The 144179-nt window shown below is 38.4% G+C and overlaps 2 protein-coding genes and 1 pseudogene across 2 annotated transcripts; all 3 read right to left on the bottom strand.

The window, feature by feature from the left end:
* Nucleotides 1-26203: 26203 nt before the first annotated feature.
* On the bottom strand, nucleotides 26204-28925 carry RPS13 (ribosomal protein S13). Its single transcript, NM_001025342.2, has 6 exons — nucleotides 28879-28925; nucleotides 28684-28732; nucleotides 28431-28509; nucleotides 27308-27477; nucleotides 26892-26992; nucleotides 26204-26282 (listed from the first exon to the last, which is right to left on the bottom strand). Exons 1-6 carry the CDS (start codon nucleotides 28899-28901, stop codon nucleotides 26249-26251), a joined length of 456 nt encoding a protein of 151 aa, NP_001020513.1. The 5' UTR covers nucleotides 28902-28925; the 3' UTR covers nucleotides 26204-26248.
* Nucleotides 28926-34200: 5275 nt separating this feature from the next.
* On the bottom strand, nucleotides 34201-141488 carry PIK3C2A (phosphatidylinositol-4-phosphate 3-kinase catalytic subunit type 2 alpha). The gene is made up of 33 exons (XM_024975781.2): nucleotides 141349-141488; nucleotides 104204-105338; nucleotides 91469-91572; nucleotides 86462-86619; nucleotides 84363-84483; nucleotides 83633-83744; nucleotides 82406-82485; nucleotides 82210-82273; nucleotides 74194-74337; nucleotides 72512-72560; nucleotides 72221-72431; nucleotides 69621-69743; nucleotides 68388-68555; nucleotides 60383-60494; nucleotides 59864-60009; nucleotides 57550-57738; nucleotides 56990-57083; nucleotides 56401-56495; nucleotides 55864-56044; nucleotides 53175-53279; nucleotides 52241-52333; nucleotides 50692-50821; nucleotides 48592-48728; nucleotides 45567-45736; nucleotides 44580-44736; nucleotides 43793-43902; nucleotides 41619-41826; nucleotides 40310-40434; nucleotides 39007-39124; nucleotides 38845-38917; nucleotides 38508-38617; nucleotides 38295-38420; nucleotides 34201-37357 (listed from the first exon to the last, which is right to left on the bottom strand). Exons 2-33 carry the CDS (start codon nucleotides 105272-105274, stop codon nucleotides 37175-37177), a joined length of 5067 nt encoding a protein of 1688 aa, XP_024831549.1. The 5' UTR covers nucleotides 105275-105338; nucleotides 141349-141488; the 3' UTR covers nucleotides 34201-37174.
* On the bottom strand, nucleotides 116027-138345 carry LOC132342324 (adenosine kinase-like; annotated as a pseudogene).
* Nucleotides 141489-144179: the final 2691 nt, after the last annotated feature.

The raw sequence follows: 144179 nt of genomic DNA, 5'->3' as shown, positions 1-144179 counted from the left end.
CATGAGAAACGCTGGGCTGGAAGAAGCACAAGCTGGAATCAAGATTGCAGGGAGAAATATCAATAACCTCAGATATGCAGATGACACCACCCTTATGGCAGAAAGTGAAGAGGAACTCAAAAGCCTCTTGATGAAAGTAAAAGAGGAGAGTGAAAAAGTTGACTTAAAGCTCAACATTCAGAAAACTAAGATCATGGCATCCGGGTCCCATCACTTCATGGGAAATAGATGGGGAAACACTGGAAACAGTGTCATACTTTATTTTTCTGGGCTCCAAAATCACTGCAGATAGTGATTGCAGCCATGAAATTAAAAGACGCTTACTCCTTGGAAGGAAAGTTATGACCAACCTAGATAGCATATTCAAAAGCAGAGACATTACTTTGCCAACAAAGGTCCGTCTAGTCAAGGCTATGGTTTTTCCAGTGGTCATGTATGGATGTGAGAGTTGGACTGTGAAGAAAGCTGAGCGCCGAAGAATTGATGCTTTTGAAGTGTGGTGTTGGAGAAGACTCTTGAGAGTCCCTTGGACTGCAAGGGGATACAACCAGTCCATTCTAAAGGAGATCAGTCCTGGGTGTTCATTGTAAGGACTGATGCTGAAGCTGAAACTCCAATACTTTGGCCACCTCATGCAAAGAGTTGACTCATTGGAAAAGACCCTGATGCTGGAAGGGCTTGGGGGCAGGAGGAGAAGGGGACGACAGAGGATGAGATGGCTGGATGGCATCACTGACTTGATGGACATGAGTTTGGGTGAGTTTCCAGGAGTTGGTGATGGACAGGGAGGCCTGGCGTGCTGCAATTCATGGGGTCGCAAAGAGGAGGACACGACTGAGAGACTGAACTGAACTGATGGCTGATTCTTGATGTGTGACAGAAAACCACAAAATTCTATAAAGCAAATATCCTTCAATTAAAAAAGTAAGTGGCAATAAAGTAAAATGACAACAGAATGAAACCGTCTGCATTCTATAGACTGTAGAATAACGCACACGTACACTGTGCCAATGCGGATGTTCTAACTTTGATATTGTCCCACGGTTACGTAAGATACGGTAAACTTGGGTGGAGGGTCAATACAGACTTCTTTACTGTCTTTGCAAACTTCTGTTTGCAATCTATATTTATCTCAAAATAAAAAATTTAAGAAATGTGTTAGAAAATTACAAATAACCAAATGTTTCCTTTGAGAGTATTTCTCTCAGACACACACAATTTTTTTTTCTTTTTGGCCACACTGTGTGGCCCAGGGGATCTTAGTTCCCCACCCACCAGTGGAAGTATAGAGTCCTAAGCACTGGACCTCCAGGGACCACTGTGTATGTATGAGTCCTGGCATACACATTCTTTAACAATGAGACATTTAAAGATATTCCCATTAAAATAAACAGTTTTCAAAAAAGAACAAGCATACCTATAGTGATGCTATTATTAATGATGTTTTAGAAGGTCTTGCCAATATAGTCAGACCTGAAAGAGAAATAAAAGGTTTAAGTATTGGGAAGGAAATAAAATTATCTTCATTTGCAGGCAATAGGGCATAATGCCTTAAAACATGGAGAACCTCAAACACCGAAAATTAATAAGGGAACTCAGGTCCAAGCTAATATCACAAAATTAATAGTTTAATAAGCAGTTGAACTCTTTCCCCCATTATAATAGTAGCAAAAATATAAACAAGTTAGAAATGAAAGAAAACATATATGCAAAAGAAAAAATATATGCAAAACATATCTGTAAAGATACGTAAATATAAAACCTATATTTTGCCTATCCATAAAACCTATATGATGAAAACCACAAAACTTTACTGATAGTGTTATAACAACTTTGATTTAGATTTAAACTTGTAAGTGTAAAAACAACAATAAAAGCAATACATGTATTCTAATTGTTTTTGTAAGATTTAGAAATTCTAGCAATTATTAGTCGGAGAAGGTAATGGCACCCCACTCCAGTACTCTTGCCTGGAAAATCCCATGGGTGGAGGAGCCTGGTAGGCTGCAGTCCATGGGGTCGCAAAGAGTCAGACACAGCTGAGCGACTTCACTTTCACTTTTCACTTTCATGCATTGGAGAAGGAAATGGCAACCCACTCCAGTGTTCTTGCCTGGAGAATCCCAGGGATGGGGGAGCCTGGTGGGCTGCCGTCTATGGGGTCGCACAGAGTCGGACACCACTGAAGCAACTTAGCAGCAGCAGCAGCAGCAGCAATTATTAGTAACATAATTCAATGAATTATTTGGAAAAATGCTTATATATTCTAGCTCCGTACTACCTCAAACAACAGCCATTTGCCACTTGAATTGTAGCTAGCCTGCATTGTCTCAATTGATAATGTGCTCTGAAAAATAAAATCGGGACTTCCCTGGTAGTCCAGTGGCTAATAAGACTCCACGCTGCCAATGCAGGGGGCCTGGGTCTGATCCCTGGTCAGGGAACAAGATCCCACATGCTGCAATTAAGACTTGGTTCAGCCAAATAAATAAATATTTTTAAAAGAATAAAATACACAGCAGATTCTGAAGACTTAGTATAAAAAATGTAAAATATCTCATTCTTCAGTCAGTTCAGTTCAGTTCAGTCACTCAGTCATGTCTGACTCTTTGCGACCCCATGAACCGCAGCACATCAGGCCTCCCTGTCCATCACCAACTCCTGGAGTTTGCCCAAACTCATGTCCATTGAGTCAGTGATGCCATCCAACCATCTCATCCTCTGTTGTCCCCTTCTCCTGCCTTCCCTTTGCAGCATCAAGGTCTTTTCCAATGAGTCAGCTCTTCACATCAGGTGGCCAAAGGATTGGAGTTTCAGCTTCAACATCAGTCCTTCCAATGAACACCCAGGACTGATCTCCTTTAGGATGGACTGGTTGGATCTTCTTGCAGTCCAAGACTCTCAAGAGTCTTCTCCAACACCACAGTTCAAAAGCATCAATTCTTCAGTGCTCAACTTTCTTTATAGTCCAACTCTCACATCCATACATGACCACCAGAAAAACCATAACCTTGATGAGATGGATCTTTGTTGACAAAGTAATGTCTCTGCTTTTTAATATGCTATCTAGGGTGGTCATAACTTTCTTTCCAAGGAGTAAGTGTCTTTTAATTTCATGGCTGCAGTCACCATCTGCAGTGATTTTGGAGCCCCCCAAAATAAAGTCTGACACTGTTTCCACTGTTCCCCCATGTATTTCCCATGAAGTGATGGGACCGGATGCCATGATCTTGGTTTTCTAAATGTTGAGCTTTAAGCCAACTTTTTCACTCTCCTCTTTCACTTTCATCAAGAGGCTCTTTAGTTCTTAGTTATTTATAATGACTTAGTTATTAGTTATTACTTAGTTCTTAGTTATTTATAACCTCATTCTTAGTTATTTATAATGGTTACATGTTGAAGTGATAATATTTTGGATATGTGGTTATGTAAAATATATTATTAAAATAGTGGTTATTACAAAAGTTCAAGTTAACATTTCGTGGCTTACATTATATTTCAATTAGACAGTGTCTTCTAGCTTTTTTCTTTTTTTTTCCAGTTTTATTGAGATATAATTGACATACATCACTGTATAAGTTTAAAGTTTACAGCATAATGATTTGATTTAGACACATCGTGAGGTGATTACAATACGTTTAATAAACATTCATCATCCCATACAGAGAAAATATTTTAAAAATACAAAAAAGTATTTTTCCTTGTGATGAGAACTTTTAGATTTTACTCTCTTAAGTTTCATATAACAGTGTTGTATGTATTTATTATGTTGTACATTATATCCCTTTATTTATCTTATAAATGGAAGTTTGTATCTTCTGAGGGCCTTCATGGAATTCCCCTCCCTCCCACCGCCCGCCTCTGGTAAAGACAAATCTAATCTCTTATCTATGAGTCGTTTGTTTGTTTTGAAGTATAATTGACCGAAAACACTATGTGAGTTCCTGTTATAGAATATGGTGATTCAGTATTTCTATACATTTCAAAATGATCACCATAGTAAGTCTAGTTACCATCTGTCACCATACAAAGATATTACATAATTATTGACTATTTTCCCCACGCTGCATATTTCATGCCTGACTCAGTTATTTTGCAACTGCAAATTTGTACCTCCTAATCTCCCTTACTTCTCTCTCGTCTACCAGGGTCCCCTCCCTTCTGGCAACCCCTTTTTTGTCTTCTATCTCTGTTTCTGTTTTGTTGTCTTTGTTCATTTGTTTTTTAGATTCAACATATAAGTGAAATCACACAGGATTTGTCTTTCCCTGTCTGACATACTTCATTTAACATAATACCCTCTAGATCCATCCATATGGCAAGATTCCGTTCCTCTTTATGGCTGAGTAATATTCCATTGTATTTATGTACACCACATCTTCATCCACTCATCTATTGGTGAGCACTTAGGTTGCTTCCATATCTTGGCTAATGTAAATAATGCCACAATGCACACAAGGGTAAAAGTATCTTTTCCACTTCGTGTGTTCATTTTCTTTGGATAAATACCCAGGAGTGGTGTGTACTTATTGCCATTTTGTTAATTTGAGGGTTGTTTTTGTAATTCTTCTGTTCCTTTCTTCTTGTTTTGCTCTCTTCCCATATGATTTGATGATTATCTTTAGTGTTATGTTTGGATTACTTTCTTTTCTGTGTGTATCTGCTGTAGACTTTGGGTTTGTGGTTAACATGAGGTTTATATATAGCAATCTTTATATGTATGCTATTATTTTAAGTTGCTGATCTCAAATTTCAATGTGTTTTAACAACCTGCATTTTTACTCTTCCACACAGTCCCCCCTGCCACATTTACTGTTTTTGACATCACTTTTTACATCTTTTTGTTTTGTTTATCCCTTAGCTACTTATTGCAGACGTAAGTGATTTTATTGCTTTTGTCTTTTAACCTTCCTCTAGCTTTATTCTGATTTATTATCTTACCACAAAATAATAATAATAATAATGAAAAGAAAAAACCTCATTGGTGAAGGCAATGCACAGTGAAGATGCTTTGACTGGATGGACCTCTGTCGGCAGTCAAAGCGTCGTCACTGCGTGTTTGCCTTTACCAATGAGATTTGTTTCCTTTTCATATATTTAGTCCTGACCTTTTCTGCATAGAGAAGTCCTTTTTAACATTTCTTATGGAGCTAGTTTCATGGTTCTAAACTGTTAGCTTTTGCTTGTCTGTCAGACTTAGTGTGATTTTGTACACCCTTTGAGAGTGGAGTGTCTTTCCTACAGCTCTCTGGCTCTTCTGAAAGCAAGCCCTACTGGCCTTCAAAGCCAAATGTTCCAGTGTCTCGTCTTCCTGGTGCAAGACTCCCAGGTTGAGGAGCCCAGTGCGGGTCTCAGACCGCTCACTCCTTGAGGAAACCTCTGCAATTGTAGTTATCCTCCTGTTTGAGGGTCGCCCACCTGGGGAATCTTGACTTTTCTGTGACTTCATCCCTCCTAGCTATCTTGTTGTGGTTCCTTCTTTACATCTTGAGTTGTAGAAGACCATTTCTGCTAGATCTCAGGGCTTTCTCATCAACAATGCCCTGCAAATAGTTATAATTTTACTGTGCCCAAAAGAAGAGGTGAGCTCAGGGTCTTCAAACTCTATACCTTAGCCACTCCCCCATTTTAACTTTCTCGTATTATGCTTTCATGTACCTATAGACCTTACTGCCTGTTAGAATTACTTGGGAACTTTAACAAAAATCCCTGTACCCTACCGCAAGCAATATAATTGGTATTGGACTTCCCTGGTGGTCCAGTGGTTAATTGTCCCTGTCAATGCAGGGGACATGGGTTTGATCCCTGGTCTGGGAAGATTCCACATGCCATAGGGCAACTAAGTCCATATGCCTCAACTACTGAGCCCACATGCCCTAGAGCCTGTGCTCTTCAGCCAAAAAAGGCATCACAACAAGAAATCCGGGTACCATAACTAGAGTAGCCCCTGCTCGCCACAACCAGAAAAAGCTTACAGGCAGCAATAAAGACCCAGTGTAGCCAAAAATAAATCAATAAGTCATTAAATATATATATATATATATATATATATACACACACATAATTGGTCTTGGTGTACTGGTATGGCCCTAAAACTCCCCAGGTGATTCTAATGTACACCCAAGATTAATAAGCACCACTACTGACTATCAAGCACCACTACCAAGCTATCAGGCCCTAAAGAATTCTTTTCCAAATTTTTCATTTTATATAATTAAGAAAAGGCTCTCTACAGGCTAAGAAGTAACATTTGAATTCAGCGTAAAGACATGGTACCAGTTCCATTCTGGATCGATTCCTCCTGTAATTGATCAAAACAAGATGTGAATTTTTCCCAACCAATTTCCTTAGTCATGGCAAATTTCTCAGTTTATAAAAACAAAGTAATGATTTTTTTTTTAAGTTTTACATGCTCTTTGGCTGAGTACAATTACAAATATTTGAACTGGATGGAATTTAAAACACAGCAGTCTTGTGTGCTTTCTCGCCTTTTCTGATCATAGCATCTCTAGGAGGTGGGCAGGGCAATAGTTTTTAATCCTCATTTTGAGAGGAGGATACAGAGGCCCACAGAGAGCAACTGGGTCTCCTAAGACCATGTGGCTTGTAACGTGGCCTGGCCTAGACTCCACCAGTGCACCTCTCTACATCTGTCCAAGGGCCTTTGCAACCTAATTATCAGGACAAATCACCACCACCCATGATGAGAAGAGCCTTTGTCCAGAGGCTTCCCTGGTGGTTCAGACAGTAAAGAATCTGCCTTCTATGCAGGAGACCCACGTTTGATCCCTGGGTCTGGAAGATCCCCTGGAGAAGTAAATGGCACTCCAGTCTTCTTTCCTTGAGAATTCCATGGACGGAGGAGCCTGCTGGGCTACGTACAATCTGTGGGACTGCAAAGAGTCGGACAAGACTGAGCAACTAACACTTTCACAGTTTCTTTCTCTTGACTGGTCCTAGGGAAGGACTATATATAAGACAGTCCTGCTGAAATAACATATCACTAAGCCATCAGCTTTTTAAAAAAGATATTTTTTTTATTTGGCTGCACCAGGTTTTAGTTGCAACATGCGAAACCTTTTAGTTGCAGCGTTTGGAATCTAGTTCCCTAACCAATGATCAAACCTGGACCCCCTGTTTTGGGAGCAGGAGTCTTAGCCGCTGGACCACTAGGGAAGTCCCTAAAGAGCCTATTATTAGTATATGGCCCAACAAATAGAAGGTGCTCAATAAGTAAAAATTCCTTTCTGTCTTCGACTCAAACATTTACTACCATTTCCCTTTCCTCCCTTGTCCCACCCAACAGTATCTTCATCTGTGCATTTGACCAATACATATTAATTCAATACATAGTATATGCCAGGCACAGGTCTAAGGGCACTTACACCTGTAGGTGATTGCATAAAACAAACACCATCCCGCCTTGCCTGCATGGAGCATCTAGTGCCCATCTTCACATCTGGCAATTCTGACCTGTTAATTCCTGCCTCCTTAGCTCTATACAGGCCATCCCTCCACACAAGCCTAAAGCAGCTTTCCCACTCTATTCCTTCAGAATCTGACCTAAATTATTCTCCATGGAGCCTCTGAACCCTCAGGGACATTCTCAGCAGAGGGACTGACTCACTAGAGCCTCAGCCAGCTCCCTGCTGCCCTCTGGTGGGACTCCCTGGGACTCATGGTCCCACTAAATCTCTGGGCACTGGGGCTCACTTGGGTAGGCAGGTCCAAGAGATCTGTGCACCCACAACATATGGGCTTTCCCTGGACCCTGTGGCTCAAGGCTGGGATCTGTGTGACCCTGAGTCTGAGCCAGAAATGTCCCAAAAGCCATTACCATCAGAGAATCAGTGCTGTAAGGGAGGGCAGTGATACTGGTGTGTGTGTCTGTGTGTGTGTGTGTGTGTGTGTGTGTGTGTGTGTGTTGGGATGAGGCGGGAGCTTCAGGTGAAATACCTTTAATAGAATTCTTTCATTGTTTTACTGTGTTGTTGTTGTTGTTTTTAAATCTTGCATTGTGTTGTTGTATTGTTCAGTAGCTTAGTTGTGTCTGACTCTTTGCAAGCCCATGGACTGCAGCATGCCAGGCTTCCCTGTCCTTCACTATCTCCCAGAGTTTGTTCAAACTCACATCCATTGAGTCAGTGATGCCACCCAACCATCTCATCTTCTGTTACCCTCTTCTCCTCCTGCCTTCAATCTTTGAGCATCAGGGGCTTTTCCAGTGAGTCGGCTCTTCACATCAGATGGCCAAAGTATTGGAGCTTCAGCTTCAGTTCTTCCAATGAATATTCAGGGTTGATTTCTTTTAGGATTGACTGGTTTGATGTCCTTGCTGTCCAAGGGACTCAAGAGTCTTCTCCAACACCACAGTTCAAAAGCATCAATTCTTCAGTGCTCAGCCTTCTTTATGATCCAACTCTCACATCCATTCATGACTATTGCAAAAACCATAACTTTGACTATACAGACCTTTGTCAGCAAAGGGATATATTTGCTTTTTAATATGCTGTCTAGGTTTGCATAGCTTTTCTTCCAAGGAGCAAGCGTCTTTTAATTTCATGGCTATAGTCACCATCTGCAGTGATTTTGGAGCCCCAAAAAGTAAAGTCTGTAACTGTTTCCATTTTTCCCCATCTATTTGCCATGAAGATATGGGCTTGAATGCCATGATCTTAGTTTTTTGAATGTTGAGTTTTAAGCCAGCTTTTTCACTCTCCTCTTTCACCTTCCTCAAGAGGCTCTTTAGTTCCTCTTCACTTTCTTCCATTAGGGTGGTGTTATCTGGATATCTGAGGTTATTGATATTTCTCTCAGTAATTGTGATTCCAGCTTGAGCTTCATCCATCCTGGCATTTCACATGATGTACTCTGCATATAAGTTAAATAAGCAGGGTGACAATATACAGTTTGACGTTACTCCCTTCCCAATTTGGAACCCGTCCGTTGTTCCATGTCTGGTTCTAACTGTTGCTTCTTGACCAACATACACGTTTCTCAGGAGACAGGTAAGGTGGTTTGGTATTGCCATCTCTTTAAGAATTTTCCACAGTTTGTTGTGATACACACTGGCGAAGGCTTTAGTTAGTCAATGAAGCAGATATTTTTCTGGAATTCCCTTGCTTCTATGATCCAACAGATGTTGGCAATTTGATCTCTGGTTCTTCTGCCTTTTCTAAATCTAGCTTGTACATTTGGACGTTCTCGGTTCACATAAGCTATTGAAGCCTAGCTTAAAGGATTTTGAGCATTACCTTGCTAGCATGTGAAATGAGCTCAAATTTGGAAAACTCAGCACTGGCCACAGGACTGGAAAAGATCAGTTTTCATTCCAATCCCAATGAAAGGCAATGCCAAAGAATGTTCAAACTGCTGTACAATTGCACTCACTTCATTTTTATCTTGTACCCAAAGCAATTCATACTCTTACATAAACATCAGAAAATACAAAACATGCAAAAGAGAGATTTAAACAACTCACATAATCCCACCTAGAGACCATTTCCGCTCACACATGGAACAGGAACACAGGGGAAAGGGGCACTAGGCCAGCAGCTGTGTGACCCTGAACAGCCCCCTTCTCAGAGCCTCACCTCATCCACACACAAAGCAGCATCTTAGTGACTCAGACAGTAAAGAATCCACGAACCAAGCGCCCCAGTAAAGGGCCTCCTCTGGCTTTCTTCCTCTGTGACTCTGAGTCCATAGCCCAAGCAGTCCCCTCATCAGTGAGACCTTTAGACAGTTACAACTTCCAACTATTTTAAATATTGAAAAGCTGTAAGGTAGGCTAAAGCAAATTACAATTAGGTTAAAAAAAAAATCCTGAAAAAGTTCTAAAAATGGACAGAAATGCTTAAAAACTATCACACAGTTGAAAATTGCCTTAGGAAGCAAAAAAATAGCCAACACTATAGGAAAAGAAAAAAACCAGCAACTGGGGAATACTCATTTTTGATCAGGTCTTTGTTTCAATCAAAATGTTGTGTCCACAAAAATGCTTTTAGAAAAACTGCTTTCAGCACAATGCCACGTCTCTGTGTGAGGTGTCCAGGAAGAGCTTCCGTCTAGTATCCCATGTCCTTGGAAGAATTTTAAGATCCCTGCTCCTGGTGAACAAAGACGAAGTTTGAGATCCCTGCTCCTGGTGAAATAAACGTCAGACCAACTGCGAGCTGCAGGTACCAGGCGAGCACTTACTGATTCCCTCATGTCAGGTTCTGTGCTGGACACTGAAGACTCAAGGCAACTGGAAGGTCCTGCCATCTTCCCTGGGCAGGGCCACAGCCAGTCATATAGGACAGACAGACAGACCCATCCGAACGTGACTCCAGTTCAGGGTGAGATGAAGTGAGAACTAGGAGTCGTGGTAAGTGTAGAATGGCCGGGAACCCGCTGTCCTGTCCCTCTACCAGCCAGGAAGCTGTAGAAACTTGGCCTCCCCATCCTCAGTAAAATGTTCCCGCCTGTTATTTTTGCTGTGAAACACATTATCCCAATACTTAGTACCTTAAAACAATCACTGAATTATTCTAAGGATTCTGCAGTCAAGAATTCAGATAAGAGACTCCCCTGGTGGTCCAGTGGTTAAGAATCTGCCTTTCAATGCAGGGAACATGGGTTCTATCCCTGGTCAGGGAACTAAGATCCCACCTGCCAAGAGGCAATTAAGACTGAGCAACACAACTACTGAGCCTGGGTGCCTCCACTAGAGAATCCTGCGCCACAATGAAGATCCTGCCTGACGCAACTAAGACCCAATGCAGCTAATCAGTTCAGTTCAGTTGCTCAGTCGTGTCTGACTCTTTATGACCCCAGGGACTGCAGCACGCCAGGCCTCCCCGTCCATCACCAACTCCTGGAGTTTACTCAAACTCATGTCCTTTGAGTCAGTGATGCCATCCAGCCATCTCATCCTCTGTCATCCCCTTCTCCTCCCACCCTCAATCTTTCCCAGCATCAGGATCTTTTCAAATGAGTCAGCTTTTCGCATCAGGTGGCCAAAGTATTGGAGTTTCAGCTTCAACATCAGTCCTTCCAATGAATATTCAGGACTGATTACCTTTAGGATGGACTGGTTGGATCTCCTTGCAGTCCAAGGGACTCTCAAGAGTCTTCTCCAACACCATAGTTCAAAAGCATCAATTCTTTGGCGCTCAGCTTTCTTTATAGTCCAACTCTCATATCCATACATGACTACTGGAAAAACCATAGCTTTGACTAGATGGACCTTTGTTGGCAAAGTAATGTCTCTGCTTTTTAATATGCTGTCTAGGTTGATCATAGCTTTTCTTCCAAGGAGCAAGTGTCTTTTAATTTCATGGCTTCAGTCACCATCTGCAGTGATTTTGGAGCCCCCCAAAATAAAGTCTGTCACTGTTTCCATTGTTTCTCCATCTATATGCCATGAAGTGATGGGACCGGATGCCATGATCTTAGTTTTCTGAATGTTGAGTTTTAAGCCAACTTTTTCACTCTCCTCTTTCACTTTCACTTTCACTTTCACCAAGAGGTTCTTTAGTTCTTCGCTTTCTGCTATGAGGGTGGTGTCATCTGCATATCTGAGGTTATTGATATTTCTCCCAGCAGTCTTGATTACAGCTTGTCCTTCATCCAACCCAGCGTTTCTTATGATGTACTCTGCATATAAGTTAAATAAACAGAGTGACCATATACAGCCCTCACATACTCCTTTTCCTATTTGGAACCAGTCTGTTGTTCCATGTCCAGCTCTAACTGTTGCTTCCTGACCTGCATACAGATTTCTCAAGAGGCAGGTCAGGTGGTCTGGTATTCCCATCTCTTTAAGAATTTTCCAGTTTGTTGTGATCCACACAAAGGCTTTGGCATAGTCAATAAAGCAGAAATAGATGTTTTTCTGGAACTCTCTTGCTTTTTCGATGATCCAGCGGATGTTGGCAATTTGATCTCTGGTTCCCTTGCCTTTTCTAAATCCAGCTTGAACATCTGGAAGTTCACAGTTCACATACCGTTGAAATGCAGCCAATAATAAATATTTAAAAAAGAATTCAGAAAGGCTATGGCAGGACTGGCTCAGGGCCTCGGCTGAGAAGGTTGGGTGGCTACAGGAGACTTCAGGGCTGGGCCAGGAGTCACATGGAGACACCCTTACCCAGGTGCCCAGGTATGCTGGCTAGTGTCCAGGCCTCCAGTGTGGCGGATTCCAGGGCACCTGCACATGGCCTCTGTGTGACCTCGGCTCTCAGCTTGGAGGTCTCAGGGTCAACCTTCCTACCCCGAACCTGAGTGTCCCAGGTAACAAGACTTTTTCTGCCCTAGCTTCAGAAGTTCTGAACTGTCACTCCTTTTGAATTCTATTATTTAGAAGCAAATCACAGTCCTGGCAGATTAATGGGGAGGATGACTAGACCCCAGCTCTTGAGCGGAGAATGAAGAGTGTGGGTCTCCCCTACCCAGCACGGGGCCGTGGACCTGAGCAGAGACCAGCTAGACATGGGTGGAGGTAAGACAGGAGAGAAGCTGAACTTGTCTCTGCTTGGGCAGTTTCACTTGACTGTGGCTTCAGTTTCCCTGAAGACTCTACGTCTCCAGTCCAGAGCTTTCTTCTGAGCTTCAGACCTTTATGTCCAACTACCTGCCTGCTTTCTCTTTCTGTGCCCTGATGTCTTTTGGAAAATTGAGATGCTGATACTCTCTATTAATAGAGTGACCACCAGAATTAAATGAGATAGGACTTCTCTGGTGGTCCAGTGGATAAGACTCAGCCTTCCAATGTGGGGGACGCAGGTTCCATCCCTGGTCCAGGAAGACCCCACATGCTGCAAGGCCACTAAGTCCATGCACCACAACTGCTGAGCCTGCGCTCCAGAGCCTGCACTCCACAGCAGGAGAAGCCACCATAGTGAGAAGCCTGTGCGTGGCAACTGGAGAAAGCCCTGCAGTTAAGAAGAGCTAGCACAGCCAAAAAGTAAATTAATTAAATATTTTTTTAAAAGAATTAAATGAGATAATACAATGTCTTTAATGAAATGCCTCACACGTGTAAGTGCTGAGTGTTACTTACTATTTGACCTAGTTGGATATCTTATAGACAGTTCAAACTCAACATCTCCAAAACTGAACTCATAATGTGCTGTTCACACCTGTGCCCACCCAGAGTTCCCTGTCTTCTTGAATAGACCTTCACCCCTCCTGCCCATGCCAGAGACTGGCAGTCATCTTTCATACCTCTGTCTCTTTCACTCCCAACATCCAACCCAACCCCAAGTCTTGACAGGTTTGCTGTCTAGATATTTCTCCAACTTCTCTACTCTTCTCCCTCTCTATACTGACACCTTAGTCCAAGCCACAGTCATCTCTGCTTTGGACTCTGGGCTCCTCTCTGATGTCTCAAATTCACTAGGTCCACTTCCCCTTCCATTACCCTTCATCCATTCTTCACCCAGTGGGCAGCCAGAATACTTTAAAAATGTAAAGTTGATGACAGTACTTACCCTGATTAAAACCCTTTATCCTTGCTGCTCTAAAGAAAAGATGTGCGTGCTCAGCTGTGTCTGACTCTTTGTGGCCCCATGGACTGTAGCCACCCTCCCCCTCGCCCCCGCAACTCCCAGCTCCTCTGTCCATGGAAATTTCCAGGTAAGAATACTGGAGCAAGTTGCTGTTTCCTACTCCAGGGGATCTTCCTAACCCAGGGGCTGAAACCACATCTCTGGCATCTCCTGCATTGGCATGCAGATTCTTTACCACTGCACCACCTGGAGGCCCTATTTGTCTATTCATCATATATTTACTTCCATGTCTATATCTGCATTTTATAGTCTTGCATATGAGGCTGCTACTGCTGCTAAGTCGCTTCAGTCGTGTCCGACTCTGTGTGACCCCCTAGACGGCAGCCCACCAGGCCCCGCCATCCCTGGGATTCTCCAGGCAAGAACACTGGAGTGGGTTGCCATTTCCTCCTCCAATGCATGAAAGTGGAGAAAGTGAAGTCGCTCAGTCATGTCCAACTCTTAGCAACCCCGTGGACTGCAGCCTACCAGGCTCCTCTGTCCATGGGATTTTCCAGGCAAGAGTACTGGAGTGGGGTGCCATTGCCTTGGATGAGGCTACTTTTCTGGTCAGATAAGCAGCATGTGTTTGTGCTAGGACATGTTTGACTTTTTGTGACCCATGGACAGTAGCCTGCCAGGCTCCTCTGTCCTTGGGACTCTCCAGGCAAGAATACTGGAGTGGGTTGCATGCCCTCCTCCAGGGGATCTTCTCGACCCAGGGATCCAACCCATGTCTCCTGTGTCTTCTGCATTGGCAGGCGGTTCTTTACCACTGAGTTACCTGGGAAGCCCAAACAATTCCTTTCAAAGGCCTATGAAGTCCTGTGAATCTGGCCCCTGCCTCTGTCCTTCCCTTCCCAACTCACTGGGCTCTCTCTGCCAAAAGCCCTTTATAAAGGCTATTTCCTGTGCCTAGAATGCCCACTACAATCCCCCCCTCTTCACTCCCCCTTACGTCAAATAACAGCTCAAGAGCCACTTCCTCAGGGAAACCTTCTCTGCCCTCTTTGGTGAAATTCACCCATCCCACCACCATCCTCGGGCTTCCCTTGTGGCTCCGCTGGTAAAGAATCCACTTGAAATGGGGAAGATCTGGGTTTGACCCCTGGTTTGGGAAGATCCCCTGGAGAAGACAAAGACTATCCACTCCCATATTCTGGCCTGGAGAATTCCATGGACTGTATATAGTCCATGGGGTTGCAAAGAGTCGGACACGACTGAGCGACTTTCACTTTCACCACCACCCTCAGTTCTTACAGCACCAGGCCCGGCTCCTCTGTAGCACTTGTTACCATTGGCACCTGCACTTGTATGGTGATTCTTTAATATCTCTCCCCTCCAAACCCCTGCAGGCTCCATGAGAGCAGGGACCATATTGGTTATGCTCACTGTTACATCTCAAAGCTTAACATAGCAGTTGACACACGGTTCAGTAAATATTTGTTGACTGGAATGATGATGGATGAATGAGAGAGGAGACGGGCCAGGCCCATTATTAGCATCTCGAAGATGCTGCTGAATGAAGAAATAAAAGGGCAGGTTGGGCAGAGCCCAGGAGATGACTCACAGATACAGCTGATTTTCCAACCTTCAGGCAGTTGCAGGCCCAGAAAGGAATCTGTTATGATGTAAGAAAAAGTGATTCAGTCAGGACTGGAAACACATCCTTCCTGCCCCAGGGCCTCTCTTCGGAGGTGCTGGAGACTTGAAGAGTTTCACCGGCTTTAGTTTCAACTCTTCCTGCTTGAAGAGTTTCATCTACTTTAGCATGGCACTGCCAGGGACAGGGCTTGGAACCTAGCTGGTCCAACCTCCTTCTTTTCTCTAAGGATCAGCCAGGCAGGGAGACTTGCCGGAGTTCACAGAGCAGTGTGGGGGACAGTGCAGAGATGGAGAAGGCCAGGCTCAGGCACCAGCAGCCTGGTTTCCACCCCAGTTCTACTGTGTGCAGACTCCCCGTCCCTGGCTCGTCCCCCTGCAGTACAGGGGACCTGAGTCTCATCACCTAAAGGGCCTACAGACCACAGCCCCAAGTCCCAGTGCAGCCTCCTCAGTGACGTTCCTGCCAAAACATCAGGTGACCCCTGACTTCCGTTCCCAGTCCCAACCACTCCTTATCTTGCTTTCAAAGGTCAGAGACCTGTCCTGCTCAGACAGTAATCCTTTCTGCAACGTTGAGTGTGTCACACCTCAAGCTGCTTAGAAAAAAACAGGAAGAAATGAGACTTTGTTTCTAAAATCTAGCGTCCAGTCTTGGTGGGTGGCCTCATGTTAGCCATGTGACCTTGAGCACGGGACTTTACCTCCATTTTACAAGAGGAAACCAAGGCAAAGAGAAGTTTAATAATTTGTGAGGTACAGGGTTGCTGTAAGGGTCCAGTGAGATTATGGAGGCAAAAATGTGATCATAAGGGCTCAATCCTGAGTTAAGAGGTGGTTAGCACTTGGGGTAATTTGTAAATAATAGCACTTTAGTTCATTTTCTTTGTTTTAGTGTAGGGCTTTACAGTTATGGAAGCAGTCGGGCCCTTTGAATCTTTGTGAATTTGTTAATAAATAACTGTATTTGTGTTGACTCTCAAATAATGCATTAGACCCTCTAGGAGATGTATGTGTGCATATGTGCTCAGTCATGTCAGGCTTTTTGTGACCCCACAGACTGTAGTCCACTAGGCTCTTCTGTTGATAGAATTTTCCAGGCAAGATTACTGGAGTGGGTTGCCATTTCCTTCTCTAGGGGATCTTTCTTACCCAGGGATCGAACCCATGTCTCTGGCATCTCCTACATTGCCAGGGAGATTCTTTACTGAGACACCTGGGAAGCTCTAGGAGATGTATATGCTACTCCGATTATGGGATTTCAGACACTGCAACAGGTTGGCTAGAGAGATTTAGGGCAATTGGGAACATGCAGGAGTGGGGGATGGGGGCGGTTTCTATCTGAGAGAGCATAGGATACCCAATCAGTCTTCCATGAGGACCAGTCTTGTCCCAGACTTTGAGCCAAAAGCCGTGTTGGCAGGGTGTGAGGGCCAGAGCTGATGGCCCTGGCTGAGAGGATCCCAATCAGTCCAAAGTGCCCTTTCCCTAGACTGGAAGAGCAGAGGCTGGCAGAGCAGGACCCCAGGTGACACAGGAGCATCCCACACGTCCAGCACTAGGTGGTCTCTCTGTCCTCCCTGAATTCCAGGCCCAGCATGGTGGATTCCCACTGGGACACCACAGAGGCAACTCAGAAGTGCCAACCTCCAGCCCGCTGGCCAGGCCTGAGTGAGAAGAGCAGAGCCCCAAGGCAGCCTCTCCCTGCTCAGCTCCCCTAGCCCAGCTCCCCCTCAGGCACGCTGACTGCCAGCAGCAGGGAGGACAGTCGCCTTGGAGTGACAGCACGCTTTGTGCTTTCCAGGTTCTTTTTCCTCTTGTTTCTCCTTCCCCTGCACCATGGCCTTGAAGTGGAGCTCCATGTGAGGCCCAGTAGACATGTGGGGAACTGCTACCCAGCAGTAACATCTAAACTTCTTTTGAGTGGTGAGCTTCCCGTCCTTGGAGGAGTTCAAGCAGAAACTGAAGGAGATCCCAGCCCAAATGAAACAGGAGGTCGTGTGGACTCCAGTCCTGTGATCTCCCACCTGCTCCTGTTTCTCCAAGTCCTATTTGCACCCACCCAGGCTGTATGAGCATCCCACCACTCCCCTGCCTTCCTGGCCTCACCAACAGCAAATACCTCCATGTCTCCTACAGAATAGTCCAGTAGCTTGGCTAGTTCTTTTCCCAGCTTTTTTTCTCCCTACCACTGAGTTCATCATAGCATAGCACATGTGTGTTGAATGAATTAGTGAATCGAGACCCTAAATTGCTGTTCACCACTACCTAGGAGAATGCTTGTCACAAAAATGCTCAATAAATATTTGTGGAGTGAATGAACTGTGTTTGTTACTCTAGACCTCATAAACTTTTAAAATGAATTATGTTGGGCATGCAAAACATAGAAAATAACAAACTCTGTACCTGCCACCCAGTTTATGAAATAAATATGACAGACACAGTTGAAACTCTCTGTGCAGCCCTGCCCAATCTTGTCCACCTCTCCCCCTGGCGGAGTCACTGTCTTGCTCTGGGGGTTTATCGTTCTGAATCTGCTGTTACACACGGCACAGCAACCGGTAGTAGTGCACGAAGCAGCGTGACTGCAGGCGAGGCTGGAAACTGGGACCAGCACCAGTTTAGAGCTGAAAGGCCACGCTTATCCTTAGTTTAAGAGAACACTAATTTTTACTCACAGGTGAGGAAATGAGAGGGAGGGAATTCCCTGTGGTCCAGTGGGGTTAGGAATCTGTACTTTCACTGCTGAGGGCACAGGTTCAATCCCTGGTTGGGAAACAAGATCCTGCAGACCACGCAGTGTGGCAAAAATAATAATAATAATAGAGACAGAAGCAATATTAAAAAGTACTTAAATTCACAGACTTCCAGAGATTTAAAATTTTGATTTCTCTAATGGATATATTGTCATATATTAGGAATTAGCAAAAATGTTACTGTTAATAATTTTTAAATATAGAACACAGGTCTTTATTATTTACACTTCTCTTTTTTAAAAAATGAGTAAATGGATAAGAGGCGTGGAGGTGTAGTGATAAGGACCCCAAACATCCAAAGGGCCTTAGTTTGAGTTACCTTTTTTGAGCCCCAACTTCCTCATCTTTAAAATGGGGATAATTTTCTTAATTAAATGAATTTATGTCAAACCTTCTTCCAAAGAAGTCTAGAATAAACTTTTTGGGAAGTTGTGAAAATCAAACAACAAATGTGAGAATGCTTTTAAATTATAAGTAGCTGCAGGTATAGGTAGTTAGTTTCGCCAGCACACATGCCCCTTGTGGTCAAAAGAGTAACTGCATTTGGATACAACAACTCACTGGGAAAGACCCTGATGCTGGGGCAGATTGAGGGCAGGAGGAGGAGGAGGTGACAGAGGATGAGATGGTTGGATAGCCTGACCGACTCAACGCATGGGTGTTTGAGCAAACTCCAGGAGATAGTGAAGGACAGGGAAGCCTGGCATGCTGCAATCCATGGAGTCGCAAGAGAGTCAGACACAACTTAGTGACTGAACAGTATACTGTACTGCACAGTGGGCATCAACAATTCAGATCCTCACCAGGGTTACTAAACATTTGAAGAAAACTTCTAATATAAAAGAGAAACAAACGAAAAATGAGCTCAGAGAAAGCAGACATTATACAGGGACAAGAAGGTTAAGATTATCATTAGTGTATTCAGAGATACGAAGATCTATCTCTGAAACTTCTATAAAAAGAAAGTTCAGGGAACAAAGATGAGCTCTGAGCACTGGTGAGCTGGATCTGGCTAAAAAGAGCTCACAAGAACCAACTGTTACTTTTTGAGGAATTTTGCAAAACAGTTAGGCGCAGGGCATTATCAAAAATTAAATTATATAAACTGAAAGATAAATTATATTCAAACAAACGTAAGAAATACTCAAAGCTCATCACTTCCCAATTAGTTTACATCAATTAGTTTATATTGTTTTATTATCATCTATAGCCTTGAAGTCATTTATGTTTATTGTTTTTATATAGGCAAAATATCTATAGTTGGTATACTACTAAGCAACGTTTCCCAGCTCCACGCTGACATCCCACTGGTAGCCTGGAATCAGCCATAGTGGGAGATTTTACATCCCAGAGTTGGTTAACGCTATAGATCAGGTTTTCCCCTCCACACCCCCGAGAGTTAAACATTTACCAACATACATAAATGTAATGTTACATATATATATACACACACACAGCCGAACATACATGTAACAGTATTTACCAATGTACCACTGGCTCTGGGAAATTAAAAGTATAAAGGTAGAAACGGAAAAACTTAGTAAGATTGAAAGATAAAGTTGAAACCTCTCAGAAAGTAGGAAAAGCAATGGACAACAGTTGGTAAGAGATAAAAAATTTAGAGGCTTAGTCCAGAAATCTAATGTGCAAATAATGAGTTCTAGAAAGAGAACATAGAAAACAGTGTGGAAGAAATATTAAAGGAATAATTCAAGAAAATTTCCCAGGACTGCAAGAAAATTTTGAAACAAATAGCTCACTGAGTACCGTGCAGAACAAGTAAAAAAAGATTAAACCAAGGCATTATTGCAAATCTCAGAACACTAAGCAATAAAGAGATGATCCTAAAAAAAAAAAATCAGGTCAAGAAAAGAAAGTGGAGTTGGCTACTTTCCTTCTGTCCTCCCACACCCCCTCCACTCTGCTCTGCTGCCTAGGAAGCTGTTTATGGCCTCTGTCAACAAAGGTTATAACAAAAGCATGGGGAAAAGAATGACATTTTTGTTTTTAGCTAAAAACAATAAGCAGTGCTAAGGCTTTTTAGGAAAAATTATTTCCAGTTAAGAGTCTATTCCCAAATACCATCATTCAACAATGAGAGTTGAAAAACTTTTTCCAAGATCTCAAAAGTTTTTTTCATCCCTTGCGTACATTCATTTAACCAATGTTTGAGAACCTACTATGTGCCAGACATTATTCTCAATTCTAGGAATCAGCAGTGAACAAACAAGGTCCTTGCTCTAATGGGGCTTTCTCATAATCTGAAAGTATCACGCAGCACATCAGGTAGTAATCAGTACTCTGGGGAACAGCAGGACTCGGGGGTGGAGTGCTGGGGTAGCAGGGAGCTCTTTTAGATAGGGCCTCTCTGGTTGAGGTTACAGTTAAACAGGGACCTCAACAAAGGAGCAGGCCATGCTGATGTCTGGGGGAAGAGCCTTCCAGGCAGATGAACAAGGGCAGCGGCCTGGGCAAGTGTGAAAGGAGGCCTGTGTGACTGGGAAGAGTGGCAGGAGACGAGTAGAGGCCAGCTCACGGTGCCCGTTGTGTTGGCTGCTTTCCTTTAGTCCCCCCACACCCACTCTCCACTCTTCTCTGCTCCCTGGGAAGCTGTTTATGGCCCAGTCAACAAGCTCCCTTGACCTCTGGCTTCCTGTGAGATTTGGCCAATGGGAGGCCCCTGCAAGAACTCAGATGGTGGACGTCTTTACTGAGAGCCCAACTTCTGTCAGATGACCTTCAGCAGCTTGGAGTTGTCCTGTGTACTTCAGGCTGGAAGTGGGGGGTCAGGGGGTGGGTGCCTAATACCTCTCCAAGGCTGCCAGCTCCAGGGAATGGCACGCAGCGAGCCTGGTGGCTTCCATAAACCCCTCACACCTCTGGGAAGAGTTCCTTCAATACACACTCTCCAAATCCCGCAATTTGAGTGTGATATCCACCTGTTTTCCTGCCAGGATCCTAACACTCCCTTGTAGAGCTAGATAAAGAAACTTTAAATTTTATTCTGAAGATGGAAAACCAGTGGAGATTTCTGAGTATGTGGGAAAAAGTCCACTCTACATGCTGGGCATATCAATAGTAAAGACTTTGGTGGGGGTCACAAGTGGTAAAGAGAACAGTTAGGAAAGGGCTTTCACAATAGTAAGGGTTAGAGAAGGCAACTCAGATTGGGGTGTTTGTAGTAGAGGTTATAAGTGACCAAACTGGGGAATATATTATTAAGATCAAGCCAAGAGGATTTGGTGACCAAGTGGGTATGTGGTATAAGAGAAAAAAAGGCAAGGATGATTTAGGAATTTGGTGTGGGGATGAATCAAGCTGCCATTTGTTAAGACAGATATGTCTTGGAAGAGAGTAGGTTTGAGCTGCAAAAATGGAGTTCAGTTTGGGATAAAGGCCAGGTGTGTATTAGAGATCTGACTAGGGATGCTGAATTGGTGGTTGCATATCTAAGACTGGATTTCAGAGAAGGTCTGTGCTGGAAGTAGGAATTTTAGTGTAGTAACAGCAAAGATGGGTTCCCCTCGTGGCTCAGTGGTAAAGAATCCACCTGCAACATGGGCTGCTGTCCACATGATCACAAAGAGTCGAACACAACTGAGCACTGCTCTGCATTGCAATGCAGGAGACACAGGTTTGATCCTTGAATCAGGAAGATCTCCTGGAGAAAAAACTGACAACCCCCTCCAGTATTCTTGCCTGGGAAATCCCATGGATTCCCATGACAGGCTACAATCCATAGGGTCACAAGAGCTGGACAAAATTCAGTGACTAAACAACATCAATGAAAGCTTCTAAAGCCACAGACTAGATGGAATTTCCTCGGAGTTGGCATAAACAAAGAAATGAGGTCCAAGGATTGAGCCTTCTTTAAGAGCTACCAGAGGATGTTTCACCAAAAAGGAGTAAACTGAGAAAAGAGGAACATACATGATGTGGAACTGGGGACTCTTGACACTGGAGGCAGAAAGAATCTCCTACTGACAGCAAAGGAGACTCCAGAACTATAGGTCTCATGAGTAATCTAGCTGGAGCTAGAGGATGAGTGTCCTGGAAAGGATATCATCAAAACACAAAAACAAATCTGATTGAACATACTGAAATTTAAACTATAGTTCAACATCTGGGGATGAATTAGAGACAGGAACGCAGAATGCTAAGCAGATGGAAGAACAAGGTAATTACTAACATTCTAAGTATACATTATACATATTATATAAAACATTATCTAACTGTGAGAATTCCAGATGAAGAGGTATAAACTAAAAATCAAGAAATCATAATAGAGTTCCCCAGTGGCCTGGTGATTAGGATTCTGGGCTTTTGCTGTTGAGGTCTAGGTTCAGTCCCTTGTCAGGGAACTGAGATCCCACAAGCAGTGTGGCATGGCCAAGAAAAAAGGAAAAGAAATCACACTACGTTACTGGGACTTCCCTAGTGGTCCAGTGGCTAATGCTCTGCACTTCCAAGGCGGCAAGGGAGGGTCAATCCCTCACCAGGAGCTAGATCCCACATGCCGCAACTAACACCAAAAAAAGAAAAATGTTACAGCAATTCCATGTATATCCAAAAGAATTGAAAACAAGTACATGTATATGAATGTTCGTAACAGCACTTTTTGAAATAGCCAAAAAGTGGATGCAATCCAAATAGCCATCATCTGATGAACACATAAACAAATTATGGTATATACATACCTTATTATCCAGTGGGATATTATTCAGCCATAAAATAAATAACCTAGGTAACATGCTACAATGTGAATGAGCTCCCAAAATACCATACTAAGTGAAAACTAGACATTAAAGTTCATACATTGCATGATTCCATTTATAGGAAATAACCAGAATAGGTAAACCCTTACGAACAGAGAGCAGACTGGTGGTTACCAGGAGCTGCAGGGCGAGAATAAAGAGTGCTTTTTGAGTATAGTGTTTTATTTTGGGGTGATGAAAATGTTTTAGAACTAGGTAAGGGTGGTGGTTGCAGAATGTACTAGGTGCCACACAACTGTTCACTTTTAAATGATGTATTTTATGATATGTCAATTTCACCTCAACTTTTAAAAACAATGTTTAGAAATCATTACATGTCAGGAAAACTGAAAGGGATTGTCCTAGGCATTATACTACAAAGTGGAAGGGGCTGTTTATAGTGAAGTCCAAGAAAATGGTATATGACTTTTAAAACCAGATATATGGATAACTTCAGCTAAAAAATAAGATCAACATCTATCACTTGAAAAAAAGATGATTTTTAAATAAAGAGAACAGTTGTTGAAGGAAACCTTGAAATCCTAGGAGCTCATATATGGGTAGATCTGGAGTTATATCCATATGCTGATTCCAACTCTGTCAAAATAGATACTACAAAGAAAAAGCATATCGGAACCTTTGGAAAGAAAGGATAAATGTCTAAGTCAGGAAGACAGATGAAGACAGATGATACTGTAACAGAAGGGAGAAACAGAAAAAAAAAAAAAATTTAAACAGACTAATCCACTTAGAAAATGATCATTAGGGGAAAACGTCAGAGACAGTATCTTAAAGCTTCTATAGCAAAAATACCATAAACACAAATCAAAAGGCAGAGAATAAATTGGGGGAAGTATTTGTAACAGAAAAGAGTAACATCTGGGAGTATCTCAAGGTAACTACAAGGCAAATTAGAGTACATAACATCTTCTATGGAATAAGAACCCACAACCAGGACATAACGAGTAAAGATTATGGGATGGTATTTGCAGCATGATGTGATGTCCATGTGCAAAGTGTCTCAATAACACACAGTGATTTGGAGAGACTTAGGGTTTTCTCTTCATGACTCAACTGCTTAGTTGCTCAGTTGTGTCTGACTCTGCAACCTCATAGACTGTAGTCGACTGTAGACCGCTAGGCTCCTGTGTCCATGGAGTTTCTCTAGGCAAGAACACTAGAGTGGGTTGCCATGCCCTTCTCCAGGGGATCTTCATGACCCAGGGATGGAAACCAGGTGTCCTGCATAGCAGGTGGATTCTTTACCATCTGAGCCATCAGAGAAGCCCTGCATGACTGCCACATATTAAGAAACTCACGTGATCCTCACAGTAACTTTTCATAAGATTCATGAAATTGGACCTCCCAAACCACATGGCCACCAAGTAGCAGGACTGTTTCTGAAAGCCAAATTTGAATTTTCCGCCCAAAAAGACTGCAGATGGTTTTTTACATTTTGAAGGAATTAAAATACCTCCAAACACATTCAGTTCAGTCGCTCAGTCGTGTCCTCCTTTTTGCGACCCCATGAATTGCAGCACGCCAGGCCTCTCTGTCCATCACCAACTCCCGGAGTTCACTCAGACTCACGTCCATCGAGTCAGTGATGCCATCCAGCCATCTCATCCTCTGTCGTCCCCTTCTCCTCCTGCCCCCAATCCCTCCCAGCATTAGAGTCTTTTTCCAATGAGTCAACTCTTTGCATCAGGTGGCCAAAGTATTGGAGTTTCAGCTTTAGCATCAGTCCTTCCAATGAACACCCAGGACTGATCTCCTTTAGAATGGACTGATTGGATCTCCTTGCAGTCCAAGGGACTCTCAAGAGTCTTCTCCAACACCACAGTTCAAAAGCATCAATTCTTCAGCGCTCAGCTTTCTTCACAGTCCAACTCTCACATCCATACATGACCACTGGAAAAACCATAGCCTTGACTAGATGGACCTTTGTTCACAAAGTAATGTCTTTGCTTTTGAAAATGCTATCTAGGTTGGTCATAACTTTCCTTCCAAGGAGTGTCATTTAATTTCATGGCTGCAGTCACCACCTGCAGTGATTCTGGAGCCCAAAAATATAGTTTGACACTGTTTCCACTGTTTTCCCATCTATTTCCCATGAACACATAGTCCTGTTTAATATTTACAGTAAACTGCTGGCTTGAAGGCAAAATCATATGTAAATACTTCATGTAATTAAAAGAAAACCTAGAGATGCTTTGATACATTAAATGCTCCACATACTACCAACTAGTTTTTAGTCCAGAGCCATCAGTACCCAACTTTGCCTATTATTACCTGGAGTTCGCAAAGATCTTGCTGCTAACCCTGTTTAGATGTTACTCTTGGAGAAGTTTGCCTTATGTTATTTCTTGGTTTATGACAGTTAGCCACTTTTAAGACATAAACACAGCAGCACAGGGATTAGAAAATTACATCTAACAGTAGGGCTTGAATTGGGTTTGGCAGAAACCAACACAATACTGTAAAGCATTTATCCTTCAATTAAAAATAAATTTAAAAAGAATTAATTACAATTTCCACACTTGTTTTCCCCACTAGGATGTGGGGCTTAGTCAGTTTGCACCCAACAGAGCTGGTAGGCAAGTATGTGCAGTGTTCTGAAGAACAAGGAAGACGAAGTGGGTGTCTCTACCCTCAGAGCCCAGCATCCCACAAGACATCAATGCTACTTATGATACCAGTCTCTTAAAAACAAAGGGCTTTGCCCGACCATGTGATTTTGAACACAACTTTGATTACTGCTTTGGTTAAAGCTTAAGGGATTAAACATTTATTCAAGTGATAAATACTAAAAAAGTGGTACATACAAATGGCTTGAATTTTGACTCAAAGGGCTTACCTTGTGGTTCAGCTGGTAAAGAATCCACCTGCAATGTGGAAGACATGGATTTGATCCCTGGGTAGGGAAGATCCCTTGGAGAAGGAAAAGGCTCCCCACTCCAGTGTTTTGGCCTGGAGAATTCTATGGAGTATGGTCCATGGGGTCGCAAAGAGATGGACATGACTGAGCAACTTTCACTAGGTTTTAAGAATTAAATATTCTGACAACACCCAACTAAGTAATTTTTATCATCATAACCCATCCAAAAGTTGCCAGCTTCATGGAGCTGAGCTCATCTCATGGTTCTTCCTGTTCCCTGAAGCCATTCTTCCTTATGTTTGAGCATCACTCACATGACTGGGATCAAATATTACTTCTAAGGTCCCTCCATACTAGAGATGCCCTCCTCTCCAGAGACACTTTCATGTCTATTTCTGATACTACACTGTAGATAACATGAGAGATCTACATCAAATGTATCCAAATTACTTAGAGACGTTTGTGAAAATAATGTCACCACTTTCTGGTTTCTTCCAGTACCCACCAATCACAGTGAAATTACAAGCTGCTCAACTAGTTGAGCAGTGAAGGGATGCAATGGACAGATGCTATCTTAGTGCTCCCTGTGGAATCACACAATTCTAATGCTGGAACACACATCCACATTAAACAGATAAATACACAGACAAATTTTTGGACCAAAAAAAGTTACAAAACATGTTTCTGTTAAACAATGATTTTATTGCTTTAGTACAATACACAAATCTATGCAACCAGGGCAGAGGCTGTGGATGACTCGCTGAAAGGAAAAAAAAAAGGGGGGTGGGGGGAGAGCTGGGTTAATAAAAAAGTCCTCTATATTTATACATAATCTGTTAAAAAAAAGTCCTCCATATTCACACAATCTCTGAAAACAGCTATTTCCTAACAGTTAAAATAAATCCCCAATATATAAAATGCACTGAACAGATCAGTTCCTGGAATCAGTTCATTGTGATCAACCATAATATGAAGATGGTCACTTAGGCCTCCAAGAACTGGCCAGCACAAGGACAAACTTTTCTGGTGGAAACTGTGAATGCTAGGATGTTAATCATCACAGTGAGTTATCTATGCAAAAATTAAAACAACATAAGCACCCGGGAGCAAAAGAACTTAAATTTTACCCACAATCTGAAAGTGATTTAAAGAGCACGTTTGTGCTCTAAACGAGTCTACAGAAGAACCACCCTTTGTATCAACAAAACACAACCGCTCTACCTGTCTATGACTGTTTTCTTGCTATAATTAAGAAGTGAATATAGGCTCAATCTAAAACATCTATGATCAGTCCTTTTACTATAATTGCTACTCTATTTAATACTTGGCCAACTCCTATTTTTGTCAACAAAAAGGGTTGATAACTTACTATTTCCAATTAGGGGGTAGGACTCGTTTGGTCTTGTAGTATCGAGCCAACCGGTGAATACGGCTCTCAATCAGAATCAGACGGAATTTAGCATCTTTATCCTAGAAATAAAATTGATAGAATTCAGGAAAACCACTTAAAACTAAACATCATTTTAACAGAAAAATGTATAGACACCCTGCACTTCAATGAAAAATTGCTTAGTGTTGTTAATAGAACCAGAGCCTAGGGTTTGTGTGGCTAGATTAGGTCCTTAAGGGAATTTAGGGAACTAACCCCCACCCCCACCCCAGAAATCTCTTCTGGTGAAACATTTCAAAGCAAACACTGATTTGTTTGTGCCCCTTGGATAATTCAAATCAGAGGCACTATATTTTACTAATATGAATTTAGTACAAGCAGTCTCATCCTCTTACCTTTCTGTTCCTCTCAAGATGCTTCCTAACAGCAACAGCTTTCTTAATTAAATGATAGAGATCCTCAGGGAGATCAGGAGCAAGTCCTTTGGACTTAAGAATTCTCAAGATTTTGTTGCCTGTCACAAAACGTACTTGTGCAACACCATGAGAGTCTCTCAGGATCACACCTGGAAAGGGAGTAATATAAATTCCCACATCATACATACAAACTGGAGCATGTGATGTCAAGACTGAGATCAAGTCACTTTCCAAGTTTCCCATCTGCAAAACACAGCTTACTTTTTATACATCAGACACCAACAACAGAATGCACAAGCGAACCTCACTCAGACATCCAAGGAAGGTTTACCCAACACTAAGGAAAACCTTTCTGGTGGAAACTGCGAATGTTGGAAGACCATTATTATAGTGAGCTTGCTAGATTACAGGCCACCAAAAAAAAAAAAAAATCAAGGAGTCGTCAAAACAGCACCACCTGATTACCCCACAGTCTCTCTCTCTACATATATATACACACACACACCTCTGATTATGTATAACATCTCCACTAGACCATAAGCTCAACAGAAGGCTATGGTGCTTTTTTACAATGACTGTATTCTCAGGATCGGGGATCACACAGCTGGCAAACATTTGCAGAACGAAGCCATTTGCACAAAGTCACACACAGCTGAGGTTCAAACCACATCTATTAGAAAGCAATGAGCACTCAGAGCAGCCAGTCCCAGCTTCACTAACAGCTGTGTGATCTGAGGCTTGTTTATATAGCTGCAACGTGCCTCAGGAAAACTTCAGGAAAACGTCTACTATTTATTTGAAACTATGGCTGTCAGAATTAACTCGGGTCATAAAATGGAAAGCGCTTAGAACCACGCACGTAAGAAGAGTGCCCAGCCCAAAGAAAGTACTCATTAAAATTTTGAACACATTTTAATTATTTTACCGTCTTTCAAATAAGACCTTGAGAGTTCAGCAAAGGAGGGCTAGGCCTCGGTCAACAGTAAAGTTAGGAAAACGAGCAAAAATTTTTCAAACCACATGTGAGACATTTAGCCCCACTGTTTTTCAGCACGTTACACGAGGTCAGGAGGAAGGGGCTACATTAAACAGACTGACTCACCGATCTGTGAGGGAGTCAGGCCTTTCTTGGCCAGTTTGTAGATCTGCTCCTTCACGTCGTCAGAAGTGAGCTTCAGCCACTGTTCGCGGGAGAGAAAGCGGCCTTAAGACGAGAAATACGGAATGGAACCGAAGCGCAGCGGCCCTCTCCACCCTCAAAACTGCGCTCATGCACACGTGGTCCGCATCTTCCGAGCAACTGATGGCACCCCCACCGCCTCCCGGCCTCTCCTCGGTACCCGCACACTACTTACGGTGGGGACGCTGCGGCGGTAGGGCAGAGCCGACTGGGACAGGCCCTTCCTGGAGAGAAAAGCAGTATCGGGGTGAAGAAGCGAGCCCCGCCAGAGCAGCCCCAAACCTTACCCCCTCGACCCACTGCCTACGCTCCTTCCTTTCCCTCCACCCCTAGACTCAGCCTTGCAACCCGCTCATAAACCCTAGCTCACCCGGGAGCGTGCATGCGACCCATGATGGCGGCGGTGTGGTAGCAAAAGGAGAGAGAGGGTGGGAGAGCCGCAGGAAGCCACCCTCCACGCAGGAAGTGGCCTCACACGTCCTGGCTTCCGCCCCTGCAGGAGGCGGAGCTTCGCTGCGTATTTCCCGGCGTCCGCCGGGAAATGTACTTCGACGTGGACTACACTTCCCGGCAGGCATCGGTGTTTGAGGCGGCACTAGGCTGGAGCGGAAAAAAGGATCCGCTTCCGGCTTGGGCAGTGGAATCCAGACGAGACACTGCTTATCCAGGATACTGCGGATTTGGATGCTGGACTGGGAGTGCGCTTGGAGCACATAGAGCTGCAGGGGTTCCCCGGCCTTGGGCAAGGTGGTTATCTGCGTCCCCGTGGCCCAGCGAGTTTGGGCGGCAAAGTTCATCCATACACTATTGCTCAGCTGCGCCCAGGCTGGTCTTGACACTAGTTACCTCAAGTCTGTCCCTCCCCTTAAAATATTCACAAGGGGGAATTCCCTGGCCGGCTAGTGGTTATGATACTTGCCTTCACTGCCTAAGGCCTCAGTTGGATACCTGGTCAGGGAAGCAAGATCCACCAAGCCTGCAGAGCATGGCCAAAATTAAAAAAAAAAAAAAAAAAAGCTTAAAAAAGCTTACAATAGCATGACGATAAAGGGCTGCCCTTAGCCAACTGGTAACACTTATTATCTCTAATTGTAACCTTTCAGGGGAGGGGTGCCTGACTACAAGCTGTCTGGTCCTGACCTCTATGTCATTTCACAGTCATTTTACATTTTTTAAAAAAACAAGTACCTAATCCATCCTCTGCTTTCCCTGTTGGTAACCAAAGTTTGTTTTATATATGTTAGTCAGTTTTTAAAGTAAGTTCCTTTGTACTGTTTTTTAGATTCCATATATGTCAATTCAGTCGCTCAGTCGTGTCAGACTCTTCGCGACCCCAAGGACTGGAGCACACCAGGCTTCCCTGTCCATCACCATCTCTGGGAATTTATTCGAACTCATGTCCATTGAGTTGGTGATGCTGTCCAACTATCTCAACCTCTGTCAGCCCCTTCTCCCGCCTTCAAACTTTCCCAGCATCAGGGTCTTTTCAGATGAGTCTGTTCTTTACATCAGGTGGCTAAATTATTGAAGCTTCAGCATCAGTCCACCCAATGAATATTCAGGACTGATCCAAGGGACTCTCAAGAGTGTTCTCCAACACCACAGTTAAAAAGCATCAGTTCTTCGGTGCAACTCTCACATCCATACATGACTACTGGAAAAACCATAGCTTTGACTAGATGGACCTTTGTTAGCAAAGTAATGTAGTATTTATCTCTATAATCTTTAGGTCCACTCGTGTTGCTGAAATGTCATTATTTCATTCTTTTAATGGCTGAGTAATACACACTGGGGCTTATCTTGTGGCTCAAGCGGTAAAGATTCAGCCTGTAATGTGGGAGACATGAGTTCGATCCCAGGCTTAGGAAGACCCCTTGGAGAAGAGAATGGCTACCCACTCCAGTATTCTTGCCTGGAGACTTCCATGTACAGAGGAATCTGGCGGGCTATAGTCCATTGGATTGCAAGGTCGGACACAACTGAGCTAGGATGTACACAGCATCTTCTTTATCCATTGCTCTGTTGATGGACACTTAGGTTGTGTCCATGTCTTGACTACTGTAAATAGTACCACTCTGGAAAAGGTCAGTTTTCATTTCAATCCGAAAGAAAGGCAATGCCAAAGAATGCTCACACTACCATACAGTTGTGCTCATTTCATGTGCTAGCAAGGTAATGCTCAAAATATTTCAAGCTAGGTATCGGCAGTACAGGAACTGAGAGCTTTCAAATATACAAGCTGGATTTAGAAAAGGCAGAGGAACCAGAGATCAAATTGCCCACATCCCAACTTCCGTTGGATCATAGAAAAAGCAAGGGAATTCCAGAAAAACATCTACTTCTACTTCATTGACTATGCTAAAGTTTTTGACTGTGTGGATCACAACAGGAAAATTCTTAAAGAGATGGGAATACCAGACCACCTTACCTGTCTCTTGGGAAACCTGTATGCAGGTCAAGTAGTAACAGTTAGAACCGGACGCTAACAATGGACTGGTTCAAAATTGGGAAAGGAATATGTCAAGGGTGTATATTGTCACTCTGTTTACTTAACTTATATGCAGAGTTCATCATGTGAAATGCAGGGCTGAATGAAAGATTGCCTGGAGATATATCAACAACCTCAGATATGCAGATAATACCACTCTGGTGCAGAAAGCTAGGAGGAACTAGAGAGTGAAAGAAGAGAGTGAAAAAGCTGGCTGAAAACTCAACATTCAAAAAACTAAGATCATGGCATCCAGTCCCATCACTTCATGGCAAATAGATGGGAAAACAGTGGAAACAGTGACAGATTTTATTTTCTTGGGGTCCAAAATCACTGCAAACAGTGACTGCAGCCAGGAAATTAAAAGGTGCTTGCTCCTTGGAAGAAAAGCTCTGACAAACCTAGACAGCATATTGAAAAGTAAAGACATCACTTTGCTGACAAAGATTCATATAGTTAAAGCTATAGTTTTTCCAGTAGTCCTGGACAGATACGAGAGTGGGACCATTAAGAAGGCGGAGTTTCTTTAATTGTGGTGAATAACTGATGCTTTTTGATTGTGGTGCTGGAGAGGAATCTTGAGAATCCCTTGGACTGCAAGGTCAAACCAGTCCATCCAAAAGGAAATCTATGCTGAACATTCATAGAAAGGACTGATGCTGAAGCTGAAGCTCTGGGACTTAGGTCACCTGATGAGAAGAATGGACTCATTGGAAAAGACCCTGATGCTGGGAAAGATTGAGGGCAGGAGGAGAAGTGGGTGACAGAGAACAAGATGATTGGATGGCATTACCAATTCAATGGACATGAGTTCGAGCGAACTCCTGGAGATAGTGAAGGGTAGGGAAACCTGGCATGCTGCAGTCCATGGGGTCTCAAAGAGTTGGATGTGACTTAGAGACTGAACAACAACAATGAACATTAGGGTTCATGTACTTTTCAAATTAAAACCTTTGTCTTCTCTGGATATATGCCCAGAGGTGGGGCTGCTGGATCACATTTTTTTTTAGTTTAAGGAAACTCTATACTGTTTTTCATAATGGCTGCACCAATTTACATTCCCATTAACAGTGTAGGAGGGATCCCTTTTCTCCATACCCTCTCCAGCATTTATTTTTAGGCTTTTGATGATGGCTATATTAAAAAGCAGAGACATTACTTTGCCAAAAAAGGTCCGTCTAGTCAAGGCTATGGTTTTCCCAGTGGTCATGTATGGATGTGAGAGTTGGACTGTGAAGAAGGCTGAGCGCCAAAGAATTGATGCTTTTGAACTGTGGTGTTGGAGAAGACTCTTGAGAGTCCCTTGGACTGCAAGGAGATCCAACCAGTCCATTCTGAAGGAGATCAGCCTTGGGATTTCTTTGGAGGGAATGATGCTGAAGCTGAAACTCCAGTACTTTGGCCACTTCATGCGAAGACTTGACTCATTGGAAAAGACTCTGATGCTGGGAGGGATTGGGGGCAGGAGGAGAAGGGGACGACAGAGGATGAGATGGCTGGATGGCATCACTGACTTATGGACATGAGTCTGAGTGAACTCCGGGAGTTGGTGATGGACAGGGAGGCCTGGCGTGCTGCGATTCATGGGGTTGCAAAGAGTCGGATGCTACTGAACTGAACTGAATTATTAGTGATGTTGAACATTTTTTCACATGCCTGTTTTGTATTTCCCTAGAGACTGAGATGAAGTGAAAGTGTTAGTTACTCAATCATGTCTGACTCTTTGCAACCCCATGGACTATAGCCCGCCAGGCTCCTCTGTTCACGGAATTTCCCAGACAAGAATACTGGAGTGGGTTCCCATTCCCTTCTCCAGGGGATCTTCCCAACCCAGGGATCGAACCTGTGCCTCCTACATCGAAGACGGATTCTTTACCATCTCAGCCACTGAGGAAGCCCAACTGACTGGAGCATCTATTCCTGTGACATTTGGCCAAAGAAATGTCTATTCAAAAATTCTTTGCTTTCTCTTGAATTTTATGAGTCCTTTATGTATTCAAGATGCCAGGTCCTTACCAGATACACGATCTGTGAATATTCTCTCCCATTCTGTGAGTTGTCCTTTTACTTTATTATGCATATACGTATTTAATTTTGATGAAATCAAATTTATCTGTTTTTCTTTTGTTGCCTGTCCTTTTTTGTGACATACTTAAGAAAACCTGTCTAATTCTAGGCTACAAAGATGTACACCTGTGTTTTCTTCTAGGGTTTTTAACTTCAGTTATGTTTAAGTTTCTGATCCACTTTGAATTAAATTTTATGTTCTAAGAGTCCTACTTTATTTTTTGTACATGGTTATCTAGTTGTCCTCACACGGTTTGTTGAAAAAAAAAAATACTACTCTTTCCTCATTGATCCTGGAAGTCCTTTGTCTTTTGGTTTGTGATCCAAACAAAAAGAAACCCAAACAGATGTGAAAATATAATAACCAAAATTAAAATCTCAATGGATGGGGGTTAAACAGTTGAAAAGAGAAGTAGTGAAATGGAAAAGAATTCATAATAAATTATTCAGAACTGAAAAAAGTTACTGATCTATATATTTAAGAATCCTAAAGAGAAAAATATAAAAAGGTGTCTATACCTAGGTACATCCTCATTAATACAGACCAAACAAGATTATCCCTAAGATAGTAACTGTTGAAGGCGTGTGATGGGATTCACTCATGGAGCTCATTAAACTGTTGTCTAACTTTGTATGTCTAAAATTTGCATGACAAAGTGTTTCAAAAAATAAGCTGGCTGTAATTAAGTTACTGCTTTTTCATGGTCTCTGGCTCTTTTACATGTTACCTCTAGGATTAGAGAACCACAACCTCACTGGTATCATTCCGGGATGGAGGTATGGTATTAAGAACTACATTCTCTGTTCTGAAGATATGTCTACAAGCATGGCTGTCACTATACTCTAGTATTTAAATAAACTACCAAAGGCAGGGACCATACTAATAGAAGCATTTCACTTCAATGAAATAGTGATGGAACGCTAACAAAGTGGCAATCCAGACCTTCCAAGAACCACACTTAAATGTCAGACACTCTCTGGACATTTTTAAGGGCAAATCACAGGCCAGTTCTGAAATTCAGGATTACCTGAACCTAATAAACTCCTGGGTGAGATGCAAAGAGAGCAACAGTGAGCTCATTATCAAAGTCTGAAACCAAAAGTGTTAACATATTGATGAAGAAAATGACACCACAGTTCCTTTGTTCCAGAAATATTTTAATACAATCATAGTACAGTTATGAAGTCACATTCAATCCACTGAATATTTTAAGGTATTAATAAAAATATGATACATCTTTATTCACTACCTTAATATAATTAAATTATTTGGTTCTTATAGATGAGACTAATTGCCATATATATTCCTATTTGCACTGCTAGTCAAACAGCATGTAAGTAAATCCATGGACTATGGTAGTGGGGCTTTATCCATTTGTGATCTTAAATCTTAAGTATCAAATTGAATGTTTTCTTTTTTAAATGCCACGTGAATCATAGAAAAAACAGTCAACCAATTTAAGGCAAAATATTGAAAGTTTCATATAACATTAATTTGAAAAGATAAAAGAATATTTTACCAAAGATCATACATGCCTTAACATTGAGATACCTATAGATTCTTATAAAGGCAGTAATAAAAACATCAGTGCAAGTCTTGGATTCCTCAGTACAGAAATTAATAGGTTCTTTGAGAAACCATTATTTTCAAATTCTAAAACACTGCAAGGGGAAAAAATTCTGCTTAAGTTACACTATGATCATTACAAAATGTATTTTTAGCTCCATTATTCTTTACACACAGTCTTACATGTAGCATAACTATTTTTACTCAATAAAGATAGGTGTGAAACATTGTGATTATACATAAAAATTAGTGTCTTAGCTAGTTTGTTTAAACATTTGTTTCAGATTTACTTTAATGCAAGCTTTAAAAAAAAATGTTTCAAAAAACAACCAATTTAAAGTTTATTGATAGTAAGTAGTGCAAAGAGGCGCCTCTGTCAATTTATTTTTTTGGTAAGGGCTGACGATTAGCGTTCACAAAGAAATAACTTATATTTAAAATACATTTAATATATGTGTTTTTTAATGTCCAAAGAAGGCACATAATGAGTTAAATTAAGAGAAACATTACCACTTGTTTGAACTCTGGTTAACTATACAGAGCATATAATACACACTTTTGGATAAGAATCCCTATTTCTTATAATTGAAAAGTGACATCCCATTCTCTAGCTCTACTTGTAAAAGACACTGCCGTAACAAGACTGCAAGTAGGCAGCATACACTGAGTCCAAGTAACAGTGACCTTTTACCAAGACAGTACTTTTTTTTTTTTAAAACAGTGGCTAAGTGACAATTCATGGAATGGAATTAGGTCTTAAAAACAAGTGAAAATATCTAGTACTTTTTTACATTTGCAAAGTTACTTACACACTTTAAGGAAATGTTAACTGTATATGGAAAAAGCAAATAAACGGTGGTGCTTTGATCTGCATTTTAATTAACTTATTAAATAGACAACACATTTTAATATAAAAAAAGACATTCATATATGGGGTATCCTACAAATGGACCATTAGTGTTAGGCACCAAAAATTCAAGTTTTCTATTTAATCTGTCCCACTGATACATCTCAACTCTTCTATGTCTGCTCTGCAGGTATCACCATTTACATTAAATATCTGCACAGTTTATAAAAATTCTGTTCTGGGCAACTGAATCAGAGATTGTCCTTCCTTTCTTGGTATTTTTCATTGCATATTTTATCAGTTATCTCACAGCAACTAGATTGCTACAATCTCTTACTACTTAAAAGTGGTAACTTTTAAGTGTCTGAATTCCTATTCTAGCCATGAGAATTAATATTATATATACCTTTTTATCCAAACTAAACAATTTATGTGTGAAGTTGAATGAATAACTAATAAAAATGAACCTATTCTTAATGGTTACTAGAGAATGATTTCAATCATGTCCCTAATGACTCTAAATATTGTATTAAGGAAAGTAATTCATGTGAATGTAAAATATTCACATATTTTGAGTAAACCAGACAAACTGTGCCATAAAGGTATACGTTAAAATTTAGCGTGGACCCTGGATCTCTTGTCCTGGGCCTCTTGTGAAGAGTCTGCCCTACTTGTGGAGTTCTTCTACAGAACAGGAATGGACACTTGGGTGCACACATTTTCTCTTGTTTAATGAGACAGTGGAGTATAGATACATGGGGGTGAAATTACCAAATTTCAGTTCACACTCCTGGGAATAAAAGTAGGATTATAATGGAATGATGGAATTTAGTGTACAGTTATATTGATGAATCTCATTCAGTTACTGGGCAATAAAAACATGTATCAAATGGCTGATGTTTAAATAAGTTATACATCTGAAGTATAGAAAATTATCTATCTGTGGGAAAAACATTAGTAAGTGTACATTACTTCTTATTTTAGTAAAAAGTGAGTGGAAACTACTGAACTATTTATGAAGTCAGGAAAAAACTCAGAATGAAGTACCAGAGAAGCATATGAAGTTAAGGCACCATTATTTACAACTTCAGTGACTGGCACGTATTCTGAAAAAGGCTTGAAAGACATGAATATAATAAAAAGCAGTGTTATTTTCCCTACTCTATACACTATTTAGTAGTTCTTAACTATTTATTATTTGTGCTTTGCTTTTCGGCCCTATGAGTAGCAGCTGCATCTTATGGTAACATTCTGCACCTTTGCTCTCCTTTGGTGTTTATGAACATACACAGTGGTAAAGGCTGTAAAAGGTGCAAAACAGGGAAACAAACGTGCTGTGTCTGTGTAAGAACAATATGAAATAGATGGCTGAACTGACAAAATAGTATCAGACCACACTAAAGCTATTACTCAATTACTCAAGAAAGGATTAACTCCTTCACCAACTCAAAAGTCTTTTTTAGGACTTATTATATATTAAGTTTAAGATTTACAGCATTCTATACAATGACTTTAAAATAGCAATGATGTCAACAAAGTCATAAAAGTTAGTTAAGTGACTGTTGGTCCACCAGATGTGTTGAAATGCAGCAAGTACATTTACTGTATATTTTTGTCCAAGTATAAAAAAGTTCACATGTGTGTGTACACATATTTATATAACTGTTCTTGCTTCCAAAGCTCAGAAATTCACTAACTTACAAACAGGTTGCTGCAGTCAGTTGATACCATTTAACCGTCTCTTTGCTCAAGTTGAAATCTTTCAACGGCAGGGTTATTCCACCCAAGAAAAAGTTCTCCCGCAGAGATTCTGCACTTAGTACACTCAGCTGAAGTTCTCTCTGTCTTAGGGATTCTTTGCTATATCCACTGTACACAAGCTATAGCAAAGACAGAAAGAAACAGCAGATTACAAATCATTTGTCTGGTTTTTAGGATTATTTTATGTAAAAACATAAGAAAGGTTATTAGAGTGCCTTCAATTGATAACACTGATTATGACACATCGAGTAGAGTCTGTCTCGTATTTAGATGCACATGTTGTACTTCAGGAGTCCTGGACTTTATCTTGTCATTCCTCCCAGTGTCTCACATTCAAATGCACAAAGCAGAAAATTACTATTGGCTAAAAATTAAACACATGGTTTTTCTGAAATGGAGGTATGGGGAAGGGAAATTACGATGATTTCCCTTAAGATGATTTAATAGATCATCTTTAAAAGAGAAATGGAAGGAAGAGAATGGAAGAAAAAGAGTAGAAGGAAGCAAGCTGGGAAAGAGTAACTGTAATAATTTTATAAAAAGTAAGCAATTACAATCTCCTAAAAGGAGATTGTCTTTTTTCTGGATTTTATATACCATGAGGTGATAATTTCTGATTATCCATCATTCAGTGCAAACTTGCCAACTACAAATGCAGTTTATAGCAAATCTGGAGTGTTGTAAAGCTAGTCTCTTAACTTCTGGGCATTATCTCCTTAATCAAATCTTCTCCGTTTGACTAAGAAAACTGAAAAACTGACCTCATTTCAGTTTTGTGAAAGTATATAACACTAACTAGAAAAAACTCTCACTACTTTGTGAGAATAATACCAACTATCTTCACCAAATATTTTATATGCTTTTAAAGTACTGAAAGGGTATTCCATGGTTTTCATAAATTTATATCCTTCATGAAAATTCAGTATTATTTGCTTTCAAATCTCTATCCGGATATTTTTATGTGGATATAATGTTAACGTACATAAATAATGTGGTGTTTATGCCCAAATAGTAGTTGACTAAGAGTTAGCAGATTTTAATAGATTTTTAACTTACCATTTCATTGAATGTTGGATTCCTAGTTTTTCTTGAGATTTTGGTTTTACGTTTGGATGTTTTGTGGGTATCTGGAAGTAGGTATGTTTTGACATATGGATTTGGGTCAGCCCCATCTTCAGTAACCTGTAAAGAAAAGCATTCCCTTAACAGTAATGCTTCCTACCACAGAATAGGTTTCTTCTACAATCATCATTACTTGTAATCACTCACAAGATCTTTGATGTGCATCACCATGATGAAGAGAGTACCATTTCGGTAAGAGATAGATAATTTCACTGCTCCTCCTATTTGGCCTTGAGCAGGACTGAAGGAACCTGCATCTGAAAATACAAAGATGTTCATTTTTATGCGATGTTGCTTGCAGTGGTTCAAGCTGCAACAAAAGTGTTTGCTTTAATTCCCGGATCCTCACATGTTGGAGAAAATCTCATTCTCACTGGTTATAGACAGTAACCCCACTGTCACTCCACCACATCCACAGAGAAGTTACAGGCTTGCAGGTCATAGGGGAGCCATGAAGTATCAATAAAGAAAAAAACAATCTCACCAGCAGACCTAGCTATTCCTTCAGCTTTCTCATCACGAAGTAAAGGGTGGAAAAAGGTACAAACAAGATCACACTAAAGTGGAAGAGAAGAAAGGTTCATTAATTTAAATATTATGCAGCACACAAAAAAGTGTGTTATTATTTTTCAGTTAGGATAGTCACCTCTGCTACATCCATTGACGCACTCATCAAACTCTGTAAATAATTGTTTAATTCAATTTTTCTCTTGGCTGCTACGTCTTTTACGTGTGTTCGCCCTAGAACCATTCTATTAGGAAAGCTACAAAAGAAAGACAAAAAGAAGTGGGATTTAAGTAATTTCATTTGGGAGTATTTATAGAATCAATACTCAGAAATACTCTTTTATACACTGAAATAGAAAATGGAGCCTTAATTTACTATAATTTTTTGATTTCTTTTCTAAGTACTGGAGATGAAACAGTTCAAGTATACATCATCCTTTTATGACTTTGGTACAAAAGGAATATTGTTTTGTTAATACACTATATTTATTACTTGGAGAAGGCAATGGCACCCCACTCCAGTACTCTTGCCTGGAAAATCCCACAGACAGAGGAGCCTGGTAGGCTGCAGTCCATGGGGTCGCTGGGAGTCGGACACGACTGAGCGACTTCACTTTCACTTTTCACTTTCATGCATTGGAAAAGGAAATGGCAACCCACTCCAGTGTTCTTGCCTGGAGAATCCCAGGGACGGGGGAGCCTGGTGGGCTGCAGTCTATGGGGTCGCACAGAGTCGGACACGACTGAAGTGACTTAGCAGCGGCAGCAGCATATTTATTACTTATTTCCTACTTATTTCTTCTCAAGATTAACCACTCACAAATATGCAGATCTTATCCTCCAAAACAACCGTTATTCATTAATCACAACTATTGTAGATACCAGTAAAATCCACAAATGCCACAGAGCTCAAATCATCTTAACTGCTAATTTTGGTGGCAACAGAAAAATGAGACTGCACGTGGAAATAAACTCATACCCACTTTTCTGCCTCCTTACTTTTGAAATCTAGTCTGAGAACAATGTGAATAATTCAACACAGGAATTTACTGGTCATTACCTACATTAAAAACTGAAGGTTTCCAAAGGGCATCAAAAACAAACCTAAACACTATCATTTTGATTACTGCAGTGTCTCAATTTCTTATTTTTCAGAGAAGCTCAGTATGACCACAATAATTATTCCTGTAGTGCTTTAGAAAGCTAGAAAATCCCATATTTTAAGATCGTGATCATTCATTCATTCAAGAAAAACTTAGTTCCTTGTTTATGTCTTGTACATATTAGGCTCTTGTGATACCAAGGAAAATTAGTCACATACAGTCCATAGTCACACATAGTCCATTTTACAGTAACTTAACACAAAGCTTTTGACCTGTACTTGGTAATAAAGAAACTGTTTCCTATTAAAACAACATTAACGAACAAGAATGAGAACATACCCTGGTAACTTCCAAAGTGGAAAAATAATACTGAGCTTATTGTGAAGTTCCTGAAACTCATCAAATGTTCGGAACACAAATGATGGCTCAAGCTGTCCATCTCTCAAAATTCGGACTACATAAATCTGAAAGGAAATCACATCCCAAACATGTTAAATTTATAATATAACCTTTCTTGATAGAAAATTTTCAGCTTGATCATTATATGTACTAAGGGGTCTTCACTTTGTAATATGTATGTCACAATAGAAAATAACAAATATAAAAACCAATGTATTTAATTACCTTCTAAGAGTATCTTTTACTATTGTCTAAGATAAATAAGAATTGGAACGTGAAAGGCATTCTATTTCTCAGATTAAATAAATGTACTTTCCAAACTTATAAGTGCAGTGCATTTTCAATGAAAATATTAGCAAGTAAATTCATTAAGGAGAGCAAAGGAGACGGCAAAATATAGTGTGACAGGGAGATGGGGAAAACCTGTTTTACTGGATATTTAAACTGCATTATAACATACTTTACAGAGTAAAATACTGGTGCACAGAGTCATTTATATCTACAGACGACCAGAAATAAATTCACGGATATAACTCAGTATATTTAAATAAGATATTATAAATCACTGGGGAAAACAATGAATTATTCAATTAAATGGTGTCCTAAAATATTCTGTGAACATATAAAACTTTACTAATAACAGCTGAAAATCAAAATACTAGTGAAGTCACTTTCTAAGCTCTATCAATTTGTCAAAAATTTAAAGACTGACAGTACTGTAAATATTATCCAGCAAAAATATTAGCACAAAAATAACAGCAAAAAAGATAGTAATGCTATACTATTGAAGGGGGAAAAAAAGTACACTGAAAGATTCTGTTTTGTTCAAAAAAACAAACTTTATGTGCGTATGTTATAATACTTCGTCCCTAGAGAGTGGAATGAGAACTTAGATTTTTAATTTATATACTTCTATATTGGTTGAGTTTGTTACACTGAGCAAGCTTTACCTTTGAAATTAAGAACAAATTGAAGATAAGGAGAAAAGTAAAATAGCATCACCCTTTCAGTCTTGTCTCTGAAAAGAAGAGTAACTTTGGTCCCTCACGGTTTTGGAGCAAATTTACCAAGAAATAAACACCAAAAAACAGTTTAGGGATGCTCCAAGTACATTTAGGGGTTTGGGACCATCCATGGAAGAAAGAAGTATGAAAAGAACAAATGCTTGAACTTTAGCAGAGTCAGTGAAGGAAGTAGGAGAGAACAAGACTGCATGCATGAGTCTCTACTGATACCAAACCAAACTTACGTAATGTTTATCTGGATTGTATTTCTTATGATAAGTGAAAACAGAAACTTCTTTGATTCGACCATCTTGTCTAAAGGAGTATGTTTTGGGTGAAAATGAAAGGATCGGCTCATCATTGGAAGGAAGACCAGAAAAACGCAACTGAGCAAGGTTATGAATGAAGAAGTTAAACTTTGTGGCAATGCTTCCCAAACTTGATTCAATCAGTCTACAAAATAAAATGTGTTAACACACTGAGAAAACATTCTCATTTAAATAAACAATTCCATTCCTTTTATTTATTTTTTTTCATTCCTTTTAAAAATAGTAAGTAGATTCTCACTTTGTCAGGATTTCCTTTGCCCCATAGGCCAAAAACCTGTTACAATGTATCTCACCCCAACAAAAATACTTTAGCACAGGAAAGTCTCCATTCCATCTCATCCCACTGTCTCTAAGAAATGATGCTTGGATTTCTTAAGCTCTGTGGGGTCCAATACTAATTTTAAAAGCTATTAGGGAGAGAAGATGGTTGGTATAATGCCAAAAGACGGTTCATTTATTCACTTTAATAAATATGGAAGGCAGCAACTAAACAGACATACAAGAAAGCAATCAAAGTAATCCAAAATTCCAAAACCCCATTCTATCAAATAGTTGACTAGTAGAATCTGGTATCTTATTCCTTCTTCAGAAAGTTATCATTTCTCTCAGTTGGAAAAAGAAGTTTTGACAAGACGCAGAGTTTGGTGGGGATAAATTTGGAAGGCAGGCCTGAATAAATCATTTTAGACAAGCAAAGGAAAACAGAATAAAGGAATACACAAAGAAACAGTGTCAAAAGAAACTCTCTTGTGTGAGGGAACCTCACACAAAAGAGTTTGTCCTTGTTAATGGACTGAATGTTTGTGTCCCCCAAAATTCATATGCTAAAGCCCCAACTCATAGGGCCTTTATGGAGACAGTGTCCTTATTATAATGACTTTCTTCCTCCTTTCTCTTCTCCTTCCACCTTCATGCGAGGAAACAGCGAGAAGGCAGTCAGTCATCTTCAAGCTTGAATCCTTACCAGGAAGCAAACTGACTAGCACCTTGATCTTGGACTTCCCAGCCTCCAGAACGATGAGAAGATTCATTTCCTTTGTTTAAGTCCCCTGTCTATGGTATACGGTATATTGGTATGGCAGGCCAACTGACTAACACTTAATGCCTGCTTTACAGTTTGGCCCAGGGGAGCCAACAAGTCTCAATAAACAAAACAAAACTCATCAATACCTAAATTATCAACATTAGTCTGGAAGGCTATACAAAAGTCAGCTTCCTTCAATTCAACTCAGCCCAGACTCATGAGACTAGGGAAGTCCAGCCCAGTGTATGCTACTTCTTCTCCACTGAGAGGAAGAAGGCAAGAGAAAAAGGAAAGAAAAGAACATGAGCCTATGCGCTCCTTCCTCCCTTCTGTGGCATTTAATGAGGTGATATCACCAGTCTGTGACCAACCTGGTCACCAGATGTGTAGAACATATTTGCCTACAGGAAGATTTTCTTTAAAAGTAATAATCACAAATTCAAATGCCAGTCACTGGAATATGTGTTTCAAGCACTACATCATGTAATAACAATTTAACAGCAGTGTCCCAGAGGTCACTGTTTTAAGCACTTATAGTACCCATGAAAATTGTTATGGCAGAATCCTAAAAGATACAGTGGTATAGATATCATTTTAGGAAAAACCCTTGTATCCGGCACTGTAGAAAAAATGTTTTGCAAAAACTGTTCATAAATGGAATGTTTAGAATTAAAATCATATATATTCTAAATATAAGATCATATTTTGAGATAAATAATCTGGGGGGGGAGGGGGGCCACACTGTACGTCTTGCAAAATCTTAGTTCATTGAACAGGGATTGAAACCAGGTCACCACAATGAAAGCACTGAGTCCTAACCACGGGACCACCAGGCAAATTTCCAAAACAAATGGATTTTTTAAAGTGCTATTGCCAATCCTTCACATTTATTCAGTAAATAAACTTTTGAAACAAGCTTTTGATAAACCTACTACTTGCTTATTGTAAATCATAATTTTTTCTTGTTAAGTCAGAATTTTGATATATAGCATTTGTTTAAACTAAGGAAAACAAATCAAAGCTAAACAGGGTGTGTCTTCTCTAATATACTTAAATTATACCTTACCTAGTAAAGAAAATTGTAGCTTCTGCATCTGTAGTTTGGGGCTGAAGTGCATCTCTAACATATTTCAAATCCTGAGTACTTGTAAGTTCTGGTAACCCTGAAGGAATCATCTATATAAAGGAAAAAGAGCTTGTGACTCAAATTTTTTACAAGTCTGTTCCGCACCCCTCCCTAAAAGCTGGCCAAGTAATCAGAAAAAAAGCAAATAAATGACTCAGAGTTTTGAGGAGTTTGTTAGTATTTTAGGGACCTAAAACTCTCAGAAATAAGAAGAGTCTTGGCCAAGGAGGTCAACTCTTGGAAGTCACAGTCTATGGAATAAAAACTATGAAATCCAAACCCTCTGTGTAGTCTTCCATTTCTATATCAATTTCAGTCACAATAATCATAGGGGGTTTTTTTGGCTTGTTCTAAATATACATCCAAAAAAACACAGAAATCTTAAGAGCACAGCTTAATAAATATCCAAAATCTGAACATATACAGGTAAAGACAAAAAATATTCACCAGCATCCCATATGACACTCGCAGGGTCCCTTTCAGATACTATTACCGCTCATCCCCAGGGTATCCACTTGAGGGTCTTTTTTTTTTTTTGCATGGACATATAAATGGTGTCTGGCATATTTCACATGGCAACATTTTAAAATATTTCAGTAGTAATATACCTGACATTTAAAACCAGAATAAATTTTATTCCAAAAATCACATAATATCTATCTTTAGATACTGAAACATGGAAGAATTGATACAAAATTAATTAAATGCTTGTAAATAACAGAGTTACCAGTGAAAGGAGGTTAAGAAAGAGGTTTGTTTGCTTTCTTATCAAGTTGTAGGCTTGACAGCAGAGGTCCACAAACAATTGGAAACGAATTGTGGGCTTTTCACCCCCATTAATGACATATGCCATGTCAGAGGTCAGCACAAAAGGAGCCCGATCCCTATTTTAAAAGTACAAAAAAAAGAAAAGAAAAGAAAGTATACACAAAGTATTATTTACAGAAGATATGCAAATAAGTGCTATTGCTATTACATGGTTACTGAACTAAAGCTACCTGAGCCATAGCAATTTCTTGCCTGGAGAATCCCAGGGACAGAGAGCCTGGTGGGCTTCCGTCTATGGGGTTGCACAGAGTCTAACACGACTGACGCGACTTAGCAGCAGCAACTTAATATCAGGAAGTTCTGATTTTACATAATTCTAAAAAATTCACATTTCAAGAAAAGCCATCATATAATCTCATTATTTGGGTAGAATGTATATATGATATTTTCCAAGGTGATTATCAGTCTACACACAACCAGAGATCAAACAGTACATACAAATGAATATAGAGAAAACTCTTCTGTTTGTTGCCATTATACAATTGGGAACATTTCTAATAGGTACCCTAACTAGATAAGACAAAATACACCTTAATTCATTTCAACAAAGGTTACACACACATACACATTCTTCTCTACTACATGGTAAACTCATCTTTTAAAACCTTTTTCATCCCTAGTTATGCTAAAAGGGAGCAACAAGGCAAAGAACAGCAAGAAAACTTTTTTTAAACTGAAGTTTAGTTGATATAAAATATTAGGTTACATGTATAAAGTGATTGATAATTTTTAAAGATTCTCCATTTATGTTATAAAATATTGGCTATATTTCGTATGTTGTACAATATATCCTTGTAGCTTATTTTATATGATAATAGTTTGGGACATTAATTTGTGAAATAGGAAGTGCCTCTATTTTCTTTAGCAATAATAACAATAGTAGTACCTTTTGAAGCTACCAAACATCTGGGCGTGGCCCAAAAACTTTCCAAAGTCAATATGAAACATGTGTCCTGTGCTTCGAAGCATTATATTGTCATTGTGTCGATCACAGATGCCTAAAACATAGGTGGCTACACAGCATCCAGCACAAGAATAGATAAAATTCTCAGAAGCCTATAATAAAGATAAATTATCTTAGGAAAGATAAAATTATCTTAGGAAGGAAAAATAAAGGGAAAATAAAATTATCTTAGGAAAAAGATTATTTTTAAAGGAGGCAGAGTTACAAAGATTAAAGTAATTTATCACTCATTGAAAACACAATTCTATTCTTTCTCAATAGTTTGTAAACTGGTTTATGGTAACAGATACCAGTTTTTCAAAAGTAAACACCCTTCTAAGAGTTATTGCCTCTTCTGTCTAGCTTTTGTTTCACAGCAGGTAGAGATTCTGCCAATCTCTACTTAGGGTATAATTTGCCTTTGAACATCTTTTAAGCATCATGTTTGTGGAACCCTGCTCTTCACAGACTCTGCTCTTTACCACAAGCTGTTTAACATTGGGACAAAGATTAATCTAAATAAAGGAATATTTTTTTCCTTTTTTTGGCTTGTAGGAATGGCATGTGTAAAGAAAGTAAGCTTGTATCTTTAAACATCTAATAATATGATGAGTGTGTTTTGTCATCATCAAGTTTCTCAAAGCTGGAAGAACTTTCATTTTAGCCCTGCCTGTCCTAGGGATTAAATTAATAATATAATATCCCATAGAAGGATACATTGTATACAATGCATATTTTAATATAAAGCACATGTTGTTGTTCAATCACTTTGCAGCCTCACAGAGTGCAGCACATCCCACTCCTTTGTCCTCCACTATCTCCCAGAGTTTGCTAAAATTCATATCCATTGAGTCAGTGATACTAATCTAACCATCGCATCCTCTGCTGCCCCCTTCCCCTTTGCCTCCAGTCTTTCCCAGCATCAGGGTCTTTTCCAATGAGTTGGCTCTTCACATCAGGTGGCCAAAGTATTGGAGCTTCAGCTTCAGCATCAGTCCTTCCAATGAATATTCAGGATTGATTTCCTTCAGGATTGACTGGTTTGATCTCTGTGCAGTCCAAGGAACTCTCAAGAATCTTCTCTAGCTTCACAATTTGAAAGCATTAATTCTTTGGCACTCAGACTTCTTTATAGTCCAACTCTCAAATCTATACATGGTTACTGGAAAAACCATAGCTTTGAGTATATGAACATTGGTGGGAAAAGTGATGTGATTAAAAGTGATTAAAAAGCTTTTTAATATGCTGCCAAGGTTTGTCATAGCTTTCCTTCCAAGGAGCAAGCATCTTTTAATTTCCTGGCTGCAATCACAACCTGAGTGATTTTGGAGCCCAAGAAAATAAAAATCTGTCACTGTTTCCACTTTTTTCCCTTCTATTTGCCATGAAGTGATGGGACCAGATATCATGATCTTAGTTTTATTAATGTTGAGTTAAAAGCACATGCATTTATTCTCAAGACACCACATTTCTGAGTGAAAGTCATAAGGCTCTACATGCTCATGGGATTAATTTTATTCCATAACTCCCTAGAAATTATTAGTGATGATGATGATGATGATGATAAGAGCATACGTTTACACAGCACTTATCACAAACCAGGCACTGCACTAGTCTCTCTCTACATACACACACATACTATTTACATTAATGTAAATAAGTATTTAGATCATTCTTTTTTATAAGATTTTAAATGAATTCAATATGATATATACACACACACATTCATATAAACTGTGTGTATGTGTGTATATGTACATATTAAATTCATTTAAAATTTTACAATGGCAATGTAAATACTACTAATCTTGCCATTTACGCATGAGGGAAACTGAAGAAAACAGAAATTATCTATCTGCCCAGGATTACATCATTGTTAAGTGGCAGAATCAAGATTTAAACCCAGGCAATGAGATTCCACTGTGTTATATTCCCTCTTACTAAGCAAAGCACATAAAAGAGCCAAGTGCATAAAATCCACTTAAAACATGGACAGGGGAGTCTGGCATGCTGCAGTCCACAGAGTCGCAAAGAGTCAGACATAACTTAGTGATTGAACAACAACAACTTGACAATTATTTTGTGTCAACTTATCCAGAATCACAGAGCTATTATTACTATAAATAAACACTGGCTTCTTGTCCCAAACTACAAGAGAGAGCTCTTAAATAGTGTAAAGACCAACAGAGGACAAGATTTCTGTAATTTACTTTCATAGGGTCAACAGGTAGCATTGGTAGCAACAGGTAGCATTTGTACATATCTATCTGCAAATGTAATATATTATTGATTTGACATAAACTAGGATCTCATTAAAACTAAGATCTGTATCACCACTGAAAGTCTTCTTGAGTCTTCCTTAGACCAATATAGGATTGTTAGAAGCCTTATCTGCTACGAGATTTCCCTTTCCTATTATGTAATTCAAAAGTATACTAAACAAAAACTTGATGCCTCCTACAGGAAGAATATCAATTACAGAATTTATTCTATGTAGTGCTTTACATATATTAATTCATTTAATTCTCACAATTATCTTATACATTATTTTTTACAGTCATAATATATACTATACTGTTTTATAGCAAAGATCACTGAAGCACAAGAGGTTAAGTCAATGGATCCTTACAGTTCGTGAGTGACTTGGGACCTGAATTCAAGCTCAGAGAGCTTGAATCTTCTTCTACTTTTACAATCTTCTTCTATTATCATATTTTCATGAAATACAACAGTCTGGGTTATAAAAATACCTCTGGTTTTGCTGGCCTCTAAATATATGTTTGGAATTTTTTTTCTTTTTTTGTAATTTAGCATTGGTTTCACTCAGATCCTTGCCATTAAAAGCATTCTGTTTTTTATTCTTTTCTTTACTTGTAGAAAAATACTGTTTTCACAACTTAAAACTGAATGACTAGTCACAAGAGCTGGAAAATGAAAGTACTTGAGAATATGGAGACTAGTTAATTACCTTTTCATATTCCTCTTCAGAAGGATTGTATTTCCTCAGCCACTCAGCAAGCGGTTTATCTTTGAAGGATCCAGTCACACCATATTCCACTTGGATTTTCCTGAGGGTATCTGAAGCAGGAACTAGCTCCACCATGCCTTTAGCAACAAAACATTAAGACATGTGAAAATGTGTCCCTGCAAATGCACAGCTTTCGATGTTTGATGTAAGATACCAGTTTAGAATAATCATTTTTAAAAAATCAACTCTGGCAGCCCATACTAGAAAGTGTGAGCAATCAAAATTATCAATATAAAAACCAATTTTATTTTCAGAAGTACCCAAGATATAAAACTGAATTTGACTATTTGAGACTTTATATCTGTATATCCATGTGCTACTCCCACAAAGAGTAATAATTTTAATTACAAACTAGGTAAAACTGATTCCACTAATAAAGCTACTTATAAGATACATGCTGTCCCATTTCAGCACAAAAGAACCTTCTCTGTAGCGCGTATCCGGGCAATGTAAGAGTGTTTCAGAGTATAGGAAGCCCTTTCAAGAGAAGAACAGATTAAGATGGTCTTTGTGATGTGTCTGAGTCTCAGGTTACATGTTTTCTCTTCCTTACTGAAATGTAAATGCTGTACTTATGTAGAAAAGTTTTTAAACACAAATCCACATAGAGAACTGTACCTTTTGTGTTTAAAAGAAAGACTATTATGCATGTTGGAACATACACAAAATAGTCTCAGAAAGAGAATTCCCTGGTGGTCCAGTTTCACTGCTGGGGTCACAAGTTCAGTTCCTAGTCAGGGAACTAAGATTCCTGCATGCTGGGCGATATGGCAAAAAAAAAAAAAAGTAGTCTCATAAAGCTATGTAAATGGTTATATTTTGGGGCCAGGCTGCCAAGGAGGTGTGGGTGAAAACTAAGATTTAGACTCCAATTTATTCTATTACAGGCTATATGAGTATTTTACTGTATGTGTATACAGAATAAAAGATACAGATACAGAGACCTACTTTGAAGAAAGGACTAGATATAACCAAGAAGGCTAAGGCCTGAAGGCCATTCCGAAAGAAGGCATTTAAAAGAAAGCATTCAGGGCTAGGTTGTAACCCCAGTAGTATAGTCACACATGGCAGAGTGAATTCATTTGAATCTTTTATGTTGCTTAATTACATCATCTGATTTATAGTTCACAGTGACATCCTTTTTCAATGAATACCTGCATCCTGATTTTATGAGTATGATTTGTCAAATTTTTAATATACACACAAATTTCTAATTTCTTTAACAAATATACACACATACAAACTACTATGTACAAAACAGTGCATAAAAGTTCATAATGATACAAAGTACAATTATCCTCTAAGGGAACTTAAAATGAATCCAGCAGAGAAGAGGCAATGTCTGGTAAGTATCAAAGACAACTGCTGAACCTGGAGAAAGGAGGATTACTATACACTGATTATTATAGGCTAAGGTGCTTGTTAAAAACTTCAGGTTTTAACCATATGAATGTGGTTTCTTCATTTGAAAAATAAGGACACTGAAAGATAACACAAATGAAAAGCTTTAGCACAAGGCAAGGCACAAGGTAAGCACTCAACCATCAGTTAGAAACAACATAAAGGGAGGAAGTTCACTGCCTACAAAATTACACAGAATTCCATAAAAGAGAAGAGTTCAACTATATGAAATAAGTATGGTGACAGAAAAACTAATCCAAGCAAATGACAGGCTCTTATTGAGCAATCTCTCTTGATAAAGTGACTTCCATTTCATAAGATGTACTGTCTTGCAAGATTAGGGCTACTCATTGAGTTATTATTGAATATCAACAAGAATTCTTAAATAGACTTGACTGCCCCTTTTTTGAGGAATTATTCTGACCAGGGATCAAGCCTGTGCCCCTTGTAGAGGAAAGGCAGAGTCTTAACCACTGGACCATGGGGGAAGTCTCTGACCTGATTTCCTTTTGATAAGATAAAGTCTGTACATTCTAATATGGTTGAGATCACAGACCAGCATCAGGACCGTTAGAGCATGAACACTCTGAGCGTTATCCAAGGGGAAAAAAAAAAAAAGACTACATCTAACAGATTTACCTCGATCTCTGCCAGTTGAGAGACATTTGAAAATTACCATCCTCAGATCTAGTCCTTCTTTAAGCCAGATCTTGTCCATAATCTTTATCATTTGTAAAGCTAACATATCTTGCCGAAGATCTTCACCAACCTTGAAATCAAGGAAACAAAATGAAACTCGTACATTTCCAAAAGCCTTAATAGATTACATATAAAAAAGGGGGGAGGAGTGGGGAGAAGGGAATAGAGAAAAGAGTAAAGAATGAGACAAACTGAACCACTTTTTTATTCTTCTGCAGCATCCCAGAGAAAGTTACTTAACTTCTTTACGTCTCGATTTCCTGATCTGTACACTTTAAAAGACTAGGTTTTACAGTATGAGTATTATATTCAATTTTTTAAAAGGGCAATATGGGTGATCTTTTTGATGATCAAAATATTTCATATCTTAACTGTATCGATGTCAATATCCTAACTGCAATATTGTACAAGATAATATCATTGTGTAGAGGGTACACAGGATTTCTGTGTAATTTCTTAAAGTGAACTATGAATCTACAATGATCAGTTTACTTTAAAAAAAAGTTAGCTCTCCAAAAATGAATTCCAACTGGAATTACATTTAAGTTTTCATTTTCTTCTTAAATTGGATAAAATAACTTTAAAACACATAATGATAAATACATTTTTGAGATGAGCCAAGAAAATTATGGGGAAAAAAAAAAGAGGTAATTTGCCTTAAAAAAATTACGATATACAAAATTACTGTATTCAAAAAGATGAGACTGTTTTAGGAAAAGGCAAAGACATCAGTAAAATAAAATGGAGTCCAAAACCAGATCTGAGTATATGGGAACTTGCTATATATATCAAAGGTAGTTGACTAATCAAACTCATTGAATTAACTAAATCTCTACATTCTTTCCTAAAAATAATACTAACTGTGACTGCAACAAAGAAAACTTTGATTGCTAATGCATGTGTGTGCATGCTCAGTTGTGTCTGTCTGACTCTTTGTGATCCAATGGACTGTAGCCTGCCAGGCTCCTCTGTCCATTGAATTTTCCAGGCAAGAATACTGATTGGGTTGCCATTTCCTTGTCTAGGGGATCTTCCTGACCCAGGGATCGAACCATGTCTCTTAAGTCTCCTGCCCTGGCAGGAATATTCTTTACTACTGCCCCTTTACCATGCACCTGGAAGCTCTGATTGGTAACAGATTCCCACAGGTAAGTTACATGTTTTCAGAAACAGTGCCAGTTCATAGTTTTGCAATTTTACTCTGCACATCTCTAAGGTGTACCATTTATATCATAGTCTGGGTGAAAGGCACTACCTGGAGCTGTGATATACTTAACTAGCATAAGATGGCCATATGCAGCAGCTCTAGCCCAGAGTTGCCCTTGTTCCCAAATCCATTTGGAAAGAGTTTATAGCAGTAATAATTTTTCACAGTTATTCAATTTCATTTAACACTAAATAAAATTACTTTTGCAATTCTGAAAAAGGAATGTGAGAAAAGAATTTTTAAATTACAAACAAACGAACAAAGTCACCTTATTCTGCTCACCTTAAACATGACATTAATTTCTTCCCCCATTGGATCAGCATTCACCATTGTGACTTTCAAGGGCACAGCATTAGAACTGAAGAAGGAACACGACTACAAATACAATATGTTAAGCATTAAAATGATAATACTGAAATAAAAATAAACTGAACAAATTCATTAGCAGACATCAAATTTAAAATTAAACTGGTTAAAAATAAATAAATAAATAAATAAAATAAAATTAAACTGGTTAAAAAACTAATTTAAGACTGTAAGAGTAATTTAAAGAAAACAACAAACAAAATCCAAAGGGAAAATGTAATCCCTGCTACACCCACCTTCAGTGACATAATTACACAACCCTGTCACCCACTGTTATAGTCCAATGAAGAGTAGCCATATGTCAACTTAAAAAAAAAATTAAATCTGAGACTCCTTTCAAAACAACAGACTCTAATGGATGAATTTACTGGTTACTTTTGCTGAACACAAGTTAGAGAAAAATCCACTATTTGTATTATTATTAGCCCAATTAAAAATACAATTACTCAATTTTGATATTACAACTACTTTTTAATGACTCTAAAAAGTGTTATAAACCTTTGAAGAGTCCAAGTGGCCATTCACAAGGAAGGTAAAAAACTGCCTACCTGTGGCTAGGGAGTTTTACCACTGGAATTATAACATATGCAACTATTATACCACAGCAAAAAATAATTTATTTCAAGTCAATAAATAATTTCATTCTGTTTTGTTCAAGAATGGTAATTAGATAGGCATATACTGAGATAAAAACAGATTTTACACAAACACACAACCAGAAGTACTTATAACCAACCTACGCACTTATAACCAACCCACGCACTGCACTTGCCTTAAGCATACCTGCCCACCTGCCTTTTTATTACACAATATTTGAAAATGTAATATGAACTAAAGTATTTTATGTCACCTTAATATTTAATTCTTTTGCCACAAGACTTGGATTGAGAGGAAGACGGCATTTACTTCTTAGAAAAAAGGACTGTACTCGTTCCATACTCCTTTGGAGGATAACCTAGTTAAAGAAGTTGATATTGTAAGTACATAATGAAAATGAAGACCTATTTTTCAGACAATAAAAACACGATGTGGACCCAATTTTTTAAATGCCCAACTGTCATGCAGTCAAAAACAGCTGTTGCTAAAGAAAGTTAATATACTATAAAAATAAAATTTACAGCAAAGACTATAAACATAAGGGGGAAGTACATATGCTCATATTTAACATATTCGTTAATACTGACAGTCAAATAAACAAACAGAAACTAAATAATAACGAGATACCAATTTTTATCTAATAGACGAAAAATTTAAGATAACATTTAGTGCTGGCAATAGGGTTGGAAATAGATACGTTCATAATCTATTGGTGGGGAGTGGGGTCTTCACTGGTTAAGTTTTGTTTTTGATATTGCAATTTAATATAAACTATTATAACTGAAAATGTATATAGCTCTTGACTGAATTATTTCATCTGTAGGATTATCCTATAAAGGAATACCAGCAAAGGGACAAACACTTACACATTCAAGTTCATCACAGAACTGTTCAGGAAAAGAAAAAATGTATAAACAACCTGCACAGATGTAATGGTTCATAATTTATGCTACCGTACCTTGTAATACTATGTTCTCATTATTAAACAAAAAGTATAGTTGTATGTACTGACATGAATTCTCCAAGTCAAAAAAAAAAAGCAATTTACAAATAAAAAAACATCATTGCTAAAAGAAATTAAAGGTCAAAGATATCCCACGTTCATGAACTTTTAGACTTATTAATTACTAAGATTGTGATATTTCCCAAATATTGATCTACAAATTCAACACAATCTTTATCAAAACTTCAACTGCTCTTTTTGCAGAAATGGGAAGGCTGATACTAAAATTCATATAGCATTATAAAGGACTTCCAAACAGGCAAACAATCTTGAAAAAGAAAAAGTTGGAGGACTCACACTTTCTGATTTCAAAACCTGCTACAAAGCTATGTAATGAAAAAAGTATAGTGTGAAGACAGACATATAGATCAATGGAACAGAACTGAGAGTCCAGAAATAAACTCATACAACTATGGTCAACTGATTCTCAACTAGGGTGCTGAGTTTATTCAATAGGAAAGAACAGTTCCTTTAGCAGATGGTGCAGCAACACCTGGATAACCACATGTAAAAGAATGAAGTTGGGACGCTCGGCTCATAGAACAAAGCAAACAAGCAACAACAAAATAACCTCAAAATGGATCAAAGACTTTTAAAAAGTGAACCTATAGAACTCCTAGAAAACATAAGTGTACATCATTGTGACCTTGGATTTGACAATGAATTCTTAGATAGGACAAGAACAAGTAAAAGAACAAGCAACAAAAGAAAAAAAAAGTTAGATTTCATAAAATTAAAATCTTCTGTGCATCAAAGTACATTATGAAGGAAATAAAAATACACAAAATGGGAGAAAACATTTACAAACAGTATATCTGAGAGTATCCAGAATACATAAAGAACTCTAACATTCAACAACAAAAAGACAAACCAATTAAAAAGGACTTAGAAATTTCTCCACAGAAGATATACAAATGGCCAACAAACACATGAAAATAAGCTCCAAATCATTAGACATTAGGGAAATGCAAATCAAAACCACCATGAGATGCCACTTCACATTCACTAGGATGACTATAGTTTAAAAAAACTAAAAATAAATTTTGGTAAGGATATGGAGAAAATGAAACCCTCATTTGTTTTTTTGTTATTCAGTCACTAAGTCATGTTTGCCTCTTTGGGAAGCCATGACTGTAGCCTGCCAGGCTCTTCTGTCCACGGGGTTTTCCAGGGCAGAATACTGAAGTAGGTAGCCATTTCCTTCTCCAGGGGATCTTCCTGACCCAGGGACTGAACCCATATGTCTCCCGAATCTCCTACATTAGCAGACGGATTCTTTACCACTGAACCTTCATACCTTACAAGTATTATACCAGAATCATAAAATGGTGAAGCTACTTTAGGAAAGAGTTCAGTGGTTCCTCAAAAAACACAGAATTACTATACGATACAGTAATTCTACTCCTAGGCACAGTGAAAACAGATGTTCAAACAAAAAAAAAACACACAAATATTCACGGTAGCACTATTCAGTAATAGTCACATAATAGAAACAAGCTTGATGTCCATCAACAGATGAATGGATAAAAAAAATGTGCTATTATTTACACAATGGAACACTATTAGATACACCTGCTAGAATATAAATGAATCTTAAGCTTATAAGCATATTCATTTGAACTTCTTCAACAGTAGCATCAATTCATACTTTTATTACTTTTATAATCACAAAAAAGTTAAAAAGCAAAACAATGAGAAAGAAACTCGAGAACAATTTTAATCGGAAAGAAATTTATAAGCATGGAAATGAAAGGGAACTGAGTTAGGATATAAAATATCTTTTCCAATAGATTTTAAGCAACCTTTGAATTCAATCTGCTTAAGACAGCATAGATGAGTTCTACTGGATGTCTACTGAAAAAGAATAAAAGCTTAACTTGTCAGTACTGCAAAGATTCTTTAACATCAAAACATTTATGTTCCCTCTGTGGGTACATACCTGTCTGGCTGATCCACTAGCCTGTCTTACTTTTTCTGCTACTCCTCCTAAAAGCTGTACAAGCTTTGTCTGCTTCAAAAGTTCTTCTCTGAGTCCTTTTCCTCCTACTGAGAGGAGAGCACCCAAAACATGTTCATATCGGGCACCAAACTGTGCATCATGCAGAGCATCCTTGAGGAGCCTAATACAGCAAAATATTGATGTCAGCCACTTCTAAGAACTAGATTAATGTCTCTCAAAAATTTATTTAAAAAGTTTAATTTGGGGTATCTAGGAATTAATTTTAAGCTATACAAGCAAGAAAAACTCTTTCAATATTACAGAGCTCTAACATGCCAAGTAATTCTGAAATAGAGGGTTCTGTTACTTCTGGTTTTATTTCTAAATACATAAAAACTTAGCTTCTTTACAATAGTCACTCCAATAAAACACCTGGTATCAACAGCAAATGGTCTGAGCATACTGTTTAGACTTTGAGTGTCATTTGTATAAATAATAGGAACAGAAATAAAGTACTTAAGAAAATTTAAATCTTACCAATATAAATGGTGTGCTATCTGTATATTTCCCAACGCTCTGGACAGAAGGAAGTGCACTAATGAACTATTCAAGTAAATTTCATATTTCAAAGCCTACATGCAAAGAAAAATAAGAATGAGTAGTTGTCAAACCCATACTACATTGTTAGGATAAAATTATCAAAATATAAACTATATAAATCAAGGATTACTCTTGTTGAGGAAAGATGATACTAATAAAAAATGAAACAATTAATTTAGGTGAAATTAATGAAATCAAGCAGAAAAGTACACTGACTTGGGAATAACATTCATTAGCTATGTTTAAGTGGCCAATTTAAAAAAAAAGAAAGAAAACCTCAAGTCTGGTTTATTCTGATAATTAAAATTCTAGGTACCTATATATATAGTATTCAAGCAAGGCAGCTGACAATAGTAGAAAAAATTTCACACTAAATTCAAATGCAACGCACTTTAACATCCCAACTGAACGAAAGTATTCAGTACTTTTAATCAAAACAGAAAGGAGATCCCTTAGCAAGATCCCTCCCTACTCATAAAAACTGGAGAGAGCGTAAGAAGGGTAGATAACCTAGTAAAAAACTCACCTGCACAAACTGTGGAAGAAGATCTGTTAGCTCATCATCACTGATGGCCTCAATCCAGGTCACAGCTAGGGACCTCACTTCCTGATCAGCAAATCTAGAAGCATACCACAAAATCAAGATTTGATGATGATTTCTAATGAACCTATTTTCCCTGACGACACAATCTCAATTTATTCCTGACAAAGAACGCTCAAATAGCTATTGAAAAGCAATGTGTTTCATCTTTTTTCTTAGGAAGAAATCATATTGTCCTATACACAAATACAATTTTGTGACTGTTTAGAAACCTTTAAGATCATGAAAATAAATTCTGACCCATATCATAAAAATAAAACAAATTATTGAAAATTTACAACCTCTCTAGATTAGTTTTCAATGATATGACATCCCTTTTTAATAACCTCAACACAAAAGATGTGTTTATAGAAATATGCATTTACACATTTATATGACACTGCTTTCACATTAAAACAAAGGGAACTAATCCTGTAAATAATATCTTGCCAGAAAAATTGACAACAATAAAACAGAACAAATAAATTCAACCACAGCTAACTTACTTCGAATCAAGAAGCTCCAAGGCAGTTAGTGGATGCAATGGAGGCCACTGCTGAAGCAATGAGTAAGTTTTGGCAAGATTAACCCATTTCCAGTTTGGGGCACTTGCAAGTACTTTAGGAAGACAATTTGGGTGTTTCAGGCAATAATAACGCTTCTCCCACAAAAAGGCTTTATCTTCTTTAGAAAGTCTAAATACATAATACAATTAAATTACTTTTCAGTGATACCATAATGACAGTTATAATCTCAATGATTAAAAATACAAAGCAGAAATTCATTCCTTTTAGGACAGCTACTTCTTGGTAGAAGCATTAATACTAATTTGGGATAGAAAAACGCAATGTACATCAAACACCACTAATGTACCCTAATTTGGGGGATAGAAAGAAATCATTCTGCTTTGAGAGGAGAGTCTTAGTTAAGAAACTGAAGGATAATTCAGCCTAATAAAATTTATTGAGCTCTAACCAGATGCCAGGCACTAGAAATTAGAGTTGAATAAGGAGAACCTACTCTAAAAGACAGCAAGGATTTCATCATTTTATACAAGTAAAATCAAAAGTCATGTCAAAATCAAATACTACTACAAAATTTTAGACAATGAATATAGAGCTCATTTGAGGAATATTCAAAATAAAAACCTGTTTTGGAGATTGCAATTTACTCTTAACGACAAATGTTTACGTGAATGAAATATTTCACTATTTCACTACCTATCTATCTACCTTTGTGTTTATAATCCATGCAATGAATTGAAATGTATTCATTTCATGTGGAGTATGAAGAAAAAAATCAAATACTGTAAAAAGGCACACAATTAGGTTTCTCTCCTTCCAGTTCCTCTCCCAGTGACAACTGCCTCACCTAGTATATTCTTCCAGAGTTAGTCTGTTTTTATAGAAGCATATACAAAGGTGCATATATCGAATTCTTCTTTCCTTTATGTTAATGGTAACATGAAATTAAAAGACGCTTACTCCTTGGAAGGCAAGTTATGACCACCCTAGACAGCATATTAAAAGGCAGAGACATTACTTTGCCAACAAAGGTCCGTCTAGACAAAGCTATGGTTTTTCCAATAGTCATGTATAGATGTGAGAGTTGGACTACACAGAAAGCTGAGCGCCGAAGAATTGATGCTTTTGAACTGTGGTGTTGGAGAAGACTCTTAAGAGTCCCTTGGACTGCAAGGAGATCCAACCAGTCCATTCTAAAGGAAATCAGCCCTGGGTGTTCATTGGAAGGACTGATGTTGAAGCTGAAACTCCAATACTTTGGCCACCTGATGAGAAGAACTGACTCACTGAAAAAGACCCTGATGCTGGGCAAGATTGAAGGCAGGAGGAAAAGGGGACGACAGAGAATGAGGTGGTTGGATGGCATCACCGACTCAATGGACATGAGTTTGGGTGGACTCCAGGAGCTGGTGATGGACAGGGAGGCCTGGCGTGCTGCAGTCCATGGGGTCGCAAAGAGTTGGACACAACTGAGTGACTGAAGTGAACTGAACACACTATACAAACTATCCTACTTGCTTTCTTCATTTAATATCTTATATATTAATAACAGCCATAACTTCATTCTTAATAGTTACATAGCGATGTTAGATAAATGTACCATAATTTAACCCATTAATGAACATGTATATCCATTTTACAACAACCCAAAGAAATACTGCAAGGAATATTCTTGTCTCCACAAGCAAATATAAAAGGGTTTTCTTTAAAATAATACTGTAACTGGAAGTGGAATTGTTAGGTCACAGATTATGGACACTGTGGCCTTAACAGACTGCCAAATTGCTCTCCCAAAACTTTCAGAGTTCTGCCCACAGTGTAATTCCTGTTTTTCTGTATTCTATCAATACGTCATATAATGAGACATTTTAATTTTCAACAATCTGACGTGTGAAATGGTAGCTTGTATTACTTTAAAACTCTTTGATTACTGAGAGGCTAAACATTTTTTTCAGACGTTGTATTTCTTTTCCGAAGAAAAACCTATTCATATTCTTTGTCTACCACTGTGTTGTCGGTTTTTCTACTTACATAAAAAGGTTCTTCATATATTAAGGAAATAGATTATAGTCCCCAGTCTGTTATTTGCATTTGATTATGCAGAAAGTTTGACTTACACAAATTTCTAAATTTTATGCACTTATATAGTCTTTTTATACAACTAAAAACAGAAAAATAAAACTTTCCATATCAGGAACATTGCTAAATCATGAACTAAATCAGGACATTTAATAAACCATTAACTTGAACTTTACATTGTAAGAGATAATAAGGCAAGAGAATTAAAGGAGCATACCCAAGTGATGAGTCTCTGTGAAGAATATCAAGAAGTCTCCCTTTCACATCACTCTCCAACGTTTCTAAGTTGTGTTGTTGTATAATGCTTCTGTCCACTTGAGGAGTGGTATAAATGATATCAAACGTAGGAGAAGGAAAATCAACCTTAAAAATCAACAGAAATTGATCAAATTACAGCTGAAAAGTCCACATATTTGCTACATTTACTTATTTTTGATTTGTCTTAGCCATAATGCTGAAAATATCAAATATTAAATTAATGCTTCTGTCCTTTTATTAAGAGTGATTACCGTTATTAGTACTTCTCAATAGCACATATATTTGTGGGATTGGTATAAATGCATCTTTTACTATTTCTCAGAAATAGGAAATGGCTTATTAACACTTAAATACAGATCCTAAGATCTAAATAAGATCAGTTAGGCTTCTTTAGTAACAACTGAGACCATGGTATACATATATTCTTTATAAAGAAATTAAAACTTAAACGTCTCCATGTGTCAGCAAGTATCATTACCTGTAACACTATTCTTTCCATCACATATCCTTTTTTGGGGACTGTTCCAGGAATAAGATTTGTATGTGATGAAGTCCAAAGATACAGAAGCTTAGTTCCACATGTTAAAAACCTTCATGAATGTAAACAGAAGAATACTGTGGTTTTCATTTTAATAATTAATTAAAAGCTCACAACACATGGTAATGTATTTGAAATGTTAATAATCAAATATTTATTAAACATCGTCTATATAGAAAGAACATATTAGAAGGAGTCACTCTCTATAGTGTATTTTCACTTTAGGTAAATGTACTGAAGTATGGAAGTTAGAACAAAATAAGGGAAGATGAAATGGGGCTTGGGACAGAAGCAAAGATGGGTAAAGTCTCAGAGTCACCTGTCCCCAAAACAACTTCTATAGGACAGTGTTTGAACATCATCTACAGGGAAACATATCTCAAGGTGGTGGTTTGGATTTCATAACCACTCCTTGAATTCTACCATAAGAATAAAAACACATGTCAAGGAAACTAGTATCTACTTTGTGTCAAAGTATGGATTGTTCCAGATGAGAAGTTTAACCTGTTTGTGACCAGGGGTCAGCAACCTTTTTCTATAAAGGGCCAGACAGCAAATATTTGGGGTCTTCTGTGGAGAAGGAAATGGCAACCCACTCCAGTATTCTTGGTCTGGAGAATCCCAGGGACAGGGAGCCTGATGGGCTGCCGTCTATGGGGTCGCACAGAGTCGGACATGACTTAAGCGACTTAGCAGCACTAGCAGCTGGGCTATACAATCTCTGTCAGACTCAACTCTCCTATTACAGGGCCAAAAGAAGCCATGAATAATACATTTTAAAACTGTGTGCTGTGTTCTAACAAAACAAAAAACAGGCAGTGAGCTGGAGTACGCTGACCCTTGCCCTAAACTACCAATTTATAATCTACTGAAATTAGAAACACACAGATGAAATTTCTGAAAAATAACATGATATATAAAAGTAGGAAACTATAAACTTCATCAAACTTTGTTCATTTTATTCAAATAGTAAATATCCTTTCCAAAACTAGACTCCAGTTTACGTTTTCTCTAGCAGATTAACAGCTTTTAAATTTTTGGCACAGGAATTCCCTGGCGGCTATGAGACTGTGCTTTCACTGCAGGGGACCCAGGTTCGAGCCCTGGTTGGGGAACCAAGACCCTGCAAACTATGTGGGGTGGCCAAAAAAAAGATCTTCACACATTATATTCTATCTATTCTAGAGCCACCCTCACCATCAGCTAGATTATCTGTAGGCAAATTCTGATTATATCACTTTATTTGTATACACTTTTATGAGTCTCCAAATGATAAATACTGTTATTTAAACATAATTACAACAAAATAATTAAAAATAACTACTTATAAGTTATCAGCTAGGGACTTCCCTGGTGGTTTAATGGTTAAGAATCAGCCTGCCCATGCAGGGAGGACAGGGGTTTGATCCCTATTCTGGGAAGATTATACATGCTATGGGGCATCTAAGCCCAGGCTCAGCAACTACTGAAGCCCACACACCTAGAGCCTGTGCTCTGCAACAGAAGCCACTGCTATGAGAAGCCCACGCACCACAAGAGTAGCTCCTGCTCACCACAATTAGAGAAAGCCTGTGCACAGCAACAAAGACGCACTACAGCCAAATAATTAATAATACATTAATAAAAGGTATCGGCTATACAGTCAGCATTCAAATTTCTCTGAGTGGCTCTAAAAAAATTTTTAACAGCTGGTTTGAATTAGGATACAAGCAGGTCCAACATGTGTGTTGGGTGATATGTCTTTTTAAGTTATCTTTTAAGTCAAAGGTCAAACTCCAGACTGTCACCTGCTTTTGTAAGTAAACTTGTATTAGAACAAAGCCACATTCATTCATTTACATGTTGCCTATCACTGCTTTTGTTGTTGCGACAGAGACTACATGACCTACAAAGTCTCAACTACTTCTGTCTAGTTCTCTTTACAGAAAGTTAACCAACTCTTGTTTTACCCTATACATTGTTCCTTTTTATCCCATTACTTGTTGAATAATCCAAGTCTTTTGTTGTGAAAACTTATCTGTATCCTGGCTTTTACTGACCGCATTCCCCTGGTATCATTTTAGTATGTCCCTTTATCTCCCATGTTTTCTGTAATATTTAGATCTAAAGAACTGAGCTGATTGAAGGTTAGTAATCTGGCAAGAATACGTAATGTTTTACAGCTGGAATTGTATACTACTAATTTCTGATGCATCAAATAAAGCATGCATTGTTTGGTGTATCTCTCCTTCTGTGATGTTCAAGTGCTATCAGTCTAAACCATTTATTATAAAGTTCCAGAAAAGTTAATCACAATGGTTTCTTAACAGGCATTAATAAATCATTACTTAAATCATGAGGCGACGGACAGCACAGAAGCACGGCGGAGAGGAGTTACCCCACACCCAAGGCCAGGGGCAGCGACCGAGAGCGCCAGACTGTGACGGCGCAGGAGCGGCAGAGAGGAGCTACCCCACGTCCGAGGTCAGCGGCGGTAGCTGAGAGGAGCAACTCCACATCCAAGAAGCAGCAGTTGTGCCAGCACAGGAGGGCTGAGAGCAGCTACTCCAAATTCAAGGTCAGGAGGGGCGGCCGTGAGGAAATACCCATCATCCAAAGTAAGGAGCAGCGGCTGTGCTTTGCTGGAGCAGCCGTGAAGAGATACCCCATGTCCAAGGTAAGAGAAACCCAAGTAGGTGTTGTGAGAGAGCATCAGAGGGCAGACACACTGAAACCACAATCACAGAAAACTAATCAATCTAATCACACGGACCCCAGCCTTGTCTAACTCAATGAAACTAAGCCGTGCCCTGTGGGGACACCCAAGATGGGCAGGTCATGGTGGAGAGGTCTGACAGAATGTGATCCACTGGAGAAAGGAATGGCAAACCACTTCAGTATTCTTGCCTTGAGAACCCCATGAACAGTATGAAAAGGCAAAATGATAGGATACTGAAAAAGGAACTCCCCAGGTCAGTAGGTGCCCATTATGCTACTGGAAATCAGTGGAGAAATAACTTCAGAAAGAATGAAGGGATGGAGCCAAAGCAAAAACCATACCCAGCTAGTAGAGGTGATGGAATTCCAGTTGAGCTGTTTCAAATCCTGAAAGATGATGCTGTGAAAGTGCTGCACTCAAAATGCCAGCAAATTTGGAAAACCCAGCAGTGGCCACAGGACTGGAAAATGTCAGTTTTCATTCCAATCCCAAAGAAAAGCAACACCAAAGAATACTCAAACTACTGCACAATTGCACTCATCTCATACTCTAGTAAAGTAATGCTCAAAATTTTCCAAGCCAGGCTTCAGCATTATGTGCGTGAACCGTAAACTTCCAGATGTTCAAGCTGGTTTTAGAAAAGGCAGAGGAACCAGAGATCAAATTGCCAACATCCGCTGGATCATGGAAAAACCAAGAGAGTTCCAGAGAAACATCTATTTCTGCTTTATTGACTATGCCAAAGCCTTTGACTGTGTGGATCACAATAAACTGTGGAAAATTCTGAAAGAGATGGGAATACCAGACCACCTGACCTGCCTCTTGAGAAACCTGTATGCAGGTCAGGAAGCAACAGTTAGAACTGGACATGGAACAACAGACTGGTTTCAAATAGGAAAAGGAGTACATCAAGGCTGTATATTGTCACCCTGCTTATTTAACTTCTATGCAGAGTACATCATGAGAAACACTGGGCTGGAGGAAGCACAAGCTGGAATCAAGATTGCCAGGAGAAATATCAATAATCTCAGAGATGCAGATGACAGCACCCTTATGGCAGAAAATGAAGAGGAACTAAAAAGCCTCTTGATGAAAGTGAAAGAGGAGAGTGAAAAAGTTGGCTTAAAGCTCAACATTCAGAAAACTAAGATCATGGCATCCAGTCCCATCACTTCATGGCAAATAGATGGGGAAACAGTGGAAACAGTGTCAGACTATTTTTTTTTGGCTCCAAAATCACTGCAGATAATGACTGCAGCCATGAAATTAAAAGACGCTTACTCCTTGGAAGGAAAGTTATGACCAACCTAGATAGCATATTCAAAAGCAGAGACATTACTTTGCCAACAAAGATCCGTCTAGTCAAGGCTATGGTTTTATGGATGTGACAGTTGGACTGTGAAGAAAGCTGAGCACCAAAGAATTGATGCTTTTGAACTGTGGTGTTGGAGAAGACTCTTGTGAGTCCCTTGGACTGCAAGGAGATCCAACCAGTCCATACTAAAGGAGATCAGTCCTGGGTGTTCATTGGAAGGACTGATGCTGAAGCTGAAACTCCAATATTTTGGCCACATCATGCAAAGAGTTGACTCACTGGAAAAGACCCTGATGCTGGGAAGGATTGGGGGTAGGAGCAGAAGGGGAAGACAGAGGATGAGATGGCTGGATGGCATCACCAACTCGATGGACATGAGTTTGGGTGAACTCCAGGAGTTAGTTATGGACAGGGAGGCCTGGCGTGCCGCGGTTAATGAGGTTGCGGAGAGTTGGACACGACTAAGCGACTGAATTGAAGTGACTTAAATCAGTGTCAACCAAGAATGCTTTTGACTCCACTAGATATTTGGCAATGTCTCAAGACTTTTTGGTTGGCAACTAGGGTGTACCACTGACATTTAGAGGGCAGAAGTCAAAGGTACTGCCAAACATCCTACGATGCACAGGACAATCTCCCACAGCAAAGAATCATTTGGCTCAAAATGTCAACAGTGCCAAGACTGAGATTTCCTGGCCTAAATCTATTATTTCAGTACGGATTGCAACCTCAGATATGTAGACACCACCACCCTTATGGCAGAAAGTGAAGAGGAACTGAAGTGCCTCTTGATGAAAGTGAAAGAGGAGAGTGAAAAAGCTGGCTTAAAACTCAACGTTCAAAAACTAAGATCATGGCATCCACTCCCATCATTTTATGGCAAAAAGATGGGCCAACAATGCAAACAGTGACACAATTTATTTTCTGGGGCTCCAGAATCACTGCAGATGGTGACTGCAGCCATGAAATTAAAAGACACTTGCTCCTTGGAAGAAAACCTAAAACAAACCTAAACAGCGTACTAAAAAGCAGAAATATTACTTTGCCGGCAAAAGTCCATCTAGTCAAAGCTACGGTTTTTCCAGTAGTCATGTATGGATGTGAGAATTGGACCATTAAGGCTGAGCTCCAAAGAATTGATGCCTTTGAACTGTAGTGTTGGAAAAGACTCTTGATAGTCCCTTGGACTGCAAGGAAATCAACCCTGAATATTCACTGGAAGGACCAATTCTGAAGGTGAAGCTCCAATACTTCTGGACCACCAGATGCGAAGAGCCAATTCAATTAGAAAAGACCCTGATGCTGGCAAAGATTGAAGGCAGGAGGAGAAGGAGACGACAGAGTATGAGATGCTTAGATGGCATCTCTGATTCAATGGACATGAGTTTGAACAAGCTCCAGGAGATGAAGGACAGGGAAGCCTGGCATGCTACAGTCCATAGGGTCGCAGAGAGTCGAACATAACTGAGCGACTGAATAACAACAGAAATTGCAAAATTCTGATATTCTGTCATTCTTTCTGCATCTATTAGCTGAAATTTTTCTACAAAGAACCTTCTCACATCAATTATTTGGTAATCCTGAGATTCAACTATAAAGGAACAGCAGGTTAAACGCTTGATTCCATTTATTTAAAAATGAGTTAAGAACTCATTTGTTGCTGAGGTTGACTGAAATGCCTGTAAATCATTTGGCTCTTATAATAACTTTATCAGGCTGTATGCAGGTTGTAGCTTAAACATAATTAATTTTAAAAGAATTTCAAGACCAGGATTTCTGATCATTATATTATAGCACATGAGCACAACTAAATCATTAACACAGATTCTCTCTATGTATTTATATATAAAGTCATCTCCCTTCTTAATTTCTGAGCATTTTTTGAATGTTAAATCCTAACATTATCTAGACTGACTACACAGCTTGGCAAACTCTCAAGCTTAATGACATCAGTTCATTCTTTTAAACCGTTGAGCACTGGACGCATGCAAACTATTTAATTGTCTAACAAAAGTCAACTGCCCTTCCCTTTACTCTTTTGAATCTTGAAAGAAGGTCATTAATTCAATAAAAACACATATTAATAAGCAAATAAAATGGCAAAAAGTGATAATACTCCTTGAATGAAGCAGACTCTTGTTGCTTTCAAGTGCACGAAGGTTTTCAAAACTGACTCATTTAGACACAATTACATTTGATTTTCTCACATTAACTATACCTGACACTTATGTATCAAAGACGACTGAGAACACAATCCCCCTCCTTTATGTGGCCAATATTCTGTTTTAGAGTAGTTATGGACTCTAAAGGAGTTCTAAATATGTATCATTAATAGCAATCTCTTAACTGCTCTTCTCTAGTGTTTGTCAGTTCAGAATTATGTCAGGTGTCAAATAAAATTGGAGCCCAATGAAAGGTATATAATTTAAAAATCTTACATGGCCTTCTCACATATAGGGGGAGAGACAAAAGAAAAAAATATATGAAAAATGCTATATTTAAGTACATGGGAAAATAATATTTTTTAATCATTTTATTGTAGGTTAAAGTGAAAGTCACTCAGTTGTGTCCGACTCTTTGTGACCGCATGAACTATAGAGTCCATGGAACTCTCCAGGCCAGAATACTGGAGTGGGTAGCCTTTCCTTTTTCCAGAGTATCTTCCCAACCCAGGGATCGAACCCAGGTCTCCCTCCTGCACTACAGGCAGATTCTTTACCAACTGAGCCACAAGGGAAGCCCAAGAAAACTGGAGTGGGTAGTCTATCCCTTCTCCAGTGGATCTTCCAGCAGTTCTTGTAAGTTAAATAGATCAATTATTAAATCATTTCCCAAAATGGTTTCAAAGATGGATTTTAAATCAAAACAAGTATCATGGTATCAAATAAATCTGAGAATGGCAATATAGGTTAATGTTGAGAATACAGACCCTGAGGCCACATTCCCTAGATTCAAACTCAGTTCTACCATTTATTAACTAAGTGCCCAAGGGCAAACCACTTTGATTTCCCCCTCTGTAAAAAGGGATAATAATACCTACCTTCATAAGGTTGTTCTGAGGTATATAAGGCTATGTATACAGCATTCAAACTAATAGCTTGCATAGAGTACATGCTATGTGTTTGTTATTACAGTAATATTATTATTAAACACAGCAGCTTGATTGCAGAACTTAAGACACTCCAATATGATAATGTCCATTATCACTCTCCAAAATGTTATCATGTTCTATATCAAGCATCCCAAACTTAGTCAATGATTTTTCTTTTCATTTAAGAAGACACTTCATGGTCTCAAGGAACATATTATTACTTAAAACATAATCAAAACAGTCAGCTGAAAAGCCAGGTAGATTATACTATCCCAAAGGTTATTAGTAGACACAAAGCTCAAAAGGAATGTCTTTTACCTTAAGGATCAGCAAGTTTTGCATACATGTGGGACTTTTGAAGATTAAAGGCCAGGGGCCCATAACAGTAAGGGGAGATCAGTCAGGTAAAGAGAAGGGAATAATATGCAGCTGTACACTCAAACAGGAGGATGGGGAAAGGATGAGAAGATGGAAAATGGAGTTTTGTTGTTTTAATCAAAGGAACGTCTAAGACCATGAATATTATGTCAATAATATAATGCTTTTCATAAATGACAATTAAAGAATGAATTTAAAAAAAAGAATGAATTGGCTGCTGCTTTTCTTCTGGAACAGTGACCAGCGAAGAATCCTTTGAAAACCCATATAGATATGTTCAAATGACACCAGAACAACTTTGGTTTTCTCTGTATCTCTGAAATGACCTCTTTTAATCACACCGGGAAACGGTGACAACTCATTATCTCATCATGAATGTGTTTTCTTCATTCCATTCTCTGGCCAATACTGATACTGCAGGGGTGTTCACAGTAACTCACCATTACAACTCAGCAACACTTACCGTTTAAAGTCAAAAAGAGGTAAAGAAACTTTGCCCAAAGCTTCTGGCCCTTTTCTCTGCTTATTAGAATCAGGGGAACTTCCACTGCTCTGATTTAAAATTCCAAAAAGAGTAAGGTGAAGAAGTGATTCTAACGGCAATTGTGATATCTGGATGGGAAAAATGATTCTATGGGGGGGAAATGTATTAATAGAAAAAACAAATTAGATTGAATAAGAAGTTTAACCCTTTAACGAAACTGACAATTTTAGGTATTTTATTTGACTCTTCAAATAATCTTTAATTCTGAGTAAAATTTATGTAAGTAAGTAGCAAGCTTGGTTAACAAATACTAAAAGATCTTAAATAAATTTCACTAAAATTTCAAACATATAACATTTCTCTCTTCAAAAATTTGTTAATCCTTTTATTTAAGACTTGCAATGTCAATTTTTAGGCAAGATAACCATCATCTTTATTTCTTTTAGGAAAAGCTAGATGAATGTTCATGAGTGTTTCTGACTCTAGATGTTTGTGTGCACATACATGCACAGACAGACATATATGTTTACTGGTGCTTTTTTTTTTTAATAAGATCTGAAAGGACACATGAGGTCAAGAGTGGTCACTCTGAGGAGTCATGAGACAGTTAAGTGCTGGAAGTAAAATGACATTTTTCACCCTATATGCATTTTTACATTATTTGACTGTTTACACAAACATGTGCTACTTTTGTAATTAAAAAAAAGAAAACTAGGAAACTATTTAATAAATGCAGAATAAAGTTTTGCAATTGCCTATTTGCCTAAATAATGAAAGCATTCCCTTAGTTCAAAGATAATATTTTAAAAATATTAACAGTTCAAAATATCATCTTATACATGGATTGAAAATAATTTTTAAAATCTGTTAACCAAGAACTACGCTTCCTAGATACATTGTCACAGAATAAATACTAAACTAAAGCAATATTATAAAACACCATAATTACACATGACTTTAACTAGACAAAGGCTAGGAAGAATTGATGGCATGGTTCTGTAATTTAACAATATGAATATTCAAGAGTATTTCAGATTTTAAATAAGAGCTTCAGTCCATTCTATAAAATCGTATCTAGAAGAATCTTTAAGGTATCAGTAAGAATCTAATTTTAATGGAAATTGTAATTAAAAATGAAAGCTGGAAGCATACATGGAAAAAGGTAAAGAACAGGACATACTGAAAGAATAAAAAGCCAAAAGTCTCACTTACAGTTCATCCCATTTAATAAGATAGAAGAAATTCTTATAAGTGCCAACCTTCTTTGATTGAATAGGTTTAAAAAGATCCTTTCCATTGTAAGTCAGGGAACATACCAAGTAGTATTTTTCATAACTGAGAAAATAAAAGGGTTTAATTTAATTTTTATTTGATAAACACAAATGAGTTAACTAACCAAGTATATATATTTGCCATTAGCCATTCTTCCCTAAGTGACTATTATCTGAAATAATTTGGTTACTATATCAGTGAATTTTTGGAAAAACATCTAAAATTTAACTATTGCAAATCCTACAAAAATAGAGGCAGAGCAGAGGGAATACAGAAGGGAACATATATTCCTAGGTGTCAGTCTAAAGGAACCATATTGATACCAACTGGAGAATTTATCTCAATTTGGTAACAGTTAGTTACCAGCATTAAATTTTAGTTAAATGACACTGAATAATTCCTCATTTCTAGGTATATTCATTCTAGGAAGTAACAGTATAAGCATTTATGTTCCCTAGGTGCCATTTTCCTTTGGTGAGCCACTGAAGTAGAGTCCATTTACCATACTAATGGTGCATGGGCCTGAGCTACACTGAGCTGATCTTCCTGATTAGGAGGGCTCCATCCATGGGGAGAAGGAAATGGCAACCCACTCCAGTATTCTTGCCTGGAGAATCCCAGGGACAGAGGAGCCTGGTGGGCTGCCGTCTGTGGGTCGCATAGAGTTGGACACGACTGACATGACTTAGCAGCAGCAGCACCATCCATAGGGACAGATGCTACTGTAATCTTTCATGGGAAGGCAATGATTTAGTCCCTAACTGCCACAATTACAGACCTGGGTAATATATAGTCAGGCAATCTTGTAGGGAGTTTCGGGTTCAATAAAACTGTATTCTACTAGTATTCTAACTTACTGCTAGGCTTACCCATTAAACATTTTGTTCGTCCATTTTGTTCATACAATCTGTTTATCATTCAAAATATATTTCAAATCTAATCTCACTGGTTCACATAGCTATCTGATTGCTTTTTTCAACCTCTTTTAAAATCAGCATTGTACTGGGAGTTCCCTGGTGGCCTAGTAGTTTCAAATACAGGCTTTCATTACCACTGCCTAGTAGTTTCAAATACGGGCTTTCATTACCACTGCCTGGTCTGGGAACTGAGTTCCCCAAAGCTGTACAGCACAGGGGGGGAAAAAAAAATTCATTTTAATTATCACTGCATTGTCTTCTGCTGAGTATTTGTTTTCATTAGTGTCCCTAAATTTGTGTATATACATGTTTTTGTATGAAGAATGTGGATAATATTATCCCTGTAACTATTTAAAAGAATGAAATACCTTAAGACAGCAATAGTACCCATCAAAATGCAAGTTCCAAGAGGGCAAAGATTTTTCGCTGCCTTTTAACTGCTGAGTCCCTAGTACAAAGAACACTGCCCACAGATGGTATTCAGTAAATATTTACTGACTGAATTAATATACCATTTCAAGTCATATTATATAGTATCTAATGTTCAGTTTATGTTCTAAAGCAGAATTTACATTTGATATCTCATAACTAGGCTGGTAGTAGTAGCAGTAGTAATCATGTACGGATGTGAGAATTGGACCATAAAGGCTGAGTGCTGAAGAACTGATGCCTTTGAATTATGGTGCCGGAGAAGACTCTTGAGGGTCCCTTGGACAGCAAGGAGATCAAACCAGTCAATCCTAAAGGAAATTAACCCTGAATATTCATTGGAAGGACTAATGTTGAAGCTGAAGCTCCAATATTTTGGCCATCAGGTGCAAAGAGCTGACTCACTGGAAAAAACCCTGATGCTGGCAAAGATTGAAGGCAAAAGGAGGAGAGGGCGGCAGAGGATGAGATGATTAGATAGTGTCATTGACTCGATGGACATGAATCTGAGAAAACTCCAGGAGATACTGAAGGATAAGGAAGCCTAACATGCTGCAGTCCATGCAGTCGAGAAGAGTCAGAAATAACTTAGCAACTGAACAACAGCAACAACTTGTCTTTATTTTATAGCATTAAACTATTATAAAAATTATTTCAAAAAAAAAAAATTATTTCATTAAATATATCCAATTTGGACTTTTCAGTTTATACTAGTCATTTCCAGATAAGCTGAAGGTGGTAAACTTTTTGGTACTGACAAAAAAAAAAAATCAAAAAAGAAAAACCCATATTAAAAATTCAACAAAAGAAATATGCCCTTGTAGACTTCAAAGTCTAACAAGAGTAAACTGTAAAAACTACTAAAGAGGAAAAATAAATGTGCTAAAAAAGTCTAGTCCCACTACCCTGGTTCTAAAGGCAAGCCAGAAACAGCAGTCATAAATTAACTAATTTATTAACATTTGCCCTTGTTAGTTTAAATATATTTTCCTGCTTTTTCTGCATGTAGTGAGAGTGATAATAATATTTACTAACAGCATCAAACATCTTTGTAATTCTTAGGAAAAACACAAAGGTATTTGGTGGATCAAGTATCCATTTAAAGACCAAGGTAACAGTGGATGCTGATGTTTTACAAGGTTATATTAGCCTCCAGGTAAAGTTGTACATATCTTCTTCTAAATAGCTACTTACTTTGATACCCAGTTACTTGAAATACCATGAGCAGCAAAAATTGTAAACTGGAGCTGTTCTGTTGTAGTCCATGCTTCCTTAATGTTCCCGTTACTTTGGGCACAATCTACAGAACCTCTACCAGAATTTGCATGGAGTCTGAGAAGATCATAAATTGCCGCAGTTAACTGGTCCATGCTTACTTGAAAAGGATTTTCAGGATTCAGTGAGCCTAGATTTAAAGAAATTGTTAATATAATTCTCTGTAAAAGCAACAATTACTCCTAAAATGTAAGGAACTTAAATACATACCCCTACTTGAACTCCTGTTAATGTCTCCTCCTCCAGACAGTGAAGTTGCCTGCTTACACACATACAGATTAGTCAGAAAATCACCCATGATGGAATATAAAATGTTTACTTTTAATTTCAATACACTTATTAAACTCTATATCAAAGAAATCCTTCACTGGAGAAACTTTCCAAGTGTCTGAAGAATTAATAAAACAATAAAAAAGAATGCAAAAAGAAAGTGAATGTCCCAAACCAAATAAAAAGATACTTTCAATATCAAGAAAACCATGCAATAAATGAAAAGTACTGCAAAATAAACTCAGCAAAATCTGCCTCATCAAATCATTTTTTGGTAATTAATATTTGAAACTCAAATGTGCTAAATATATTAATACAGTATTTTATTTTCCATTACTTGCTCTATGATTAGCATAAGCATATCCTTAAAGAAACTAGAAATCTACTTATTACCATTTAGTGTCTCAAAAAAGCCCTTATAATTATTTGAACTGAGTTTATCTCCTACTCTCTGCTCATTTACCCAGCAAATGAATATAATGAATAGAAGCCTCAGACAGCATTAGGACCATGGCATTTATTTTTTTTTTAAAGAAATACTTATTTATTTGCCTGCATCAGGTCTTAGTTTCAGCATGCAGGAACTTTGTTGCAACATGTGGCATCTTTTGTTGCAACACATGGACCCTCTAAAGTTGTGTCACATGGGTTCCAGAGCACCTGGGCTCAGTAGCTGTGGCTGGCAGGCTTAGCTGCTCCACAGCATGTGGGATCTTAGTTCCCCAACCAGGGACTGAACCTATGTCCCCTGAATTGCAGGACTGATTCTTTAACCACTGGACCACTGGGGAAATCCCAGACCATGGCATTTTATTGCCTCCAAATGATTTCAGATGTTTTTTAATTTCTAAAAAACAAGCACATAATAAGAACAAACTAACAAAACACGAGAGACTCAAATTTCTGTATACCATATGGATAGGGTCTTTGAGACAATAAATGGATTGAGTTATTTCCCAGACATTTGTTGAAGAACATACCATCAACATAACTTTTCCTTTCTTGAAAGTTATCATGTCTTGTGATCCTTCTTTCATCCTTCCAATCAGAGCTATGAACATCCCTCTGAACAGTTAATTAAATCCCAGTGGAAAATACCACAGGGAGGACTTTTACTAAACACAACAGTATGATATCAAGTGAGGGCTCCTAATCTGGTTGCTTCTGAGGCAATTTAAGTCACTATTACAGAGACTTCTGGGTCTTTCCAATAGGAAGGAGGTTTACTCCAAAGCAGAACTTCCCCATTGACAACCATGGACATTTGCATCCAGAGGGAGAAATGTTAGCTATTAATATCCAGCTCCTTCAAGGGCAGTATTACCTTAAAATCTTCGACCAACTCATTTTTGCCAGAGTTTCTCCTCTACACACAAAAAGTTCAGCTGGATATCCATTTATTCAATGTCAACTCTCACAAAATTCTTCAAGGCAGTCCATCTCCTCTTGGAAATTCCCTCACCTTACCAAATAAGTGACCAAATCAGCTCAAAAGTAAAAGCTAGAGTTAAAATGGTAACATTTTGTCTAGCAGAAGCAAAAATTTCCCAGTTTAAATGACAGATGCTGACTTATGTACATATTTGCATGTGATAAAATGCTAACGACTAAAAAATACTCACTTCAGCACTTCTACTCCTTGGAAGATTTACTGCTCTCTTCAGCTTCTTTACCGATTCTGTAATGGCAAGAGTCTCCACGCCATCTAAAGCACCACAGATTTTTCTTACAGCTTTAATTACTTGATCTACTGCTCTGTGCTGATTCTTTAAAAATAAAAAGTAATATAAACATAAATATGTGGAATTTTAAGGATCAATTTTAGGGATGAGGGAAAAAGCAAACATTTTAGATGTGCCTAAGAACAGGTATCCTTTACGCTTTTATGATGAAAAAGAAAAGAAACAAGATAGCTTTTCAATTACATAATTTACTTTGTTTTCACCCCCTGCCCCCACCAGGGATCCCACACCCCTACAGTGGAAGCACTGAGTCTTAACCACTGAACTGTCAGGGAAGTGCCAATTACATACTTTACTTTGAAGTAGGAAAAAGCAGGCCTGGTTAATTTTCACTTTGCCTGATATAATTATTCACATGCAAATCCCTTTTAATTTCTTATTAGAGTCAGGAGCGAAAGTAATAAATTACTAACAAATTCTGAAATCATTAAAAAACTTGAGTCATCTTTTTAATTTTCATTTGGGAATAATTCCCACACTAAAAACACACTAAAAACTATTCTCGCTCTCCTGCATAATTTTGGTATCAAAAACCAGAGACAAAAAAAAAAAACAAAAACCCCACACACAGACCAATTAACTTGTGACCAATCTCTAATAAGACTGGTCACAAATAACACAGGGCAACAGTTACTAAAAGTGAGCCAACTTTTCAGCGACATTTAAATCTATACAACATTCACTTTCTAAGTTTTATATGATGAAAACACTTGTGAGCACAATCCTTCCTTACTATTCAACCACAGTCCTTTTTACCGTGAATCTAAAGTACATGTACAAATACATTATAAAATAACTTACATGATGAGGATGATTTAAAAATACTTCTTCACTACCCCATCACTGTTTTAGAGTACATCTCATTAAGACACATTTTTATATAATGAATTAATTCATAAAATATTTATGCCAAACTTAAATGCCAAGTACTGCTAGAAAGGACTGAAACTCAGTACTGTACAATCCCTTAAAAATTTAAAATTTTCCAGCTTTGAGGTTTGGCTACACCCAATGTTCTCTTTGTGTGCATGCTTAAATGAAACCACCTCATTTTCTCAAACACCTAATTACCTTGCAGTCCTCAGATCCTGAAGGCTTCCATTTTTGCTTGCTCGTGCTTCTGCTTTCTTTTATTCTTCCACTTTCATGCAAAAACCTCTGAGGCTCACGTCATTCTCCTATACTATTCTCCACCACTTTTATGTGGCAGTTATCAATTTATTGTGTGCCAATTCCAAATCTACCCTTTGCTCTACTTTGTAATTCTAGAACTAGACCTTATAAACAATCCTCCTTGCCAGCTAGCACAATGTTAGGTGTTGTGACTAGAGAGCAGTGAAAGGACACTCAAAGGCAAGAGCAGCAGGAAAATATTTTCATCAGGGTTCCAGTCCTCCGTTTTAAAATTCAGTGTGGAAGCCCAGTGGTCCTCAAAGATCAGCTCCAGCTGCACCCTCAGGCCACGCTCTTCCCATCTGAGAGCACTAACAAGTTTCTTTGCTATAGGCAACACAGCCATACCCATTTCAAAGAGGCTGAATTTCAGCCTGGGGTTGGGGAAGAGGCTCTGTCATAAATCCTCAAAGTTCCTTCACTTTCCACTGTTCCTCAACCTGTACTTGATGACTGCTTCTTTGCACCTGGCACCTGTTACTTCTGGACCTCTTAGAGCAAGGCTGGCATTGTTTTAAGACCTGAGAACAAATGTTTTAGGTTTTGTAGGCCAGTCTGTCACAATTCAACTCGGCATGAAAACAGACATAGGTAATATATAAATTGAGGCCCTGGTGGCTCAGACAGTAAAACATCTGCCTACAATATGGGAGACCTGGGTTCAATTCCTGGGTTGGGAAGATCTCCTGGAGAAGGAAATGGCAACTCACTCTAGTATTCTTGCCTGGAAAATCCCATGGACTGAGGAGCCTGGTAGGCTACAGTCCATGGGGTCACAAAGAGTTGGACACAACTGAGTGACTTCACTTTCACTTTCTAATATATAAATTAGTGAGCATGGCTGTGTTCCAATAAAACTTTATTTACAAAACTGGATTAATGGCCAGATTTGGCATTAATATGCAACTCCTGCTTTAGCCCTCTTTTATCCCTTATAGTAATTAACTACCTTTTACTAATTAACAATTCTTTAAGTTTCCCTGTTCAAAAATCTACTATAGTTTCTGTTGCCTGACGTGGCCTGTGATTGACTGATCTGCCTTGCTACTGGCATGTATTACCTCTACTATCTGCCTTATTTTTGCTCTGGACATTTATCTGACTTTCTATCCTATACCCTAAAAGAAGCCTCAGTTAACTGTTCACGTGGCAAATTCACAACATTTTCAACCCCCAAACTGTGTGCCCTATCAGAATCTTAACAGTATCATATTCTGATCACAGTCTCCTTTGCTTCCAGCCCACACACTCTCATTCTGACCAAACCTATTTTCCGAGCTCGGAGACTTCTCTACTTCTTCTACCAGGCAGCACGTACATCTACAGAATAGCTCACAATCCTAAAGATCCAATCATCTCAGATTTCAGCCAGCATCTGCATGCCACTTAACATTTACAAGCCCTTGGTCAGCTTTATTTTCTATTTCCCTTAGAGTATGAAGCTAAACCATTATTCCTTACCTCAAAACATCTAGCTTCATTTTAGTGAAATAAATTAACATCTTATCCCTAGAAAACTAAGACAAGGAGGAATCAAAACTTTTGCAACTTCCTGATCTCTCCCATAAACTTGCCTAAAGAGAAATTAAAACATACATCTACACAGACTTACACATGAATGTTTATAGCAACATTATGCATATTAATCAAAAACTGCAAATAGGGGCTTCTCTGGTAGTACAGTGGATAAGAATCTGCCTGCCAATGCAGGGGACACGAGTTCATCTTCCTGGTCCAGGAAAATTCCATATGCCACAGAGCAACTAAGCCAGCGTGCCACAGCTACTGAAGCCCATGTGCTTAGATCCTGTACCCCAAAACAAGAGAAGCCACCGCAATGAGAAGCCCAAGCACCAGAACTAGAGAGTAGCCCCCACTCACCATGACTAGAGAAAGCCCAAGCAAAGCAACCAGAAATTAAATAAACAGCTTTAAAAAATAAAAGCAAAAAGTACAAACAGTTAAAAATGTCAGTTACTTGGTGACTAGATAAATAAAACATGGTACAGCCAAACAACAGAAGGATTCAGCAATAAAACAAAACAATGGATACACACTACATGAACAAAGCTTAAGACAGTATGGTAGGTATAAAACAGTTAGCTAGTGGGAAGCTGCTGTATAACACAGGAGTTTGGCTCGGTGCTCCGTGATGACCTAGATGGGTAGGATGGAACGGGAAAGGAGGCTCATGAGGAAGACGATATATGTATACTTTCAGCTGATTCACATTGTTGTACAGCAGAAACTAACACAACATTATAAAGCAATTATCCTCCAATTAAAAAAAAACACTATGATATGTAAAAGAAATCAGATATAAAGGATTACACAGGGTATGATTCCATTTACAGGAAATCTCCATTAAAGGGAAATCTATTGAGATAGGAACCAGGTTAGTAGTTGTCTGGGGCTGAGGATGGGAATGGGAGAATGAGTGGAAAGTAGCACATGGAAACTTATGTTCTAAAACACCACTGTAATGACAATTATACAACTCTATCTTGAGAGTCCCCTGGACTGCAAGGAGGTCCAACCAGTACATCCTAAAGGAGATCAGTCCTGGGTGTTCACTGGAAGGACTGATGCTAAAGCTGAAACTCCAATACTTTGGCCACCTCATGTAAAGAGTTGACTCATTGGAAAAGACCCTGATGCTGGGAGGGATTGGGGGCAGGAGGTGAAGGGGATGACAGAGGATAAGATGGCTGGATGGCATCACCGACTCGATGGACGTAAGTTTGAGTGAACTCTGGCAATTGATGATGCAGGGAGGCCTGGCGTGCTGCGATTCATGGGGTCGCAAAGAGTCGGACAAGACTGAGCAACTGAACTGAACTGAACTGATTCATCTGCTAAAATAATCATTGAATTGTACACATTAAATGGATAAATTTTATGATCCATAAATTGTATCTCAATAAAGCAATACAAAATATGGGGAATAGATATGATAGAGAGTTGCTATTTCCCATTAGATGGTCAGTGAAGAGCTCTCTTATTAGACATCAGAGCACAGACCCTAAGGAACTGAAAGAATAAGTTACCCAAGTATCTGGAGAAACAGCATTAAAAGAAGGAACAAGTACAAGGGTCCCAGTTGGGAAGCATACCTGCAGGTCAACTAGAACAAAGGAAGAAAGGGGTAGAAAGGACTTTCCTGGTGGTCCAGAGGCTAAGACATCACGCTCCAAAGCAGGGATGCAGGGGGTCTAGGTTCATTTCCTGCGAGAGAACTAGATCCTGCCTGCCTCAACTAAAAAACATGCAATATGCTGCAACTAAGATCTGGTGCAGTCAAATAAATAAAATATATTTTTAAAAAAGCACTATTCCAGGTGACGCAGCTTTGATCCCTGGGTTGGGAAGATCCCCTGGAGGAGGAAATGGCAACCCCATTCCAGTTTAAAAAAGAAAAAGGAAAAGAAAACACACACACACACATTTAAAGAAAGGGGTAGGTAGGAAGCCATCAGAGAGAGCTCAGAATGTGTAGGGCTTTGAAATCATAATTAAGATTTAAATTTCACTGAGATGGTAAACAGGATATTAAACAAAATAGTGGCATGGTTTAATACTCTTAAGGGTTTATAAATTTGATTAATCTTTTCAAACAACCATTTTTTGGCTTTGATTTTCTCTCATTTTACATTTGCTTTCTGTGCTTATATTCATTTTTAAAAATAATTTTTTTTTATTTTGGAACAATTTTAGATTTACAAGAATAGTACAGAGAGTTCTCATTCAACATTAAAGGAAACTGGTTAAGTAACTTCTTATATAACCATGTTAAATTTGTCAAAACTAAGACATTAATACTCACTACATTATTATTACCTAAACTGCAGGCTTTATTCAGATTATACCAGTGTTTCCAAATGTATTTCTTCTCTTCCATGATATAATCCAGGATACCACACTGCATTTAGTGATTTGTTTTTAAAATATAATTTTGATTGCCTATTGAAGACAGGCTATAGAAGGACAGGTAGAAGTTGGAAGACCAGTAGGCAATCGCTGTTAACTCTTGTAGTTGACTAGGAGTATAGCCCTGGTAGTGGAGAGAGTTGTCACATTCTGAATGTATTTCTGAGGTAAAGTTGACAGAAATGGAACTGCATGTGAGATGTGAATTATCTTTTTCTTGGGAAATCAAAAATGACTCCAAAGTTTTGGCCTGAGCAAATGGAAGGACAGAGCGGCCATTTTATTAAGAAGGGGAAGACTGACGAATAGATATAAAGGGTAGAATAAAAACATGGTTTTATACATCTTAAATCTGAGATGTTAGACATTTATATAAAAAGTTAAGTATCAGACATCTGAATCTGAAGTGATGATCAACCTAGGTAGGGGATTTAAGTGTTAGTTGCTCAGTTGTGTCTGACTCTTTGCGATCCCATGGATCGTAGCCTGCCAGGTCCCTCTGTCCATGGGATTCTCCAGCCGAGAGTACTGGAGAGGGAGATGATCCTTCCTCCAGGGGATCTTCCCAACCCAGGGATCAAACCCAGGTCTCCTGCATTCTAGGTGGATTCTTTACGTCTGAGCCACTAGGGAAGCCCCTAGGGTAATCCTGAAAGATGATGCTGTGCAAGTGCTGCACTCGATATCCCAGCAAATCTGGAAAACACAGCAGTGGCCACAGCACTGGAAAAGGTCAGTTTTCATTTCAATCCCAAAGAAAGGCAATGCCAAAGAATGCTCAAACTACCGCACAATTGCACTCATCTCACACTACCTCTCACTAAAGGCAACTCCAAACTTCCAACATGCTCAGGTAGAAAATTCTGAAGTTACTCATCTCTCTCTCTCATGTTCCACATCCAATCTATTGGTAAATCTTCCTAGCATTAACTTTTCATCACTTTTACTATCACTCTGGTCTAAGCCATCATTCTCTCTCCTCACTGATTTGTTTCTACTCTTGCCCCTCTCCTCATTCTAGTCTAGCCTGGCAGACCTTCTATATACCAGGCATACCCTTTCCCCAGATAACCAGGTAGCTTCTTCCTCTCTTCTCTGGTAATTTACTCAAATTCATTTTCTCAATGAGCCCTTCTCTGATTATCTTATTTGAAATTGCAACATTACCCTCCCCCCTTTATTTTTCTCTAACAGCACTTACCACCTGATATATACCTTGCCAGTTTATTACTAAACTTCTGTTTCCTCTAACTAGAATGTAAATTCTCTAAAGGGCAAGGATTACAGTTTCTTTTATCCACTGTTATATGCTCAACACCTGCAACAGTGACTTGAGAGAGAATTCAGTAAATATCTATTAAATAAATTGACATAATTATATACTGATAAAAAATATATACTAGTAGCTAGAAATCTGGAAGTCATCCTACACTATTTCTTCACTTATATCTCATTATCTATCAAAATCTAACCAATTTTATCTCCTAAATATCGTTAATCAGTCCCTTCTCTTTACTGTCACCATACTCATTATATATTACCTGCTGTTGTTGTTTAGTCACTAAGTCATGTCCAGCTCTTTCATGACCCCACGGACTATAGCCCACCAGGCTCCTGTGTCCATAGGATGTCTCAGGCAAGAATAGTGGAGTGGGTTGCCATTTCCTTCTCCAGTGGATCTTCCTGACCCAGGGACTGAATCGACATCTCCTGCATTGGCAGGTGGACTCTTTACCACTGAGCCACCAGGGAAGCCTGTCTTTTACCTAGACCACTATAAAAAGTCTTGCCTAAGTAGTCTCCCTGAGACCAATCCTGGCAACCCTAAATTTAACTTCCTTTAGGCAGAGGGACTTCAAAGATCAAGATTAAACAAGTCAACTACTCTATCCCACTCTACCTCCTACCCTCAGCTTAAAACACCTTAAATAACACCTTAAATGATTACAGAAGGGGTCAGCAAACATTTCCTATAAAATGAAAATAGTAACTTGTTTAGGCTTTGCAGGGCATATGGTCTCTATCTCAACTACTCAACTTTAGTATTAGAGCACAGATGCAGTCATAGAAAACATGTAAACAAATGGATGTGGCTGTGCCCCCGCCAAATTTTTATTTACAAGAATTGGAAGTGGACTATATATGGCCCCCTGATCTGGAGAATAAAGGAAAACATAATATGGATTACAGGGTGGTAATTTATATTGGCCTATCTCCAATGTCATCTTTCAATCTTCACCTCATACTCTGTATTAGATAAGTGTTTATACTTCCCCATATGTTTCACACCTATATACTTTTGTTCACATGCCCTTTCCAACTATCTTCTAGCTAACTCATACCATTTAAGACTTGGCAACAACCCTTCTTAGAGGCCTCTTCCTTGAACTCTCAAGTTGACTGGAAAAGTGCTCTTGTTTGATCTCTCAAAAAACCTCAATGCATACCCCTATTCTACATTTACTATATTGAAATTCTATTTAAGTCTCTGTTTAAGTTCCTGGTAAGTGGGGCTCAGGTCATTCATTTTCACAACCCCAGCACATCTAGCAAGCATTCAATAAATGCTTTTTGAATTGAACTGAAGGTTCCTCTTAGTAATAAAGCTGAAGTAACCCAAGTACTAAATTTCTATTAATATGTTGGATCAGAAAACAAGTTCTCAAATAGCAACATCAAGAATATAGTTTAAATAGTCCTTCTAAAATATTTAATCCAATTTCAACAATAGTATTTAAGAGAATACAGGGAAAAGAATCTTTAAACCATCATGCCAAAATATAAATTAGAACTTACTTCAATTTGAAGAGCCAACTCCACTTGATTGTGATACAAATCTAAAAGTTCTTCAACAGGATGTCTAAAATGAAGAACAGTTATTGTGGCTGAAAGATACTATATACAAGAATGATTGTTTTATTTACTAAAATAAATGCATTCACATCCAAAAGTAAAGTCTGAAAATCTGAAATTAATGTTTCAGATGCCACACCTCGTCATGACTTCTTTATAAGGTTTTTCTATTTGATGCAGGTGTTTGTTTAAATCCACAGGTGTTTCATCATCTTCCGCCTAAATAAACACATACAAACATTTATCAAATAATGAAATCCATTAGTCTTTCTGCTGCCAAGTTAAACAGGGTTAAGCATATGATAAACTCTTGAAAAGAAAGTGATTTTTCAGAACTGAGGCTTTAAATATTTATAATTGACTCAGAAAAGTGACTGTCTTCTAAAAAACCTGTTTTTTAAGTGGAAAAAACATAAATACTTTGAAGTCTATTTTCTGATATGTAAATTTTTTCAAAGGAAAACCACTTCTGTTCTATTGAGAGAGAATGAAGAGTTAAAAACACTTTTAAAGATGGCTGACAGCCAAATGAAGGTGAGGTGGGAACCAGATGACAAGAGATCATCTAAATTTCTGCATTATATTTTCTAATGATAATCAAATTTCCTTCTACCTCACCCTCAATAAGTGAGGTTCTGGTCTTTTCAACGATAACCCTTACTATGCAAAGTACTCAAGAATATCACTCCTTAGGAAACTGAAAAGAAAAGTTACTAATGATATGATAAAATGTACTGAATTTTGTGAAACAGTTTTCACCCAAGTGAAATAAACTCTACTTAACATAGGAGCAAAACTGAGGAAAATAAAGAAAAGAGAAAGCAGAAATGACAGATATTTTTCTTCCCCAAATTCTACCAAATGAAGAAAGATTATCTCTCCTTACATATTAAAATTCATCAAGAAATAAAATGGCCTAAATTCTTATATTCTATTTTGCTTTAACCTCAAAATAAAGTACTATACTATTAGAACAGAGAATTAGTTTTCATGTGGTGAAAAATAATATATTTTCCTCAGTTTGGTGCAAATGTCAATATGTATCTTTTTCTCCCCCAATCCATATTTAGCATTCAAAATCTTTTTTCCTCAGTTCTCCTTGACTGATGCTGATGTTTTCATTGTGCAACTTGGGTAAAACTATTACAAGTCAAACTCTTATAAAACTTTGATTTTCACACATGCTTCCAGCTCTGAGTATTATGCTACCTAAACCTCCATGATTGAAAGTTTCCCCCCATCACTCACAGTTCCTCACTCACAGTCAAACCCAAATCTCTTAAAGAAGGTATAAACTGCAAACTGGCTGATTAACAATGTTATTCAGATTCAACCAAACGCAATTCAGTATAGGGTATACACTTACTGTTCGGGCCAGATTTTGACACATTGCGCTGAAGGTCAAAAGTTGCAGTTTAATCTCTGTGTCCCATTTTCGACAGTTTTGAATATGTTCATGGCTTCCAAGACAATGATTACTGTTAAAATATATTAGTTATTCATCAACATTATTCTCCTCAAATTAGAAATAATAGAGAGTAAATATGAATTGTTTATGCATCAGAAATTGAAGAGGATGACAAAGATTTTTAAATCAAATATGAGCATTTAAATAGAGGAATAATTCTACATGAGAAGTGTTAAAGCAAAGAAGAAAGAAGATGAAGACAAAGAAGGGAAAAAGACAGGGACAGAGAATTTCTGGTAGGTTCAGAAAAAGATTCATATAATGATATTTTCAGGCAACTAAAAAGAAACCACAGCGAAACATTGTGGCTAAAGATATACTACATGCCACAAAAGGAAAATGGAGTTCATAATGAAGTAACTATTGCCTCTCTGCAGAAAGAAAAAAAATTAAATTCATCTGTCAACCAATTACCCACCATTCTTCCCATCTAAGACTATCAGCTTCTTAAGGGCAAGATCGTGTCAGATAATGCATATCTCAATATAAGTTAATTGACCCAATAAATCAATTCACTGGAACCCAATATGGCTTTAGATTATAAATTTAACTTGAAAATTTTTTTAATCTAATCCATTAAAATGAAATTTCCAAAAATGTTGCTCAGTAATTAAATGAAAAAACTTACTTCTGTAGCACTTCCTCTTGACCACAAACTTTCAGAACATAGCTGCCAACATCTACTTGATTCAAGTCATCATGTACCCAACAAAGGGCTTGCATTATAATGATTTCTACAGTAGAACTCACTGTAAAAGAGTTAGTCATTATTTTCATTTTACTCATTTAACTCTAAGTATATACCTATTCAGACTATTTCTCACAGTCTAAAACAGTACTATATATGAAAAATATAATGCAGGACACATATACAATTTAAAATTTTCTAGTAGTCACATTGAAGAAAGTAAAAAGAAACAGAAGAAGCCATTTTCAATAATATGTTTTATTTAATATATTTAAAATGTCATTTCAATATATAGCAACTGGTATTTAAAATTTACTAATAGGATATCTTACATTCTCTTTTCAAACTAAGTCTTTGAAATCCAGTGTGTATTTTATACTTATAGAACATCTCAATTTATATTAGCCATATTTCAAGTAATCCCACATGTGGCTAGTGGTTATTGTATTAGACAGGGCAGATCTAAGCTAAGAAAGCCACCTCTGTTTTACAGCCTCCTCCAAAGAGGATAAGATTTAGCAGTTTCTAGCAAGCAATTGGAGAAGGCAATGGCAACCCACTCCAGTACTCTTGCCTGGAAAATCCCATGGACGGAGAAGCCTGGTAGGCTGCAGTCCATGGGGTCACTAAGAGTCGGGCACGACTGAGTGACTTCACTTTCACTTTTCACTTTCATGCATTGGAGAAGGAAATGGCAACCCACTCCAGTGTTCTTGCCTGGAGAATCCCAGGGACGGGGGAGCCTGGTGGGCTGCCGTATCTAGGGTCGCACAGAGTTGGACACGACTGAAGCGACTTAGCAGCAGCAGCAGCAAGCAATTATTTAAACCAAATTATAAGGAAAAAGAATCACCATTTTAAACAGCTGACATTTGCCTGGTAAATTTTCCAATAAAGAATAAAAATATAGCAAGTAGGACCTATTATTTAATTACCATACTTTGCAATAGCTGGATACCAAGATTACAAACCATTACAAGTAACCTATTTCTATACTTAGAGCTCTTATTTTAGAAGACAATGACTATATTCAAAATTCATGAAAATCAACAGCTTGACAGAAAAGGCCATAAACCCTCTAATACAATAGCTACATTTCTGAACACATTTATATGTATTGTAACAGTTACCATTTAAACACACAAAGCACTTCTACCATAATGTGGTTATATTTCTTAACAGAGATGTACATTATAAATGCGTACATTTATAGAGTCAAACAATAGGCATTTGATATATTTTTTAAATGAATCAAATCTTGATATATCAAGTAAAACTTTGATACAAATTAAAACACTTACTCTCAAGGCTTATCAATGCTTACTTCAATCAAGAAGTTATGGACCATTATTTCCTTCAATTTTAGTACTAATTCTTACTCAATACTTCAATGATTCCCTAAATCAAAATTTAAGGGATGTTTAAAAAGAATAAGTCTTCTTTTAGAATATAAGGAATAAGAACATAATTAGCCTTTCTAGCTAATGCTTTCAGGTTTTGGCCAAGAGCCACTAATTAACCAAGATACTCAACACTTTTCAAAGAAATATGTAGCATAAAGGTAAACTTTCTCACTGCTGCTGCTGCTGCTAAGTCGCTTTAGTCGTGTCCGACTCTGTGCGACCCCATAGACAGCAGCCCACCAGGCTCTGCTGTCCCTGGGATTCTCTGGGCAAGATCACTGGAGTGGGTTGCCATTTCCTTCTCCAATGCATGAAAGTGAAAAGTGAAAGTGAAGTCACTCAGTCGTGTCCGACCCTCAGCGACCCCACGGACTGCAGCCTACCAGGCTCCTCCATCCATGGGGTTTTCCAGGCAAGAGTACTGGAGTGTGGTGTCCATACCAAAAAACTACCCATATGAATGCCAATTTCTGGAAAAGGATAACTAATGCATATTAAGTATTTTAACACACACACACACACACACACAAACACACACAACACACACACACAAAACTAATGATAAACGAGTCACTTTATCAAAAGAATAACATTAACATAGAGCAAAACAAGATGGTTCGGGAACTATGAACCTACCATCACATGTGAAGGTAACTGGTAGCTGAAATCCTTCAATTTCAATGGAGACCTTCACGCTAGCATTTTCTCCACATATGTTTCTTTGTACTGTGACTGGACTTAACAAATAGCCCCGATTTGTACAGTGATTGGTATATGGAAAGTTGGTCTTCAATCTAGTCACAAAAAAAGAAGAAATTAAATTCTCTTTTGAAAGCTGCATTTGAGAACCCTGAATAAGGCTTTGCATGCTTACAGCCATTCAGTTCTGTGTTTTTGTCCAATTCTAGAGCAGCTCAGGAGAAATGCAATGAATGGACTCCTGTCTGCCTTTTAAATGAAAGGAATCCAAGAAAAGAGATTAAGTACTTCAACAGAATGCTACCAACATTAACCAAGCACACAATGGATATACAACATTAAATGAGTTTTTCTGTTTCTGATTTTTTGTTAAGCAGTATAATTTCACAAAATGATACGTTTTTAATGAACCATGATATAGGTGATAGCCCTAAACTGTAATTGCCAGAAGGATAGAAAATTTGTTGTCTTTTAAAAATCTTTTCTTCTGATGTCCTTTCTCTTACATATTGATTTTGGTTGTTTAGCATGATGGAAAAACATAGGCAATGGGTTTTTACTGTGCTATGAGGGCTTTATTCCCTCAAAGTGGATAAAACTAAAACTTAGGGAATGGCAGAAAATTGTCTGTGAAGTATTCTTGGTATTCACAGTAGCAAAATAGTTTAAATATATGAGCCAGGTGTACAGCTCATCTCCAGATAGCCCTTCTATTATCTGAAGACAAAGGAGGATTTGATGCCTCTTTAAACTTGTGGACTTCCTTTAACTGACTTTCTTCTGGAAGTTAGAGGACAAGTTCCAATCCTCACATCTTCTTTTCATAGGGCTGTAAATAGAATGAATGCTGTAAGTTTTATCTATTCACTTCCATGTAGAGATTAAAATAATCAAGTGATTGGAACAGAATAAAATAGTCTGAGTTGACAATAAGAAAGGTTCTGAAGAGGCAGCAAGTGTAAGTATTCATGCACAGCTTCTATAGTCAGTCTGCTAAGTCGCTTCAGTCGTGTCTGACTGTGCGACCCCATAGATGGCAGCCCACCAGGCTTCCCCGTCCCTGGGATTCTCCAGGCAAGAACACTGGAGTGGGTTGCCATTTCCTTCTCCAATGCATGAAAGGGAAAAGTGAAAGTGAAGTCGCTTGGTCGCGTCCAACTCCTAGCGATCCCATGGACTGTAGACCTCCAGGCTCCTCTGTCCATGGGATTCTCCAGGCGAGAGTACTGGAGTGGGGTGCCGTTGCCTTCTCCATTGCAACAGACTAGATAAAGTATTTTATGAACACTCTAAACCACACATTGTAGTTTGATGTTCTTAAGTAATTACCTACAAAGAGCATTTTTTAATACTAATTTTCATTTTCTTTAAACCATCCATTTTCCCCGTTCAGTCGCTAAATTGTGTCCAACTCTTTGCAACCCCATGGACTGCAGCACACCAGGCTTTCCTGTTCTTCACTGTCTCCTGGAGTTTACTCAAACTCATGTCCATTGAGTCGGTGATGCCATCCAACCATCTCATCCTCTGCTGCCCCCTTCTCCTCCTGCCCTCATTTTTCCCAGCATCAGCGTCTTTTTCAATGAAACAGCTGTTTGCATCAGGTGGTCAACATATTGGAGCTTTAATATCAGTCCTTCCAATGAATATTCAGGGTCCATTTCTCAATCATCACCAAAGCAACAGCTTTGTTTGCTTAATGTGGCTCTATAGCTCAGGAAATTAATTATCCTTATGCAAATACCAAAATCCTTTATGGTATATTTCATACTATGTGCTATTAAGTTAAGGTTACATATAGACAGAGCCAAACCAGAAAGACAGAAGACATAAAAATGAGGGTTTTAAAAGGCAAATAAAAAAGTGAGGGTTTTCAATTGAATTGATATTACTTTATAAGAAAGTTGAGTCAGCATTATCTAGAATAAAATAAACTAAATGCAGAGGTGAAGTCCTTGATTCCTTGGGTTCAAGACACTTTTTAGATTATAAATATCAGATAGGAACCATAAATGAAGAAAGGAAACTAAAGGCTACTCAGAATGACAAGTGTAAAGTGTAATACTCATCTTGTCCTAGAAGACCAGAAATGAAGCATGAAAAATTTCCACTGGTATCTAATATTCCTCTCAGTACTTTCTCTGGAGACCTAAGTAACTGGTAGATACAGCAAGCTCTGTCAATTACGATGAGTGTGAAAGTCAAAAAAACAAGAAATAAAAACTTAAAAAATGCAATGTCCTGAATCAAAGTATTTCACAGAACTTTAAACTGAAAGCTACCCTGGAGATCACTAATCCAACTCCCTAATTTCACAGGAGCAAAAAAACAAGGCCTAGAACTGGCACTAAATTCTATTTATAGTAGGCTTAACTACAAACAAATACCATAATGACAATCTCACACTAATATCACAGCTGAATTAATATAATCATTTTAGGAGATTTCAAAAAAAATAGAGAGTTAACTAAGAGTATAAATACTTGTTTTTAAAATCTGCATATTGGAAAAAATAGAAAGTGCCATTAATTTCTTCAAGTGATATGTGACTCCAATCTCCAAGGTCAAGAGGGGAACAGAGAATTTTCTAAAACATAACTTCAAAACACCTCTGCCTCTTAGTTCTGTGAAATATTTGTTACAATCCCACTCTAACAGAAATAACATTCTAATTCATCTGAGGTTTTAATATTCATAAGTCATTTGTGTTTGTGTGTGTGCATATGCATGTAAATAAAAAAGATCAGCTTAGTGGCAGAATTTATATAAATAACAATAAGATTCAAATGCAGGGAAAAAAAGGCAGATCACAGAAAGCCTAATTTCTCAACATGCAAAACTTAAATGCAATAGTCACTCAACACAGTCTAATAGGGCTTGTGTGGAGAGAAAATTAAAGAAACTGGATGAACATTTATCAGATTAATTTCAACCATTAAAAGATTATTTCCAAATTCTTAACCACACACACATAATGGTATGTATATGTGGCATAAAGGCATAGGTAATTTCTGATACATGCAATTTGCATTCTAAGTCACCAAATGTCTACTGAAAAATGTGAGTTTAAAAAATCCAGTTAAGAGTAACCTTTGCACAGAAAATAAACAGTGACTCTACTGATATTCTTCTTTCTCCCTTAAGGTATTCTGAAGAAAAAAGAACGCTGGTTAGAAAGTGATACATAGGAAAGAAAGAACTGTAATCAAACATTACCAATAGTCTAGAAAGTCTAGTTTAATATTAATAAGTCCCTTATAATAAAAATGATGAATACACTCAAAAATGATCTAGGAACTCCAAACTCTGCTTTGCTTAAACAATGGGAAAATACTGGATTCAAAATAAATCGCTCAGAAGCAATCTAAATGTCCATCAGAGGGATGGCTAAAGAAGATATGGTACATATATACAACAGAATATTACTCAGCCATTAATAAGAATGAAATAATGCCTTTGCAGCAACATGGATGGACGTCATACTGAGTGAAGTAAGTTAAAGGAGAAATATATGACATCCCTTATATGTGGAATCTAAAAAGAAACAATACAAATGAACTTAGGTACAAAACAGAAACAGACTCACAGACTGAGAATGAACTTATAGTTGCCAGAAGGGAAGGTTGAGAGGAAAGGATAGACCTTGGGATGGCCATGTACCCAGTGCTATATTTAAAATGGATAACCAACAAGGACCTACTGTACAGCCCATGGAACTCTGTTCTATGTTATGTGGCAGCCTGGATGGGAGGGGAGTTTGGGGGAGAATGTATATATATGGCAGAGTCCCTCTGCTGTTCATTTGAAACTATCACAACATTGTTTGTTAATTGGCTATACTCCAGTACAAAATAAAATTTTTTTTAAAAAAGAATAAATCTTCCAGGAGTGACCTACTTTTCCTTCTTTTGATAACAGATCTCACCCTGTTGGCTGCAATGTTTGCTGTCCACTCTTTCCTTCCGTGGGATTTTTCTATCTGGTGCTGGCTGAAAGGACTCTTTCCTTTCTGCCAGCAAGACCACTGGAATACCAAGTCTAAGCTATCAGTGGCTTCAAAACCCCATCTGTAATAGAAGTAAACAAGCATGGTGAAAGGGCAGGGGGAGAAAAGGGAGGAAGCAAAGTCCAAAGAGAGGAGGCATCGACTACAGTGCGTGAGTCCCTGGGTCTTGCTGTCACTGAGCTCTGCCCCACCGTCCCTCTTCTATATGGGTTTATGAATCCATACATAACCTTTCTTGATTTATGCTAGTTTAAGACGGGTTTCTTGCACTCATAACAGAAGTGCTGACTAACATAGTAATGGGTTTCTTGCACTCATAACAGAAGTGCTGACTAATATAGTAATATAATGGAAAGAAAACACACTGAACGGAGGCAATGGAGACCTGGCTCTGTTTGTTACAGACTAGCCAAGTAACGTAAACTTTAGTAGGTAACTTCTCCAAGTCTCAGTTTCTTCATATACGAAGAACACTGGACACATTTAAGATTAAAAGAACATTTCAGAAAGGCAATTTTCTAACCTTCAGAAAATACGTTTGCTTCTCTAATCTTGCTTATTATAGCATTTTTTACATCTAAATAGGACAGTATTTTGAATGCTAGAAGGTTCACAGCAAAACTAAGTCTCCTTGTAACAACAAAAAAAGCCATTTTCTAATTCTAAAGAAACTTCTATATTTAAGCCGTATTTTCCCTCAGTAATACAGTATCAGAAGTCTACTGACTGACCTTAATTTTTCCTTCTAAACACTCAGAAACTTAACAGGTTCAAGTGTAGTTTGTGTTAACGTACCAATTAACTGTCTTGATGTTTTAGCGACAGAGAGAAAATATTTAAAAATTTTAGAATTATTAGCACTAGGCTGGTTTTGAAGTTAAATTTTTAAAACTTATTTAATAAGAATAACCTTTAATTTATAAAGAAAAATATCTTACTTTGTAATGGATTGACAAAAAGCTGCTACTTCCTCATTCTGTACTTCAATTTCTTGTAGAAGAGAACTTTCAGTTGGCAAAGTACTGGTCCCATTTGGGTCTTTCTGTAATGAAAAAAATTTTTTATTTTAAAATAAAAGATCCCCAAAATGCTAAATAGCAAATAGCACAAACACATTTTTATGAAAATATATACAAATATATGGAGGTTAAATAAACCATATCAACAACAAAATTTTGAAGTATGGATTTCTATCCCTATAAAAGCAATGCCAACTGAGCCTTATTTTAAAGTTCATTGGTTTTACTTGTTCAAAAATAGACATAGGCTGTACTTAGTATTGGTCAGTAAGAACGGAATGCTAAATACATTTCTATTCAAAATCTTTCAGAAATGAATACTTCAGAAAGTCAACAGCTAAATGAAATCAAAGGACTACACTCTGTTTTATGAAAAGGAAGAGATCAAGCCCATTTGGAACCGGGACTCCTCTAATAAAGAATGAGTTTTAGGAGTGAGTGGGCATTTTCTATGTTAATAAACTGGTACAAACATCCTGACAATCTTTCAAAAGTTAAGTTTATGTCTGACCAAAATTTCTGTGATCAAATTTCTGATCAAAAACATTTAAGGACAAAAATTCACTACCTAAGCATAGTCAAACAGCAGAGTCCATTTAGAGGTGTTTTGACTTACTACATAAAAATACTTGATTTAGCACAAATTTCAAATGTAAATTTCCCTTAAAATTAGAATGGGAACATTCTCAACTTGAAATTGAGTGAAGGAGAACACCATGTATAAGTTTAAAGAGTTGTGGTGGATTTCAATAACCACAGCACACAAGGCTTTGTCAGATAATTAAACTGAAAATTCAGGGCAACAATTCCTTTATTAATTTACTGCTTTTAAAACATGGCAGAGCCTTTTCTGCTATAATATGATATATACATGGTGAAGTGACCAGCCTGGAGTTCTAGAAAAGCTGCTACTACAAAAAACAGAGTTCATGGATAAAAATAAAGGCAGACTACCCAAAGTCAGTGTAATCAAAGTCCTAACTAAAACAACGAGAAGTCCTTACAAAAATACTAGCACAGTTAAATCTCTACTTAAATTTGCACCTAGAATTATGATCTTCTATTCTTTGAAGCCTCTTTAAATCCTGGAGCTCCTGCTTCCTACTTTGTTATATGCGTTCTGAAGAGCAGAATTTCAATGAAGTTAAAAATACAATCCAGGATATAGACTTCTTCACCAAAGTTCTTAATGCAAAAAGAAATGTCTTTACAGCTTCTCTGTCTACACTCACTGCTTCACCAGAATGCTTGCCCCTGTGGAATGTGGAACTGTTCTTGAAGCCACCGTTTTTTACTTCTGTAGAACTTTCAGTGTTTTTCTAGTATTTTCTTGAATTACTAAGGCTTTCCCTTTAACTATGAGAGAGTTTGTTCTTGACTGCTTTGAAGTATTAATATGCTGGGAAAGATGATTTTAAAACAAATGCTACTTCCCCATTATACTGACATCAATCCCATAGGTACCAGTTACAGAAGTTAATTTGTGTTACCAAAAAAAAAGTATTATAGCAAATAGACCATACTATTCTAAGAACGGATTTTCATATTTCTAGACTTTTAATACTCTATTACCAAGGAACAATATGGTTTAAACACAGAAGTTTCATTAGAATTAGAAAACGTCAGGCTTCCCTGGTGGCTCAGTAGTAAAGAATCCGCCTCGATCCCTGGTCCAGGAAGATCCCACATGCCTGAGAGCAACTAAGCCCATGCACCACAACTATTGAGCCTGTGCTCGAGAGCCCAGGAGCCACAATTACTGAAGCCCGCACCCAGGAGCCCATGCTACACAAGAGAAGCCACTGCAATGAGAAGTCTGTGCACTGCAACTAGAGGGCAGGCCCCACTCCCTGCAATCAGAGAAAAGCCCACAGAGCACCGAAGACCCAGTACAGCCAAAAATAAATAAATGTTTGTTGTTTTAAAGAAAATTGTCTTTTTTTTGGTTATACAGAGACTTAATTTTCTTTCTAGCATTCAAAATACTATCCTACTTAGATGTAAGAGATGATATAACAAGCAAGATTAGAGAACAAATATATAAATATTTTCTGGTTAGAAAAATGCATTTCTAAACAAAGCCTCTGGTTTGCCACTCCAAGTCTGCCACAATCTAATCCAGTTGTATTTCCCAGAACTTCCCAAATGAATACTATATCCAGTGAACCTGAATCATATCCTGTTCCTATAAAGTACAAACTGAATTATCTTGCCTCTAAATCCTTGCTGTTTGTCTTCAGAGCTTCCTCCTAACTTTCCCTCATAGCACAAGTCCAAGATCCATTAATTTTTTAAGGCCCAGTGGAATGCCACTTCATCTACACTGTCTTTTTTGAGAATTTAGTATGGAGCATTTCTTCCCTCCTAACATTTCTAAATACTTAGTCTGAACCAAATACCATATCATTACATCCTGTTTTATATTTGTCCTAATATGAAAGCTCCTTGAGTACAAGAATGAAATTTAATTTGAATTTTGTTATTTTTTTTAAAACTTTACATCCAATTCAGAAGGCACTCAACCATTGGTTTAATTTGTTAAATGTTTTGTTCCCACTAAAAACAAGTTAAAAGTTACTTTCATACAACCAGTGAATTTGCCATAGTGATCATAAAACACTGAAAAATTATAAGGCACTTGGTAGTTCCTTCAATTATTTCCTAAAATAGCAGTAATTTTCATAATTAATGTATTCTATAAAATAAGTCTTATAATTATTATAATACCTAAAATACAGTGAGATGCCACACACAAAAATATCTAGCAATTACTGAGCATTTCTTACATGCCAGGTTCTGCTGTGAGAAACTTGGTCATTTATGTACATATGTATGTATTATTTATTTTTCACAAAGTTCTAGTAAATGTGTAACATGACTATTATCCCCATTTTACACACTGAAAAATGAGGCACAGAGAAGTTAAAGAGGCAACAAGGTCACAGGACTGAAAAAGTGTTAGTATTTCAACCTAGGCAACCTAGCTTAATCACCTTACAACAAAGTCTCCTTAAAAAAAACAAAAAACAACAAAAAAAAAAACCCTCTAAAACATGAGAGAGGGACTTCCCAGTGGCTAAGACTCTGGGAAGGGGGCCTGGTCGGGGAGCTAGATCCCATATGCTGCAACTAGAGATCCCGAGCACCACATCTTAGACCCAGCACAGCCAAATAAATAAATAAATATCAAAAAAAAAAAGAGAGAGAGAGAGAAAGACAGCATTGAGACCTAGTACAAGCAATGCTATTAAAAGGAAAAAAAAAAAAAAAACCTGTATTTTTGTTGACCTATAACTATCTTTTCTTATCTCTGTTTTTCATGTTCCACCTATTAACAGATTCTGAATCTCCTTAATGGCATTCCTAGATGTTTTTTTTTTAATAAAAAATATTTTTTACAGTGCCTTTCATGTATTAGTTCCTTCCTTTCAAGCAGGTTATGAGTTTCAACTGACAGTGGCAAAAAGAGATTATAATAATCAATTATCTAGTCATACATTAAGGTAATAATAGAATCTGGAAAGTTAACTCAATGTTCTGTCCACAAAGTAAAAAACAGCTGGGCTCCCAACGATTTCATCTGTACATCAATGTCATCATTTTCTTGTTTTTCTCCATTCTTTCTGAAACCAGAAAAATTTTTTTTTCAATTTCACACCTACTCCCTCAACTCTTGCTCCCAATCCCTTCTTCAAACTGCAAACAGCTTAAGCATCAAATCATTTCTTTTCTTCAATTGTCTTGCACAAACTTTTATGCAGCATTCAAGGCTTTCATACTCCACTTATATACACACATCTTGTCTCCCCTTCTAACCCAAGTTCTTTAAGGATGAGATCTAAGAATGGTCATTATTTGTAACCCACACATTTTGTCCTCAAATGTTTTTCTATGAATGAAAGAGGCAAATGATAGTAAGAAAAATTGCTAGTGTCATTACCCAATACATGAAACAAAGAAAGGTTTGTGGGGGAAGATACTGAGTTCTCTAGTACATATTTTGGGTTTGGAAATCCATATAGATGTTTGGTCATCATCGAGAAATATTCTATTACAAATTTCTATTCCAGAGTTAAACATATTGAATTGAGAATCATCCAATTTCTGCAATTTTCTATAAGGAAATTTCTCTCTGCTAACTGTTGTCAGCAGCCATCAGGATCACCAAGGCAAACCAAAGGATTTTGGGTCCAAGTTCCACCAATAGGAGACAGTTTCTTTAGGAGGCTGAGGGATACATAAGCAATTACACTTACTGGGCATCAAAATGGGACATATAAGAATGGAGAAAGAGAGATTTATTATAAGAAATTAGCTCATGTGATTATAAAGGCTGCCAAGTGATCTGGACTAGTAGCTTTCAAACTCTATATCTATCTCAGAGCCTCAAGAATAAAGTACTGATTAAAAGAGAACAAATAAGATATATTAAATACAATCAAGAACAAAACCTTGGGGGAATACCAATGTTTAGAAGCTAGACAAGTAAAAGAAGTCAAAGATTATAGGAAGAAAACTAGTAAGTAGATTTAACCAGGGCAATGGAAGAAGTTTCAAGAAAAAAAATATGGTACATTGTTGCAAATGGGGCAACAAGGCTGGACAGTAAGTATGATCACTGTATTGAAAATCAGTATTCATACTCCTAGAAACTACTTTCTGCAATATGATAGGAACAAGAGAGGATGGTGAGGAACTGGAAAAACAGTAAGTACAAATTCCTCTTTAAAGAATAATGGTAGAAAAATACTTTGGGGAAACAAGAACAAGAAAAGAGAGATGAGTTACATTTGGGAAAAGAGAAGGAATCTCTCTTCCCTCCAAACCAGAAAGAGGCAAATTAATCTGAGGTGGACAAATACATACTAAGAATAACCTTGATCTCACTATATAAAAAAAGAAAAAAGAAAAAAAAAACCCAAGTAACTGGAAGTCTTAGCTACAACAATCAGACAAGAAAAAGAAAAGAAGTCCAATTTGGAAAGGAAGAAGTAAAACTGTCACTGTTTGCAGATGACACAATATGAAAAATTCCTAAAGATGTCATCAGAAAACTACTGGAACTAATAAATGATTTCAGTAGGATACAAATGAATTTTGCAGGATATAAAATTAATATATAGAAATCTGTTGTATTTCTATACACAAAACCTAACAGAATGAGAAATTAATAAAACAATCCCATTTACAACTGTATCAAAAATAACAAAATACCGAGGAACAAATTTAACTGATACAGGTAGAAGACCAGTATTTAGAAAACTGTCAGACACTGATGAAAGAAAGTGAAGACAACACAAATGGAAAGATACACTGTCCTCATGGACTAAAGAATTAATATTGTTAAAATGACCATATTACCCAAAGCAATCCATAGATCCAACACAATCCTTACCAAAATACCAATGGTGGGACTTCTCCTGTGGTTAAGACTCCACACTACCCCTGCAGGGAGCATGGGTTCAATCCCTGGTCAGGGAACTAAGATCCCATATGCCATACAGCCAAAAAAAAGCCCACAAACAAACAATACCATTCTTCACAGAACTAAAACAAACAATTATAAAATGTGTATGGAAACACAAAAAACCCTGCAACAGTCAAAACAATTTTTAGAAAGAACAAAGCTGGAGGTATCATGCTTCCGGCTTTCAAACCACCCAACAAAGCTACAGTAACCAAAACAGTATGGTACTAGCAGAGAGACAGACACATCAATTACTGGACCAGAAAAAACAGCCCAGAAATAAACCCACACTTACACAGTGAATTAATCCATGACAAAGGAGGCAAGAACATACAACATGGAAAAGATAGATTCTTCAATAAAGTGTGCTGAGAAAACTGGACAGCTACAGGAAAAAAAGAATCAAACTGGATTTTCTCATACCATATAGAAAAATAAATTCAAAATGAATTAAAGACTTAAATGTAAGACCTGAAACCATAAAATTCCAGGAAGAAAAGAGGCAGTATGCTTTTTGACATTAATCTTAGCAATATTTTTTTTAATATGTCTCCTTAGGTAAGGAAATCAAAAATAAATAAATGAGACTACATCAAACTAAAATTTTTTGTATAGCAAAGGAAACATCAACAAAACGAACAAGTGGTCTACTGAATGGGAGAAGATATTTGTAAATGATACATCCAATAAGGGGCTAAATACTCAAAATATACAAAGAACTCATACAACTCTATCAAAAAACAAACAACTTGATTTTTAAAATGAGCATTTTTTGAAAGACAATATACAGTGGCCAACAGACACATGAAAAGATGCTCAACGTTGCTAATCAATGGGAAATGCAAATCAAAGCCACAATGAGGTATCATCTCATACCTGTAAGAACGGCTATTGTCAAAAAATAAGTGTTGGTGATGATGTGGAGAAAAGGGCACTCTACTGGACTATTGGCAGGAATGCAAATTGGTAATCACTCTGGAAAACAATGCGGAAAGTGAAGTCACTCAGCCATGTCCAACTCTTTGCAACTCCATGGACTGGACGGAGCCTGTCAGACTCCTCCATCCATGGGATTTTCCAGGCAAAAATACTGGAATGGGTTGCTGTTTCCTTCTCCAGGGGATCGTCCCAAAATAGGGATCAAACCTGGGTCTCCCGCACTGCAGGCAGACTCTTTACAGTCTGAGCCGCCAGAGAGGTTCCTCAAAAAATTAAAAATAGAATTACCCTATGACTCAGCAATTCCACTTTGGGGTATTTTTCTGAAGAAAACCAAAAACAGTAATTTGATAAGATATACACACCCCTATGTTCATTTCAGCATTATTTACAATAGCCAAGATATGGAAGCAACTGAAATGTCCACTAACAGATGAATGGATAAAGAAGGTACAGGATACACAAACACACAATGGATCGTTATTCAACCATAAAATATATCTCACCATTTGGGACAATATAGGTGGACAAGAAGGTATTATACTAAGTGAAATAAAAAAACATACGAACAAATGAATACAATAAAACAGACAGATTGATAGATATAAAGAACAGATTGAGGGGGTGGTAGAGGGAGTGAAATAGGTGAAGGAAATTAAGAGGTACAAACTTCTAGTTACTAAATGAGTCATGAGCATGAATGTACAGCTTTAGGAATACTATTGATAATATTGTAATTATTTAGTGACAGATGGTAACTAGGCTTATCATGGTGATCATTTTGTAATGTACAGAAATACCAAATCACTATACTATATTGTGTACCTGGAATTAACAGTGTTATAGATCAACCATAATTCAATTTTCTTAAAAGGTAATGGAAAAGGTAAATTAGAGGTTTAAGGAAAGTGATACAGGTTTGAAATAATTCATGAAAACTTACCAGTGCATACTTTATAAAGTAGTTATAAGAATAAGGGAAAGCTTTACATCTAAACAAGTTCCAGATTCATGCCATCTTATCCCAGAAATTAGATGGAACACCAAGTTTTCAATAAACATATTTTAAGCATTAAATATAAACGTATCAGTTGCTATTCAGAACAAAGTCGGTTATTTCCTTAATTGAATTTTTTTTAAAGTTTGTAGACTTCAGTAATCTATTCAAATACTGTATTACATACAACTAGACAGTGGAAAACCACATTTTATTCAACTTTACTTCGTGTTCAAAATTACTGTTAGACATTGTGCTAATTAGGATGTAAATGTTTATAATGTTAATAGAATCAGTACTCTGCAAATCCATTTCTATGAAAATAATTTGATTCATTACTAAAATCTTTGAAATCTACTCTAAGTAGCTAAATTTACAGCTGTTAACTAAAAATGTGATTTAAATTTAAATTGCCAGAAGACAGTTTTAAGTACCGTGTCTTTTCCTTTAGGAAACAAAAATTTAAACTAAAGTATTTAGATTATTATGAACAAAAGACACTAGAAGGAAATAGGAAGTAAGACTGCTGAGTGAGAAGAAAAACACCGTTCAGAGTTTTTACCACAAAGCATAAAATTCTACAGGAAATGAATACTTACGTACATAAAGTAATTATAAAGAATAGGCACTGTAATCTTACTTCACAGTAAAAAACAGGAATCTCAGGGAAAAGTTTATTGAATAGAAATGAATGGTGTGTGAAAATTAAAAGTTCCATGCCAATGTTTGTGCCATAGACCTCCAAAGTCAGCTTACTATTAGTATTCTGTTTACCCTTTTGGCCTAAATGAAACCAAACTTAATCTTCATGTACACAAACAAAATGATGAAATCTTAAGAGTTAACAAAATCCCTTTTATAGCATTTGTAACAAATTCACACTAAACTTCTGATTGAAGACCTCCAATAACTATACACTGACCCCCTGAGAGCAACCATTACCAAATGGCTATTTATAAATTTTGTTATTGATATTTAACTATATAACCTGCCTCCTTGAGTTTTCTTCCCCATTGGTCCTTGTTCTTCTTTTTGGAACACTGAATTTTAAAACTAAACTAAACTGAATTTCTCAATTCACAGGAAAAAAATATAAACAAATAGGATTTGTATAATTTTAAGCTTTCTATAAAAGGTATTTTAACTTTCAGCACCTGCTACCACTTATCTATTAAAACCTAGCACAAAGAGCTATTTGTATAACGCAACACAATAAATTGGAAAATTTAGTACATAAACTACTTTTATCTTTTTTACAAGCATACCATGATTTTCAGATAGTCTACTTCTTGAACTGTTTTGAGAACATATGTCCAAAATGTAAAACTTTAAAAGAAAAAAAGTTTCAACTTCCTCTTTTACATGGCAACTTTCTAAACTTGAAATATTATTCCTGAAAGGATCTCAGAAATCATCTAGTCTGGTTTGATATAAACCAGGTTTATATCAAAGATGAAGAAACTCAGATTCAGAGTGTGAATTATCTCCAATTAATATTCTCTTCTTCAGGTAAAATATGCCCAATCTTTTCAACAGTTCCTTAAATAGCACAGCTTCTAGATCCTGAACATTGTAATTTTTTCTTTTCAAGACACACTTTCACTGGTCCCTCTTAGAATGTGGTGGTCAAACATAAGTATTAACAGAGTAGGAATATAACAGAATGATCAACAACTATATAACACCTCACGATGCCACAGTTAGACTCCTTTAAGAAGCCTAAGCCACCTCAATTCAGACACTGTGTCATTTAGTAAAGCTCTGACGTACACTGTAATAATCTAGCTCCCATCTCTGGCTGATCAGCTGATCAAGTCATGGTATTTTTGCTTACCTGGCTTTGACTCATGCCTCTCGCAGCCAATCTGCTTACTCCTTGATCCTTTCCCCTATACTTTAAAGAAAATCTAAGAATATGTTTCTGCTAAAACTTGCCCAGAAACCTAGTTAATTCCTAGAGTCTGAGTGACTAGTAATTCTCTGCACTCCCATGTGATCTGAACTCACAGATCTTGCTGGGGGAAACATATCTTTAGAAAACTACCTGTCCTCATCAGTCCTGCAAGATGATTTCTGAAAGCACCCCAAATTGGGAAATATCAAGATGATACTGTGACAAATATTAAAAATGAGTAGGAAAAGATGTATGCAGAGAGAGAATGAAAGGAACATAAATAAGTATCACACCCCTGCCCCTACCAAACGAAAGGGTGGAAAAAACATCAGTTTAACCAGAAATGACCCGTCTAAACCATAGAGGGCAACAGGGAAAGGAAGCTGTGCTTTGCAGCAAAAGCACTGTCAATCTATGCTATGGGTTTTGAGTCACAAAGAAACTGAAAAAGAAAATACTGACATTAACTGGAGATAAGTCACTCTCTGGATCTAAGTTTCTGGATCCATGAAATGAAGTTGGTTAGACTATATGACTATGGTTACACATCTCTAAAATGAGTTCATTTAACTAATAACAACACTGCCATTACATGAAAAAATTAATAATTATTTAACTTCTTTACATTTCAGTTTCCTCAACAGTGAAATAGGCATGAATCACTCTGATCTCACAGGATTCTAAGGAAGTCTCTACTCTCTCAGTGACTGTAAAAAAAGAAATAAACCAAAGTCATTTATAAATATTTTATTAAATTCAGGATAATCTATTATCCTGTGGCTACAACACATATACTGTAGAGGTGCAAACACATTCATATGAAGTGTGATGCAAGAAGCAGGAAGATTATTTGAAAGTGACCTGGATGCTCACTCTGGGTTGCCTGGACTATCAGGGGCTCTGCCTTCCACCAATGGGAGGCCTGAGTCTAAACTCTGCTCCACAGAGGACCAGAGGAGACTCTATCCCTGATAGCAGAGACTGCAACTTTCCACAGGTCATGAGATCTCCAGGTTCTAGGCAGCTACCCTTTTCCTAACAATTTCTGTAAACAGCTGGTATCGCTAATCCAGACTACACAGTGTCAAACACATGCCATCATGGTTAAGTCCATAAAAACGAGATCCACAGTTGGAGAGGGATCTCTCTACTGGAACACTGACCCAAATATGAATCAAGCAGGAACGTGGCCTAAGCATAACAGGAGGATCAGGGGACCAGTGTCTTTCTTTAAAAAAAAAAAAAAAACTGAGGTAAAAATTCCTAGAACATAAAATCTGCCATATTAACCAATTAAAAATGTACAATTTGTTGGCTCTCAATACATTCATAATGGAGTGTAAACCATCACTATTATGGGAAGAACACTGCAATGTTCTAATTTCAGAACATTTCATCACTTGCCCCCAAATCCCTGTACCCATTAGGCAATCATTCCTCATTTCCTCTTTCCCTCAGTCCCTCAGCAAACACTAATCTGCTTTCTTCCTCTATGGATTTGTGTTTTCTGGACATATCATATAAATTGAATCTACATGTTTTTTTTGTATCTGGCTTCTTTCACTTACAATGTTTTCAAGGTTCATCTATGCTGCTTCCTTTGTGTGGGTGAATAATATTCCATTGTATGGACACATTTTTGCTTGCCCATTATCAGCTGATGGACATTTGGGTTGTCTCATTTTCTGGCTCTTCTGAATAAAGCTGCTATGAACAACCCAGTTTTTTAAATGGACAAATGATTTAAACATACATTTCTTCAAAAAAGATGAAGAAATTGCAAATAAGCATATGAAAAGATACTCAACATCACTAGTTATCAGGCAAACCCCAATCAAAATCACAATAAGATACCACTTCACACTTCCCATCCATTAGGAAGGTTATAACCCCCAAAATGGAAAATAACAAGTGTTGACAAGGATGTAAAGAAACTAGAACTCTCATATACTGTGGGAGTTGGAAAGGGGATGATGCAGCCACTGTGGAAAACAGTTTGCTGGTCTCAAAAAGCTAAACATAAACTAGCCAGCAATTCCACTCCTAGGTGTACACTCCCTTCCCCACATTTTTTGATTTGGCTCAGTCTTCCCTTCTCCTTACAAATATTTTAGGAAATGACAGATGCTTTGTAAAAACAAAAACCAAGACAACATAGAATATTAAGAGAAAATAATCTGATACTATACTTATGATTCCAATTTAAAATGTTAAATTAACCTGTGACTTTTAAATTGAAAGGTGTTAAGAAATTATGTTACTAAATGTGCAAATAGTATTGAAAAACTGAAGAGAACTTAAGAACATGTATTTCTCAGTGTGAGCTACAGTCAAAATGTATTTGGAACACATTGCACTGGTTAAGATTTTTATGGATTCTGATCATGTTATCCAAAAACATCCTCATCCTTTTTTCTTAACCTTAATATCTACTGCTTTCTCCCCAGACACCTAAAATGGCTTTTAAAAATCAATAATTCAACATAAATCCATCCCAATCATGCAAAATTTGCTTCTCCTTCCCGAAATCCTAGCTGATTCTCACTGCCTAAAGAGTAGTTAAATGCTGATCTAATTAACTGAATGATATGATTCACATTAAGGTGAGAATGAAGCTTAAACATTCCTAGAATCCACAGATGATATAAAAAGCAAAACAAAAATCTTTAGTGGTATACTATATATGGAAAGGAAAAGTCTAAACCTTACTGCCCCCTCTTGTAAGAGAAGACATTCTGCTCCATGCACCCTTATCTAATTCTTCCAGACAGTAAGACTACATGAACTCAGCAAATATACTATATAGATTATAGTTCTATTCTTCATTTGCATCAATATAAGTGTTTAAACAGAGTCCTTTAAATGGCTTTTCTCCCATCTCTCTGAGGCCTCCCTTCCTTTCTTCCTTTTTCACCTCCCTTTCTCCCTCCTGTTCTTCTATTCCTCCATGGTTAAAAACAATAAAACAATATACATTAGAATTTCTATAATGGAGTTAAAAACCAAAATTCCTCATCTCCTCTGAAAAATAAAGGTGCTAAGGCAAAGAAAGTAGGACCACATATAATGAATGGAGAGGGAGAGACAGATAAAAATTATCCTAAAAGCCTATAAGCAACAGCCAGATCCTTAGGTTTTCAAAACTCACAATCCTAGAAAAAGATATTAATAGCAATTAATTTTTCAATTGGCCTAAACACATTTAATCCTTTATCACACAATCTAAGATGCACAGTGTACTTAAGAATAAAAGAAAACAAAACTCAAAAAAATATTTCTTTCACCTAATAAATTATGTATACAAGCATGAATTCTGTGTTATACTAAGTTTGAGAAGTTCGTAAGAAAAGACTATACCTGATATATTTGGCTCTGGACTTTTGTAGGCTGAGTTGTTCGAATATTTAAAGACTGGCTTCTTGTTACTGTTGCTCCAGAAAGAGATTTTCCATTCACCTTTCTGTCAAGGTGACAACTTGCTGGTGATCTCTCCTCAAGAAGAACAGCATCCCAGGGATCGTCTGCTAGCAAATCTGGTACATTTTTCTCTTCCTCATGGTCCTCTACCTCTACATTGTCCACCTTAGGCTTACTTAGAGGATCCAAGTCTAACCAATCAAATTTACTGATATCTTCAGACTTTGGAGATACCTGCAGATTGCTGATTGTAGTTTTTGAATTTATCTCCAAATCAGTCCTTGCTTTTCCATTTTTTAAAAATTCTGATGTGCTAGCTATTTTGTCAAACAGCTTTGCCATGTCAGGACTGATGACTGGGCGATAGATAGGTAAGCTTCCTTGTGGATGAAAGGGTGTGGCAGGTGTCAAAGGATATGAAAAATATGGAGACTGTCCTGGAAGTCTTAAATATATTGGTTCTGTGGATGCAAAAGTAGGCATTCTTGGGTTGAAGCCATTTTGGAATGCAGTCTGTTTAGTACTGTAAGTTGACTGATAAATAGAAGGTAAAGTGTAACTGGAAGGTCCAGATAATCCAGGTGGCCACTGTCCTCTCTGAACAGCAGGTCTAAGATACAGTTGTGCTGATAATGCAGGGTTCAGAACAGGAGTAACTGGCAATATAGGTGTTTTCCTAGTCTCAAAACTGTCATCCAGCAATAGTTTCTCAAGTTCAGCTTGGGTAAGCTTTTCTACATCAATATCTACTGCTCTTTTTTGGGTATCTGATTCAGGAAACACCATGAGATCATAATCCTGTTTATTATAAACCTGTGCTTTTTGTCCAGTGCTGCTAGACAACTCAAAGCCTCTCTGATTATCAGTCACCTGTCTGTCCTTTTGCAGTTTTGCTAAAGCCTCTGCTTCCATTTGTAATGCTTCTTCTTTGTCCACATCCCTTGTTCTTGTTGATTCCGGAGGGGAAGATGAGCATTTCTTAAATCCATTGTTGCTGGATATCTGAGCCATGTCCACTTACCAATCCAAACCTCCCCAATCTAGTTTTCTCTTGTAGTTTCCAAAATAGCAAGACCTGTACATAAAAATAAATACAACACTCAATTAGATTTTTTAAACACAAATTTGTTTAGTTTGTAACCCAGCACGCACGATTTAGGGCTTCCCTGGTGGCTCAGCTGGTAAAGAATCCTCTTGCAAGGCAGGAGACCTGGGTTCAATGCCTGGGTTGGGAAGATCCCTTGGAGAAGGAAACAGCTACCCACTCCAGTATTCTGGCCTGGAGAATTCCATGGATTATATAGACCATGGGGCCGCAAAGAATCGGACACAACTGAGCGACTTTCACTTTCACATATGATTTAGGATGTCATGCCATTTACACCATGAAATGAAATGAAATAGAGAAAATCTGGGTTAAGGAACACTTTTAAAACATCTCATACACTTGTTAACTCAAGCTTTCACTTCAGTTGTCACATTGAGTGTCATTCACCAGTTGCATTTCCGGCAGAATTCTTGGCATGAAATGGCTTAAGTGCTAGTCACATATTTTCAAGAGTTCTGACAGGGTTTACTGGAATGCAAACAGCAAGTCAAAATGATTCCAACCTTTTGCTATCTGTAAAAAGGCTCAAAAGCCAATTAGCAATAAAAGTGTTCAATACCTAGTAAATAAAAGTAAGTTAACTATTATTTTATCAAATCATCACATGAAAAACTAAGGACTTATAATATTCCAGAAATTTTTTAAATGTATACGGTAACATAGATTAGAATAATAAGGCAAGTGTTAAGGTTATAAGAAGCTCTAATACTCCACTCAAAGGTTAAATTACAGCTGAATTTGCCACATAGTTCTCATCACACTTCTATTTTGATTATCTAAAGTTAAATCAATAGTTACAATACTAAAATTTCTCCTTTTCAAACTGCTAAACTATTCATAAACTAGAAGATAGTTTATTAAAACTTTTTCATGCATGCATGAATGCTTAGTCACTCAGTTGTATTCAAGGTAGCTCTGTGGTAAAGAATCCACCTGCCAATGCAGGAGACGCGGATTCAATCCTTGGGTTGAGAAGATCCCCTGGAGTAGGAAATGGCAACCCACTCCAGTATTCTTGCCTGGAAAATTGCAGGGACAGAGAAGCCTGGCGGGCTCAGTCCCAGGGGTTGCAAAGAGTCGGACATGACTGAGAAGGTACGTGCTGTTAATCTAACCTGATTTGAGATACACATAGTTTGAATACCTATAAAGCAAGAGAGCACCTGTTTATATCCTTATAAATGTTTAGTGAAAGGAGGCAGAGAACTGTCCAAAGTGAATTCAAATAAAGGAGAAATTTTAGTATTGTAACACAAATGCAAATCCTAAGTGTTGAGGTATATTAAATGAATAAATTATTAGCAATAAGGATATGAAGAAAGGTTTTCAAGAAAGATACCTTTTGCAATTTTTCTATACAACTATAGTTGAATTTGAGTCATTTCACTGAAAAGTTATCCCAAATTTTCCCCTTCTCTGGCAGGCTACAAAACTAGGTGTGACATACACTTAATGTCTGTACACTTCATTGTATGTAAATGTTTTTTATCAAAAGAAAAAACTGAATATTGGCTTGCTAAATACACGCAGCAGGTACTTAAGAGAAAAGAACTAATACCTACATTTTGAAATGCATCAAAAAATAAGATAAATTGATAAAAGAATGATAGATGGATAAATATATAATAAAGCAGGTATAGTAAAATGTTAACAGTAGTATCTAGGGGGTAGATATGTGGATATTCACTTTGAAATTCTTTCAACTTGGCTTCATGACTGAAAATTTTCACAATACAGTGTTGGGGGAGGGATAGGCAGAAATTCCTCCCATTCCATATACACATCTGTTTTGCAATGCAACTTTATTACTCTTCCCATAAAGAGGTGGGGTCTATTTCTCTATTTGATCTGAGCTGGCCTTGTGACTTGCCCTGACCAACAGAATGTGAAAGAAGTGACACTGTGGGAGTTCTAAGTCCATCATAAGTCTTTCATACCTAAGTCTACCATCTAGGCTGACTGCTTCAGCTCTTTCTTCCCTGAGTGCAGCCACTGCCATGTGAATGCTCATGAGGATGAGAGCGCACAGAGAGGTCCAGGTAACAGCCAGCATCAACCAACAAGCGTGTGAGTGCAGCCACCATCATAGACCATCCATCCACAGCCGAGACAACCACAACCACATGAGTGACCTAGGGCCAGCAGAAGAAACTACCCAGCCTGAGTTCAAGTCAAATTGCTAATGCACAAAATCATTCTGGAATCGTCTGTTACATAGCAATAGATAACTGGTAAACCTTTTCTTCTTACTTTTAGAAAACAAAACTGAAGCCACTTACATATTTAATAACAAATTTCTGTTTTAACCTCTGTAGTCACCATTACTACTTTCCTTTACATGTCCTCAGAGAATAAACAATCCCTTTTCCTTTCTAAGGAGGCCCCCTCCACTTATATCCTTGATCCTACTGAATTTCCCTTCTTTATCAATGACTGCCTCCTTTGCAGTCCTTTGTTAATTTCTCCTTTACTTGCTTCTGCTCCTCTACCATAAAAATGTTCAAATGTTCTCCATACTGAGGGGGGAAATATCTGAACATTCCCTTTACTCTAGTAGCTTTCGTTTTTTCTCCTTTCACTGCCAAGCTTCTCGAATGAGTGACCTAGAAAGTCCTTTCTTTACTCACTCTGCCTTAAAAAAATTCTACTTGCCCTTCAGAGCCCAATTCAAAATACAGTCTCCTATCTGAAGCTTTACTTAAGCACCTTCTGTCAGAATTTATCTTTTTATTATAGCTCAACTAAAAATTTTTATCTTTACTTTTGTATGCTGCTTTTGCCTGCTCAGCATCCTCCCTTCTGGTAGCAGAATTTCTAAATTCCTTTTTGGAAACCACTTGTCTTTCTTTTGTTTCATCTACTCTGAATTTGAGCTAGACCATCCTCACTCCACAACCCACCCCCGCACAACACCCCGACTCCAGAAGATTCAAGTGTGGCCAAACCAGACTTAATGCCAGAATTTCTGGAACTATTTGGAAAGGAAGCTTATCATTGAGGTTGCTAAGCTGACAGGATGTAAGCCTGGCCCTGTTTGGGCCATCTTTGCCACCACTTGAGGAGATACTGTCTGAGAATGAATCCAAGTCAGAAGAAAGTAGGGCTAAGATAAATGAGATAAATCCTACATGTTACATTAAATATCTGGATCTAACCCATGTCCAAGGCAAATGTTTCATTTATGTAAGCCCATAAATCCCTCTCCTTGCTTAAGCTGGTTTAAAATTACTTTTTGCCATGATAACCAAAAGTACCTTAACACAGAATCTGTAGCCTGTATGTCTACCCAAACAGACTAGAATAAGCTTGTGAGGAGGCCTAGTTTGCTTATTTTCCCTCCCCACTGCATTTAAACACACTTTGCTTAATAAATATGGAACTTAATGTAATGAACATGTGTTTTAACAGGAAGGAATGAAAGCTATTAAAAAGTCTTAGAGAAGGGATTCCAGATGGCACAAAAATATGGGTATATGATGAGAAAAATGAGTCAAATTTAACTACCTGTTAGCCAACACAACACACTGCCTATTTTTCACAAAGCTAGGTGGATTAGAACAAAACAACATTCTGAAATACAAAGATTTGGTTTGGTTTGGTTTGATCACTAAGTTGTGTCTGACTCTTGCGACCCCATGGACTGGAGCCCACCAGGCTCCTCTGTCCATGGGATTTTCCAGGCAAGAATACTGGAGTGGGTTGCCATTCCCTTCTCCAGGGGATCTTCCCAACCCAGGGATCGAACCCGGGTCTCCTGCACTGCAGGCAGACTCTTTACCAACTGAGATATGAGGGAATTCAATTCATCTTCCACAAACATAATGCCAATTTGTTATTTAAGTTTTCTTCTGGCTACCCTATTCGCTAATGATAGGGCTTGTTCTCAAAGAGGGAATCTAGATTTTTTTTAAAGTACATTTGAGATACAGTTAATTCAATGGATTGCACACTTATTCCAATTATTTCAAATTAATGTCATCTTTTATTTACTGATAAAGGTATAAAACTAATACTTTAAAATATATTTTAACAATGAACGTAGTGTTTTCTCACATTATCAATTCATTTGCTTGCTCTATCCCTAGTTCCAACCCAGAAAGTAAATACAACTCTAAGTAGTCATTAACAGCTGTCTGTTAGCAGCCAAATATCATATTTTAAAGTTTTTGGTCTTAAAAAAATACCGTATTTTAGTTTCCCAGAAGATTATTAAGCATGTATACTCAAATGATAATAAGGAACTTAAAAGGTTGTCCAAGAGTAACCCTGTGCCTCAGCTATTTTTCTAAGGCTGCTGCACTGATATGCTCCATTAATTTTTTAAAATGAAACTTCACTTGATGACAAACATTTAGCAGGAAATAATTTCCAACATGCTCATTCAAAATGAAAAGTTCAATGCTAATGTTCCACTAATTCAAGCTGGGAAAGACAATGTAACTTGTTTTTGAATGATGACTGTATACCATCTGCCAAAAATTTCCCAACATAAAGTAACTCAGTGCAGATCACAAGGCTGTAGCTACTTTAAAATTCTTTAAAAGAGGGCAATTAAACTATTCAGTTAAACTTTTGGAAACCATTCACAGACCCAAAGGAATTAATTTAAAAGCTGTTGGCTTCTACTGACACTCATTTACAATTTAAATTTAAATCTCAGACAAAAATAAAACAAGTCAGTCCTGCTATCCATCTAAATGCTTTCTGATCTTAAAATTCAAAATACCTAAGAAAATGGAAAAACAATTATTTGAATTCAACAATACAAATATTCTCCTTGAAAATGAAAATCAAAGACAAATAAGTTATGGTACCTCCATGGATTGAATTTATGCCACTACTAAAAATAAAATTATGAAGACTGCAGTTAAATGTTTTTTTTTAATTCTAGAAAATATCTATACAGCTCCACCTACCCAGAGACCTCGATTACCCTGTTGGCTCAGTGGTAAAGAATCCACCTGCCGCTACAGAAGACACAGGTTCGATTCCTGGGCTGGGAAGATCTTTTGGAGAAGGAAATTGCAACCCACTTCAGTATTCTTGCCTGGGAAATTCCATGGAGAGAAGAGACTGGTGTGCTACAGTTCATGGGATCACAAAAGAGTTGGACATAACTTAGTGACTAAACAACAACAAATACATAGACCTGTGATTGGAGATATATAGGTACTATATGTCAAGCACTGCTTTAAGCAATATATTAACTAATTTAACATTCACAAATTCTATTAAGTAGCTGCTACTACTATCCCTAGTATACAAATGTCATATTAATATAATGTGCCCAAGCTCATAGCAGCTAGGCAAGTGGTGAAATTAGGACTCAAATTCAGACGGTGTTTTTATGTTAACAGTTAAATGGAATCAGTAAGTGTCCAGACATATCTTATCCTTTAAAAATATCAATTTTCTTTCTCAATCCTAGGGATATTTCTGTTTACATTAATAAATTTTGTTTCTTTTAATTCTATCATGAAGTAGTTAGTGTCACTTTTTAGCTGTAACATACATCACGGATTCAATGGACATGAATTTGAGCGAGCTCTGGGAACTGGTGATGGACAGAGAAGCCTGGCATGCTGTACAGTCCATGAGGTTGTAAAGAATTGAACACGACTGAGCGACTGAACTGAACTGATGCATCAATTTATCAGCTAATATATTATTATCACCAGATGACTAGCAAAGTTATAATTTCATTGAATTCCTATCTTATTTACCCTCTACTCTCAAACTTACCCTGGAGAAGGAAATGGTAACCCATTCCAGTATTCTTGCCTGGAGAATCCCATGGACAGAGGAGCCTGGCAGGCTACAGTCCACAGGATCGCAAACAGTCGGACACGACTGAGCAACTTCACTTCACTTCACTCAAACTTAAGCTACAGTTGCTGCATAATGCATCAATGATTAGAGAACCTAAGACACCATATCTTTTATCAGAAAAACTAAACTCTGAAACAAATAAATAAACAGACTAAAAGAAGTAATTTATTAATAATTCAACTGAAATGGAAAAATCACATGGCTGAGCTCAGAATAAACAAGTGGTGGGAGAAAAATTATCTTGAAAACTAGGAGGGAAAGAGACGGCAATAGAAAAGTAACCATAGGAGAAAGGAACTCCATCTGTGCTTAAAAACAAACTGCATTAGAAGAGAATACTCTCCTACTTTTGGTTCAGGATGGTGGAGTAGAAGAACATATGCTCATCTCCTCCTGTGAGAGCACCAAAATCGCAACCAGCTACTGAACAACCATCGACAGGAGGACACTAGAACCTACCAAAAAAAGAAAACCCACGTCCAAAGACAAAGAAGAAGCCACAGCAGGAGGGACACAATCACAGTAAAATCATATCCCATACCCGCTGGTAGGTGACCCACAAACTGAAGAACAATAATACCAATAAGTTCTCCTACTGTTGTGAAAGTTCTGACCCCAAATCAGGCTTCCTAACCTGGGAATCCCCAGGTAATCTGACCTTGAAGGCCAGCAAGATTTGATTATAGGACTTCCACAGGACAGGGGGAAACAAAGCTTCCCGCCTTGGAGGGCCCAAACAAAATCTTACATGCACCAAGACCCAGAGGAAGGAGCAGTGACCTCACAGGAGACTGAACCAAAACCACCTGCCAGTGTTGGAGGGTCTCCTGTGGAGACATGGGTCGGCAGGGGCTCGCCACAGGGATGAGGCACTGATAGCAGGGGTCCTGGAAGGCCTCGAGGGCCTAAGCCGTCTTGTGCATTGTGATTATTGCTCAGTCATGTCCGACTCTTTGCAACTTCATGGACTATAACCCGCCAGACTTCTCTGTCCGTGGGGATTCTCCAGGCAAAAACACTAGAGTGGGCTGTCATGCCGTCCTCAGGGGATCTTCCCAACTCAGGGATCGAATCCAGGTCTCCCACATTGCAGACGGATTCTTTATTGTCTGAGTCACCAGGGAAGCCCTCTTTGAGGTCCCCATTAACCCTACCATAGAGGCCAGTAGACCTCAGGGTTGTGTCACCTCAGGCCAAGCAACTTACAGGGAGGGAGCGCAATTCCACCCATGAGCAGATAATTTGATTAAAGCTTTACTGAGCAAGGCCTTGCAAACCAGATAAAGACCCAGTTTTTCCCACTGCCAGTCCCTCCCATCAGGAAGCTTACACAGCCTCTTAGCTTCCTCTATCAAGGGCAGACAGGAGAAGCAAGAACCACAATCTTACAGCTAGAACAAAAACAACATTACAAAAAGTTAATCAGGATGAAAAAGCAAAAAGTTATTTCCCAGATGAAAGGACAAGATAAAACCCCAGAAAAACAACTAAATGAAGTGGAGACAGGCAAACTTTCAGAAAAAGAATTCAGAATAATGACAGTGAAGATGACCCAGGGTCTAGGGAAAACAATGGCGAAGACACAAGAAATGTTTACCTAAGACTTACAAGAACTAAAGAACAAACAGAGATGAATAATACATGCTGCTAAGTCACTTCAGTCGTGTCTGACTCTGTGCGACCCCATAAATGGCAGTCCACCAGGCTCCCCTGTCCCTGGGATTCTCCAGGCAAGAACACTGGAGTGGGTTGCCATTTCCTTCTCCAATGCATGAAAGTGAAAACTGAAAGTGAAGTCGCTCAGTCGTGTCCGACCCTCAGCGACCCCATGGACTGCAGCCTTCCAGGCTCCTCCATCCATGGGATTCTCCAGGCAAGAGTACTGGAGTGGGGTGCCATTGCCCTCTCCAGAATAATATGTAAGAAGGAATCAATAGCAGAATAACTGTGGGGAAGAACATGTAAATGACCTGGAGGACAGAATGGTGGAAATCACTGCCACAGAACAGAATATAGGAAAAAAAAGAGTTTAAAAAAATGAAGACAGCCTAAGATACCTCTGGGACAACATTAAACACACCAACATTGGCATTACAAGGGCCCCAGAAGGAGAAGAGAGAGAAAAAGGACCTGAGAAAATATTTGAAGAGATAATAGCTGAAAATTTTCCTAACACGAGAAAGGAAAGTCAACCAAGTCCAGGAAGCACAGAGAGTACCAGGCAGGGTAAACCCAAGGAGGAAACACATCAAGACGCACAGTAATCAAACTGACAAAAATTAAAGACAAAGATAAAACATTAAAGGCAACAAGGGAAAAATGACAAATAACATAAAAGGGAACTCCCATAAGGTTCAGCTGATTTCTCAACAGAAACTGCACACCAGAAGGGAATGGCATGATGTACTTAAAGTAATGAAAAGGAAGAACCTACAACCAAGAATACTCTACCCAGTTAAGACTCTCATTCAGATTTGATTAAAAGCCTTCCAGAGAAGCAAAAGTTAAGAGAATTCAGCACTACCAAACCAGCTTTACAATGCTAAAGGAACTTCTCAAGGTAGGAAACACAAGACAAGGAAAAGACCTACAGAAAATAAACCCCAAACAGTTGAAAAAAATGGTAACAAGAGCATATATATCGATAATTATCTTAAATGTAAATGGATTAAATGCACCAACCAAAGGACACAGACTGGCTGGGTGGATGAAAATATGTGCATGTATGCACCTCCACTTACCACATCACTCTGCTTGATCCCTGCCCCAAATTGCATGTAATTATTCTATATTGTTCAGAGAAGGCAGTGGCACCCCACTCCAGTACTCTTGCCTGGAAAATTCCATGGACGGATGAGCCTGGTAGGTGCAGTCCATGGGGTCACAAAGAGTCAGACACGACTGAGCTTTCATGCACTGGAGAAGGAAATGGCAACCCACTCCAGTGTTCTTGCCTGGAGAATCCCAGGGACGGGGGAGCCTGGTGGGCTGCCGTCCATTGGGCTGCACAGAGTCGGGCATGACTGAAGTGACTTAGCGGCAGCAGCAGCAGCATTCTATATTGTTAGGTTAATCAAGCCCCCATTATGGCTTGCAATTGTAATCACCTTTTTATTTTTTGTCTGGCTATTGATTGTGAAAACTGATAAATATCTTTTACTATTGTGAGTATGCAACTATTACTCACTTAATACCATTGTATAATGATTGGTCAACAGAAAAATAACAGAATTCTGTATCACCAAAACTACCATTTAATAGAAAAAAACTGTAATCACTTTTTAAAATCCAGATGTATCAGGATTACCTTGGAATTTTTTGAAAAATACAAATGCCCAGATACCGCTTTTTTTTTCTCCAAAGCTCCAGATATCTTTCTAATGAACAGCCATGTTTAAAAAGAACTGGGCTATATGATGATCTTTTATCTAGTTTGTTTCACTTTTTCTTTTTCATGTTCAGTGCTCCCATTTCATTTAGTTTATGTTTTCCAATTTTTCCATCTCTGTTTTTTATATTCTTTCTCAAGCCTTTATCAAGTGTAGTAAAGCTTTTATATACATACATATAAATAGTATGTATAACATATACCTCAGAAAACTTGCAAATTTTTGCCTAACTAAAAAATTTGACAGTTTGACTCCACTTCACTTAGTATAAATAGAATGCTAGATTTCTAATTAAAAAAAAATAGATATGTAACAAGCAACAATGATTTACTGCATAGCACAGGGAACTATAGTCACTATCTTATAATGAAAAATAATTTCAAAAATAATACATATGTATAACCAAATCACCTTGCTGAAACACTGCAAGTGAACTGAACTTCAATAACATATATAGTATGAAAAAAAAAGAATACTCTCCCATCTAATTCATTCATGGAGGGGGAAAAAAATCTCATAATAAAAAAAAAAAAAATCAAGTACTTTGGTACTAGGCACTATACAAATCTGTCAAAGACAAAAAAAAAAAACCAAAAAACAAAACACAGTGTTCAGGGATATGTTTGGTTGGAGTACCAAAGTTCAACAGAAATAGAATGCAAGTCACATATGGAATTTAAAATTTTTATTGCTACATTAACTAAAAGAAAGATGAAATTAATTTTAATAAACTTTAATCCATTATATCCAGAATATTATTATTTCAATAGATAGTCAATATGAAAAATATAAATGGGATGTTTTACTAAGGACTATCTTATCATCCTTTGCAGCTTTTCTATTTTTAAAGTATATAATTTCCAATTAGCCTTTTACAATTAGAAAACTTAACATTTCATAGAGAAACATGTTCACAACTAATCACACAGGATAAATTACAAAAAGATTAAATATTTAACTGTTTTAAAAAAAAAAACTGAATCATAGGAGGCTTCCCTGGTAGTCCAGGGGTTAAGAATCAACCTTGCAACACAAGGGACACTGATTTGATCCCTGGTTCGGGAAGATCCCACATATCATGGAACAAGTAAGCCTGTGTGCCACAACTACTGAGCCCACACGCTTCAGCAGTAGAAGCACGAGTGCCTAGAGCCTAGGCTCGGCAACGAGAAGCCACTGCGATGAGAAGCTCACACACAGCAAGAAGAGTAGCCTCCGCTTGCCACAACTAGAGAAAGCCGCATGCCGCAACAAAGACCCACAACAGCCAAAAAAATATAAATAAATAAAAAAATGAATCTTAAAAAAAAAAAACTTAAAACGTAGAATCATAAAACTGAAGAAACACTGAATTCCTACATAACATCAACATAAGAAAGGGTGCTGTTAGTAATATGATTAAAAAACCTAGAAGTCATGAGAGAATATTCAAATACGTATTTTAAAAAAATAACTTTTATTTGTCATTCAAGCACCACTGAATTTATTCATCTTTTCAATAAATATTCACTAGGTGTATGTTAGGAGAACGCAATGGCACCCCACTCCAGTACTCTTGCCTGGAAAATCCCATGGATGGAGGAGCCTGGTAGGCTGCAGTCCATGCGGTCGCTGAGGGTCGGACATGACTGAGCGACTTCACTTTCACTTTTCACTTTCATGCACTGGAGAAGGAAATGGCAACCCACTCCAGTGTTCTTGCCTGGAGAATCCCAGGGATAGGGGAGCCTGGTGGGCTGCCGTCTATGGGGTCACACAGAGTCGGACACGACTGAAGCGACTTAGCAGCAGCAGCAGTAGCAGCAGGTGTATGTTCAACACCAGGCACTGTTCTAGGTGCTGAAAAGTTACATAAAAATAACATAACCATTAAGACTGTCAATGAAAGAACAAACCGGGGGAAAAAATGTGCTACTTATATCACACAGAAAGAACTATTTTCATAACATAAAGCCCATAAAGAAAAACAACCTTATAGGAAAATGGACAAAAAGTTTGAATAGGCTGGTCACAAAAAAGTAAAGACACCTACCCTTATTCATGTTGAGGTAGTAGCAATCTTATACTAAACCTGATTTTATATCAAACTGATAACAAACACACAGAGGGGAAAAAATTCATCATATGAAAACTTGTTAGGTACATATAACAGCAGATAAAGGAAAAATTATTGTTTTAAATGATGCTAGAAAAGTAGAAAGGTGAAAACTTAACGAACTGAATTGAACTGAACTGAGACAGCACAGAAAGGCAAGAAAAAGAAACACGACAGGATCAAAGAGGAAGAAACAAAACACTGTTTTCTGATAAACCAACAAATCCAAAGAATATGCAGGTAACTAATAGAATTACATGTCGGAGCTTAACAAGGTTGCTGGAAATGATATTGAAATTAATTATATTTCCATATACCCATAAGGAATGGCTAGAAAAGGCAATTTTCAAAAAAGCAATATTTATACTAATAAGTTCACACACATGAAACCCACTAATAATATATGTAATTCACAAGTTGTAGGGAAAATTATAAAAGTTTACTGACAAATATCGACTATTTCAATGTAATGGATATTTTCTCATGTTTACAGATTTGAAGACAATTTTATAAAGATGCCACTTCTCCTGAACCAGATTTACAGGTTCAGTGCAGTCCCAATCAAAATACATTCTGTTAATATAAAATTTGACAAGATGTTCTGAAATTTATACAAACCAAAAGGGTCAAAACAGCCAAGACTTTCTTGAAAAAGAACAAAGGGAAAGGACTTGCGCTAGCTATCCATTAAAGACTTACTACAAAGCTCATTTTACTAAAGATAGTATGGTATTTATGCAGGAAAGATAAATCTAAATATCATGTTAAGAGCCCAGAAATAGACACACATACACAGATGCCTGATTTTAAAAAAAAAAAAAAAGACACATTTCAGAATAAATGGTGCTAGAACAAATGCAGGAAAAATGAAATGGACTCCTCCTGAACTCTTTAAGCAAAAAATCAACTCAAGGGAAGCCAAATACCAAACTTTGAAAGGAAAAATTATAAAGCTTTTAAAATCAGAGAAAGGAAAAATTTCTTAAGTAAGATATAGAAAGAACAAACCACAAGGAAAAAAGTAATAAATTTGACTAGAGTAAAATCCAGGACTTTCATCCATCAAGACACCAAGGAGATCTGTACACCTGAAACTAACACAACATTATAAATCAACTGTATTTCAAAAAAAAACAAAGAAAATGATAAAAACAAGCCACAGAAAGGAAAATATTTTTAACATGCAACCAAAGGATTCAATGGAATAGGAAATGGCAACCCACTCCAGTATTCTTGCCTGGAAAATTCCAGGGACAGAGGAGCCTGGCTGGCTATATAGTCCATGGGGTGGCAAACAGCAGGACAACGACTGAGTGACTGAGCATCCAAGGATTCAAATCCTGGATTAAATAACTCCTACAAATTAAAAAGAAAAACAGATGATCTAAAAGGAAAACAGGCAAAGACAAAAACTTAATGAAAAAGAAATCCAATAATCAATAAATATATGAAAAAAAACAATAAATATATGAAAAAAGGTTAAATCTTAGGAGTAAACAGGGAAATGCATATTAAAACTTCAGTAAGATATCATGACACATACATAAACCTGGGGGAAAAGTTTAAATCTTACTTACTTAAGCGATAACAAGAATGTGAAACAACGGGAAATCAGACACTTTGCTAGGATGAATGTAAATTGGTAAAGTTGTTTAACAAAACATGGGTCATATAGAAAAGTTGAAGATACCCTTACTCTAAAGCCCAGCAATTACATTCCAGTGTATATATTTTACAGTAACTCACACATACGTGCACAAAATATATGTCTAAGAACTTTAAAATAACATGGCCCATAATAGCCCCAAACAGGAAAAAACCACCCTAATTTTCACCAATCTAAACATGGATGAAAGAGAATACGTTCATGGTCTGTTTCTACTCACATCACTCCGAACACCAAATATGTGGGGTTTTTTCCCACTCTGAAGAGTTCTCCAACTTTCCATATACCAACTGGCTGTTCTACAATTCAATTCAGACACCGCCTACCCCGAGGTAATGTCAGAATCCACAGGTTTACAGGCACAGTAGTTCTACAATGATTGCTCTCACTGCAGAACTCAGTTTCAAGTACTGGATTCCGAGGTTACCCACGTTATTGTTTAGCCTAGGTTCAAATCAGGGGTTCCCAGGATCCCACCTCTGGTTTGATAAATTGCTAGTAAGGTTCACAGAACACAGGAAAACAGCTTACTTATTACCATTACCAGTTTATTACGGAGTAAACTATTCAGGAACAGCCAATGGAAGAAATGTATAGGACAAAGTTGGGGGTAGGGAAGTGTTTGAAGGTTCCATGGCTTCTCTGGAGGTACCATCCCCTGAGCACCTCAGTGTGCTCACTAACGTGGAAGCTCCCTGAGCCCCATCATTTTAAGAGCTTTTTAGTTCAGTGCAAGTCACTCAGTCATGTCCGACTCTTTTCGACCCCATGGACTGCAGCACACCAGGCTTCCCAGTCCATCACCAACTCCCAGAGCTTGCTCAAATTCATGGCCATAGAGTCGGTGATGCCATCCAACATCTCATCCTCTGTCATCCCCTTCTCCTTCTGCATTCAATCTTTCCCAGCATCAGGGTCTTTTCCAACGAGTTGGTTCTTTGCATCAGGTGGCCAAAGTATTGGAGTTTCAGCTTCAGCATCAGTCCTTCCAATGAATATTCAGGACTGATTTCTTTTAGGATTGACTGGTTGGATCTCCTTGCAGTCCAAGGGTCCAAGGGACTCTCAGGAGTCTTCTCCAACACCACTGTTCAAAAGCATCAATTCTTCAGCGCTCAGCTTTCTTTATAGTTCAACTCTCACATCCATACATGACTACTGGAAAAATCCATAGCCTTGACTAGACAAGACCTTTGTTGGCAAAGTAATGTCTCTGCTTTTTAATATGCTATCTAGGTTGGTCATAGCTTTTCCTCAAAGGAGCAAGCGTCTTTTAATTTCATGGCTGCAGTCACCATCTGCAGTGATTTTGGAGCCCAAGAAAACACTCTGACACTCTGTCCACTGCTTCCCCATCTATTTGCCATGAAGTGATGGGACCGGATGCCATGATCTTAGTTTTTTGAATGTTGAGTTTTAAGCCAGCTTTTTCACTCTCCTCTTCTCACTTTCATCAAGGGGCTCTTTAGTTCCTCTTCACTTTCTGCCATAGGGTGGTGTCATCTGCATCTCTGAGGTTATTGATATTTCTCCTGGCAATCTTGATTCCAGCTTGTGCTTCTTCCAGCCCAGCGTTTCTCATGATGTACTCTGCATATTAGTTAAATAATCAGGGTGACAATATACAGCCTTAACATACTCCTTTCCCAATGTGGAACCTGTCTGCTGTTCCATGTCTGGTTCTAACTGTTGCTTCTTGACTTGCATACAGATTTCTCAGGAGGCAGGTAAGGTGGTCTGGTATTCCCATCTCTTTCACAATTTTCCACAGTTTGTTGTGATCCACACAGTCAAAGGCTTTGACATAGTCAATAAAACGGAAGATGTTTTTCTGGAACTCTCTTGCTTTTTCAATGATCCAAAGGATGTTGGCAATTTGATCTCTGGTTCCTCTGCCTTTTCTAAATCCAGCTTGAACATATGGAAGTTCATGGTTCACATACTGTTGAAGCCTCGCTTGGAGAATTTTGAGCATTACTTTGCTAGTATGTGAAATGAGTGCAATTGTGTGGTAGTTTGAACATTCTTTGGCATTGCCTTTCTTTGGGATTGGAATGAAAACTGACCTTTTCCAGTTCTATGGCCACTGCTGAATTTTCCAAAGTTGCTAGCATGTTGAGTGCAGCACTTTCACAGCATTACCTTTTAAGATTTGAAACAGCTCAGCTGGAATTCCATCACCTCCACTAGCTTTATTCATAGTGATGCTTCCTAAGGCCCACTTGACTTTGAACTCCAGGTGTCTGGCTCTAGGTGAGTGATCACACCATCATGGTTACCTGGTCATAAAGATCTTTTTTGTATAGTTCTGTGCATTCTTGCCACCTCTTCTTAATATCTTCTGCTTCTGTTAGGTCCATACTATTTCTGTCCTTTATTGTGCCCATCTTTGCATGAAGTGTTCCCTTGGTATCTCTAATTTTCTTGAAGAGATCTCTAATCTTTCCATTCTATGGTTTTCCTCTATTTCTTTGCACTGATCATTTAGGAAGGCTTTCTTATCTCTCCTTGCTATTCTTTGGAACTCTGCCTTCAGATGGATATTTCTTTCTTTTTCTCCTTTTCCTTTAGCTTCTCTTCTTTTCTCAGCTATTTGTAAGGCCTCTTTAGTCAACCATTTTGCCCTTGTGCATTTCTTTTTCTTGGGGATAGTCTTGATCACTGCCTCCTGTACAATGTCATGAATTTCCGTCCACAGTTCTTCAGGCACTCTCTATCAGATCTAATCCCTTGAATCTATTTGTCACTCCCACTGTATAATGGTAAGGGTTTTGATTTAGGTCTTACCTGAATAGTCTAGTGTTTCCCCCTATTTTCTTCAATTTAAGTCTGAATTTTGCAATAAGGAGTTCATGATCTGAGCCATAGTCAGCTCCTGGTCTTGTTTTTGCTGACTGTATAGAGCTTTTACAGAGATTTTATTACATAGGCATGGTTCATTAAATCACTGGCTGTTGATTAGTTCAATTTCCAGCTGTGGAGAGTCCCTTCCCCAGAGGTCAGGGGGTGGAGCTGGAAGTTCCAACCCAGCAGTCACACCTTGGTCTTCCTGGCAACTAGCCCTCATTCAGAAACTATCCAGGGATCCCAGACAATAGTCATCTTATTAGTATACAAAAGAAAATGGTCTGGAGATTCCAAGAGTTTTAGGAGTTGCATGACAGGAACTAGGGACAAAGACCAAACATTTACTTTTCTTTATATTGTAATTCATTCAACGGAATTCTGTACATCAGTGCCAAAGAATGAATTAGAACTATAAAAAAATAGACAAGGGCTTCTGTGGTGGCTCAGAATCAGTTGGTAAAGAATCTGCCTGTAAAGCAGGAGGTTACCTGCAATGTAGGAGAGAGATCTGGGTTCGATCCCTAGGTAGGGAAGATTCCCTTGAAAAGGAAATGGCAATTCACTCCAGTACTCTAGTTGGGAAATCCCATTAAGAGAAGAGCCTGGTGGGCTACAGTTCATGGGATTGCAAGAGTCGGACAGGACTTAGCGACTTCACCACCACCATTGCAAGGCATTGTACAAGATGCAATGGATATAATATGAAGAGGCACATGAGAAATACAGTCCCTATCTTCAAGGAGCAATAGAATTAAACCCAAGGCAAGTGTAGCCAATGTCACAAGAGTCTATAAAAAGTGTGAGGGAAGGAGTTCTGCGAGAGTGACAGTATAGCTGGCCTCAGAACAAACTCTTGGAAAAAAAAAAAAAAAAGATAAAACTTAGAAAAATAATGTTAAACAAAGTGAAAGTGTTAGTCGCTCAGTCATCTCTTAATTAACTCTTTGAGCCCACCAGGCTCCTCTGTTCATGGGATATCCCAGGCAAGAATACTGGAGTGCATTGCCATTCCCTTTTCCAGAGGATCTTCCCAACCCAGGGATTGAACCCAGGTCTCCTGTATTGCAGGCCTGATTGTTTACCATCTGAGCCACCAGAGAGGCAAAGGGAGAGACAAAAATACGAAAATTTCATCCGTATAAAGTTCAAAAACATGAAAAACTACACTGTCTAGTGTTTAAGAATGCTTACGTAGCAGTGTAACCTCAAAGAAAAGGAAAAGATTATCAAAAGTTAGAATAGTGGCTGCTCATGGAGGGAGGGAGAGATTTATAAGGGAGAACAACACTGGGGACTTCCAGAATATCAGCAGTATTTTAGTCTGTAAAGTCACAACTGGTTAAACAAGAGTTTGTTTTACAATTACTATTTGTTAAACAATCATACACGATTGTGAACTTTTTTCTGTTATTTCACAATAAAAAAGAATCCACTTCCCACATATTTAAAAAACTGAACTTTCTTTTCTATATTATACGTGGTATGTGAAAAATAAAGAACATCTGCATTATGAATTGCATGTGAGTTTTTTTCCTTACCCCCACACAGCAAATTATGTGAACACAAGAAGTTCGCCTTTTTAGTGATGCCATAGAAAAAAAAAATACAAGTAACAGCTATATTATCCTTTTTCATTTGCCAATCTATTAGGCTAAATTAAGGATACTGCTCTAAGTCATTAAGGGATATGGGGAAAGTGTTAAGGGATAAAAGAAAACAACAAACTATAAAATACGGTTTCTCAAATTTTCACCATCTGTGAATCACTTCATAGGCACTGCACATAACATGATCAATGCACTTAAAAAATATTAACTGCATTTAAAAACACAGTAAGATATTCCTATCAGTGAGAGGGATGACTGTATACACTCACCATTGTATGCATGTCCAGTATATTTATTTTGCTTCTTATTTGAATTAAACTACAAAATCTTAATTCAATTATAGCATGTCAGGAAGGCAGTAATGTTTGGTGGTGGCTCTATGAAATAGTTATGGATATGGGTATAAAATCTTAGAGGCTATACTTTCAAATATTTCTGAATTTAGGCATTTCTTCATTGTATTCTTGCTACCATCCTAGACCAAAATAGCCTCCCAATCTGTCTGCATCACCCTTCAATCCTACCCCTTCACACTATTCTCAACACAGCACCCAGAATGATACTGAAAAAGGTCATCTCACCCCTATGCTGAGAACTTGCAGTTGTTTCTGTCTCACTCAGAGAAAAGATAAAATCTTTGTAAAAGTCCTCTAGGCACTCTGAAACTAGTCACCCTATTTCTTCTCTCCTAAAACTCACCTCTCTGCTACTGTCACACTGGTCTCCTTGTTCCTCAAACACATATGCCTCTCACTCAGAGCTTTTGCTCTTTTGCTTCCTCTGACTGGACTGTTTTTCCCCTGGAGAGCTGAATGGCTCCCTCTTCACCTCCTTCAAGTCTTCCATCGAGAAGGTAACATATGATTAAAGTCTTCCCTGATAACCTAGTTATAACCCAATGTTCTCTAACTCAACTGCCTATGCAGTTTACTTATTTTCTTCTTAGCACATAGTACCATCCTATATATTGCATATGTTACTTATTTTATTATCTATGTTTCCCCACTTGACTACAAATTTCATGAAGCTGGAATTTAACTTCTGGATTCACATTCATATCCCTAAGCACCTAGAACAGTCTTGGGACAAGCAAGAAGCAGTTCTTCACTGGGGAGTGTCTTCGGTATTCTGTAACATACTCAAGAGTACACAAAAATATACTCAAAACAAACATTTTAACCTAAGAGACACAACAGATTTTTAATCCACTCTTGTTGCATTTGTTTTCATTTAAAGTACTTAGAAATCATCTCAAATGTGGCAAATAACAACCATGAATTTCTTTCTCTGAGGGAAGAAAATCATGTGTACATATTTTCAGAACTGTTCTTCAGAGCCACATGCTTTTTAGACAGACTGAAACACATTATTATTTTAAGTACATGTGGGATGTACAGTTCATGTCTGCTTGCTGACTTAAAATACTGGCCTTGGGCTCAACAGAGCAATTTAGAGATGACCTTTAGTTGTTATCTATGTAAAACTAAAGGCCTGAAGTCATGAAAGTAATTGAGACTGCATGGAGATAATGTTCAGGGTGAAGAGAGAAAAAGAGAAATCATGAGGGCCACAAATACTTAAACAGGAAACAAAAGGTCAAAAGAAAATAACAGATAGGTGTAAAGACTGGTAACAGAAAACTAAGGGAACAGGATGTCCTAAAATGGAGAAGCTACAGAGACTGATACAGAATGAGGACTGAAAAAACTAGATTTAAAACCTCATTTGGGATTATCTTAACAACTTTACTGATATGTAATTAACTTATAAAATTCATCCATAGTTATTTTTGATATATTCAGAGTTGTGTGACCATCACCACTATCAGACTTCAGTACATTCTCATCACCCCCCAGTATAACTCTTACCCATTAGCAGTCACTCCTAATTTCCCACTCTCAGACTCTCATTAGTGATTTAGACAGGTATGAAAACTGAAAAAGCAAGGAATTACATGTAAAAAGGGCATATTCTTTGACAGTAAAGGGAACTAGATAGATAGGAGGAGGTGTCAGGAACGGCTGTTGAAAATGGGAAGCAATTTCAACATGTGGTAGGTTGAAGAGGATTCAGGGCACAAAGACTGAAAGGCACAAGAGATAGAAGATAAATATTAGTACTAGCTCAGACACTGGGTGCAGATGAATAAGAGAATCAGAAGCAACAAATGCATGGGTCTGACTTGGAAAGGAAGAGTTACCTTAGCAGACTGAGGTGACAGAGGTAAGGAATTACTAAGAGAATACCTGAAAATGGAGGACTGGGAAGAGCCAATGATAGAAAGTAGACTCAGATGGTAAAGAACCTGCCTGTGGAAACCCAACCCAGTATTCTTGCCTGGAGAATCCCATGGACAGAGGAGCCTGGTGGGCTACAGTTCATGGGGTCATAAAGAGTCAGACGTGATGAGCGACTAACACTTTCACTTTCATCTAAACCTTGGTAGAGTTTTAGATATTTCAAGCTTTACTATTTTAAAATGAATGTCATAAATACGTAATATAAATTTTCTCTTACTAGAATATACAAAATGTCACTCTCACCCTAACAATGAAAATCAAGCCAAAAATGCTTTAAAAAAAATAGTTTTAAGACATCAGAGAGTAGAGAACATTAAAAAACCAAATGAATTAAATTCCAGAAAGTGATAAACCCTTCAAATCAGGCCCATCACTACTCCCAACCCTAACACAGCAGGGAGAGAAGAATGCACTGTAGACAGGATTAAAGTGAAATAAGCCAGACTTCTAACAATCACATGGAGGCCAGCATGACAGTTTAGAATTCAGAGGAGTGATAGAGGCAAGGCAGAGTGGTCTAAAATACTAGATAAAGAATTACATGGAACCCCAGACATGGAACAAGTCTATACCCACTCATCAACTCTTTCCCATGGGGCTTTACTAAATGCATAGGTAGCACACTGAAAAGCTGGGAGCAGGACAGAAAAGCTGAAAGAGATCCCCTGGTGAGGTGTGTGGGCCTCCGTAAAGTACAAGGCAGCCACTTGCCAAAAAGGACTGGGGAGGTGAGCAGGGAGAAACCTATCAGAGCTCTCCAAGTTTCCAGCTACCGATGGCTCTGGACATGGCAGAGAGCTAAGAAAAAGCCCTCCAAGGCATCCTAGACTTTTGCACACTCTAAGACAGCTGCCCTCCAGAAGCTGGGATAACGGAAACAAAGCAGAGATCCAATGAGACACAGAAAGCAGGACTAGACAACAGAGACTCCCAGCAACCTAAACAGCTGGCAGCAAGGCTACAAAACCAATCTCTGGAATCAAGACAATGCTCAGATCTCAAATTCTACTCAAGAGAAAGTTATGATTCTGCCCCAAACTATTTCAATGCAGTAGTGAACCGAATCAAATTAAAAGCTGCAACAAAGCACAGACCCCTCTGACTTATAAATCAGACTATCAATTTAGTGGCCTGACAAAATAAAGAGTATTTTGAAGGTAAATATTAAGTAAGTAATAAATAAATTTCAGGATCCAAATTTAGACAAGCTGTCTGGCATGTAATCAAAGATTACAAGACAAACAAGAAAATGTGGCCCATGCAAGAGGCAGTCAAAATAAGCAGACACAGATAGGCCCAAATGTTGAAATTGTCAAATGAGAACTTTTAAAGTAATCTGGATGAAAATGCTAAATTTAGCAGAAAAGATAGATGATACACATGAAGCAGGGGAAAATTTCAGCAGAGTAATACACTTTTTTTTTTTTTTAAAAGGAAGAACCCAAAAAATATATTAGGAAATAAAAATGTATCAGAAATGAAGAATTAATTACATGGACTTAACAACAAAGAAGACTGGCAAACTCAAAGACAAATCAATAGAAAATATTCCAACTAAAAGAGAAAAAAGGAGGAGAAGTAAAATAGAATGCTGGAATTCTACCGGACAATTTCAAATGGTCTAACATACATGTAATTGGGGGGTTCCCTGGTACCTCAGCTAGTAAAGAATCCACCTGTAATGCAGGAGACCTAGGTTCGATCCCTGGGTTGCGAAGATCTCCTGGAGACAGGAACAGCTACCCACTCCAGTATTCTTGGGTTTTCCTGGTAGCTCAGACGGTAAAGAATCCCCCTGCAATGCAGGAGACCTGGGCTCAATCCTTGGGTTGGGAAGATCCCCTGGAGAAGGGAATGGCTACCCAGTTCTCTTCTCCAGTATTCTTGCCTGGAGAATTCCATGGACAGGTGAGCCTGGCAGACTACAGTCCATGGAGTCGCAAAGAGTTGGACACAACTGAGTAACTTTCACTGTGCATGTAATTGGAGTCCCAGGCGAGGAGAGACTGAACAGAACAAATATTTGAAGAGAAAATGACCAAGAACTTTCTATAAGTGAAGCAGGTCATCAGCCAAATAAATTTAAGTTGAGTGAAGCCCAATAGGATAAAAATATACCAGAGAATTAATCTAATGGGGTTGCAGAGGAATGTAGATTAAACTACTTGAAAGAAATGGCTTCAGTTTTTACTGACATTGGTGGCTGCTACTGCTGCTGCTGCTAAGTCGCTTCAGTCGTGTCCGACTCTGTGCGACCCCATAGATGGTGGAGTTTAGGTCAAATCAATATAGTTATCTACAGAGCCTGTTCCTAAAGAAACCAGGGAGGTTTCGATAATAATTTCTCTGGTACAGTTTAATCATTTTTCTCCAAATTTAGATATGTTAAATGTGTAGAGTTATATTTCTAGGTTTAGGGTATGCCACAATCAAACTTCTTCATTTCAACCTAACTTAATTTTACTCTGTAGATTTTTAGTGAAATTTTTTAAATAAAAATTAAGAATAAGTTAAACCATCAAGCTCAATTTCTCTCCACCTAAAAATCCTCTCTAAAAAAAAAAAAAACCTAAAATTTCCATCTACCAATATGAACTTTTATAGTCAAACTTAATATACCTCCAAGGAGGGGAAAACCAGTATACTCAATTATTAGATTAAGAAGCTGAAGGTATGTTTTATGCACAGACATTCACGTGATCTGATTTGCATTGTTCAAAGATCTCTATTTGCTCTGCAAAAAACAGATGTAAGAAAAACAAAAACAGAAACCAGGAAACCAATTAACAAACAACTGAACCGGTATAGGAAAAAATTAGCAATAACCTGAATTAGAATGACAATTCTGGAAATAAGTGGCTTCGTTTAAACAAATGAAAAGAAGTTTAGATAGTAAATAAAGTGGGGGGGGGGGGAAGTAGCGTGATAGAGAGTGATTTAGATAGGGGATAGTATTTTTAATAGTGGAATGAGGGAAAAGATGAAACTGGAGCCATAACCTGGACATAAGAAACCAGTGAAGTCATGGAGAAAAGTTAACAGTCTTCCCAAGGTTCTCCACAAGTTTAAAGATGTATGGCCTTAGCCTGGATCTTGTATTCTTTAACCTCTATACCACACTTACAATTATGCTTTGCCCAAGGATTATAAACAACTAATAAAGGGCTTAATTCTTCCATTTTGACAAAAAGCAACAGCTACACTGGAGTCTAATAAGCACTGGCAGTCACTGTATCACCTTCAGCCCTTAGCGCATTCTACACATAGGAGATTCACAATCAGAGCATTCGCCCAGAGCAACTTTCTGTATCTGCATATGTGTATCACTGTGTGTGTTTGGGAGGGGGACAGAGAGGGAAATACTGTTATTAGCAAGAGGTCCTGTACAAAGACACTTTACTGACAAAGCAGTTTTCAATCTAACCCAGAATCCCAACAGTAGTACTGCTTTGTGAAGATAATTAGTGAACTTTGGACTACTTTATTGTTCATTCATTTAACATGAATCATTAAATATACTCTGATATTACCCCAATTCCAACATGGCAAATAACAGTAAGCTTTTTGTGTTGTTATGGTATATGCTTCCATTTCCAACATGGTTTAAGGTAGGAAAAAATACAACTGAGAGCCCCCAAATAAGGAATAATAATGAAAATGACGTGAATACTTCTGAAATTTTTCTCCCAAACTGTCAATTTCTATGGCTAACAAAAACTTGTTTTCACAAGTTTTTGTGAAATGTAATGTAATTACATTTTGAAATATGTAATTTTTTTCAAGTAATGCATGAAAATTACTAGTTTTATAAAAACAAGTGATAACAAAGAAGAAAAAATGAAGTTGCATTTTTTTTGAGTAGACCCAAGCTCAAATATCATAACTCCTTCTTATTAACTGTGTATTCCTAAATAATTTATTTAATCTGTCTTTTTCTTAGTTTTCTCATATGTAAAGCACAGATATAGTGTTGTCAGGATCAGATAAAATAATATATATATAATAATATTATATACATATATAATATATATAAAATGCATTTAAAAAATACATTCAGTTCAGTCGCTCAGTCGTGTCCGACTCTTTGCGACTCCATGAATCGCAGCACGCCAGGCCTCCCTGTCCATCACCAACTCCCGGAGTTCACTCAGACTCACGTCCATCAAGTCAGTGATGCCATCCAGCCACCTCATCCTCCATCATCCCCTTCTCCTCCTGTCTCCAATCCCTCCCAGCATCAGAGTCTTTTCATTACATTTGTTCAAATATTAGAACAAAGGTAGCTTAGTTCAGCTACCTGAAAGGTAGCTTAGGAACTTCCCTGGTGGTCCAGTGGTTAAGATTCAAAAAAAAAAAAGGCTGCTTATTGCTAATAAGCATATAAAAAGATGCTCAACACCACTACTCATTTAGTTCAGTTCAGTTCATTCAGTTCAGTCGCTCAGTCGTGTCTGACTCTTTGCGACCTCATGAATCGCAGCACGCCAGGCCTCCCTGTCCATCACCAACTCCTGGAGTTTACCCAAATGCAAATCAAAACCACAATGAGATACCATTTCACACCTACTAGAATGACTATAATTTTTAAAAAGGATAGACAATCAACCAAGACCTACTTATATAGCACAGAGAACTACACTCAGTATTTTTCAATAACCTCAGATATGCAGATGACACCACCCTTATGGCAGAAAGTGAAGAGGAAATAAAAAGCCTCTTGATGAAAGTGAACGAGGAAAGTGAAAAAGCTGGCTTAAAGCTCAACATTCAGAAAACGAAGATCATGGTATTTGGTCCCATCACTTCAAGGGAAATAGATGGGGAAACAGTGGAAACAGTGTCAGACTTTATTTTTGGGGGCTCCAAAATCACTGCAGATGGTGACTGCAGCCATGAAATTAAAAGACACTTACTCCTTGGAAGAAAAGTTATGACCAACCTAGATAGTATATTGAAAAGCAGAGACATTACTTTGCCAACAAAGGTCCGTCTAGTCTAGGCTATGGTTTTTCCAGTGGTCATGTATGGATGTGAGAGTTGGACTGTGAAGAAAGCTGAGCGCCGAAGAATTGATGCTTTTGAACTGTGGTGTTGGAGAAGACTCTTGAGAGTCCCTTGGACTGCAAGGAGATCCAACCAGTCCATTCTGAAGGAGATCAGCCCTGGGATTTCTTCGGAGGGAATGATGCTGAAGCTGAAACTCCAGTACTTTGGCCACCTCATGCGAAGAGCTGATTCATTGGAAAAGACTCTGATGCTGGGAGGGATTGGGGACAGGAGGAGAAGGGGACAACAGAGGATGAGATGGCTGGATGGCATCACTGACTCGATGGATGTGAGTCTGAGTGAACTCCGGGAGTTGGTGATGGACAGGGAGGCCTGGCGTGCTGCGATTCATGGGGTCGCAAAGAGTCGGACACGACTGAGTGACTGAACTGAACTGAACTGAAGGGAAGAGAACCTGAAGAATATGTGTGTGTGTGTGTGTGTGTGTGTGTGTGTGTGTGTATAACTGTACATTGTTATTTAGTCACTAAGTCATGCTTGACTCTTTGCAACCCCATGGACTGCAGCCCACCAGGATTCTCTGTTTATGAGATTTTTCCAGGCAAGGATACTGGAGTGGGTAGCCACTTCCTTCTCCAGGGGATGTTCCCCAACCAGGGATCAAATCCACATCTCCTGTGTTGGCATGCAGATTCTTTACTGCTGAGCCACCAGGGAAGATAACCACATACACCTGAAGTTAACACAAGATTGTAAATCAACTATAGTTCAATATAAATAAATAAATAAATAAAGGAAAAGAAGCATTGACAAGGATATAGAGAAACTGAAACCCTCACACTTTGCCAATAGGAATATAAAATGTTGCAGCCACATTTTAACACTTTTAAAAAAAATTGAAGTATAGTTGATGTATGATATTACATAAGTTACAGGTATACAATATAGTGATTCACAATTTGTTTTTTCCCAATTTTTTTGGCCCAAAACTCCGTGTGGTCTGTGGGATCTTAGTTCCCTGACCAGGGATTGAACCCGAGCCCTCAGCAGTGACAACAGAGTCCAAACCATTGGACCACCAGAGAAGTCCCCACATTATTTAAAGGTTATACTCTATAGTTATTATAGAATATTGGCTATATTCCCTGTATTGTACAATATATCCTTATAGCTTATTTTATACATAATAGTTTGTACCACTCAATCCTCTACCCTCATGTTGCCCTTCACCACTTATTTGTTCTCTATATCTGTGAGTCTGTTTCTTTTTTTGTTGTATTCAATAGTTTGTTGAATTTTTAGATTCTACATTTAAGTGATATATATGTGTCTTTCTCTGTCTGGTTTATTTCACTTAACATAATATCTGCCAAGTCTATCCATATTGTTACAAATGACAAAATTTCCTTATGCCCAAGTAGTATTCCATGGTGTGTACACACACACACACACACACACACACACACACACACAGAGTATCTTTATCCATTCATTTGTTGACTGGCAGTTGAGGTTGCCTCCATATCCTGGCAATTAAGTAAAGTCAAAGAGACAGAAAAGTAGATTAGCAATTACCAGGAGCTAGGAAGAAGAGGTGGAGAAGGCAATGGCAACCCACTCCAGTATTCTTGCCTGGAGAATCCCAGGGACGGGGGAGCCTGGTGGGCTGCCGTCTATGGGGTCGCACAGAGTTGTACACGACTAAAGTGACTTAGCAGCAGCAGCAGGAAGAAAGGGACTGGGTAGTTACTGCTTAATGGTACAGAGTATCTGTTTGGGGTGATGAAAAACTTTGGAAATAGAAAGCGGTGATGGCTGCATTAACATCGTAAATATAATGTCACTGAAATATACACTTAAAAATGATTAAATGACAAATTTTGGTATATATAGTTTACAATAAAAAGTTATTAGTTATCTTGACAGAAACCTTCACACACCTTCCACACAAAAAACTTAATTCTAGAATCTTGTTCTTGACAGTTAGCAAATATAGTTTACATACATAAAAAGTAATACAGGAAACCAGGTCCAGAGTTTGTCGGGATTCTCTGTACTATCTTAACAATTTTTCTGTAGTCTAAAACTGTTATAAAAATTTGGCTTTTTGTTGAAAGGGTATATTGAATCTCAAAACATGCTAAGTGAAAGAAGCCAGATTCAGAAGACTATAGGTATAGGATGATGCCAATTTTATATGCCATTCTTGGAATGCAAAACTATAGAAATGCAAAAGAAAAATCTGTTGCTGCCAGAGACTGGAGGGTGAGTGGGAGGGACCAATTTACAAAGGGCATAAGGACACTTTCTAAAGTGATGCAATTATTTCATATTTTAACTGTGGTAGAGGCAGTTACATACTGTTACTATTTCTTATAATTTATAGCATCTTCGGAGAAGGCGATGGCACCCCACTCCAGTACTCTTGCCTGGAAAATCCCACGAACGGAGGAGCCTGGTAAGCTGCAGTCTGTGGGGTCGCAAAGAGTCGGACACGACTGAGCAACTTCCCTTTCAATTTTCACTTTTATGCATTGGAGAAGGAAATGGCAACCCACTCCAGTGTTCTTGCCTGGAGAATCCCAGGGACGGGGGAGCCTGGTGGGCTGCCGTCTATGGAGTCACACACATTAGGACACGACTGAAGTGACTTAGCAACAACAATAGCGTTGTACACCCAAAACAGATGCATTTTACTATAAGTAAATTATATATTAATAACTGTCTTTAAAAAAAAACCTGAACAGCTACAATCTCATGTCATGTATTTTAATATACGCAGAATTCTAGTCTGATAAATATCATCATGCAATCTAGTCAGATGAAAGCAGGCTACATTCTCAAGCCAAAGAGTGCTTTGCTCAATTCACGTACACACTAAACAAAAAAGAAAAGTCAGAACAGTTATAAATTACATTATGAACACATACAAAGTGATTTAATAAATCAATCTGGTTATGGCTACTCACAGCACTATGGTTTTAATTACAGGTAACTCCATCAGAGTTATGGGGGCTGGGGTGGAGAAGGCAATGGTACCCCACTCCAGTACTCTTGCCTGGAAAATCCCATGGATGGAGGAGCCTGGTGGGCTGCAGTCCATGGGGTCGCTAAGAGTCGGACACAACTGAGCGACTTCACTTTCACTTTTTCACTTTCATGCATTGAGAAGGAAATGGCAACCCACTCCAGTGTTCTTGCCTGGAGAATCCCAGGGACGGGGGAGCCTGGTGGGCTGCCGTCTATGGGGTCGCACAGAGTCGGACACGACTGAAGTGACTTAGCAGCAGCAGCAGCAGCAGCAACTCCTTCAGAGTTTATGGGGGCTGGGGTGGGGTGTATACCTGCTTTGTATGATTTCCAAAACTGCAAATAAAACATTTGAAAAAGTATTCTCCCATTCCCTAATTAGACAGGTATTGATGCTTTGTGCTTAGTTGCTCAGTCGTGTCTGACTCTTGCGATCCCATAAATGGTATAGCCTGCCAGGCTCCTCTGTCCATGGGATTCTCCAGGCAAGAATACCAGAGTGGGCTGCCATTTCCCTCTCCAGGGAATCTTCGCAACCCAGGGATTGAACCCAGGTCTCCTGCATTGCTTTCAGATTCTATACCAACTGAGCTACAAGGGAAGCCCAATGGGATGTAGCTCTCCCAACAATATCCAAGTTCTTTTCCCACCTCACCAGAAGGTAAGTACCCCTTATCTTTGACTTCCTTCTATTGTCTCTTCTCATTTTCCCCTTTTATCTAGAAAGATCGTCTGCTTTTTCCTCCCACTCCACAGTAGAACTTTAACAATACTTAACATCTTCCTGTTTCTCTGAGCATTTTCTGAAAGTAAATTGTCAATTTCAGTTTTTTTATAGGAAAATACTTCTAAAAATTACCTGTTTCAATTAGAATTTCCCATACTGCAAATTTTTAAACCAATTCTCCTTTATGAACACTGCCTATTCTTTTCTCATAGTAAAATTCTTATCAAATCCCTACTGATTTCACAATAGGAACTCAAATTACTCTGCTGCTCATTAGTCAACAACCTGTCTTTCCATACTCTTAGCCATGTCTTCCACACTACTCAAGCCACAAGTTTAGAGTACGTGCTAAGATTTCCTGAATCATCCAAATAATATAAAAATTCTGACCACTGGCCTCTAAATATTTATTGCAGATGTCTATTTATCCTCATCTCCTACTTCACCTGTGTTGTTTTTATGTTTTTATTTTTTTCCCTTTATGACAAGTTTTTATTTGTATCAAATACAGAGTACCATAAGTAAATATAAGATTATGACTTGAATATTTTAATATAGCTTATAATTTGGCAAATTAATTATCCAAAATTTATTACATATTTGAGTACACACTGATGAAATTACTTGGCATAACTTGGAAAGATAAATATTTCTGTACCTTAACCATTTGTCATGTATATATGTGGTACATATATGAACACATGTGTGTGTATATGTGTACAAACACTTCTGAATTAAATATACTTGTATAAAAGCTAAAGATTTATGTATTATCTTTAATTCCTTTAAAAAAATCTATTCTATTAAATTGCATCTGCATTCAAAGCAGAAATGTAAAAAAATGATCACTTTGCTTAGTACACATGAATTTACAATGTAATGGAAAATGAAACAAAAATTTCAATTGAAATACTATATTTCTGTTTAATTGACATTTACCTGGCACTATCAGACTATGGAAATAAACCTCCTACTTTAGGTTGTTGAGAGAATAAAGATTCTATTGTGTATTACTGTACCCCCTATATTAAGATTCAACATTATTATAGTAGGAAAGGTGGCATTTTACTCTTTATTAATATGGGAATTCTCAGGAAACAATCAAGGCAGTGTCTGTACTCCTGGGATGCAGTTTCATGCTTTTCCATCAGTGGAAGTCTGGCTTCTCAGGAAAGGTGCAGCCAGTCCTCCTAATTTTGACACTTGCAGCATAGTGGCCAGCACAGATGCATTCAGTTAGGGGCTTGTCAGAGACCAGCTGAGACAGAAAACCTCCAACAAATGCATCTCCAGCTCCACTGGTATCGACAATTTCTTTCTGGTCTTGATCCAAGACAGCAAAAGTGGTGACTTCACTTTCTGTAGCCAGTATGGTGTCCTCTCTCCCTTGGGTGAAAATCACGATTCGCTGCCTCTTTGAGTTGACTTTTGGCAGAGCCTGTCTTTCTGGCTATTTCTTTAATGTCTTCAGTCTCAAAGCCTTGCTCTCTAGCAAAAGTGGCAGCTTCCACCTCATTTCCAAAAAGTATGTCAACAAAAGGCATAACTTTCATCAATGATTCCTTGTAGAACTGACTAATAAATGGTGCAGACAGATCCAAAGTGAAAATTCTGTTGTTTCAAGAAGCATGGTGAGCCACTTTTAAAACCAACTCTGGAGAAACTGTGAGGAAAAAACCTACTATATAATAAACTCTCGCTTTGTCCACCAATATCCAGTTTTTCTCCATATCAAGATTTTTTCCTTTTGGTAACAGTTGGCAGCAGCAAGATTAGCTACAAGTGAGCTGTTGCCACCAGTGATGCATGCAGCACAAGTTCCTGTTGGCTGCTCATTCTGTTCATAATAATGAGCATCCACATGGGCTTCAGCAGCTTTTTTCTTCAGGATCTCCCCAAATGTATCTATCCCAATGCATCCAAAAAATGTTGCTGCTTTGTGTGGCTGCTGAATCATCCACTGGGCCACTTTAATTGAATTCTGGGTAGAGCCACCAGAATGATATTCAACTTTGAATTTTTTTACAAGTTCATCAAACAGTTCCTTATGTTTCTCTTCAGCCAAAATCTGGTCATTAGGTTTAAGAGAATACTTACCAAGGAAATCCTTATCCACTACAGCAGTGATGTCAAGAAGAGGATTTCCCATTCCAAAGAGAATATTTTCGCTGATGGCCATCATAGCTTCACCTTCCAGCCCCACGCGACAGCGCTCACGTCCAATGCTCTGCGTCCGCACGGGTGGCAGCAGCAGGTACCACAGCCACCGCTTCTGAGCTCAAGCACTCCACGACCGGGGAGCGCGTCCTCACACACCCCGCGTGCAGGCGGCCCCCCGTTTTTATGTTTTTAAATGAGCCATGCAAATCCTTCCTTAAAGCTAAATTTCTTCTCTTATCTAAGTTTTCCCCAAGTTGTTCCCTGAACACTGATATAGCTGTGTCCTTGACACTTCATCACTTTCTTCCTACAATAATAGTTTAAAATCTAAATTCTTTGCTCAAAATAAAAAATCTTGCCTAGTTAACTGTCATCTATTTTAAGTGTGTGTGCGTGCGCTTAGTTGCTCAGTCACGTCCGACTCTTGCGACCCCATAGACTGCAGCCAGCCAGGCTCCTCTGTTCATGGGATTCTTCAGGCAAGAATATTGGAGTGGGTTGCCATTTCCTTCTCCAGGGGAATCTTCCCAACCCAGGGATCAAACCCAGTTCTCCTGCATTGCAGTCAGACTCTTTACCACCTGAGCTACGACGGAAGCCCAATTTTAAGTGTAACTAAACCATAGTGGTAACCCACTCCAGTATTCTTGCCTGGGAAATCCCATGGACAAAGGAGTCTGGCAGGCTGCAGTCCATAGGGTGGCAAAAGAGTTGGGTACGACTTAGCGACTAAACAACAATACCACCCCTTACATTTTTCTTTCCCATTAATAATTTTTTAATAACTAAACTACTTTCTGCTTCAAGGCAGGAATTACCCATCAATACACTCCAAAATCTGTTAAGGGCTATGTATCTAAACACTCGAGCACCATAGAAGAGATGCAATGAAGAGAACTCTAGGCTAGCATTGTAAGCCTGCTATGTTCAAGCAGTATCTGTAATGTATTATCCAAAACAAGTCACAGCTTCACTGGGTCTCATTTTCCTCTTCAAGAAAATGAAAAAAATACCTGCTCTATTTACTTCACAAAGAATAAGGCTGGTGGAGGGGGAGAATTAAAGGCTCTATAATCATCAATCAACACAAATGTAAGGACGTTATTTACTTTATCATTGTTAGTCATAGTTATCATGACTAAAATAAGCCTATTTTTTTTTAAAACCAAACTCAATGCACAACAAATTAAATGAATCAGCGTTGTACATCATTTATTCATCAATAAGGTAACTTTTGTATTATAAGACTAATGAAAGCTATGTGTTTAACAATAGGGTTGTCAATTTATAGTATATTAATTCATTCTCAAGGTGAAAAGATAAATACTCTGCTAAATAACTGCCTTCAAATCTATTACAATCAAGAGTGTTTAAATACCCCATTCACTTTTGTACCCAAATAGCTGAATTAAAAAATTTAAGAAACTCTGGGCTTCCCTGGTGGCTGCTTAGTGGTAAAGAATCTGCCTGCCAATGCAGGAGACACAGGTTCAATCCCTGGTCCAGGAAGACTCCACATGCTACAGAGCAACTCTGCCCGTGCGCCACTACTGAGCCTACTGAACTGTGCTCTAGACCCCAGAGCTGCAACATACATACCCTAGAGCCATGCTTAGCGACAAGAGGCCACCGCAGTGAGGAGCCCTTGCACCGCAACTAGAGACTAGCTCCCACTTGCCGCAAATAGAGAAAAGCCTGCACAGCGACAAAGACCCAGTACAGCCAAAAATAAATAAATAAAAATATTTTTTAAATGTTTTTAAGAAATCCAAAAAGTTGTTTAAAATTGTACAAATCTCCATTCGCAATAGCACCCCACTCCAGTACTCTTGCCTGGAAAATTCCATGGATGGAGGAGCCTGGTGGGCTGCAGTCCATGGGGTCGCTAAGAGTCAGACAAGACTGAGCAACTTCACTTTCACTTTTCACTTTCATGCATTGGAGAAGGAAATGGCAACCCACTCCAGTGTTCTTGCCTGGAGAATCCCAGGGACCGGAGAGCCTGGTCAGCTGCCGTCTATGGGGTCGCACAGAGTCGGACACGACTGAAGCGACTTAGCAGCAGCAGCAAAATGTCCATGTACATTCTCTCACTGTGCTTTGAATCCATCACTTGTTATAAAGAACAGACTGCAGAGACCAAGAGAGATACAAAGTATACATAAAAGCACAAAAGAAAGATGTTTCAAAACCTGACTGCACCAGACACAGGGAAAACAGTCCCAACAAAAACTCTATGAACAACCTGAACGATATCCTACAGCAAATCAATTTCTTCTTCTTCTTTTTTTTTTTAGCAAATCATTTTCAAGTATAATTCCAATCTAAAGGCATGTATGAATACTATCAAAAGGAGTAGAAATTATAAATGACTACATTTATACTATTCTCATAGGAGTTGTTTTTTCTTTTCAAGCAAGAATCCGAGACAGAAAAGCAGAATTTTCATATTCTTGAACTGTATTGTCCAGTATTGTATATGCTAAACACAAACAGGGCTTCCCAGATGGCTCAATGGTAAAGAGTCCACCTGCCAATGCAGGACACTCGGGTTCAATCCCTGAGTAGGGACGATCCCCTGGGGAAGGAAATGGCAACCCATTCCAGTGTTCTTGCCTGGGAAATCCCATGGACAGAGGAGTCTGGCGGGCTACAGTCCATGGGATCCCAAAAGAGTAGTGGGCACGACTTACCAATTAAACAATAAACACAACAGCTACTGAGAGCTTGACAAGTAGTCCAAAGTAAGATGTGTTCTAAGTGTAAAATGAACACCAGATTTCAAAGATTTACCAAGAAAATGTAAAATACCTTACCTACGTGGCTCTCATTTAATATTTCTACTAAACAGCAGTGATTTAGATGTAGTCCAACTCTCACATGAAAGAAACAAGATACCAGAGGTATTAAACAGCTTGGTAGTATCTCGGCAGGGTCTGGAAGCTGATAACGTCTAACTTTCCCTCATTAATAAAAAGAATTAATCCTTTAATACTCAATTTGAGCACCTCCATCCTCATCAGATGCACTCATTCTCTCTCCATCTCTCAAGCCAGGTGATCATATCATTCTTAGTATTTTGGATCCACCATCCTTACATGCCATTATATCCATACTGTTATAATTTGTGTTTGTCTCCCCAAATGGACTAGAGAACTTATTGAGGACAAGTACTATCTCATTCGTTTTTCTATTCCTAGAACCACTGCTGTACCAGGCACCCTGTAGGCCCTCTGGATACAACCAGATCTTCCATAAAATGGACTTTTAGCCTTAGTCAGGTACACCACAAATCAAGTAAATGAACTGTACTGAAATATTCACCTTTATAATTTACATGCCTTAAATTATTTTTGGAATATGGCAAATACAATAAAATGGGTAATTTATACTATCAAAGAAACACAAGTTACACAGCATAAAAAAACTGCTTCGCCCTGTTGCTCTGAAAAATTTGGTCCAATGCTCTGGTAAGAACTCTGAACTCTTGGGAAATTCAACATTCTTGGTTAGGTATAAGTTCATTTACTGAATGTGCTTACTAAGTGCAAAAACACTGGGCTAGATTAAAGAATGATTCCTGGACATGGGAACTGATGTACCAATCTTCAATTAATTGAAAATTTTAGAATCATTTACAGCAGAAGGAAGAAACAATGAATCATATGCTTAATATACAACTAATTATTACATAAAGTTATAGTTTCTAGAATTCCTAAATGCAAGCATGCCAACTTTTATATCCCATGAAACAGAAAAAACTGTAAAATCTATGGATGAAAACAATGTACATATATTGCTTGCCAAGAAAAACTGCAAGCGACATGCATACAAAACACAACACAACAGAGACTTTCCTAAGAAAAAAACTGGTTTGGAATCTACTAATTTAGGCAAAATTACTTGAAGCAGCTCTATATGTACTTTGTACCTATGTAAAATCACTCTTGAAATAGGTTTGAGTTAAATAATCCAGTCAAAATGTTTTTCAGTACTTAAAGACTATCATAATATTAAACAAGCAGTTATCTTCAACAGTACAGACCTCAACTAAAGCACTTCGGTCTAATTTGCTCCTCTGAATAAGAGCATCAGCCCCAGCCCTGGCTGAGTTGCTGAGAGGCGTCTTATGTGGAAACTTAACCACAAGCCAAGGAGGCAAAGGTACAAAGTCTAGCCTGGAATCAGTGTTCCTGGATCTCCCTACAGCCTTCCTTCACCACTCTTCTAAGAATAGCTTTCTTTTTTCTGAATCTCTTCTAATCTGTGGCTTTGCTGCACCAATGTTACACAATTTTTCCAACAGCATCTTTCTGCCTGACACCAACCTGCAAAGATTTTGGGGTACTGCTTTAATAAATAATCTTGTTCAAAAACAAAGGTCTCCTTCTTTACACTCAATTCAACACCCACTGTTCAAAATAAAAATATAATTACAACCTGAACTCCCATCAGACTAACAGAAGGAAAGAATTAGCACAGGCTCCCTCTTCCACGTTCCTTATCTCCAGACTTTACTCCTTATTTTTCTTTCTCATTTCCCTCGGCAATGCCTGCTCCACCCGCCCCCCCAAAAAACTCCAAAGCTGCAGAATTTCGTTTTTAAAGCCAAACCATAAAGCATGTGCTCTTTTTCCTTCAATTATTTATTGTTCCTCCGTCACTCAAGAAGACTTAGGCAAATATTTTTAATCTGACCGCCCTCCCAGAAAGATGATGCGCTAAATACACACAGAAATAATACTGTCTTCCTGAAGCAAGTGGATTGGATTCGCGGCAAAAAAAAAAAAAAGCAACCGGGGAAGGGGGGTGGGTGGAGAAGAAAAAGGATCTGTAGCCCCCAAAGCCGGAGATGGGACAAGGAGGCGAAAAGAAGCGGGGAGGGGACGGGGGACGGTTCACAACTGAGAAGTGCAACACACGCACTCGGCAGAATTCAACAATTCGACCAGAGAATAGGACCCGCCACTGCGGCTCCAGCCCGGTCCCGAGAACAAGGGGGTGGCTTCCCCTCGCCCTTTCGGACAATACTAACTCCCAGGAGCCCCCTCCACCCACCACCCCCGACAAAAGGGTCCTGGTGGGATGCGGGCACCTTCGGAGGGGAAGCTGGCAACGGCCGGGATGGAAGCAAGGCCCAGGGAGAGGTGAGTCGGACTGGGGCAGCGCCAAGAGTACGGGATGGAGGGTCAGAAGCGGACACCCGGGGGACTTGGGGCCGCGGCAAGAGACTCTCCCATCCAAGACCCCAGGGGCCCTTCAGCGCCTTTGGAGAGCAGGGTCCCCGGTTCCGGCCCCCGCCGCACCTACTGTTCCTCACCTCACGCTGCCTGAGCCTCTGCCTCCACCACAACCCAAGGCGCCACAGCCGCAAAAATCCGAGCCATTTTCCACTCAGTCGCCTCAGCCGCTGCCGAGAGCTTCGGCGGACACCGCGGCCAGCCAAGCATAGACGTCACTTCCGGTCGGGAAAGCACCGCCTTCCGCACCCAGGCTTCTTTCGGATTGGCTGGTGCGGAGGGCCTACCTGAGGTAGTGGGCGGGGCTTGGGTGAGTCGCGTGAGGCTCTAACTCCCGTAGCTGCGAATGAGTCGGGCTCCTGGGGTATAGTGCCCAGCAGGCTTGGGATGTCTCTTTGTGCAGCCCCAGACCAGAGGAGAGGGACTCCGGGGACCCCAGTCGGCCACCTCTCAAACCCAGCGTCCAAAGCGCCCCCCAGCCACTGAACTACTTTACTGTTCCCGTGCCCTCTTCTTGGACTCTGCGCTCGTCTCCATCCGGACGGCAGCTCCCAGATTCGTGGTTTTGGCCCCAGGCCTGCGGACATTAGCTTGTGATTGGAGGATTGAAAGGAACAGGGAAGATATAAAATCGTTCACTCCAACCAGCGTCTACCGTTTCCTCACAGTGGATCAGGTGCTGCGGGGTGTGTAATTAGTAGTCCGCCCATCACGTGGAGTGTTTAAAGTGCTTTCGCATCATATTTAATCCTCACAACAGCCAGGTGAGAAGGTGGCCCAATGATAACTCATAACCAGACGGCTCTTTTCTACATCACAAAATATCTTTACATACAATCTCCATAATAATACCTTCCTCATGAGAATTGAATGAGCTTATGCTCATAAAATATTTAGTCTTCAAGTGTTACATTAAAAAAAAAATTACATGGCCATGTTAAACAGATAGGAAAATTACCCCCGTTTTACAGACAGTGAAGTTGGCGGCATGATTCAAACTTAGTCCTAGCTCTAATCCATAGTATTTTTATCTTTTAAACAGACCTCCTTTCAGAGATTCACAATCTTAATGTGATAGACTAGTTTGTAATTTTCAGTAAAAACAAGAACAAAAAGTCACCTCCGACAAACGGTGAAAAATAAATCTGATTTTTTCTTTCTTCCTTTTTTTTTTTTTTTGAGGGAGGATGTTAATTAGATGAAGCCCTTTAATCATTGTAATATACATGCCTAAGACTCCCAGGAAATAAGACTGACTGGAGTTGCTCCTCTATGGAATCTAGAAGCAACTGTATGATTATTCCTTCTTGCTGTGACTATCATCTCTAGTCTACCCACTCTTCCATTTCCACCAACTCCCCTTCTCCCTCGTATACACACTTCCAGGCAGGCTTTACACACCCTTGAAAAATGTCCCTTAGGAATCCGCTTAGTGCTACAGCATTGTTCTGCTTTATCTTCTGATCAAAGGAGGAATTTCTAAAATTGGCAGCTCTTTCTCAAGAGATTAAAAGGGGAGGGGAAAACTAATTGTCTCAGGCTGGTTTCCTAGCTTCTGTTCCAGAACTGAGTGTGCCTTCTAAAAGAAGGAAGGGGATTTTAGAGAACACTGTGTTTTGAGGGAAGATTATCTGACGTTTTTGTATCTTTCTTACATGTTTTGAGGGAAGGTTATCTGTTTGACTTTTTTGTATCTTATATTTTTCTTATGAGAAATATTTTCTCTGGGACCCAGCAGCAGAGGGCCCTTGCTTGAGTGAGCTCCTTGTTGCAATTCAGACTTCATTATTTTACTACTGTTTTATTATGGCTCTTGAATAGCCAATATTTCCTTCATAGGCTCTGATCAATCAAAAGGGTCCTAATAAGAAGAAGAAGAAAGGCAGCTTGATGGTTCTCCAGATTCCAAAAAAGCAGCATTCACAAACTGCCAAGTGTCAAGAATCTGAAATGGTAGCCCTCTCTAAGTTCATCTCATCTCTGACAATGAGCATATGAAGATGCATGTGTGAACAATAGAAACAAACTTCTAGGAGAAAGTGCCAACTGATGCTGCTATCTTTTGGAACCAAATAGGACATAGCTGGCACCATTTCTCCTCTTTCCCTTCTCCCACTGGCTTCAATATTAAGATTTAAAGGTAGAGGAAAGAATTGATGAGGAGGCATTATATTTTTAAGTGTTCCAATCCTAACCTTCCAATCCTAACAGAGAATGTCACAGCACCATAAATATCCCTAAACTTCTTTCAATACTAAATGAGAAATGGACAACCCTGTTTTGCCACAGGTAAACAATACTGACTGACATTTATTGAGCATTTTTGAAGGCCAGCCCCTGTTCTTAGTGCTTTATGAGTCATGGAGAGGAAATTACAAGAATCCCTCCAACAAGCTTATAAAATGATACCATTATGATATCCTTATTTTATAGCTGAGGAATTTGAGGAACAGAGGACATAAATAATTTGTCCAGGGTTACACAGTTACTCAATAGTCTGTTGTTTAGTCGCTAAGTCATGTCCAACTCCTTGTGACCCCATGGACTTTAGCACTCCAGGCTACCCAGTCCTTCACTGTCTCCCGGAGTTTGCTCAAACTCATGTCCATTAAGTCAGTGATGCTGTAACAGGAGGGAAAGGGGCAGGGCACAACTTTTGAAAGAATGACGTAGCCCGAGGACACAACATAAACTGATTAGAATCAAATGGGACCAAGACTAGACCTTGATGGCAGACAAGACTAGACCTTGATCCTCAATCACTAAGTGAAGTGACACACCCAGAGGTGCCATGACAGTTCCAGTTCAGTTCAGTTGCTCAGTTGTGTCTGACTCTTTGCGACCCCATAGACTGCAGCATGCCAGGCCTTCCTCTCCATCACCAACTCCCATCTCAAACTCCCTGTCCATC

This window comes from Bos taurus, chromosome 15, assembly GCF_002263795.3.
Source record: "Bos taurus isolate L1 Dominette 01449 registration number 42190680 breed Hereford chromosome 15, ARS-UCD2.0, whole genome shotgun sequence".
In the NCBI taxonomy this organism is placed as follows: Eukaryota; Metazoa; Chordata; class Mammalia; order Artiodactyla; family Bovidae; genus Bos; species Bos taurus.
The sequence above is the reverse complement of the archived record's forward strand: the minus strand, read 5'-3'. Positions and strand labels throughout refer to the sequence as shown.

Bases quoted from the DNA above. Each gene is read 5' to 3' on its own strand.
- RPS13 (NM_001025342.2), bottom strand. From the start codon at position 28,901: ATGGGTCGCATGCACGCTCCCGG. The intron at 27,478-28,430 runs GTGAGTCAGTCT...CTCCCTTTCCAG, and splicing joins CCTGACTCCCTCACAGATCG to GTGTGATCCTGAGAGACTCT. The intron at 26,993-27,307 runs GTAAGAGGATGA...TTTTATTTCTAG, and splicing joins ATCTTGAGAGGAACAGAAAG to GATAAAGATGCTAAATTCCG.
- PIK3C2A (XM_024975781.2), bottom strand. From the start codon at position 105,274: ATGGCTCAGATATCCAGCAACAATGGATTTAAGAAATGCTCATCTTCC. The intron at 86,620-91,468 runs GTAAGATATTTT...TTTTGTGACTAG, and splicing joins TTTTGTCAATCCATTACAAA to ATTGAAGACCAACTTTCCAT. The intron at 83,745-84,362 runs GTAAGTTTTTTC...ATATTTTAACAG, and splicing joins CAAGAGGAAGTGCTACAGAA to TAATCATTGTCTTGGAAGCC.